The following is a 144179-nucleotide window of genomic DNA, read 5'->3' on the forward strand; positions in this document are numbered from 1 at the left end:
TGCACAACTGATGAGCGGTATAGCTCAAAGTAATAAATGAACTTGAACTCTATAACTATTGTCGTAAAACAAAGGACAAAAATCACATCCTGTTCCTTTCAGCAGACCCTACCAACATCTGCACTCATCTAAAGATATAGCAAATCTTTGTCGTCTGTTTTATGATGCGGTAAATGTGACAAAGTAGTGGTGGGGTTGGTATTATGGGAATATTCTTAAAACCGTAGTACATGTAGGAAAGTTTAAACGGGTCGAGGATTTTTTGCTCTTTCCTTGTTTTTGTTTGTTGTTGTTTATTATTATTATTATTATTTAAACGTAAACTGTCGTACTTGTGACATTTGTGTATGATCTCAACGCCACAAAAAGTAACACAAAAAAAGTTGTTGATGAAATCAATTTCAGTTTCAAGTCGATGTTGTGCAGTCTGATGGAATATATTTCATGCCTTCACTTCAGCTCCAATGATACAATGCATCTCGGGTATGCCACGCCCCGAAATGGATATTACCTGTCAATTAAAATGACGTGACACTGCTCACGAGATTTAAATGTGCATTAAGCATGCGTCAAATTGTAAAGTTTGGTTTCAAAATAGTGTCGTGTGCATAAAAAGGTAGCCATGTTTGAACGTTTTGATTTTTCAAAACTTTTAATAAGAAGATGGACAAAATTTGCCTCGCTGAAGATACCAAGCGACGTTCTGGCAATGGAAAAACGGTTGTATACATTTTCTAAAAATATGTTTAATAAGGAAAGAAGATATTTTTATCAATTTAAGCAAGACATGTAGAAATCCAAACGATTCTATCTTTTTTCCAAACGAGTTTGTTTCACAAGACTTTTATCCCGCCAATATCCAGCATGTCGACACATTGGGTTGGTATCCAATCACGATGTCGTTTTACAATAGGGATACATGTCTTGGTACTCAAACTTTAATTTGGTAATGTTTATTTACAACGATTTATAATTACGTTTCGGCATTTCATTTTTTTCAAACGGGCTGTTCTCCTTTTAGCTGGAATGGAAAATGGTTGTGTAGACATTTTGAACAGATTGTATTCGCTAGTGTCTAAATACATGTTTAAGTATGTAAGGAAAGGCAATTCTTGACGGCGAAAGAAACATGAATTAGCGAATAATCTTCAATTTCTGTTGCCGCGAAGCGTTGAAGTCCATTTGGTGTGTCTCGATGCTCTAAAACTAATACCTAATAATTGAACAGCACGTTGGGTAAACTTTTAAATGTATTGAATGATTATAAATCTAAATAATTATATAAGCTTCAAAGTTGAAAAAACTGTATTCCCTATCTTATTTAAAGTACAAATGTCATTAGGTGCATGTCAAGTTGTCAACTTTTATCGTCACAGGAAATCCATTTCCTGAAACCGATTTCAGCGCCGTCAGTGCGTGCGTTTCATTCTGCATTACCCAGGGAAAGTTTACTGTCAGGAGAGCGCAGACAAAATGAGGATGCCTAAGAATACGGATGTTAGCGCTGAAAAAATGTGGTGGAATATATCATGAACCATTATCTTCGTGTTGGTAAGTATCTCGAAACCAGTCTGGTATGTTACGCATGATGTTTTCGAATACCAAGCTGCACACTGTTGCAAAATGAGGCTTATGTACAATTTGGTGTGAAAGTGTACAGAAATGTATACAACCATTTTGTAATCACTTCGTTTTTTAATTTTGTATAATAATGAAAATAATCAAGCTGGGAAAAGGCGAGTTGAAATACCTAAAAGTCGTAGAGAACTTGGTCTAAATTACCAATTCAATCGTCAGAATTGACTGAAACGTGACATAGATAATGGCTATATATTCCAAACGAGTTTGTTTCGCAAGATTTTCATCCCGTCAATATCCAACATAACGACACATTGGGTTTGTATCCAATGTATTTATAATAGGGATGTACGTCTTGGGACTCAAACTTTACATTGGATATAAGTGGCAATTACAGGCAAATATATAATCTTATATCTACTTGTCAGGTTGCTGGGTTTTTATTCAAATATTAAACAACCTACTCATCTGTTTTCTAAAAAAAAAATGGATTCCGATAGGCCTATATACAAAATGGACATATGGGATTGAAAGAAGCGCGTTTATAGAAAGAGTAATAACAGGCAACCATCATCAGGTGACTGGCTGTTTAAATTGCCCTTAGTCCGTAATAAAAGTAATAATGTTTAAATTTATTTTCTTCTGTACTTTCTTTGATCTTAAATCTTCGGAGAAGACAGACAAGGCCAGTACCTGTGATCAACGTCTCCAAATTCTATTAATTGTCTTCTTTTTTTTTATCTTCGACAAGTGTTTCCAGATTTATGTACATTGTATGTGTTTGGTTACCACAAAAATTTGATGATAGTATATATTTTAATGTTTGATCATGCTACCCGGTAGGTGACTTTCTGCTGAAAGGCTCATTACCTCAAGAATAACACCATCATAGAATTTAGATCAGTTTTCGTATTGTTTTCAGCCAACCATCATCATACCCTGCGTCTGTCCGTCTGTAAACAATCCTTGTTTTTGCTATTTCTTGAAAAACACTAAAGGCATATTCCTCAAACTGTATGTCCCCTTGGTCCCTAGTTGTGCCACGTCAGTTTAGATTTTTGATCAGAAAAACAAAATGGCCGAAATGCAGACATCTTGAATTTTGAGAATTGAAGGTTTTTATCGCTATTTTTTTAAAGTACTGGAGAGATACTTGTCAAATTTCATCTTGGATTTTGATAATTAAAGTTTGTTACCCCTATTTCTTGGTTCCCCTTGGCCCTTAGCTGTACCAATTCAATTTAGATTATTGATGTTGAGGTAGCCATCTTGGGTTTTGAGAATTGAAGTTTGTTATACTTTTATTTTTGAAAAAAAACTGAAGGGATGTTTCTCAAACTTCACACATAGGTTCCAATTGTTCTTGTTATCAGATTATTAAAAGGAAAAGAAGAAAAGGAAAAGTAGAGAGGTCAGTGGACGTCTGACATAAAACCAATGAGGATCATTCAATGGTGGGTGCCAAGATCTCTCTTTGATCTATTGTTCATTATTATCATTTGTTTTTGTTTTGATTTTGCAACAAAATAAAATTTAAAACTCCCAACTTATATGTATAGGACCCTAACCCAAAATGCAAAACTATTTGTGAAGATTCACAAAATTAATTTTATAGCTGAGAGAGAGACTTGAGCATAATTATGATATCTTTGGTCAGAAATGACAATTAATTCCAATAGTTTCATAGTTTTGATATTTATTTACACAACACATAATCAATTCATAATAAATAAAACAAAATGCTTGCATATGTAAAACAACTCCTTGTATAGTGTATATGACACTGTCAGTGACATTAAAACAGCATCATAATGTATGAATAAAAAGTATCAGGTTGGTGACACTTTTCTATTATTTACAAAACAGATTCACTGTCATGAATCAAAGATGTATTTGATGTGCAATATAGTCATTTTCAGGGATATCAGTTTTCCAGTTTGGAGTACAGCTTAAAGAAACAACAGTTTTCCTTGGAGAATTCCTTCATGGTGCGATGCAGGAGCTCAAAATAAATCGCATCACATACACATATGTAGATATTCCTCCATACCCCTCACCAGTAAATAGTGTATGTGTGAAACAACCTGAATTTTTTCCCCAGAAGAAATCAAGTGTGACCTAGGGCACTTTGATATTAGCTGATGACTACCAGACTTGATTTTACTATACTATAGAGCTGATATCTAAATCTGTTCTGGGATTTATCAGAATCCTTGGACACGGATGTTGAATTATGATTGGAAGGTCATGTGCACTGACAAAGTTATTTTTAATAAATGTACTCACATAAAGAGTCCCTTTAAAATATGTGTGGACCACATCAAAACAGTCGGGCTTATCTGTGATACTAATTAAAACCTTATGTTTATACATGAGTGTATGTATACACTTACATAAAAGATAAAAATTTACAGAATAAGTACTATCCATGACAAAGTGGCTTCCATACGACTGTACAATGGAGTACAGCTTCTATGTCAGTGTTGAACTTTGAACCCTGAATGAAGAGGTTTTACACTCTGATGCCGCGAGAGTCCTAGTCGTAATCCCGATAGTGGAGATTTGATATTAACGCCACCTAGTGAGGTTGACGGTGATTTTATCCTTCCCACGCCTAGAGAGACACTTGGAGACTTTGTACCAGCGCCACCTAGTGAAGAACCTGGAGATCTGATACCAGCGCCACCTAGTGATGATTTTCCATTGCTTGCACTGCCTGAAAAGAGAAAGTCATTGGAGTAATCACATCTACAACAGTTTGACTCCAACATGTTCCATGACGCAGGGAAGCATTCTTGATGTTTAAAGAGAACTGTATATCGTAATAGTAAATTTTAAAAGGTGCTTTAAAGATCAAATTTTTAATTTACATGCTACATTTTACAGTTGGTTCATAGTACTAATGTATGAATACATATGTATCACTCATATGATCAGGCAGGAAAGCTTGATGAGCCTAAATATTGAAAATTCATTTTCTGTGGTTCAATAAAATGACTGATATTTTATACCTATAACCGGTTCTTACCGCATTAGAGAAGACATCATATTAAAACTCCTCCACGACAGTTTTGTAGTTTTTTTATGTGACATTTAAGTAGATTTGTATAAGCAAGCATTACTTGTAGCCGAACCTGACAAACTGTTATTATATAATAATATTCATGATTCTGTCTAAAAGAAAAGTCATAACAGAATTATGAAGAAATAAATAATGTCCATTAAGCTGACATGAGTGATGACTTCTGCAGTATGCTGCACTACTTAAACATATATCTATCACAAAAAATCTGAACAGCAGCCATCAGACATAAAACAAGAGAGGACATGGAAGGGTCCCACGCTGCACTGAATATATAAACATATTTACCACAAAAACACATTCAGATTGGACACATGCAACCTATTTGTAAAGCTCTTTACAAACATAAGGTAATTTAACATATGTATATGTTATATAGGATTTATATCTGGCTAATTACATGCAAACCAACATAATCACAAGATATTTAAAAATTAAATAGACAAAACACCTGTTAAATAGGCCAGAAAATCTAAGGTCTACATCAGGTAATTATTCCTAGATCTACACTCTAACCTTGGGATATTAACTAAACAAGGCATAGCTGATGATATGGACACTCGCCATTTAAAATGAAATAATAAAGTAAATATGTGACTGAAGTTAAAAGAAATGTTGACATATGAAATAATGTGTCCTGCAATAAGGAGCCAATCTTTGATTCAAGGGGGCGGGGTTTTTACTAATCAAAATCTGTTATGGGTTATACTGCTGAACAGGAATAGATATGGGTTGATTACCATGACAAGAAGTACAATAAAGTCCTCCTTTCAAACCTCACTCAGGGACTAAGATATCGGTTTCTACTGAGACAATCTTAAATTCTTATATAATATATATAGATACACAAGGTATTACCACTTTTTGATTAAAGTAATTTTATAATAATTCAAACCTCATCCAATGAGAAAAATCTGTTACTCCCACCTACGAGGGCACATTAAAGTACCGGTAATGTTGATCCGAGTCCAGCCCTTTACGCTTAAACAATTTTGAAAGGCAGCTGCTCTATCTCTTCACCATTATACATGAGAACATTAGGAGAAACAAGAGAGGAACTGACATTAAATGGAAAGTCCCATGCTGAATAATTCACCAAGGCAGAAAACATTTTGAATAATTCTGTAATTTAGACTCTGAGAAATTAACATGTTAATGATGTGTTTTTTTTTTCTTTCTTTTTTTTTTAAATTGATCTGTATTGCAGGTGTGTATAACTCATCTATATTTTACATAAAAATGTTTTGATGAGATTTGTCTATCAAATATTTAATTGAAATTTGAAATCCATTACTTTGATAAAAAAGTAAAATCTATTGAATCTCTATCTAAGGATTATAATTATTAGGATTTCTTTGATAAATATATAGGCAGGAAAAACAATGGAAAATCAAACTTCTGTTACTGTTTGATAATATACCACAGCCGCCTCTTCATCGATCACAATTACTGTTTGTCAGTAATGCAGCTCCTTAACTTTTACTGTGGTTGGAAATTTCTGTGATATACACTGTTAGAAGCATGGATATACTCCAATCAATTATAAAAAGTTTGAGGTTTGAAAACTTATCTTTATCATTCTGAAAATCAGGCATAAAACCGCTGATGCTATCAGGCATGTTGATTTCAATATTAGAGACAAGTGGATGGCTGTTTATGCAGAAATGAAAGGGATCACAAAAAATCATTGCTGTAAGCATGAATGATCACATTGTGATGATGATGACGCCAAAAAGCAGGTTGTTTAGATTTTTGTTTACTACCTCTAGGTATTTTTCTATACAATTTAACAATAGCTTGGGGAATTGTATTTCAAACAAAGGTCTGGTGATTAAAAAATGGCTTTCATACAAATGATAACATTAATGCTAATGTATGTACTGGTTAACCTTTCTGTATGTTTTGATCAGATTTACAAATGCATATTCATTACGTCCTGTAGGGGAGATAACAAGAGGCCCATTGGACCTTTATCACTCACCTAATCTTCATAATGGCCATGAAGTAAACTCTCTATTGTAGAGTTAGTTCATTCATGTTAATTTTGAGGATGATACAGGCTATGGATATAAAACTCAAATTCATAACTTTTATTTAGTAACTACAACATGTCTTTTATCATAACCTGGAAATTTAGGAACATACTTTTTGAAGATGTTAACATTTTCGAGCCAGGTGACCTTGAAAGTAGTCAAAGAAATACATTTGAAAAAATTTGGTAGTCCTTCATCCCAGCATGCTACAGACTGAAAATCCTAACCACTGGGTTAATGAGAAGAAGTTGTTGAAAGAAATCAAAACATTAAACCAATGTGACGCTGAACATAAGTCAATGTTATTCATTCAGCTGAGTAGTAAATAGCCTTCTTCATTCCAACATGCTGCTAGTGAATGAGAAGAAAATTCTCCCTACATTTCACTCCAGTAACCTTGAAAAGCAGTTGAGGTCATTCATTTGAATAAACATTGGAGCTCCTGGTTTAATATCATGATCAGGGAGACAATTCATGGTCATGGTATAGAGTCAATGAGAAAGCTCAGTCACAGATCAGGGGAGACAATTTATTGACATGGTATACAGTCAGTGAGATAGCTCAGTTACAGATCAGGGGAGACAATTTATTGACATGGTTTACAGTCCGGGAGATAACTCAGTCACAGATCAGGGGAGACAATCCATCGCCTTGGTTTACAGTCAGGGGGATAGCTCAGTTACAGATCAGGGGAGACAATTTATTGACATGGTTTACAGTCAGGGGGAGAGCTCAGTTACAGATAAGGGGAGACAATTTATTGACATGGTATACAGTCAGTGAGATAGCTCAGTTACAGATCAGGGGAGACAATTTATTGACATGGTTTACAGTCAGGGGGAGAGCTCAGTTACAGATCAGGGGAGACAATTTATTGACATGGTTTACAGTCAGGGGGATAGCTCAGTTACAGATCAGGGGAGACAATCCATCGCCATGGTTTACAGTCAGGGGGAGAGCTCAGTTACAGATCAGGGGAGACAATTTATTGACATGGTTTACAGTCAGTGAGATAGCTCAGTTACAGATCAGGGGAGACAATTTATTGACATGGTATACAGTCAGTGAGATACTTCAGCCACAGATCAGGGGAGACAATTTATTGACATGGTTTACAGTCAGGGGGATAGCTCAGTTACAGATCAGGGGAGACAATTTATTGACATGGTTTACAGTCAGGGGGAGAGCTCAGTCACAGATCAGGGGAGACAATTTATTGACATGGTATACAATCAGGGAGATAGTTCAGTTACAGATCAGGGGAGACAATTTATTGACATGGTTTACTGTCAGGGGATAGCTCAGTTACAGATCAGGGGAGACAATTTATTGACATGGTTTACTGTCAAGGGGATAGCTCAGTCACAGATCAGGGGAGACAATTTATTGACATGGTTTACAGTCGGTGAGATAACTCAGTTACAGATCAGGGGAGACAATTTATTGACATGGTTTACAGTCGGTGAGATAACTCAGTCACAGATCAGGGGAGACAACTTATTGACATGGTTTACAGTCAGTAAGATAGCTCAGTTACAGATCAGGGGAGACAATTTATTGACATGGTTTACAGTCAGGGGGAGAGCTCAGTCACAGATCAGGGGAGACAATTTATTGACATGGTATACAATCAGGGAGATAGTTCAGTTACAGATCAGGGGAGACAATTTATTGACATGGTATACAATCAGGGAGATAGTTCAGTTACAGATCAGGGGAGACAATTTATTGACATGGTTTACAGTCAGTAAGATAATTCAGTCACAGATTTAAGTTAATTTATACACTAATGTAGAAAAATTTTCTATATAGAGTAGGGGAAATTATTCACAAGCATCATATATCAATGAAGATATGTCACAACAGGACTGATATTGAAGCGGAAATTGAGTCTTACTGATGTGAGCAGGTTAAGAAAGAAGCAGTTACATCCCTTTCATATATAAACCTATCGCACATATTTTCAATAATTTTAGGAAAATATTTTTATTGTACATCCATTGCTATGATAAACTGATAGGAGTTATGCCCCCTAATGCACAGCAACTATACAAGTACAACTGTAGTAATATACTGATATTTATGAATATCTTCATACTGAGTGAAATTTAAATCGTTCAAATGTATATATATGATAAAACCTCATGTACATTTGTAACTTGCCCAACAAGGATGCACCTCTCTAGCAAACCAAATTAACTGTAATTTAAATAAAATGTATTGTAGACAGGCCTTGACTTGTGGTAGGAAGAAATCTCCACATATACAGTAAGGGAGATAATTCATAGATATTTACAGGAACTAGAACACAGAAAAGTCATTTTCAAAGGGATTGTAAATTTGACTATATAATTCAACATACTTCACCCCAGTTATGCCACTGTTCTAGAAACGAAAATGTCAGCACTTCCTTATATACAATATGACCAGAACATACTGCAGTCATAGGGGTATCTCAGAAATAATTTCTGAATATTGAAAAAATATTCTTTTACACTCAATTGGAAGCTTTTTCACTTTCACTTAGATTTAATACTCAATTATAAAACAGGTCATTTTCTATGAAATCAACGTTTTTCTAAAATTTGTTTATCTCAAACAGGCTTCTACAACCATATAAAAGCATGAATCATATCAGGAAATTAACAACAAATACTTCGCGGAGGGAGATAGTGTGTTGTTTTGGTTTTTTGTGTATTCAGTCCCATGCTAAACTCATCAGGATTTATCGTAGAAATAGCAGCAGTTGATTCCCTCAGGAGTTCAGAATGATTCCGTCCTCACCTAACTCTACGAGGACCTTTAGTGCTAAAACATTACATTAATAAAATCAACTTAACCAAAACTTGTTTCAAAGAAAAAGTGATGCCTTTTTCTTTATTGCTGAATTGTGGAAAGACAAAAATCACCGTGTGAGTTTACTCTCCTGGCTGTGTTGGCAGGGTAAACAAAGACGAGAATACCTACCAGGAGGCGTCCACTTGGGAGTACTTCTCACCAAACTCCGGCCAACTGGACTGGACATGGTCTGACCAACTGATGGAGAAACAGACTTCCTCACAGCCGTCACTTTACTTCTGGGGGCAACAGATTTAGGGGCTGCTGTAAGGAGACATTCATCAGTATAATAATATTATTATCAATGATGAATAAAATTATTGCAATATTACCTTTAAGTGTAGAGCCACCTGTTTGTTACCGGATTATAATAAACCTTCTCTGCTTCTGTCATTGATAGTCACCTGTACAATTGTTCTTTTGCTGATTGTAACACAAAGACATACTGTATTTATCTGCAAATAAACTCATGCCCACAAATAAGCCCCTTTCTTCATTTTTTGCAGAACCATCCATTTAAAAATATGGTAAGCTTAAAGTTGTTCACAAATAAGCCCTCCACAAACTTAGATACTGAACATTTGCACTACGGATGGGGTCTTATTTGAAGTTAAATATGGTAAACTTTTACACTAGCAGGGCTTTTTCTGATGCCACAATTGATGGCCGTTAATGGACCCCATTCCCAATTAAAATTATTTCATATTTAAGTAAAATTCCCAAATTTTTCAGTTTACTCCTTAAAAAGTCTTTCCCAATTCACAAATTACCTTCCCAAAATGAGACAAAAAGACCCATTCCCAAACCAGTGAAAAAAAAACCTGACCTATTTGACGTTTAATATAGTAAACTTGTGCACTAGCGGAGGAGGCTTATTTGAAGATAAATATGGTAAACTTTTACACTAGGGGAGGGGTTTTATTTGAAGTTAAATATAGCAAACTTTTACACTAAGGGAGGGGTCTTATTTGAAGATAAATACGGTGAACATTTTCACTGGAGGGAGAACATTTTTGAAGACATACTTTTGGTCTTTGATTTAGTTGTAGATTTTGATTTCGGTGTTGCTTGTTTCTTAGTCGTTTTCTGTTTCTTTCCTTTTGCTGTTTTCTTTTTACTGAATCCTTCAAAATCACTATCATTGTCCTCCTCATAATCATCATCACTTTCTTCACTCACATCATTAGCTTCATCTGGGTCAAATGTACTTTCTAAAAAAAATTAACACAAAGAAGAATTATAGAAGACTTTAATTTCTAGTGAGAAAATATGTAAATCAAATGAAACACTATCATTACAATAAAGAAAAGGCATTTCTGGTTATAATGTAGTAGTCTGATTAACTCGAGACATTACCTCTATAATAGATCTGTTACATTACTTTCTGTTATGACAAACTTTAAATTTGTCTACCACATGGTAACAAATATAAGCAATACTACATACCACTATCGCTGTCGACCACAGGTTTTTTGGTTGTGGCCCTACGTCTTGTCTTGGGTTCGTCTTCAGACACGGAGCCTATCACTTCAATGTTGTCATCAAACACCTTGCCTAAAATGACAAATATTCATAATATAGAAAACAGTTCTGTACAGTATATAGTGAGTGTTCATTCAAAACCCTGGCCTGGAGGATCGAACAACTGTTTTCTATATTATATCTCATATTGATTTTAAAAAAAGTTGTCAAATGTTTCTAAAACGTTTCCATGGTGTTTGTTTGAAATTGTCAATTGTATATATATCTAGGATTGGCAGGAACAATGTACCTGGTAATAATAACAAAAGATTTTATTTCAAATTTAGGGAATTGCCCTTTGTCCCACCAAGTTGTGGTGATAACAAAATGATTAACAGAATGTTTCCCTACGTTGTGGGTGTGACAAGGAAGCTCAATCCAAGGGGTGAATTCATTAACGTCCAACCCGAGGTTTGCTGAAGGTTGGACATTTATGAGTTCCCAGGTTCTGCCCTGCAGGTAGGGCGTAAGAATTGTACCTGCTGCCCCCACTGCATGATCGTAAGAGGCGACTAAATTTGGGATCTTATCTTTTCTCTTCTTTCTGAATAACTTTCTTCTTCCTAATATCTCCCTTGACAATGCCTCACTTTTGGTCTTCAGGTGAGCGTTCGCCCCTGTGAGGAAGGCTTTGGGTTCTGTCCCCTGGCCGAGACATACCAGTGTCTTTAAAAATGGTAGTTGCTACTCCTGCTTAGCGCTCAGCATTTTGGGAGTGGGACGACTGGTTGGTCCGTTGTCAGTATCATGTGACCGGGTGGGGTGTCCTGCTGGGTGTCTTCGGCAGTATGCTTCAGTGAGGTAGCACTAACACAAACATACCACAGTACAACGTACCCAACAAACCTGGGTTGATTTGCAGGTCAAGAAGGGTGCAGTTTGACACACACACTGGGCCCCTTGAGCTCCTGTTACCGTACAATACCAACTTTTATTACAACATGGCCAGGGATATACTCACCATTGCCCACCGATGATTTAGCTGTAGACACTTTTTTAGGTTCCTCTTCATCCAAAACTACCACCTCAGGATTTGGTAGATCTACATAATAAGCAACATGTAAGTAATGTTATGGATGAGACACAATTGCCTCTATATATATATGTTCAAATCTAAATTGCATTATGACAGATTGATTATCAAACAGGGTTTAAGTTAAATTCTACATTAAATGTTTTAATGTACAAAATTTTACAACTTAATATCATTAACCTTTCTTTTTATATAACAATAATCACTCATTTGATTGGCTGTAGGATGGGTGCGTAACTAGTTATACCTTCTGTTATTGGCTGTAGGACAGGGTGTGTGACTAGTTATAGCTTTCGTAATTGGCCGTAGGACAGGAGTGACCAGTTTTACCTTCTGTGATTGGCTGTACGATGGGTGTGTGACTAGCTATAGCTTCGATTCTGTGATTGGCTGTAGGACGGGTGTGCGACTAGTTTTACCTTCTGTGATTGGCTGTAGGACGGGTGTGTGACTAGTTATACCTTCTGTGATTGGCTGTAGGACAGGGGGTGTGGCCTCTACAGTGAGTTTGTTTAGTCCCTCCATAGCCTCAACACTTGCTGTTATACTGAAAGGCTCAGTAGCTTCATTGGAGAGTGGAGGGGGTGTATCCTTCCCTTCTGTTGACTCTTGGGATTCATGTATGGACATTTCAAGGGCCAGCTGTAGCTCCCTATCAAAGTACCGATCAGCAGGAGGTTTCCTTAAAGAACAGAAAACAAATGGTTACCAAACCAAGCTTCCGAGTCTGGCTAAAGGGCAATAACTCTGTCAGCCGTTAAAGTCACACAGTAAAGTGTTGAAACATGCCGTGACCTCAGTGATATGGATGTTTATTATATAACTAATTAAAACAGAGAAATTATTTTTGAAGGACTTTTTCAACATGATAAATCAATCTTCAATTACATAATTTCATCTTGTATTTTTCAATTTTACTGTTTTCTAAATTAAAATACATTTTCCAATTGCATATTAAAAAAAAAAAGTTTTAAAAACACTGCCACGACAAGTTAAGTCAAGTGATGGAAATATTCATATTCTTGTACATGTGTCATGCTCTGAAAACAACATAATGTGTACACTTATATTTACATACATCTAAAAGTTTTGTTGACAAAGATTTTACACAAACCTCTTACTGGACTCCTCATTGTTTTTTATTGCCTGTTTCTTCAAATTATTTTCTTTGTTTGATGTTTTCACCTTAGATGTTTTGGCTTTCTTGGCTGGAGGTGGGGTGACATCTTTGAAGTCTTCTGATGAATATAGAAATAAATATTGAACGAAATATATCCTAGGCCTGTAGATAAAATTCTGTATTTTTTTTATCTAAAAATGCATTTACTGTGATTTGGAATAAAACACTTTCACATCCTGGAAATTTTACATTTATGTACTGTGTATACAATATTATGTTTGCATCTTTTTTCTTATATCACTGGACTATCAATTTTGAACCATTATACATGTATAAGCTATATTTAATTCCAGGAATAGTTTGAGAAAAAAATGTAAAACATTTACATAAAAAACAATTTATTATTGTTTTTTTCTAAAGACCATGTCTACATTGTTAACTTGCAAAACATTATTTATTCTATATATAGGCAAAAATATAGAGCTAACACATGTACAAGTACGTACACAATACAATTGATTGACCCGAATCAGCAAAATATGTCTACCAATTACTAATATATTCTCTTCACTTCTATACATATATGATCATTGTACCTTGTAAATAAACTTGATTCTTCGATCATGATCAGTTGTCACTTACCATCAAAATCATCATCATCTCCTGTGCTAAAAGCAGCATAGTTGACCTTTTTAGAAGATCTATGTAAAAAAAAAAAAAAAAAGCAGATTATTGGAGCTTTTCAGGGACAGAATTGCTAGTATTTGCTCTTTCCATATTTTTTTTCAAATGAGGATTGGTAATATGGGCTGTTTGGTGGCTGTCACTGATAAGTTTTACTTTTTGTATATAAATCCCTCAAGGTAAGGTGGTCATGATATGACTTGAAATTAAGGTCAGGTCAGGTCAGAGGCTATTCAAGTTATGAGGGGATAAAGTGGAGGGGCAATTTCCTGATTTTGACGAAACTTAATATTTTTGCGTTTCTCGTTTTCTAGAGAGTAATTTAAGTTGCACAAATTCATCGATGCATTCAAAGTTATATCTGACGTGACTTTCATATGCGAGAATAATATCGAAAGTTTGTAACTTGCTAACGGATCAGAAATCAGGAGATCGCAGTGTGTTACGTACGTGAGCTTAAACTTTCGGCCATATTATTTTTCAATTTGATTAAAACATGTTTTATTTGCATCAATATATATATACAAAAGGATTGGGCAAAAGCTTTCAAACTTATATGAAGACATTTCCCAATTATATGTATGTTTTTAGATCTATCCACAAATGACAATCACAACATGGGATCATCGCGAGCATACAGGGAAAATTAATTTCGTTACTTTCTGTGAAATTAAGATATGAACAGCATCCATTTTCTCTGTTTGTTCTTGTTTAGGCAGCTGCAGAGATATTCTCAAGAAATATGACAAAACCATCTTTCCCAGGTGCGCATTCAGGATTTTCGATAGGGGGGGGGGTGTCCAGTAATTTAGTGATAATGCCGCGCGAGCACCATACTGGCATATAGGCACGAGCCAAATTTTTTTTGCCAATGCATCTGGGTCTGGGGGCCGCCAATTGCAAGGCATTTTTAAGGCTATGAAAAAATTTCCACCTCCGAAAAAGGGACCCCCCCCCCCCCCCTGGATCCGCTAGTGGGTGGAGGGCTAGTGATAAAGTGTCAGGACACCTTAAAAATATGACCACTTGCGATCGGTCACTGTGGTCCGTCTAGTGGAGAATCGAACACGATCAGGAATTATAACCGTGAAAAAAACTCGGGTATTTTGACAGTCAAAACTGGTATCTGGCTCAAATTCGGTACATAATTGAATAATATATCTCAAATCACACATATAAGGTGTTAAGATAACATGAAACGCAATATAAACACTGTATTTTGTAAATTGTATGCGAAAAACAGTTTCAGAAACACGTACACACACGTTCGATTTCTGACATTTTTGGCACAACTTCGGCCTAATAAGCAGATTTTATGTAATTACATAGATAAATGTGGGGAAAAAATATTGAAACTTCGAATTCCTTTAGGCCTGATTTTTAATTTTTTTTTTGGGGGGGGGGGGTGAGATTCGAGGAGATAACATCAGATCTTATCACAATAGGAAACAACACACTTGAGGTGTCAAAAGTAATAAAAAAAAATCGAAACCTTCCAGATCTCCTGTCTGACATGTTTTTCAAACTTTTCCCATTGATGATTCGCTTGTTAACTAAAATAGCAAAGCACCATCCTCGAATTTCCCTCCATAAGAAGACCGGAAGTTGACATGCATTTAACACATTGTTTCGTATTTTTTGTACTTTCACTCTCAAAGAATTTAGTGGATGATTTTGAAGACAATGTTAAAAATGTTTTTGATAAAAAATACGTTCTTATTTTTTGGTGTTCTGTCTATTTCAGATTTTTCTAATTAAAAAAAAATAATAATATTATCTAAGGCTCCTACTTTTGTTTACTGTTGTTAATAATGGACTTCCGGTTACGTGTTCATGGAGTGGGTGAGAGTTGGTGATTTTGGGACGATAGGTAAGGCTTTAGTTACTGTTTAAACATGACATAACATTGTTAAGTCAAGCCTCTTCTCAGTTAAATCACACTCGATATTTTATGAGTCTGGTGAGAACAACACACCATCAAATTACAGTCAATGTAGAACCACCCTCTTTTCTTATGAACCACAGGGGTTCATTGTACTCCAATAATATTAGAGGTTTACACGACAGGAAACTTTTGACAGGCTGTCATGTAACAATATCCACCAATGTAATCAGGTGGAATAAGACCTCATATACGTATAGGAGTAGGGTTCATTGATGATTGAGCCATTACCAGTTTATATTGCCTATACTGACACATTTCTCTGTATCCAAACAATTGATTTTGACTAAACTTCATAAACGAGATTAATCTGTAGGCGGCTACAGGTAAATTGGGGAAAATGGACATAATGGTTAAAGTAGGCACAAATATGGATCTATGCTATATTTATTTAGACTAGAGCATTGACTCCCTGTATCAGACCAGAATAACCAATAAAACTGGTCGGATTGGGAAAAATATCCAATTTTGCTGTGGTGAATGGGGCCGAAATTAACAAATCAGCGCCCCAAAAAGCCCTGAGATAGTCCCCACCACTCCACAAACATTGTTATTTGCCCTGGTGTGTTGCTTCAGTAAAAAGCGAATTATAGCATGATCTACATCAGTTGTAATATTGCCTCATATGTAGAATGAATGTATGTATGTGTGTCAATAAAACGTTGGGAACTGTCTTGAGTTTCCGGGACAGTCTTGGTAATGTGAGACACTCACATGTACACATTACTCTAGATCTGAAATTAAGGGATTTTTTTAAACGAACGTACATAAACTGTTTTTGAAAATTATTTAGAAATTATCTCACAAACTCGGTGGAATTCCCAACGAGTATGAGGCTGGGCTTGGGTGTCGAACACATCCCAGTGGCATGACGATTTAGCCCAAAACACCCAAAATTACCTCCACACACTTCTCTGTTTTAAAGTATTGTTGAGAACATGTGAAATACAGCTGTTTTCACATATAAATATCATTATATATACATTGTATTTATATCGTGGACTTGTAATCATACTGTGGATGTTATCCACGTGTAAAGGGGCACAACTCCAACAGTCGCCAGGTCTTATCCCAGCATACTTTGCATATTTGAGTGTGCAAGGGTTATTATTGCAACCTAACATGAAGTGTAATCTTGTGAAATATTTTTCTGTAATGAGTTAGTATCAAACTTATTTATAGATTTATAATACCTCCATAAATAAGCAGATAAACCAACTTTGTTATGGATCACCTTTGTTCATCTTTAAATTTCAAAGAATGCAGAAAAGGGAGATATGTCCAGTGCAAGACTATAGTAATTAGCTATAGGCCAGGTGGCTTTCCCAAATCTAGCAAAATATGATTTTAAGGTTTTCAAGTTTTTTTTTTTTTTTTTTTTTACATTTTCATTATACATGTTCCAGGTATGTATAGAATTTTACCCTTTTTACCAGCTTGTATTTTTGCTAGCTTGTTATAGATTGGTAAAGAAATGGGGCTACATGAAGATTCACCCCAGATTATATATTATCGCAGGAGGCCAGAACCTATGGTTATTTTCACAAGTTGATTCAGATGTCAGAGTTTAATTAAAGATATATTTAAGACATATTTATATACCATATTTGACCTAATAAGGGCGCAGGGCGCGGGTAAATGACAGTGGGGGCGCCCTTATTAAGATTAGTTATTCTGAAGTTTTATGAAACAGACTATACCTTATAGCAGAATACCCAAGGTTGTGGAAACGGTAAAATATTCAGTCATAAAAATATTCCAGATGAAGATATCTATTCATTATCATATATTAAGCTTAAACATCACTTGAATACTCCTGTAAACTTGTAAACCATGCCAGCTGATCTTTAGACCAGAGAACGTGTGTTCCACCATTTATGTTCAAATGGAACTCTTTTGTGTTCTATTTATAGAAACAGGTGATTTCCCAGATCATATCAGACATCGTTTTCTTTGACCTAATAATTGATTTACAATGTCTTTTACTAGCTTTCTGTTCTGAACAAAAGTTATTTATCAACAAGAATGAAGTCTTTACTTTATCTTCAAATAAAGATGGTAAGTTATTATTTGTATGTGTGTTTAGTTTTGGGTGCTGAGAACTTTGCACTGACATGTCATCTGTAGCCTGTAGGAATACACAAAATGTGGCGAAAACATGTGTTCCAGTTACTTAATTTGCTGAAGAAAATTGAACACATAAGTTGTAAAATATTTCACATGAATTATTACTTTTTAACACCATTTTGACACTCAGTCATAGATTTATTTCCTTGAAAAAAGGTAGGGGCGCCCTTATTAGGGTAGGCGCCCTTATTAGGTCAAATACGGTACATGTATTACAATCATAAAGTATTTGACATGAATTATCCCAAAGTAACTTATAAAAGATTTAACTCTATACATCAACTCAGGTTGAACAAGTATACCAGTTTATAGCTGAGCTCTTAAAACCTGCATTATCCCATATTTATTTGCTTAAATATTTATGACCCATGATGTAAGATATGCCCTTATATCAGTAAACACTACAGGGCTTTCAGTAGACCATTTCCATTTAGAGCATGTTTTTTTACCCCCCCCCCCCCCCCATAAAAAAGGGGGAAATGGAATTGATGGGACATGTTCTATTTGAACCTTCAGATTTTTGAGAAATTATTATTTGACATCTGAAATAGGTAAAAAATTTAAGGTTCAATTTATTTTCCTGTGTACTGATTGGAGACTTCAGGAGTTGCTTCCCTTCTTTTTATTTCATTTCTGCATTAACAGAAGGCCAGGCAACATCTGTAGGGAAATCTTCGACAAGTTTAATGGTTTACATGTTTCTGCAAACCAGGACTATTCTGGATACTTCAATTTTAGATGTTGGACTGATTGATAACCTCAACTATCACATGATGTTTTGAAGAAAAGAAGTTAATTTTAAAAAAAAGTCATAAAACATTGAAAAATGTATAAATAATATAAATATAATGTCAACTTCGAATTCTTAATGGTGGCCAGTTTGATGATTCAAATGGGAATATCTGAATAGGGTCAAATATGTTTATAATTGTAAATAGATTTCTTTTTTTAAAATAATGCACCACAGGAAATCATTATATTATTCAATGAAGTAATATATTGCTGGTCTGGATTGTGATCATGCATTAACTCATTAATATTGTCAATATAGCAAATGTTTAATAATAATCAAAGTTTTGTTGGCAAGAATTTACCCTTATGATTATAAAGACTTAAAGTCCAACAACAACGTCTTAACTCAAGGTCATACTGATTTAATAGTCATTCCTTTCATGTTAATATCCAAGAAAGTTATTAACATTACTGTGACAATTAGTTTTGAGGATGGCAGATAATTATCCTTCTGTAATTTACTCCAGTGACCTCAGACTGTGGACTCCCTGACAATCTGTCTGGAATTCTCCTATAATGCATAAGTTATGTCCTACACATGTATATATACATATTGTACACGGCTGTTATTAGGAGAAAATGGCCAGTGAACAGAAAATATGCGTCATCTTGTGATAGCTATAAAGCAAAATGATTTATCTTATACATGCAAAAGTCTGAGGAAACAAAACCTTACAGCTGGTGTGATCTCTATTAATCATTGCTAGCTCAGGTAAAATACAGACTTTATATTTTTGACTATCCTGTTTTGATCTTAACAAATTTTCTTTTGTGCTCTATCTAAGAGTGACAAGTTTAAAAAAAAAAGAGTACATGTATATATCTCACCACCTGAATTTTATGATTTTCACCTAAAAGCATTTTTATAATATTAAATATAATGCTATTTTGGTCATTTTATTTCTTTAACGCAAAGGTCTTAAAAATTTAGTTTGGGGATTTTGAAAATATTCAGATGAAATCCATAAATAACATCAGCTATATAAATTTTAGCTATGTATTCCATATATAATTTATAGCTTTATGTAATCTGTATATAATTTATAACTTTGTGTAATCCATATATAATCTTTTATATAAATTTATAAGCTATATGTAATCCATTTATAATTTACAATCTATTTATAAGTCTGTAAGCAACTGATCATGGTTTTCAATAGTGATGCTGTGAGGTAGTATTATAAACCAGCTACACTTTTAGGGTCATATAAATATTCTGGATGAAGACTGAGTGTATTATTTTGTCTTCAGTCCCCTTCAAGAGATTAATGTCACATATATCAATGTATATACATGTAGTGTGTTTGTGTCTTTTTAAAAGCTTTCAATTTCCATCTGAATTATTAAACATCATATCAGCTTATCAAGCTTTATATATTTAATTTAAATTAGCTGTCAAAAAAAAAACCCAAAAATGTTTAAATGGATAATCTGAAAACAGCCTTAACAGAAAACACTATAAATGTTTAGCCTTGATTACAGTAAGGCAGATTAAATCTCTCCAAAAAAGGTCTGTGAAGGAAAGATAAACTAAGATTGAATCTACTGGAAAATGGAAATAATAATGCTTTAACTGGCTTGTTGTATTACCATGTCCTTTTCAATAAGCTCATGCACCCATGTTATATTCAGTAAAATACCAAAATAATGCTATTAATTATACCCCCGCAACGAAGTTAGGGGGGGTATACTGGAATCACCTTGTCCGTCCGTCCGGTCGTCTGTCACAAAATTTGTCCGGCTATGCATTCACTCATTTCTTTATGGATTTCACTCAAATTTGGTATATAGTTAGAAGACCATATGAACTTGTGTCCCCTGCAGTTATTTTGCAATTTAGCTCTTTTTAACAGAGTTATGCCCCTTTTTCATACAAAATGTGTCCGGCTATGCATTTACTTATATATATATAATTAGTTTTTGATGGATTTTCTTGAATCTTTATACAGAGTTGAAGGATGGCATGAAGTTGTGTCTCCAGTAACGGCTTCTTCCGAAAAAAACCTTTTTACAGAGTTAAGCCCCTTTATATAAAAAAAATGGTTACTAGCTTGTCCGGCTATGCATTTGCTTTGTTTTCAATGGATTTTCTTGAAACTGTTTACACAGTTGAAGGACTGCATGCACTTGTTCCTCCAGTAAATGCTTTTTCCCAAAAAAATGCTTTTTACATAGTTATGCCCCTTTATTTGAAAAATGGTTATAATTTTGTCCAGTTATGTATTTCCTCAGTTTTCACAAAATTGGTGTATAGTTAAAAGACCATATGGTGTTGTGATTTTCCCCAAGTTGTCCTTTTAAACAAATTATGCCACTTTAGCCCTTTTTAACTGAGTTATGCCCCTTTTTCATACAAAATGTGTCATAATTTTGTCCGGCTATGCATTCACTTAGTTTATGATGGATTTTCTTGAAACTTTATACAGATTTGAAGGATGGCATGAAGTTGTGTCTCCAGTAATGGCTTCTTCCGAAAAAAAACTTTTTACAGAGTTATGCCCCTTTATGTAAAAAATGGTTACTAGCTTGTCCGGCTATGCATTTGCTTTAATTTGTTTTCAATGGATTTTACTAAAATTTGGTATGTAGTTAGAGGACCCTATGAGGCTTAGCTCTATGCAAAGATTTTGCCGAATTACCTGTTTTAATAGAGTAAGGCCCCTTTTTTTTTAAAACGAGCAAAATTTTGTTCAGCTATGCATTCACTTAGTTCTAGTTACCTAAACATAGAACATGTTTGATTTGGTTAAAGTACCATAAATAGGCAGCTTCACAAAGTATCCAAACCAATCATGGAAAAGCGGGGGGTATACTTGTCACCCCCTCGGTGACAGCTCTAGTTTTTTCTGTAGTAAGTCCACTTTTTATTTTGAGAAAATATTTTCAGCTTTAAGATCTGCTTGTAAGCCCACCCAGGAGTTATTCAGTAAAATCCAAAGAAAATCCTGTTTAAGTTTTTTGAGTAAAAATGTATGTGTTAACTTCAAACTGTCTTATTGCATAACAAATATGTAAGATAAGATACACATGAAAGATCTGTTAAGCATGTAAATAAGGGTGGGTACATTTTCAGAATAGTGTATAATTGAATGTTTTGTGAATTTTCACATTAAATTTTTAGTGACATAGAAAATTACTGGCCTGTGTCATTTATAAGTTTTATATTACTCCATAGAGCTGTCACGCTGTTAAGTTTCTGGATCTCACAGGGTATATGGGACCAGTAAGTTAACTTTCACCCTTGTTGCTATGTATTCATATTTATTAAATCCATATCTATAAAAATTTCTTGCTACAAAGAAAAGAGGCGAACATTTTGCATGTATGTTTTACAAAAAAAATTCTTATTGCATAATTACAAAATGTACCTCAAAATATATGTTTTGTGTCGACTTTGAGATTTCATTAGCTACCTAGGCCTGGCCCAAAGGACCAAATGAGCTTAATCCATTCTCTGTCCGCCATCATCTGTTGTCGGTCATCCGGAGTCAACTTTTCCATTTAAACAGCATCTCACTAACCAAGAGTCCCATTGTCATGATATTTGGCTGATATTAAAGTTCTCTGTATGTTCTGAACAGGGGCCGTGTGGTTAAGGTGTCCCAACACTTTAACACTAGCCCTCCACCTCTGGGTTGCGAGTTCGAAACCTACGTATACATGGGGCAGTTGCCAGGTACTGACCGTAGGCCGGTGGTTTTTCTCCGGGTACTCCGGCTTCCCTCCATCTCCAAAACCTGACACGTCCTTAAATGACCCTGGCTGTTAATAGGACGTTAAACAAAAACAAACAGTATGTTTTGAAACAGTGCTTTGTATCGACTACGAACACTACAATAATTCATTAATTAATTGCGTGTTATGTATTATATTGTAAATATGCTTTCTTTTTACATCATGTGAAAATAAAATATAAAGAATTTGAATTTGAAAAAAGCCCACTAAAGTTTGTAAAAAGAAATGACCTTGACCCATATTCAAGGTCACAGGGGTCAAATATCTTAAAATCTTTAAATTACTTCTTCTCACTAACCAAGACTTCCAGATATATTTGGTTGATAAGGTCCTTGTTTCCAATTGGATTGATGAAATTCATTTCAGTAAAATTCATTCATAAATCTTATAAGAAACTGGGAAACAAAATATGTATCGGTAATATATTTATCTATTACAGAGAATTTTAGTGAGGACTGGGGAATAAATTTAACCATTCAATAAATGTTTGGGTTCATTTTGGTATTGAACATTCATGTAGAAATCTTGTGATAAATTAATAGTTTAATAAAACGATGCTATTTTTAATTTAGTTTCAGACAAGTAATTATACCTACAAGACAGATGTGACCATGGGTGGGTCGTGCAACCAAGCATGCATCAATTCATCTACGTATACGTAACCAGGATATACAGTATTGTCATGGTGACCACTTCACAACCTCGGACCACCAGATGGCCTTCCTCTTCAATGAAGGTATATATATTGTATCTGTATTACGTAAATGTGATATGATCAAAATTGATTTTCATACTTGAAAGCACATACATATGATATATATATATATAGGTACATTGATTATCAATTTGGGAGGATTTTTTTGTGGGTTTGAAATGAAAGGACATGTCGCATTCATACAGCAATGTGTTACATGATAGATGTGTCCATTTTATCATTCTGTCAAAATGAGATTTTTCTTCCTGTGAATATTAATAATTTAAAGCTATTAGAGTGTTATTTATATGTCCTCGTGTTCAGACAGTGCTGTAAAAAATCACAAACAGGCAATATATCATAAAATACTTCCCAACAATAATTAATTTGTTTGGGTGAATTAAAATATTTCTGTAACTTTTAACATCCTTTTATCCGGTAATGCGCCAAGGGGATCAACACATCGGACATAAGTAAGAGGTTGGCTTATCGTTATTATGCAGTAAAATCATAAAACATTTTATTTGGCATGGGTGGACTTATTACGATTGTACCATGTATGGACTTATTATAATTACTTGACAAAGGCTTGTTAACCAGAGAGGAATGTGGACTTGTGTTAGGACACTGGGCTACATGACCAAAGGATTGCTAGTTTGCACTGATACTGTGTTTTATTATTGAACAAGATACTTCACTTCATTGTGTTCAAGTCAACTGTTATTATTAACTAAGTGATAGGGATAAGAAATTTTGTTTTTAAGCTGTTTGCCCAAAAATGGCAGCTCTGACTGTATGTTCCGAAGCGAGTTGAGAAGGACATTGTCTGGAAGCTAAAGGCCTAATAACCCCTGATAATAATTTGTGAATCGCTATAAGACGGCTATATTGAATTATTATTGTTGTATGATTATTATTACTTGGCATATTAAATTATTATTATGGTTGTATAATTATTATTACTTGGCATGGCCTTCTTGCTAGATATTTAGTTCACTTTCTGTTCTATATTAAATGTCAGCAATTGCATTTTGAAAATTAACTTTGTTATTCTATATGAGAAGTCAATATTTGTTGATGTATTAAAGCTACGAGTCTTGATATTTTTTCGTCGTCTCAGCATAACAGCTGGCTCACGTTGTTTTGTCATACAAATTATGCACCTTTGATCAGGTAAACTTACATGTAAAAATGATCAATGGCCGTTTGATTGATTTCTGGTTTGTAAATGCGGGACAATTATAACTCAGTTTGGTGTTAAATAGTATCCGTGTAACGTAGAACCCAGTATCTATGGTATCACAAGTTAGATGATGGCTGATTCTGGTCAGACATTGGAGTGTGGGCCAAGTCTATCTGACACCTGTGTAAGGTAGGCGGGATTTGCCATTGTGATGTAGGATTTTGTCAATACAAATCTGTATCCGAGTAAATAATATGACAACTTAATTCTTGGTTATAAATGATCACAATTTGTGTAAATCATTTCACAAAAAACAACCATTTTTGTGAATGTGTTACTTGAAGATGCTGCAAATAGAATAATTTTGTAAGTGTAATTTGTTGAATTAAGTCACCTACATACACAAAGATTCTTGTTAAATACTAAAATTGCAAATAAGTTTGTGTGAACTTGACCAGTAAGACTCATAGACTGCTTCCAATTCAAAGTCTTTTCTTGGGAATTGCTTATCATGCAGGTCTGAAGGTCAAAGGTGAAGGCCACTCTTACTACAAATAGAATATTGCATATAAATAGAAATAATGTATAAATACAAAATGTTGAACATTGTATTTTTGGAATTGGTTGCAGTAATCTAAGTATGGTCGACAGTTGTTGATTTATAGCCGTGAGGGGCTTTAAAATTATTTGAAGTTGAATGTTTCGGATGATGTAGTTTAAGTTAACAAACAGAGACATGTATAATGTCTCATTATAAATGTTCTGTTATTTGTGATAGGACGATTGTGTTACTATAGAGTCAATATTAATGCTGACCTGTACTGTCTCAGGTAAAGGCCGTACAAAGACGACATCATTCACCTACCGGGCGGTATTAGAAATATCAGTCTCGGTCGTGACATCTTATAACATTAAATGTCTAAGAATTACTGACTGTGGATTTAAACGTCAGATTTCACCTGTCATAAGTGGATTCTAATTTTTTGTTCCTCTGTTAAATTTATGTAAATTCTTATCAAAGTGTATTAGTATTACCATATTATATGATGTTCCATGTAATTTATCAGGAAATTGTGTACATGTTATATATATGGGCTGTGATGAGGCTTTTTTGCCTCATTTTGCGATGAAAATTGTTGAATTGGGAATAAAATTTCAGTAGTCAACTGCAAACTTTGGGAATTTGGCTTCAGAATGAAATAGTTATAATTTGAAATGGGAATAGGGAAATCTCTGATTTAATTGCAACAGAAAACAATATATATTATAAACTTGATGTTAGCATAATCATAATTTCTCAGTGTTTAAGGCTAAAACTTTTGTTACAATTATATCATCACGTTGAAATGACCGATATATAGGTTTGTATTCACAGAGGGCTGTTTTCCCAATATGACAATAATAAAATAAAAATCATGAACAAGAAAAATAACTCTTGAAACAGCATAATATTTCCCAGAAGGACACACTAAATCATATCATAAACAAATTTTATTAAATCATAATATTCAAAAACAAAACCATGGGCAATACTTTTGTACTTGAAACACAATGCTTTTTTAAATAAAAATCTAGATTAACCTTTAACCCCCGAGGATATATGATCGTTATAAGACTGAGAAATTGAGTGATAAAATATGAAATTACCAGTACTTGTATGATGGTTGGCATATTTAGACATAATGATATTGTAACTTTATGTCACAGGGGAGGTAAGCATGGGCAGATTAGTTACAACAGGGGAGGTAATCCAGCCAATCACATTCTGATTTTGATACTACTATTCATCTGAAAATGTTCCATTTGTGAACTCGCTGATCGTGACCAATGTGACCTATTGTGGTGCTATATATAGAACCATATAAGTATGTATTGGTGTTGTCTGTTGATTGATGTTTACAATTCGATGTATTATTCTCGGTTGAATTGGCTTTTTAAAGTCCTAAGGTACACATTGATTTCAATCACAATCAGACATGGTTTCTCTACTTAACTATACCCCTGAGTTTAACACTATCATAGTGTATATACCTAAGATTAAACGTGGTCAGAATTGAAATTATAGATAGTTATAACAACAGACATATAATTATAATCTATATTGTTTGGAGTTCTGAGATGGAAATACAAAAATGTTAACAGGATTGGAATTATAAACAGTTAATATGACAATAGACCTGTTCTACATTTGTATGATGTTCTGAGTTCAGAGATGGATATATAACAACATGGGCCTTCGTTTAAAGAAAGTCAGATGGCATTAAAACGGATGTTTCACACGATCTTCTGGAATGAGGTTTGATTCCCCGATCAGGCATGAGAAGGTACTACATTGGTTAATCCGTTTTCCTCAAGTTTTCTGCTTTCCTCGCACATTCAGACCCCTTTCACAGTTCTGACGAGGATGAATATTATCATTTGATCTAATCTCTGTATAATCAATCGATTATACAATATATCCAATTTGAAATGGTCCTTTTCTTTAAGCCTAAAAATTTTGATTTTGAAGAGATATTTCTGATTCAAAATATGATTTCTTGGTGTAGTATACATTTTGTATGTGTATGTACATGTAACTAATATACATTGTATATGGTGATTCTAATTATACAATTTCACCAGTAAAACATTTACATTTCTGTGTCTTAAAGTCACAAAGATGTCTAACTTTGTAACAGTGATTTCTATCAAGAATTGGTCACTTTTAAGGAATCTAATCTGAGAGCCTTAATAAAGCCAATACAACAACTCAGTCACTATAGATATATTGGACAGTTTGAGATTCAACCTCTGGAACCAGGGCTGATATTAAGGCATGATGTCCTCTTTAACTGGTGGCAGCAGATTGTGTAACACATCTTCCAATGATATAAAAGAATTTTTTTACCAAAGTAGGGTTTTCATACATTCACATAAACATTTCTGTATATAATATAAGTTAAAACTTACATGTTCAATTCTAGTATAATGTGCTTTTACTAGCTCACATGGCCCGAATGGCCACTGCTGAGCTTATAATTATGCCATGGCGTGGAGTATGATCTGTTGTCAGTCCGTCAAAACGGAGGGTGTTGCTCCCTTAGGGTCAGAGCGACACTAGGACCAAATATGGGAAATCGAATAAAATCCTTTAAATCACTACTTGTCCTAAATGAGTGAATGGATTCTAATGAAATTTGGTCTGGAGCAATTTTGGGCAAAGGCCAGAGAGAAGAGGCCTAATAGTGGAAAAAAAAAATCTGAACTCCTTCTTCTTGAAGAATGACAGGATTTGGTCCAGATTCAGCAAAAAATCTAGAAAAAAAAATTGTAATATTATATACAGCTTAAAAGCATTTTACCATGATTGCCGAAATATCTTGGTGAGCTATGCAGGCCTTATGGGCCTCTTATTAGTGATTTTATATGTGAAGAAAGAGTGTGACTATGTTGGTATTAATATACTACAGAAAATCATGTTATAGTTTACATTATTGCAAAAGGTAAATTATCACACATGCACTCATGAATGAAATTAATGTTCATTGATAAAAAAATGGGTGGTACACCGATCAGATTACTGCATACTATGGTATATATGTAAAGAAAGCACATTGTAATATAAATGAATATTCATGATGTTTATAGATGTCACAGATTGTTTTGTAGAATTCGAACTTCTTGACTTCTGACCATATACATAATGTCTTTGTATTTAGATCTTAATATACATGTATACGTATACACAAATGTATATGTATTCAACACAATGTATCATATGCACTATGTGTTGTTGATCAGAAGGTAAAGATGTATATAATTATATATATACTATTAGAGTATTAATGATAAGTACAGAAGACCAGGTAATATCCATAGGTAGATCTTCAACAGGTTTAATTATTTTTCCTGTATATACGGTGAAACCTGTCTAATCTGACACCTGAATTTTCCGACATCCTGTCAAATCGGACACTGTACTGTATTACTGTGATGCTAAGTGTAGTCAACAAGAAATACCTGACTTTTCCGACATCTTGTCAAATCTGACACTGTACCGTATTACTGTGATGCTAAGTGTAGTCGACAATAAATACCCGACTCTGACATCCAGTATAATCCGACCAAAAGTGTCACTCCCACATGGTGTCGGATTAGACAGGTTTCACTGTATATACTATAAAGTATAAGTTACTTTCTATGCGATAAATCTTTGGCTTTGGTAGTGATTTCCTCAGCTGTCATTAAACTAAAATTAAAAGGCATTTATATTACTATATTAATTTTATACATGCATACAAATTAAGCATTAAGTTTACCAAGCCTTATGCACATCTTTGAAAACTTGTTAAGCTGATTAAGTTATTCTCATAATCAAATTTAGTGACGATGTTGAAAGTTATGTAACTCAATCACAAAACAGAATGACACTTTATAAATCATTGCTGGTAAAAGTTGTATTGTAGTATGAATGAACGGCTGATCAGGGGAGGGTAGAGAGTGTTATTTATCATCTTTATTTTGGACTGTTTGCTGGACCAGGAAATGGAAAATGTGATCCGCAGGTATGGATGTATGTAAACAAACTGTTTAACAAACCTTTTACCTGTATATGGTGTAGATCTGGTCCTCCTTATCATGACAAGGATGACCTTGTCAGGGTTTTGTTAGTCATCATGATGATGATGACCTTGACATGTTATTGTCATCATGACTGTGACCTTGACATGTTTATTGTCATTATGGCAGTGACCTTGACATGCTTATTGGCATTATGGCAGTGACCTTGACATGCTTATTGACATTATGGCAGTGACCTTGACATGCTTATTGGCATTATGGCAGTTACCTTGACATGCTTATTGGCATTATGGCAGTGACCTTGACATGCTTATTGACATTATGGCAGTGACCTTGACATGCTTATTGGCATTATGGCAGTGACCTTGACATGCTAATTGTCGTCATGACTGTGACCTTGACCTGTTTATTGTCATCATGGTGATGACATTGATATGTTTATTGTCATCATGATAATGACCTTGACATGTTTATTGTCATCATGGAGATGACCTTGACCTGTTTATTGTCATCATGATGGTGACCTTGACATTTTTATTGTCATCATGGCAATGACCTTGACATGTTTATTGTCATCATGGAGATGACCTTGACCTGTTTATTGTCATCATGACAGTGACCTTGACATTTTTATTGTCATCATGGCAATGACCCAACCTTGACACTCTTGTGGCTACACATTTGCTCTCTGACACCCCTGGAATATATCACAGCATATTTGATATGCCAGGAAAACAATACTGTCCAGTTACTATAGTGATAAGCTGATGCATTTTGATGATCAGTCAGATCAGTATCTATAGCTATCTGTCAGTGATAAGATTGTGTACAAGATATCACTTGAACCCCTGGGATTAAGTTCATATATATACACCATAATATCACACCATCAATATCTATACCTGATTACATTTTGGTGGTCAGCAGTCAAGGTTAAAGGTCAAAGGTCATTTGACCACTTTTGGAATAAAAAGCTTGTGTACAAAATATCTCAAGAGCTGAATATTTATTTTGATGAAGGGGTGCTGGGATACATGTAAATGTATAAGTTTTTATTACAATTGGAATAAGCTGGTATATGGTCCGATTTATGTCATAGTCTTTATTAATAGATTTAATGTTGCCTGGTACTGACCGTAGGCTGGTTAAAGTTTTCTCCGGATACTCCGGCTTTCCTCCACATCCAAAACCTGGCACATCCTTAAATAACCCTGGCTGTTAATTATATAATAGAACGTTAAGAAAGATAAACCTGAACCTAAACCTAATGTGGCATGATCTTTAATAAATTCATGTTGTGTTGAAGTGAAATTGTACGGTGGAGATTTCATGTGTTCAGATTTTCAAGTTTTGTCATGTCTCAGAAGGTTGCATTATTGATCTCATACCTGGTATTGCCAAAAGAAAGTATTTTTTAAATAAGTTGCTCTTTCTTGTGACTAATTGGATTTTTAAAATTATGTATTAGCTTAACTTCCAAAAATGGGAGACTGCTTCCTTAATAGATCCCCTGCTGGTTGACAATTTAGTAAATGTCGGCCCTTTATTGTGAGTTTTTTCACTGTCTCAGGTGGAGATCCAGATAATCACTAAATCTCTGTCAGATTTTTGTTGACATTGAAAAGTTCTTCGTCTCTCTATATTTTCTGTCACTCACTGCTACTATCACCCTATTAGGTGTAACTCAAGTATTTATATACAAGCGGAACCAAGCAACGCCTAAAGTTGGCGTATTCTTGTTTGATCTGAGAGCGATTGTCACAATTGGTAGGTTTTATGTAATAAGGTATAATCATGTAAATTTTTGTGGTGTTTACTACTTCGCCAGACTTTCAGAAGACGTGTACATGCAGTGTATAGGTATAGATAAGATTTTATATACAGTATTGATCCTGTCAGCTAGATTGATATTGAGGAGGCTGGTTTAAACTGCAGTCCCATGAAATACTAGATATATTATGACATCTTGATGGATAGTTGTACAACTAGATTGCTGGTGACTGGATAGTAGGACAACTGGATTAGTGGTGACTGGATATTGGGACAACTGGATTAGTGGTGACTGGATATTGGGACAACTGGATTAGTGGTGACTGGATATTGGGACAACTGGATTAGTGGTGACTCAGGATATTGGGACAACAGGATTAGTGGTGACTGGATTATTAAAGTAGTACAACTGGATTAGTGGTGACTGGATAAAGTTGTACAATTGGATTAGTGGTGACTGGATAGTGGGACAACTGGATTAGCGGTGACTGGATTATTAAAGTAGTACAACTGGATTAGTGGTGACTGGATAAAGTTGTACAATTGGATTAGTGGTGACTGGATAGTGGGACAACTGGATTAGCGGTGACTGGATTATTAAAGTAGTACAACTGGATTAGTGATGGCTGGATAAAGTTGTACAATTGGATTAGTGGTGACTGGATATTGGGACAACAGGATTAGTGGTGACTGGATATTGGGACAACTGGATTAGTGGTGACTCAGGATATTGGGACAACAGGATTAGTGGTGACTGGATTATTAAAGTAGTACAACTGGATTAGTGGTGACTGGATAAAGTTGTACAATTGGATTAGTGGTGACTGGATAGTGGGACAACTGGATTAGCGGTGACTGGATTATTAAAGTAGTACAACTGGATTAGTGATGGCTGGATAAAGTGGTGCAACATTGGATGTGTTGGCCGGTTAATTACCCGGGGTAATTTGCTCTGAACCATTTATGTATAGATGACCTAGGGTTACCTGCTCATGAACGCTGGCCTGGACAGAGATCTTCCAAACATGGATGTAAAGATGACTTCAGTCATCCACGATGATAAAGCTACTGAAACCAGCGACCGCATCAAAGTACATAACCAAAAACTGTTCCAGAATTGGAAGTTAACAGTTGGTAGTAGGTAAACATCAATGTCCCCACCCTTTTTAGTTTTGACCTCTGACCTTTGTGATGAGTTGAGTATGTGTATTACCAACTTGTTATTGAAATATGTCAGGTTGTTGTCATATCAGTGAAAATATTAAAAATATTTTATAATTAAATTATAATGTATAGAGTGTTTAGGTTCAGAGTTGTCACACTTAAGTGTATTTTGAAGACACACCATTATGATAAAATCTTTCTATAATCATAGCTAAACAATTAAATGTACATGTTTAAACTTGAGTGTTTATAGGTTCAAAGGTTAAAATGATATTAATACAAATTGTATTAGTAAAAAACAGACAAAACTTACTTAGGCTCCAAATTACTGCAAAGTCTATTTGTTGAATGAGAAGTTCGAGAAGACAGATGATGTGAGATACAGTAGATTATTACTGTGCTAATTAAAGCTCTATGTTTTTCTTTGTAAATATATAACTTTATCAAGCTTAACTTCATTATTCCTTATGGGCTTATCTTCCTTTAATTTCCATAAAATCTGCTCAGTTACATCACAATTCATAAGTAAATTATGTAATAAACACCTAAAATAGAACACAAACCGACCCTGCGAGCCAAGATTCATCCCTGGATGATATAAACAGAAAAGCATGGATTTGTTTATCAAATGTCGAGGAGTTTCACTGTTGGTTTATGGTGGGTTAATTTTCACGTTTTACTCATCTTTAATTTTAACTAACGGACTCGCGTTGACTAAGTAAGTCGTAGATGGTGTTGTAATTTTACCCAATTCTTTTCTTAGCCTTCACAGCACCAGCCAGTGTATCAAATAGCCTTCCGCCATTGTTCAAAACAAAATAGTTTGTGCATCCATATATTTGACATTATATTTTCTGTGGCTCATTTACAAATTGAAAGTGGAGCACTGCATTTGAGATTGGCTGTAATCAACGTGGAGTTTCTGGACTTTAATTGAAATAATGAAAATCTACGATATATCATCAAAGATAGATTTGTAATTTTGTCAAGATTTATATGTTAGTAGGAAAACATAGAGGCTGTTTTCCTATTTGTTAATGTAGTTTTTTTTATGAGTTTTCTTTTGAAAGATGAAACATAGAGATTGCACATAAATAAGTGTGATCAATAAACTGTTCAGTCCTTTGAAGTAGCCAGGACAAATACAAAACATCAAACATTATATTTAATCCCCCCCCCCCCCCTCTTTAACAGAAGCTGCAGATTTCACATATTTAACCAACAAGTGACTTATATAATTACTCAGGGATCGGCTATAAGTCTTTCTAGTCCGTCTGCTTGGCCGATATAGGAATAAATTACAGCTGGGGAAATAAATTGTTATAATGGGTTTTTTCATTCCTTGTGTATATAATTGTCCACGTGTCACAGAAGAATGACTTAGGTTTGAGACTGGTATTTCTAGGTGTTTTCTGATATGCTATATGTATATACATATATATATACACAGCTGTTCTAAAAACATGTATTTGGCCAGAAACTCTGACAGTGTATGCTTTCAGGCTATAAATTTTACTGTTGGAGAGGTAAAAAATTTTAATTGAGTGTATGAGTTTTGACAATGACTAGTTAGGGGTAAGTTGTACACTAGATGGAGCTGTTGTCAGTACAGGTACAATATGGACCAGGCCTTGAAACGAAGATATGCAGATACCAAGTAGGTTTTGCCAGTAATGCTTCGTATCATTGTACCCCTATATGGTAAAACTGCGGTGAATTTTAAGTCATCCTGTGACCCATTTCATTTACCACTATTCCCTGTCAATTCCTGTAATTTTATTTTTAGGTCACCTGAGACGAAGTCTCAAGTGACCTATTCTAATCGCCTTTTGTCCGTCGTCCGTCCGTAAACTTTTTACATTTTCGACTTCTTCTCCAAAACCACTGAACAAAATTCAATGAATTTTGGCAGAAAGTTTCTAAGGTCAACCAAAATTGTGAATTATATGGTCCCGACCCCCCAGGGGCCTGAGGGGTGGGGCCAAAAAGGGTCAAATTGACTAAAACTTCAAAAATCTTCTTCTCTACTCTCAGATATGGTGGAGTCAAACACTGTTTATAGATGAAAGGGTCCTGTTGTGCTTTACCAAAATTGTGAATTGCATGACCCTGGGGTCTCACGTTTGCCCCTGGGGAGGGGGTAAACTTTACTATAGTTTATGTAGGGAAATCACATTTTTGACTATTATTTGTTGGATTTCTATTGGAATTCATTCTAACTTGTATCAAATTAACAGCATGGGATGACAGTTTGATGGTATGTACATGTTGGCCCTGGTTGACCCCCAGGGGCTGGTGGGCGGGGCCAAAAAGGGTCGAATTGACTGAAATTTCAAAAATCTTCTTCTCTACTCTCAGATATGGTAGAATCAAATACTCTTCATAGATGGAAGGGTCTTAAGGTGCTTTACCAAAATTGTGAATTTCATGACCCTGGGGTCTCACGTTTGCCCCTGGGGAGGGGGTAAACTTTACTATAGTTTATATAGGGAAATCACATTTTTGACTATTAGTTGTTGGATTTCTATTGGAATTCATTCTAACTTGGTTCAAATTATCAGCATGGGATGACAGTTTGATGGTTTGTACATGTTGGCCCTGGTTGACCCCCAGGGGTTGGTGGGCGGGGCCAAAAAGGGTCAAATTGACTGAAATTTCAAAAATCCTCTTCTCTACTCTCAGATATGTTAGAATCAAATACTCTTCGTAGATGAAGGAGTCTTATGGTGCTTTACCAAAATTGTGAATTTCATGACCCTGGGGTCTCACGTTTGCCCCTGGGGAGGGGGTAAACTTTACTATAGTTTATATAGGGAAATCACATTTTTGACTATTATTTGTTGGATTTCTATTGGAATTCATTCTTACTTGGTTCAAATTATCAGCATGGGATGACAGTTTGATGGTATGTACATGTTGGCCCTGGTTGACCCCCAGGGGCTGGTGGGCGGGGCCAAAAAGGGTCAAATTGACTGAAATTTCAAAAATCTTCTTCTCTACTCTCAGATATGGAAGAATCAAATACTCTTAATAGATGGAAGGGTCTTAAGGTGCTTTACCAAAATTGTGAATTTCATGACCCTGGGGTCTCACGTTTGCCCCTGGGGAGGGGGTAAACTTTACTATAGTTTATACAGGGGAATCACATTTTTGACTATTATTTGTTGGATTCTATTGGAATTTATTCTAACTTGGTTCAAATTATCAGCATGGGATTACAGTTTGATGGTATGTACATGTTGGCCCTGACTGACCCCCAGAGGCTGATGGGCGGGACCAAAAAGGGTCAAATTAACTGAAATTTTAAAAATCTTCTTCTTACAACCCAAATAAGGTAGAATTAAATACTCTTCACAGATCGAAGGGTCTTAAGGTGCTTTACCATAATTGTGAATTTCCTAGCCCTGGGGTCTCGCGTTTGCCCCATGGGAGGGGATAAACTTTACTATAGTTATAGGGAAATCACATTTTTGACTATCATTTGTTTTATTTGTTTTGAAATTCATTCTTTCATTCAAATTTACTGAAATATTTCAAAAATCAGGTGACCGTTAAGGCCCATGGGCCTCTTGTTTTCATTAAAAAGTCCTTCACTTAAGTCTCCGTTTAAATAATGATTATATTCTCAAACCTCTATGCACCGTGCCAAATTGTTACCAAACAGGTGCATCAATACCAGATGCTGAAATTTGATATACATCATGTAGTTGACACATTGGTGTTTTGTTTCTCGGGGACCGCGGTGGCCGAGTGGTTAAGGTGTCCCGACAACTCTGGGTTGAGAGTTTGAAACCTACGTGGGGCAGTTGCTAGGTACTGACCGTAGGCCGGTGGTTTTTCTCCGGGTACTCCGACTTTCCTCCACCTCCAAAACCTGGCACGTCCTTAAATGACCCTAGCTGATAATAGGACATTTATTAAAAACAAACAAAACAAACAAATTTGTTTCTTTCACATAAACAGTGTTATATATGTGATGATGGAAACGATATTTCTTTGAAATAGATTGTTGATCCACCATGTTCTCCTGCTGTCTGGGTTGTGTGCTGAGTATTTTATTGACCACATACTGTAAATCACTTATATTTCGCGAGTACTTAATTTCGCGAACTCACCTAATTTGACTGATTCGCGAATACATAATTTCGCGAATTCTGATCTCAAAATGACTTTAAATTCGCGAATGACGTTGACAGATCGGCAATATTTCCATGTTGGTAGCCATTTTGTTTATGAGAGTCATGTGACGGTACAAGAAAAGTCATGTGATTCAATCATGTGATATCGGTGTCTGGCCACACTGAATTGTATTTACCGTACCTGTATATGCCTCTCGGCTATATACAAAACCGTTACATGCTAAATGGCTTACAAAGGCGGTGTCAGACATTGAACAAAACAAAAGATGACGGGGCTAATTAATAGGTTGTGAGTTAACGTACATAGTAATTAACTAACGTGTGTATATAGTGATACCGATGAACAGTTCTCGGGACAGTCTATTGCGAATGATTTTTACTTCAGGCGATTATTTGCTCTGAATGTTTGAATTAAATAAATAATTTGTTTGATTTCAACTTTGTTATGGTAAATATCTTTTTGAGAATCAAGCGATGTTAAGTGCATACATGTAACCTTACATAACTTACAACAGCGTGGGTAATAAAGTACAACGTATTCTGGGTGACCATCCGGGATCCTCGGGACCGTACCTATTGTACTTAAATTAACTACTTTTAAAACGTCGTCTAGAAGTTAATATAGTCCGAGTTCAACCACAATATCAGTGTTCAGTGGGGTTATGTGTGTGTGAAATATTTGTGTTTTGTGATATAAAAACACACTCTGATATAAGTATATAATCTATCATTCTATCATTACTTTAACGGCGATGTTTGATTACGGTAGATTCAAAATGGACGCCACTTAGTACTCTTGTCATTCTTATACAAATATTCGCGAAGGATTTGAATTTGCATTTGACTCTCCTTGGGAATTAACGCGAAAATAAATCCCACGCGAAATATAAGTGATTTACAGAACAACAAATACATCAAAGGAATTTATAAATAAGATATTTTTGGGGTTCAGGTACGGAGGCCGGATCAACGATATAGAATTAGCTAATTAGTGCTTAATGCAGGAAGTGGCATCAGTTTTAATTTTATTGTAATACTTCAGCATATGGATTTGGTGTAGTGGTATAAGCTGCAGGTATTTCTGGCTAGGTGATTAGGTGCAGCTGTAGATCATGAATTTGAGTCCGGGTCAGGACAAGAGTCATAAAATTGTTGTCCTTCATCATTCGTGTTATTATTGATCTGAAGATTAAAGATCAGATTCCTATTGTATTGTATATATATATATACAGCTGTGGGATAGTGTAACTTGATATATTAGTGACAGAACATCAGGGATGTCTTTCTGAGGATATTCCATATTTGTTTAGTCATCTACTAATTAGTACTGTACATAGAAAAACTCCCAGAACATACATGTACCTCAATTGTATCAAAAATTTAGGAGGCTAGCTCACCTTTTTGGATTACCTGGATAAGTGAAACAATCCGTTATCCATCAATAAGCCCATGCCTGATAATCAAGTGTGGTCCCATCTATAGCAATCTGTAGTAATTGATTAAGATGATTAAAATACTAACAATTATTATTCATCCCCAATTGGAGCTGTTGAGTAAAGGGGGTTTGTCCAAATTTGATCTTCAGGGTATAGTATATATGGATATGCATCTTGGAATTCATCAAGATCTTAATACCCTTATAGCTACAACTTACTTTTGCTGGTTATATATTAGAATGACAAAGAATTCATTAATCTGACCCCAGGATCAGACTCCACCCCTGGGGTCGACTGATTAATTCCTACATGTATATCCATTCCTGGTCATGAAGAGATGAATACATTCATACTACCCTGATTGTCCCAGTGTTTCACTGATCCTTTGGGGTTTATGAACCTTTACAGATTGATTTATTCTCTTAATTTGGTTCAAAGAATCCCGGAAAAGATACAGGATACAGGTAAAAATTAAATATGTATATGAAAATAATACTTATCTGCTGCGGCCATTAAACGACACGAAAGTGATGACCCAGTCCTGGTTTTCGGCAGGTCTAAGCTATAATTCTACTGTACTTCAGACCGGTATACTGATTTTAATATGTTGTTCAGGTCCCTGAAGGATGTTCTGTTATGATCTATAACAAAACACATCCTATATATAGCTACCAACAATTGATCCCCTAGTCCACTATATATGTTTAAGCAAGTATATTAAGTACTAATTTTAATGGTGAAAAATCCTCAGGAAGTAGGGAAGCTCGTAACAATATTGTGTGGAGAATTGGAGAAGTAGCCACGAAACATTAGATACACTTATAGGATTCTGAGGCACATTTTCCAACTAATTATATCCTAGCTACTACATTAGTCTCTAGGGTACGAAGTCTGACTGTTGTGTATCATACAACGAAAGCCTCATATAAGATACACTGGTACATTGTGGTACTACGAAAGCCTCATTATAATATTAACTAGTGTACATTGTCATACTACGAAAGCCTCGTTATGATATTAACTAGTGTACATTGTCATACTACGAAAGCCTCGTTATGATATTTACTAGTGTACATTGTCATACTACGAAAGCCTCATTATGATATTTACTAGTGTACATTGTCATACTACGAAAGCCTCATTATGATATTTACTGGTTTATTGTCTACTATGAAAGCCTCATTATGATATCTACTGGTTTACGTTGTCTACTACGAAAGCCTCATTATGATATTTACTGGTGTACATTGTCATACTACGAAAGCCTCATTATGATATTTACTAGTGTACATTGTCATACTACGAAAGCCTCATTATGATATTTACTGGTGTACGTTGTCATACTACGAAAGCCTCATTATGATATTTACTGGTGTACGTTAATTGTCACACTACAAAAGCCTCATTATGATATTTAATGGTTTATTGTCTACTATGAAAGCCTCATTATGATATCTACTGGTTTACGTTGTCTACTACGAAAGCCTCATTATGATATTTACTGGTGTACATTGTCATAATACGAAAGCCTCATTATGATATTTACTGGTGTACATTGTTACACTACGAAAGCCTCATTATGATATTTACTGGTGAAAGTTGTCAGACTACGAAAGCCTCATTATGATATTTACTGGTGTACGTTGTTATACTATGAAAGCCTCATGAAATTTTCTGGTGTACATTGTCATACTACGAAAACCTCATTATGATATTTACTGGTACATTGTCATACTACGAAAGCCTCATTATGATATTTACTGGTGTACATTGTCATACTACGAAAGCCTCATTATGATATTTACTGGTGTACGTTAATTGTCACACTACAAAAGCCTCATTATGATATTTAATGGTTTATTGTCTACTATGAAAGCCTCATTATGATATCTACTGGTTTACGTTGTCTACTACGAAAGCCTCATTATGATATTTACTGGTGTACATTGTCATAATACGAAAGCCTCATTATGATATTTACTGGTGTACATTGTTTACCTACGAAAGCCTCATTATGATATTTAACTGGTGAAAGTTGTCAACTACGAAAGCCTCATTATGATATTTACTGGTTGTACGTTGTTATACTATGAAAGCCTCATGAAAATTTTCTGGTGTACATTGTCATACTACGAAAACCTCATTATGATATTTACTGGTACATTGTCATACTACGAAAGCCTCATTATGATATTTACTGGTGTACATTGTCATACTACGAAAGCCTCATTATGATATTTACTGGTGTACGTTGTTATACTACGAAAACCTCATTATGTTTAGTCATCTACTAATTAGTACTGTACATAGAAAAACTCCCAGAACATACATGTACCTCAATTGTACATGTATCAAAAATTAAGGAGATAAGCTCACCTTTTCAGATTACCTGGATAAGTGAAACAATCCATTATCCATCAATAAGCCCATGCCTGATATTTGGTTTGTTTTTGTTTAACGTCCTATTAACAGCCAGGGTCATTTAAGGACGTGCCAGGTTTTGGAGGTGGAGGAAAACCGGAGTACCCGGAGAAAAACCACCGGCCTACGGTCAGTACCTGGAAACTGCCCCACGTAGGTTTCGAACACGCAACCCAGAGGTGGAAGGCTAGTGTTAAAGTGTCGGGACACCTTAACCACTCGGCCACCGCGGCCCCTCCATGCCTGATAATCAAGTGTGGTCCCATCTAAAGCAATCTAGTAATTGATTAAAATTATTAACCCTAGAGCTGCTATCCCTGTAAAATTACGTTTTGCTGGTCGCGTGCTATTCCCGTAAAATTACGTTTTAGTCCCTCCATAGTGGAATCCCCGCCTGAAGTAATCAATTTTGTAAAAAATGATTAAAAATTACATAAAAAACTTACATTTGAAGTAAGTTTAGATTCCTATCTAAGTACGAACCATACAAGAAAACCAAACCCGTAATCACAAGTGAGAAATATGGTCGTTTGTTTGAGAAACATTGTATTTCCCCAAAACGGCGGTATTTTTAGCCCACAAAACGTCACCAAAAGCAGGGATGTGTATTCTAATTAATTACGTCATATCTCCGGGATTTCCGCGCTGAAAATGGCCAACACAGATGTGCAGATTTCCACACGTTTACCCAGTATGTTACTCGTTCAGATGCGATTTTCATGCATCGTAAACAATTATCAATGTTCATTTGTTTCAAAATAATATATATATATATATTAGTATTATGCTTAAAGCTGCGGAATCCCGCAGAATAACGATTTCTATGATAACTAATTGGATAAGCACGCAGTGATAATGACGTCACTGAAACTGCGGTGTCGACCCGAGGTCTGCACAGTTAGCTTGAATTTTAGGAACCTTGGACAGGAGGAGTGATACACATGTATACACTAAACACCCAAACAACAGTGTCAGATATCGATGACATTTGGCCTTGAAAGTAATCCTTTTCATCAGTGCTGCTATTATATATTACATAATGTAGTTATTTAAGAGGTGTAAAGATCTAGTATTATTCATTTATAGCTATAATGTAAGTGTGAGATTTAACAATTCGCAAGTATGAGAGTGTATCTTTGTACCACAGCATCCTACATCTTGTTACAGAAACAACTTTTCAACATAGATGTATATTTAGAAATAATTATGTTAATTTATGAAGTTATTTAAGAGGTTATATACTGCATGGGGAAATGTCAAGGAATATGACCTAATGTTAAAGGGGCCTTAAGGCCTACTATTAATGTTAAGGTTTCATTTATGGAGGGCCATGTACTTCAGGTTTGTAATCAATTAGCTCCCTTGAAATTGCCATAGATTATCTCCCTTGAATATTTCCAATATTACTTTTAGTGTTTTCAACAATGAAAGAAGTGGCAAATTAAAGTTGTTAGTTGTTTTAATTTCATTCTATATTTGATTTGTTAAATTTTTGTCACTAAACTAAATCCTCAAAGGATGGCAGAATTTCATGAATTTGTCTTTGTTATTTTTTGTTTACATGATTACATTTTGATCAAGTGCTTATTTAAATGGTCAAATCCATTAAAAATATGTTAAAAACCTGAATTGTCACACACTCAGTGTGTTACAGGGATGCATCTGAATAATTTAAAACAATAAAAAAATTGGAATATAAAAATCTCAAACAATTCAGCACTGGCAGGTACCAAGGATGAAACAATGCAGCAGCTCTAGGGTTAAGATTCTATCAATTATTATACATCCTCAATTTTGAGCTGTTGAGTAAGGGTTTTGCCTAAATTTAATCTTCAGGGTATATATGCATGTGCATCTTGGATTTCATCAAGATCTTAATACCCTTAGCTTACAACTTACTTTTGCTGGTTATATAGAATGACGAGCAATTCATTCATCTGAACCCAAGGATCAGACTCCACCCCTAGGATCGACCGATTAATTCTTGGTCATGAAGGGATGAATACATTCATGCTACCCTGATTGTCCCAGTGTTTCACTGATCCCTTGGGGTTTATGAACCTTAACAGATTGATTTATTGTCTTAATTTGGTTCAAAGAATCCCGGAAAAGATACAGGATACGGGTAAAAATGAAATATGTATATGTGAATATACTTATCTGCTGCGGCCATTAAACGACACGAAAGTGATGACCCAGTCCTGGTTTTCGGCAGGTCTAAGCTATAATTCTACTGTACTTCAGGCCGGTATACTGACTTTAATATGTTGTTCGGCCCCTGAAGGGATGTTTCGTTATGATCTATATCAAAACACATCCTATATATAGCTACCAACAATTGATCCCCTAGTCCACTATATATGTTTAAGCAAGTATATACTTATGTAAATAAGTACTAAAATGGTGAAAAATCCTCAGGAAGTAGGGCAGCTCATAACAATATTGTGTGGAGAATCGGACGAAACAAATTAGATACACTTATAGGGAGGCACATTTTCCAACTAATTATATCCTAGCTACTACAATAGTCTCTAGGGTATGAAGTCTGACTGTTGTGTATCATACTACGAAAGCCTCATTATGATATTTACTGGTGTATGTTGTCATACTACGAAAGCCTCATTATGATATTTACTGGTGTACGTTGTCATACTACGAAAACCCCATTATGCTATTTACTGGTGTACGTTTCCATACTACGAAAGCCTCATTATGATATTTACTGGTGTACGTTGTCATACTTCGAAAGCCTCATTATGATATTTACTGGTGTATGTTGTCATACTACGAAAACCCCATTATGCTATTTACTGGTGTACGTTTCCATACTACGAAAGCCTCATTATGATATTTACTGGTGTACGTTGTCATACTTCGAAAGCCTCATTATGATATTTACTGGTGAAAGTTGTCATACTATGAAAGCCTCATTATGGTATTTACTGGTACATTGTCATACTACGAAAGCCTCATTATGATATTAACTGGTGTACGTTGTCATACTACGAAAGCCTCATTATGATATTTACTGGTGTACATTGTCATACTACGAAAGCCTCATTATGATATTTACTGGTGTACGTTGTTATACTACGAAAACCTCATTATGATATTTACTGGTACATTGTCATACTAAGAAAGCCTCATTATGATATTTACTGGTGTGATTTGTCATACTACGAAAGCCTCATCATGATATTAACTGGTGTACGTTGTCATACTACGAAAGCCTCATTATGATATTTACTAGTTTACATTGTCATTGTGCGAAAGCCTCATTATGATATTTACTGGTGTATGTTAATTGTCACACTACAAAAGCCTCATTATGATATTTACTGGTTTATTGTCTACTACGAAAGCCTCATTATGATATCTACTGGTTTACGTTGTCATACTACGAAAGCCTCATCATGATATTTACTGGTGTACATTGTCAATACTACGAAAGCCTCATTATGATATTTACTGGTGAATGTTGTCATACTACGAAAGCTTCATGCATTATGATATTAACTGGTGAATGTTGTCGTTGTACGAAAGCTTCATTATGATATTTACTGGTGAATGTTGTCATACTACGAAAGCCTGAGATTATGATATTTACTGGTGTGATTTGTCATACTACGAAAGCCTCATCATGATATTAGCTGGTGTACGTTGTCATACTACGAAAGCCTCATTATGATATTTACCAGTTTACATTGTCATACTACGAAATCCTCATTATGATATTTACTGGTGTAATTTGTCATACTACGAAAGCCTCATTATGATATTAACTGGTGTACATTGTCATAGTACGAAAACCTCATTATAATATTTACTGGTGTACATGTTACACTACGAAAACCTTATTAAGATATGTTTGGTGTACAAAGTCTCACTTTTGTGTATCGTACAATGAAAGTCTCATTATAATACTCCGGTTATGTTGTGTGACGAATGTCTATTGCATTAAAAAGTCTCAAGATGATTGATGGGTATAGAGGAAAGTGACAGGTGTTGTATCTGTTGATAGGTCTAATGTATTGTCTGGTGTAGAGAAATGACAAGGGGAAAAAAATTCCTTCTTCAGGTAATACACAGGCTATACTATACACAGTAACAATTACACATATATACACATACAGGTATATCTATGTACTATCTCTCATTTGAATTTATTTACATATAGATTATAAATAGTAGGAGAAACCCTCCTGTTGAATTGAATACTAAAATTATCGTGTGTAATATGTCACAGTTATAATAACATTAACATATCATTTTATTAAATCGCGACAGAATAAAATTTGTCGGTTTTATCAAATGTCAAATATTTACCACACTTGACGTACGTTGATGTATTTGCCTCGGTTCTAGTGTGGTGAGTGTTAATATAGACGGGGCAGCGAGATTGTCATTTCAAAATAGTGCATATGTACAGAATGACCCGGTCTCCTCAGACAATCCTCGTATCTACAAATGTCTACATATACGCGATTCGTGGAGGGCTCCTCGTCACAAAACCTTACCAAGAACAGGTATTCATTGTCTATGTTTTCAGATTTTATTTCTACTTAGATTTATTTTTCAGGATTTAGCTGACTGCCTCAGATTGAAGGAATTAACAGTTGGTATTATTATCTTGGAATAAGCCTTGACATAAGTTTGGACATGGCAGATTGTACAAACATATTTAACTGTGGTATATCTTTGTACTGCAGTGTAAACAGTTGTTTCATAATTATTTATAATTACCAAACTGCCACATTTTAGTGGAAGGACATTAAAATAATGAAACATTTCATCTCCTGCCTAGCTCTTAAGTTCTCTACGAAGCATGCCTATAGCTTGGTTTACTACAAGTTCAATGAAGTCATCAAACTTTGTTCCTAATGAGGTACAACTCCATCATGTGAAATTTAGGTCACTGTCATTTTCAGTTCCTTGACTCTCTAGTTATGTTTTGCATCTAAGTCCCAGGCATCATGCATTTAAATATCAAAGCAGAACAGGAGTGAGGATGTGTTTAGTTTGCTGATTTCAATAAATCAGCTCTATTCATTTTATTGATCAGCTCACCTGGTTCGAATTAAAAGGACCAATGTGAGCTTATGCCATACCGTGGCGTCAGGCGCCTGTACGTCCGTCAACAATTGAATTTTTCATAACCTCTGATTTGAATTCAACAAAATTTTACTGGTAGCATTGTTATGGGTTGGAGATTCAAAATTGTACAAATGGTGGGACTGACCCCCGGGGGCCAAAAGAGTTCAATTTGGCTAAATTGATATAAACAACTTCTCTGAAACTAAGCAATGGATATCGCTCATATTTGACTGTTGGCATCTCTTTGGGGTAGGGATTCAAAATGTACAAGCGAAGGGGCTGACCCCCGGGGGTCTGAGGGGCAGGGCCAAAAGGGGTCAATTTGGCTGAATTGATATAAACGACTTCTCTGAAACTTGAAGCAATGGATATTGCTCATATTTGACTGTTAGCATACCTTTGGGGTAGGGAACTCAAAATTGTACAAATGATGAGGCTGACCCCCCGGGGGTCTGAGAGGCTGGGCCAAAAGGGATCAGTTTGGCTAAATTGATATAAACAACTTCTCTGAAACTTAAAGCAATGGATATTGCTCATATTTGACTGGCAGCATCCCTTTGGGATAGGGACTCAAAATTGTACAAATGTTGGGGCTAACCTCTAGGTTGTGAGGGGCGGGGCCAAAAAGTTTCAATTTGGCTAAATTGATGTAAACAACTTCTCTGAAACTATTGCTTATATTTGACTGGCAGCATCCCTTTTGGGTAGGGATTCAAAATGAACAAATGGTGGGGCTGACCCCCCCGGGGGCAGAGATCGGGTCAAAAGGGGTCAATTTGTATAAACAACTTCTTCTCCTGAACTCAGCAAAGGATTTTAACCACTCACATTTGTATAATAGCATGGTTATGGGGTGGGGGTTCAAAGTTGTACAAATGTTGGGGGTCAATTTGGCTAAATTGATACAGTATAAACAACTTCTTCTCTGAAATTAAAGCAATCGATATCACACATATTTGACTGGTAGCACTGGGGTGTAGGGATTCAAAAGTGCACAAATGATGGGGCTGACCCCCCGTGGGGCAGAGGGCGGGGTCAAAAGGGGTCAACTTGGCTAAATTGATATAAACATCTTCTCTGAAACTAAGCAATAGATATCACTCACATTTGTGTTGTAGCATGGTTATGGGGTTGGGATTCAAAATTGTACAAATGGTTGGGCTGACCCCCCCAAGGGGGCTGAGGGGCGGGGCCAAAAGTGGTGGATTTGGCTATATTTATATGAACAACTTTTTTTCTGTAAACAAGCAATGGATATTGCTCATATAATTCTGGTATACCAACTTTAAGGGGATTCCAAATTGTGCAAATGGTGGGACAGGATTAATGCAATTTTTGGCATAAAAACCTCACATTTTTAGAATTACAATAAAACCAATGTAGATGTACCCATATAAAATGCTTATGATATACTGTATATACATTGACATCGCAAGACGGGCGACACATATACTTATGTATCATTCTTGTTTCATATCTCATGAAACCTGAAGAACAATACAGGCCCTTTGGGCCTCTTGTTTATTCATTGATTATTTGTTTATTTATTTATTTATTTATTTATTTTGTACTTTCAGATCTCAGCCTGTACAGAATGCTGAGGCTGGGATTAACTCAAAACCTAAAGACACAGGTTACCTCCCTTACTTAAAAAATCAAAATAGTAGCCTAAACATGGATCAAGGCAAGGATCCGATGGCATCCCAGAATTCCCCCAACAGGAGGTCGCTGACCCTGACACAGATTGTGCTACTCAATGCTGTGGTTTGTGGGGTGGAGGTGTGTGCCTGTTCTGGATTTACATACATTCCACCCATGTTACTTAAAGCTGGTTACACAGAGGAGAATATGAGTATCATATTAGGAATGGGGCCATTGCTTGGCTTCTTCTTCGTACCTATAATCGGCCGCGCCAGCGACCGCTGTCGGAGTCAACATGGCCGTCGAAGACCGTTCATCCTTTTCCTGTCAATTTTGATAATGTTCTCTCTCTTTATGATTCCTTATGGAGATTATTTTAGTACGACTTTCCTCGGAAATACACCTCTAAGTAAATCGGTGAGTTTAATTATTCTCACGGTGAGCGTTGTCATGTTAGATTTCACGAGTCAGGCGTGTCTGACACCCTGTGAGGCTCTGCTTTCCGACGCTTCCAAGGGAACAACCCAGAAAGACCGTGTGTTCATGGTGTACTCACAAATGGTCAGCCTAGGGGGATTTCTCGGCTATCTTATCACAGCAATCGATTGGAGCAATACTTTCATTGGTAGTTATTTTGGGACACAGGAGCGGTCTGTATTTACATTACTTATAATACTATTTTCATTTCTTCTGACTGCAACAATATTAGTAGCTCAGGAACAACCTTTGTCAGTGTCAGAGGAAGCTGATACGGAGAATTTAATCCCAAAAGAGGAATCTGCAACTGTGTCTGTTACCGTGGGCAATGGAGGTGCTTTCGAATCTGGGTACGAATCAAGTGGCTCAGACGACAGCCAACAGAGTTCATCGCCCTATTCTGCGGGAAGGGCAGGAAGAAATCGTAAATGTCACAAAAAGAAAACAACTTTCTTCCTGAATCCTTTAAAGGGTCTCTTTGTGATTATCAGTCCCTTGTTATGTGTGGGACGCTTGAGAATATTTAGATATTTTTATAATTTAGGGAGATTTTTGTGGTTAAATATATACGACAGACTGCCGGAATCTCTACGTCGACTATTCGATGTTCCGATAGTGCTACAAAAACTAGCAATGGCCAACTTCTGCAGCTGGACTGCCGTGATGGGCTTCAATTTATTTTTCACAGACTTCGTAGGCCAAGCTGTTTACCAGGGCAACCCAAACGCCCCGGAAAATTCATATCTTCGTAATCGTTATGACGAAGGAGTTCGAATGGGCAGCTGGGGGCTATTGTTTCATTGTATCACCTCCACAAGTTATGCGTTTTTTATTGAAGGTCTCGTAGAAAAGTACGGGACGCGGAAGACTTACCTGAGTGGGATGTTAGTATTTTCCGTTTCCATGTTGGGAATGGTCCTTTACAAACATATAATCTTTGTGAACCTGATGGCATCGCTGACGGGATTCGCCTACGCTACTCTAACCACCATTCCATTTATACTCATCACAAAATATCATTCTAACAAAGAGGTAAGTGTGTACCGGAGCGACATTCACCATGTTTCTATACAGCGTTATATTTAGTCTAATACCATCACTGATCATCGATTAATTCCATGTTTTCTTAGGGGGAAATTCCACTTAAACGGCTCTGAATAATATGGAAAAATTTTTGCCAGTAGTTGACGTTAATCTTTTCAAATAAAGAAAGAAATCCAATGAAAATATTTGTTAAGAAGAGAATTTGATTTTGAAATGTAAAATCAAAAATAAAAATATTGGTATTCTATTTTTTGCCATGAATTCACATGTTTATGAAAAATTTAGTTAGATATCACTGTTGGATGTTAATACGTAGCATAACACCAGTTTATTAAGTGATGAATTTTACTATTTCAGATTTACTTTGCCGACACAGTGACGCGGAGTCCTTTCGGCCTGACTGGAAGTCAAGTAATGTCGACACGTGGCATCGCCACAGACATGGGCACGCTGGATAGTGCCTACTTCCTGTCTCAGGTCGTACTGTCCGCAGTGATGGGCTACATCGTACATATGACAGGGACGGTCATCTCATACATGATGACCGCCGGGGCAATGGGAGTGATCAGTTGTTTCCTCATACAACAGATAGTGACTAGTAAACAAGATATGCAAAACCAAGTATACAGAAATAGGGACCGCAGACGTATGATTAACTTATAGGGGGACCGCAGACGTATGATTAACTTATAGGGGGACCGCAGACGTATGATTAACTTATAGGGGGACCGCAGACGTATGATTAACTTATAGGGGAACCGCGAACATATGATTAATTTATAGGGGGACCGTAGACGTATGATTAACTTATAGCGGGACCGCAGACGTATGATTAACTTATAGCGGGGACTGTAGACGTATGATTAACTTATAGGGACCGTAGACGTATGATTAACTTATAGGGGGGACCGCAGACGTATGATTAACTTATAGGGGGACCGCGGACGTATGATTAATTTATAGCGGGATCGCAGACGTATGATTAACTTATAGCGGGACCGCAGACGTATGATTAACTTATAGGGGGACCGCGGACGTATGATTAACTTGTAGGGGGACAGCAGACGTATGATTAACTTATAGGGGGGACCGCAGACGTATGATTAACTTATAGGGGGACCGCGGACGTATGATTAACTTATAGGGGGACCGCCGACGTATGATTAACTTATAGGGGACCGCCGACGTATGATTAACTTATAGGGGGGACCACTGACTATGTTTAATTTATAGAGTGACGGCAGACTATGTTTTACTAATAGAGGTGTCACAGATGTACAATTTACTTCTGGGCGAGTGGCAAAGACTTGCAAATGACTTACACAGTACAGGACCTAGGCTGTATGCATTTTTTTTAAAAATTTTATCTCGACCATAAACCGCAAGACAACTATTGATAATTATGCATGGATTTTGCTGTGTTAACTTATCAGACACCTAGTGGATCTTTGGTTGTGATGTCACAAAAGAAAATACCTTGGAGTCAAATTGGCTGTTGTTCAGCTTTCAAGTCATTTGTAAAAATGTTGTTGTCGCAAATATTTATGAACAAATGTTGGTTTTGTGATAATTTTTTTCTTGAATTTGTTCCAGTTTCACCTGAGATTTATAATTTTATTCAGTAACCTTTTATTTTATCCTGATGTTCATTGAAAAGTCTTCCTCATTTCATAAATCCGATGTGAAAGAAAAACAAATGTGAATTCTTTTACTTTGTAGTTTATGAATATTTATGATGCTTCCAGATTTTAAAGTTTCTGACTTTTTACAAGTTTACAAAGGATTTTAGTGCAAGGTGATATTGTATTCAAACACCACAAAATGTATTCACAAATATAAAACAAATCATGAACGATGGTTTTTTTTTTATGATGAGTAAGGCAAGATGTTTTTATATATATATTCAGAACGCCTTTTGTCTGTCGTCATTAAGCTTCGCCCTTCTGTAAACAATTTACATTTTTGACTACTTTTCTGAATCCCTGAACCAATTTTAATGAATTTTTTTTAAAAACCTCCATGGCCAAAGGTCAACCGAAATTGTAAATTATATGATGGCAATTAAATTATAGGCATATATCAGCCCTGTCTGATGACCACAAGGGGCTGATGGACATGGCCCAAAATCAGTCACAGAAGTGCTTCTACAATGTCCTTGTTTCAACCTAGAGTTGCCAGAATCAAATACTCTGCAGTCTTAAATCTGTACGCTAGATATATATATTAGATGAGGTAGTTTCATTGTACATTTGTACATGTATTTTTTTTCTATATCGGAACTCGGGTGACCGTTAGGGTACTTCGGCCTCTTGTTAGTTTTCTTTTTTAAAACAAATATGGACAATTTTATCATTTTATTAACTCCTTGATTTTATTTGTTTGGTCAAAAAAAAGGTGGATTATTTTTTTAATTGTGATACGATCTAATGAAACATGCAAAATGTCCATCATTGATGTAGCTTCTATAAAGAACAAAAATGCATGATGTCATAGTTTCAATTATTTTGTGCAATATGTTAACGGCATTGGATCAAAAAGCAATATTTGGGGAACTCTGGTGATTTCAAAAATATCTTTGAACCCAAAAGTTCATTTGAAACATGCTTTATTTTTATGATGAAGAAAAACATCACATTAGTGTAAAAGTATTGTCTTCCTCAATGTAATTAAATGTCAGAGTCGTTTTATTTATAATATAGATAATATGAGTTTGTGAACAATGTTAATTTGATAATTTCTCACTCATTATAAATACCACACCTGAATTTCTTTTTAGCTCACCTGCCAAAAGTGCAAGTGAGATGATGCTTTGGTGCAGTGTTGGTCATCAGTTGTCAGTCTGTTGTTCTTCCAGCATAAACAACTTCTTCTCATTCACCAACAGACCTAGTCTCCTGATACAGGACCAGTAACATGCCAGGATGATGGGCAACAAAGTCTGTTAATATGAATGACCTTGACCTACTTTCAAGGTAATAGGGGTCAGATGTGCTAAATCTTTAAACAGCTTCTCAGTAACCAAGAGGTGCAGAGACCTGATATTTAGCCTGTGGCATGGCGGGACAAAGGGCTACAAAGTTTGTTCAAATGAATGACCTTGACCTACTTTCAAGGCCACAGGTGTCAAATGTGCTAAAATCTTTTTACGTCTTCTTCTGAATAACCTCATGGCCCAAGACCATGATATTAGCAGTCATGTTAGTGGCATAGATCAACATAAAAGTTGCATTAGTAGCAGGTGAGAGGTACAGGCCCATTGAGCCTCTTGTTAAGGTTTATTTGCATTATATAATAAATGTTTTGATATGTCTGGGTATAGACGATATAATATTTTAGATATTATTGATGGTGATGAATTATATACTCTCTTTGTTCCATTCCCTTTTTTCACATACATTTTTATACATGTACTGATCTAATGTAGACTTCCAATCACTGGTCTATTCTGGATTCTCTCCAAACTGTTATAATAGAGTATATGACATTATATGCTAGATTTTGAAGGTAATTATCCAGATTTTGCTAATTATATGCAATGATAGAATACCGGTATCAGATATATCATTATTATAAAACCGACACAAAATTGTTCTGAGACTTCCAGACACTACAGTACTTTTTATTTTTAAAATCCTAACATTTTCTTCTACTGGGAGAACCCTCACCCTACATAAAAAAAATTGACATTATTTTTTAACATGTTAGTAATGGTCTTGAGAGAAAATTAATGCAACTGTTCAATTACTTGGATTTCCTTAATTTATCAATATAACAAATGCAAATGCAACTCCCGTTTGGAGTTAAACAGGGATGTTCAGGGCAGGAGAAATTTTACAAAGTGTTCAAAAATGCATAAGGAATGAGTTTTTAGATCACCTTAGACGAAGTCTCAAGTGACCTATTCTAATCGCCTTTTGTCCGTCGTCGTGCGTCGTGTGTCCGTAAACTTTTTACATTTTCAACTTCTTCTCCAAAACCACTTAACAAAATTCAATGAAATTTGGCAGAAAGTTTCTATGGCTGAAGGTCAACCAAAGTTGTGAATTATATGGTCCCCACCCCCCAGGGGCCTGAGGGGTGGGGCCAAAAAGGGCAAAATTGACTAAAACTTCAAAAATCTTCTTCTCTACTCTCAGATATGGTGGAGTCAAACACTCTTTATAGATGAAAGGGTCTTGTGGTGCTTTACCAAAATTGTGAATTGCATGACCCTGGGGTCTCACGTTTGCCCCTGGGGAGGGGGTAAACTTTACTATAGTTTATATAGGGAAATCACTTTTTTGACTATTATTTGTTGGATTTGTATTGGAATTCATTCTAACTTGGTTCAAATTATCAGCATGGGATGACAGTTTGATGGTATGTACATGTTGGCCCTGGTTGACCCCCAGGGGCTGGTGGGCGGGGCCAAAAAGGGTCAAATTGACTGAAATTTCAAAAATCTTCTTCTCTACTCTCAGATATGGTAGAATCAAATACTCTTCATAGACTGACCCCATTAGGACTGATGGGTGGGGCCAAAAAGGGTCAATTTAGTTGGCCGAAATATTTCAAATCTCAGGTGACCGTTAAGGCCCTTTGGGCCTCTTGTTCTTAAATTTGTACCATTGATAAAAATTTCACAGATAAGAATGCAACCTCCATCATTTCACATTGTGGAAAATCAAAACATAATATTTCAAGTAAGGGACATTTTTAGAATTTGTGATGTATATAAAATCATATGATGAGTTAGCAGGCTAGATTACAGTATTAACTTTCAAATTACTTTCTCTGATTTTTTTATCTAGAAAGATCAACTAAGGGACTTACAGACAGTAGTGTTTAACTTTTAATATTTTTCCTGATTTGCTTTAGCATATGTTTGGGTACATTATTAAACATATGGTAGCTATTTAGATCAAACATTTGATTGAGATTTGTGTTTTTGTATTCCTAGACTGAAAAGAAACAAATTGGGTACAGTATGTATGTACACATATCAAAACCACTAGGGAGACATGTAATGTATTCAGTTATACAAATATTTGATAACAATTCCATAATTAACATTGTTACACAGCTGGAGTTTTGATAACTAATTGTTTGTATTATGTAGCGATTCAGGCATTCTACATCTTGTAAGATTCTATTAAGTTTCATCAAGATTCAGTCTTTTTGAGAAGATTGATAGCTTGCATTAAGTACTTCGTTGATAATTGTATTCATGTCTCTCAACTTTAATATATATTGATCCAACAGGTACCATATGTTATCGTTTATTGTTACCTGGTATATACAGGTAAACTATCAAGACCATTTATGTAGCATCACAAGAAAATCAATGATATGATGTTACCATATTGATTTCATGAGGATGTCCTTGATGAACTTGTTGAAATAAACTTAAAATCTTGTAGAATACAAAAGGATATTGAATTGCACAATTCATTTTTTTTTTCTTTTTAGCCCACCATCATCAGATGGTGGGCTATTCAAATCGCCCTGCGTCCGTGGTCCGTGGTCCGTCCGTCCGTCCGTCCGTCCGTCCCTCCGTCCGTCCGTAAACAATTCTTGTTATCGCTATTTCTCAGAAAGTACTCAAGGGATCTTTCTCAAACTTCATATGTAGGTTCCCCTTGGTGCCTAGTTATGCATATTGCATTTTGAGACCAATCAGAAAACAACATGGCCGACAGGCAGCCATCTTGGATTTTGACAATTGAAGTTTGTTATCGCTAATTCTCAGAAAGCACTGAAGGGATCTTTCTCAAATTTCAAATATAGGTACCCCTTGGTGCCTAGTTATGCATATTGCATTTTGAGACCAATCGGAAAACAACATGGCCGACAGGCAGCCATCTTGGATTTTGACAATTGAAGTTTGTTATCGCTATTTCTCAGAAAATACTGAAGGGATCTTTCTCAAATTTAATATGTAGGTTCCCCTTGATGCTTAGTTATGCATATTGCATTTTGAGACTAATCGGAAAAACAACATGGCCGACAGGCAGCCATCTTGGATTTTGACATTTGAAGTTTGTTATCGCTATTTCGTAGAAAGTACTGAAGGGATTTTTCTAAAATTTCATATGTAGGTTTCCCTTGATGCTTAATTATGCATATTGCATTTTGAGACTAATCGGAAAACAACATGGCCGACAGGCAGCCATCTTGGATTTTGACAATTGGAAGTTTGTTATCGCTATTTCTAAGAAAATAATAAAGGGATCTTCCTCAAATTTCATATGTAGGTTCCCCTTGGTGTCTAGTTATGCATATTGCATTTTGAGACCAATCGGAAAACAACATGGCTGACAGGTAGCCATCTTGGATTTCGACAATTGAAGTTTGTTATCGCTATTTCTAAGAAAGTATTGAAGGGATCTTCCTGAAATTTCATATGTAGGTTCCCCTTGGTGCCTAGTTATGCATATTGTATTTTGAGACTAATCGGAAAACAACATGGCCGACAGGCAGCCATCTTGGATTTCGAAAATTGAAACTTGTTGTCGCTATTTCTAAGAAACTGATGAAGGGATCTTCCTGAAATTTCATATGTAGGTTCCCCTCGGTGTCTAGTTATGCATATTGCATTTTGAGACCAATCAGAAAACAACATGGCCGACAGGTAGCCATCTTGGATTTTGACAATTGAAGTTTGTTATCGCTATTTCTAAGATAGTATTGAAGGAATCTTCCTGAAATTTCATATGTAGGTTCCCCTTGGTGCCTAGTTATGCATATTGTATTTTGAGACTAATCGGAAAACAACATGGCCGACAGGCAGCCATCTTGGATTTCGAAAATTGAAACTTGTTATCGCTATTTCTAAGAAACTGATGAAGGGATCTTCCTGAAATTTCATATGTAGGTTCCCCTCGATGTCTAGTTATGCATATTGCATTTTGAGACCAATCGGAAAACAACATGGCCAACAGGCAGCCATCTTGGATTTTGACAATTGAAGTTTGTTATCGCTATTTCTCAGAAAGTACTGAAGGAATCTTTCTCAAATTCCATGTATAGGTTCCCCTTGGTGCCTAAATCTTAAATTTTATATATAGGTTGCCCTTTTTTGAAAAGTACTAGAGGCTTCTTCTGAATTTACACAGATTAGTAAGACTTAGAAGAAGAGAAAAGTAGGGAAAAGATCAATCTGACATGGAACCTATGAAGAACATTCAATGGTGGGCGCCAAGATCCCTCTGGGGTCTCTTGTTTTTTTTTCTTGTCGAAATAAAACAAAAAATTATTTACACATATTGCGTAAATCTGATATGAAATTGAGACTTGCACAAGATCAGATTAACAAAACTTGTGTAGTTATTGAGTTAAGTGTGACCTTGGTTCAATGATCACTTATTTTTTTTATCAATATGTGTCGCTGAAAAGTTTTTTGTTTTTTTTTTTGTATCAATATGTGTCGCTGAAAAGGTTTTGTTTTTTTTGGTAATATTTTAAAATATGTTGTTTATATAATACATTTACAAAAGATCTGGGAAAATATGCTCCACAGTTTGTCTTGTTTATAGGTCAGCTTTTCCTGTCATTGGAAGGGACACCCCTCCTTATTTAAACAACGAATGTCGATCTCCATCATCACTGAGGTTATATACTCAATGTCAAATTAGGTCAGTCATTATTAGGTGGTGAAGTGTTAACGAGATTTAACCATCAGGGCCCAGTTGTTCAAAAGGTGATTATAATTACCACGTGTAGCTAATCACAGTTTAAAAACAATTTTCATATCCTGATAAAATCATTTCTGGCAAAACTGTCTAGGCAAAATTTTCTGAAACTATAACTCTTCAATTCATTCCTATCTGTCTCTTTTAAGGAATACACATACTCCGGTTTTGAAGTAAAGAAGAAATGATATTTTAACTAATCAAATGATTAAGCTAATCACCTTTTGAACAAATAAGCCCAGATTTGTTTGGGATAGGGGGTGGGGTAACCATCATATAAACATTGTTGGTTTATGACACAATAGGTCAAAAGCTGTCCTCAACCATACCAAATAAATACAATTTTGTACGTATTTTACAACTTTGAATTAGTTAAATTTGCCAAAGATAGATGATGCGAGCGGAACGTTTGCCAATGTCTTCCAATTTAAAATACATGTACTCTCATTGTAGAATATCAAGTTGTCTTCCTAGACAACTTACTTTTATACATCAAAGGGTCTTGTTTAATTGTTACCATAATAATATATAAAACAATCAAACACAAGTCTAATATTGAGTCCTACATCATTGTCAAAGAACACCACAGATATCTTATAACTTACTTGTCAAAAAAAAAAAAAAAACACTTTTAAAATCTTATCTATTTCACCTACTCATGAAACCCTATCACTGCTTGAAAACCCCTTTAACTTACTCATCAAACTCTTGATAAAGAAGTTTGAAAACTTAAAGAAGTTTGAAACCTTACCTTACCTGAATTGGTATGCCAACTTGTTTTTACTTGTCTTACCTTATCTACACAGTTAAATGATATGAAAGTGTTTATTAATTTGTTCCTTTTATTATGACTTGGTTGCCAAATTCATGGTGAAACAGCATTTAAATCCATTTTTGGGTATAACACAAGTATAGTGTTGTTATCATGGACTTGTTAGTTATTGTGAGACTGCTTGAGTAATTATTCTTTAAATAAGATTGCTTACTTCAGTTTGGTTGAATATCTTCAAAGCAAAACATAATTGTAAACCTATTTTTAGGCACAATCAGCTGTTGCTGAAATGCTAGCCGAGCTGCTTTACTTTTTTGCTTGCATTCAATCGTAAAACTGCTAAAAATATGAAATTATTATCTTTTTTTTAACCTTATGATCATCTTCTAATCAGAACAAAGCTCTTTATTTACTAGTATTAGCTTGTGTATAGAATACATGTATGTTGTTCTCAAACTTGCCAATATGATTCAGTTTGAAGGTCAGGTGAACTGGAAGTCAACTGCTATATTGGTCTAAAACATGCTTACCAGTATTGTTTAACAGTTTTGACAGCATATCTTCATATTGTAAATAGTCCTTTCTTCTATTTTCTCAAAATTCAATAAATTTTAATTTCAGAAATTACATTTTACTTTTGGACATTAAGACTATTAGTCTTTCATAATTGGAGAAGGTGGCTACTACCAAACAGTGTGAATGAATTAATACATATCTGGTCCTTACCTTCGTATTGATAGTGTGAGAACACGTGACAAGTTAGCCCGAGTTTCTCTGGCCCTAACACCATGTCTGGTGTCTGGACATGTCTGGTGTCAGGACCAGAGAAAGCTTGGGCTAGTGACAAGGGTGTATGTATAAGGTATAAATGTGAACATATCCTTAGAAATGTTGAGAGTTTCAAGCAGTTAGACTCCCAGTTGTGTTTATATGATCAATAATTGTTAATTGTGGATATTTTTTTTTTATGTGCAGCAAAATATCATTGCTGAATTAATTATAGAGCAGAGAGATTAGATGTTTTAGTCATTGGGACACTGGTGTCCCAGATAAACTGAATTATTATCGAGCGGAGAGATTAGATGTTTTAGTCATTGGGACACTGGTGTCCCAGATAAACAGTCAACTTGGTCTGTTAATGAACACCATTGTTATTAAAAAAGTATTGAACACTCACTTCTTTTGTTTGTTGTTATTCTGACAGGATCATTTAGTTCAGAAACTATTATAAAAGGACAATAAGTGTTTTGTTGACCTTTTGACCCTGCAAAAAATTGAGAAAGCTAGAACATGGTTAGCAGAGGTTTTTCATACCAAAACTCGGGCAAATTTCAAGCACCTTCCTCAATTTTCCAGGTGCTTGTGTATGCAAAAGGAAATTTTTGTCTTTAATATTACAAAATGGTTTAAAGTGCTCAAAAGACTGCTTGCAATAATTAACCAAACACAGGAAACGGGATATCATCGAATAAAATCTTTTTTATAATTTTGTGACAAATCACTCATTTTTAAGGAATCTTAAACAGCATGTTTTCCTAAGTATGAATAGTAAGTATGAATACTTTTCTAGTACTTATAAGCTAATTCCAGCACTTTTAAAGCACTGACAAAAAATCCAGCACTTTTATCATTTGTATGAACCCTGTAAAAGCAATGTGTCAAAACTCTTCCCAAATCACAGATTTGTTGAATTCCTGGCCAAACCAATCATTGTTACCTACATCATGTGTTGCTAATACCATCAGTATAACTTGTTGACCTGTAGATTTTCTTGTTAAAATCCATTTTGTTAGCTCCAAGAGTCGATACCCAGTCGCACAGTCATACTCTAGGTTTGATCTTGTGTCCGCCATATTTCTTCACTAATGTCACAGTCAGGATTCTACTGTTTATCACTGGAAAGCACCAGTCTAATTTAGCTATTTCAGCATGTACATACCAAGTAGGCCATAGACATGGTACATGTACAGTAAAACTCTGATAACTTGGAAGAACCTGCTTAACTTACCTGGTAGGTTAAAATTCAGTTCAAACCGTAAAAATTCATTTTTTATTTCAATTGCACAACTTTCGTTCTAATTATGTAAATTTCAGAAATACAAGGACTAGATTTTTTTTTTTTCACTTGAAATTAGAACAGAACTACATCATAGCATTTAACTTTTTTTTAATTTCTTTATCCTTGGTTTCAGCTGTTGAGTAAATGATGATTATCTCCCTTACACAACCCACGCTTCTCCCTTCCACTCGCACCTTACACTCTACTCGAACATACGACATGGATTAAGAAATAAGGCTGGTATTGCCAGTAAAAAATGTATTCTATATACAAATATTATTTGTACAAAACATTTTTTCAGGACATATATATGTAACTGTATATACAATAAGTTTGACTGAGCGACAGATGTTTGACAAGTTAATGGGAACAGGTATCCAGTCAACCGATCCCTTCATGAGTAAAACATCAATACTATTCATTCTCCATCAACACGGACAATAATGTCTCCACGACCAGTATGTAACCATCAGATAAAAACATGTTAAGTACCGAGTCGTGTTGTTCCTTTTTAACTGACATTTCCACTTTGCTCATAAATATTAGTACAAAAGCTTAATTAATTTTCAGCAGAACAATTCCAGTGAAAAAAGTGGATGGATTTTTTTTTTTCATGTCTGACTCATTGTAGAAAATAATTATTCATTTGGGATGAGAGGTCAGTAAATAGTACAATATGTACAATATATTTATTTACTACTTTAGGGTACAATTAAATAATTCAGTCAGTCGTGACACAAGGCAAACATTATAACAGATCAATAAACATGTGTGTAGTATGCATGACCAATATCAAGCATCTGGAAAAAATCAAATCAGTATTGAAAATGATTTGTATCCATATCATTTGGAAATTCCAGAACAATTTCAATTCCCAGAATAATTTCTAAGCACTTTTTTCTGGCCCCTTTCTAGATTTTAGGAGTTTAAATTGAGATAAAAACTTAAATATAAAGACTAGCATATTGTAGAAAATTGGTCTGTATCTGTAATTTTGCAAAAATACTTCTTCCATCCTTCACAACATAGAAACAATCTTCACAATCCAAGGGTAACAAGCATACCTTCACAATCTAAGAGTAACAAACATACCTTCACAATCCAAGGGTAACAAACATACTTTTGTCAGTAATAAATAAACACAATAACAAAACAACAATATACACAGTTTCCAGTTACCTCACCACAGATCTATTAATTACAAATTGTTATTTCATTCATTGTCCGACCTGACACTGACTATCATTATTAGAAATCCTTAAATGATATGGATAAGTGTGCTCCTAGCCAGAAATATTTTAGAAGGCTTTATTTAATATGAGGAACCTGTAAATTCAATATATGTTAATACATGAATTACCACATAAATTAAGTTAAATTAATCCTGTCAGCTGCTTGCCACAATACATGCATGTTTGAGCTTTTGGAAAGTAATGGCAATCCATCATCTCACCTTAATGAATTTGACAAAACTGTCCCTGATTATGACATTGTGACAACATATTTTCCTATATATCTAGAAATATCCACATAGAATAAAATAATTTCACTTATAATCTAATATCAAAATATCGAGAGAAAAACAATGTTATTAAATACTTTGCCATTACTTTTTGACATGGTCAATCAGTATTTCACAGTATCGCTTTATTTCATTGTGATTAATTTGACTCTATTGGTTCACAGTATGTATACTCAGTGGGTCATTCAGAGTATTTCTGTTTATAAATAATTGTAAATAAGGAATTATTTTCCATGTTAGAATTGTATTTAGTTTTATTGCAACTTCACCATAACATACAGGAACACACACAAAGAAAGCACTTAAAACACAGATCTGAACAATCGTATCAGAAAATATCAATAAAATCCCGATAAGCAATCAAGTTATCTCCCTTTACACTGTAAAATTATATTAGAATTTCATTACTGTTAATTAACAAAAAAAAAAAAAGGATACAAATCTAAACAATTAATGAATAAGTCCCATAATTATACAAACTTTAATTGGCTGATCTAATTTTCATCACATCAGTAGTTTTTTTAACACTGGCACCTTCCATCTCTAATGAAATAATAATCTGGCCAGTTCTGGATCACATCAAACACAAATAATTACGAAGTGTATATATTACTGAAATTATATTAACGTTAGCAATTACTTTCTTGTGCATATAAAATATCCTTGAATATTTTGGAAAATACAGTAAAACCATTAATATTATATATCATGATTTCACAATTCAAATTCTGAATAATAAACTTGATATCCAGTCAAGTCTCATGAATTCAGTATTTTCTGATTTGTTTTTTCTACAAACTACTGTGTGTGCATGTTTCCTTAATCAAAACTGAACAAACTTAAGGCTGGATTATCTGCAGCAGAAAGGTGACTGGAGTGTTAGTGATTATCAATACTCCACTCAAGATGTAGTACACCATGGAAACTGGCCCTGGGACCATGAATAGGTCCAATATCAAAATTTAATTTATTTTTGAAGAACAATTCATAATTTTGTGATAAATCAATTTTCCAAGTGTTTACAGTTGTGACATAATCTTAAGTTATAAACATGAAAAGAAAATTTTATTATATTTTTACCAGTGAAATATCAAAAATTATTCATTCTAATATCAAACTGTTAATTAACAAAAAAAAAACAAGAGGCCCATGGGGCCTGTATCGCTCACCTGGTTGGATTTGACCAAATGTCAAAATAATGTTCATGTTCAATTCCTTTTGTTTGTTAACCTCAAACAATGCTATTTATGGTTATAGCGTGGGGATCCCAACTGCTTTAAAGAAATAATGAAGTCCAGACTCTCTGAGTTTACAACATGCATTTATAACTTTATGACTAGTAGTGATTTAAAGGAATTACCTCTATTTCCCATATGGGGCCCCGCCCCTTTGGCCCCTTGGGGGTCAAAGTCACCATTTATGCAAAATCTGTTCCCCTTCCCCCAAGAATACTTCTGACTAAATTGGGTTCAAATCCATTCATAACTTAATGACAAGTAGCGATTTGAAGGAATTACCTCTACTTCCCCCACTGGGCCCCACCCTTTTGGCCCCTTTAGGGTCAGAGTCACCGTTTATGCAAAATCTGTTCCCCTTCCCCAAAGGATGTTTCTGACCAAATTGGGTTCAAATCCATTCATAACTTTATCACTAGTAGCGATTTAAAGGAATTGCCTTAATTTCCCCTATTGGGCCCTGCCCCTCAGGCCCCTTGGGGGTCAGAGTCATCATTATGCAAAATCTGTTCCCCTTCCCCAAAGGATGTTTCTGACCAAATTGGGTTCAAATCCATTCATAACTTTATGACTAGTAGCGATTTGAAGGAATTACCTCTATTTCCCCATTAGGCCCCGCCCCTTTGGCCCCTTGGGGGTCAGAGTAACCATTTATGCAAAATCTGTTCCCCTTCCCCAAAGAATGTTTCTGACCAAATCGGGTTCAAATCCATTCATAACTTTATGACTAGTAGCGATTTGAAGATATTACCTCTATTTCCCCATTAGGCCCCGCCCCTTTGGCCCCTTGGGGGTCAGAGTCACCATTTATGCAAAATCTGTTCCCCTTCCCTGAAGGATGTTTCTGACCAAATTGGGTTCAAATCCATTCATAACTTTATGACTAGTAGCGATTTGAAGGAATTACCTCTATTTCCCCATTAGGCCCCGCCCCTTTGGCCCCTTGGGGGTCAGAGTCACCATTTATGCAAAATCTGTTCCCCTTCCCCCAAGAATGTTTCTGACCAAATTGGGTTCAAATCCATTCATAACTTTATGACTAGTAGCGATTTGAAGGAATTACCTCTATTTCCCCATTAGGCCCCGCCCCTTTGGCCCCTTGGGGGTCAGAGTCACCATTTATGCAAAATCTGTTCCCCTTCCCCAAAGGATGTTTCTGACCAAATTGGGTTCAAATCCATTCATAACTTTATGACTAGTAGCGATTTGAAGGAATTACCTCTATTTCCCCATTAGGCCCCGCCCCTTTGGCCCCTTGGGGGTCAGAGTCACCATTTATGCAAAATCTGTTCCCCTTCCCCAAAGGATGTTTCTGACCAAATTGGGTTCAAATCCATTCATAACTTTATCACTAGTAGCGATTTAAAAGAATTGCCTTAATTTCCCCTATTGGGCCCCGCCCCTTTGGCCCCTTGTGGGTCAGAGTCAACATTTATGCAAAATCTGTTCCCCTTCCCCAAAGGATGTTTCTGACCAAATTGGGTTCAAATCCATTCATTACTTTATGACTAGTAGCGATTTAAAGGAATTGCCTCAATTTCCCCTATTGGGCCCCGCCCCTCAGGCCCCTTGGGGGTCAGAGTCACCATTTATGCAAAATCTGATCCCCTTCTGCCAAGGATGTTTCTGACCAAATTTGGTCAAAATCCAATAAGAACTTGATGACTAGTAGCGATTTGAAGCAAATGTTGACGGACGGACGACGGACGACGGACGCTGCACCATGGCATAAGCTCACCGGACCTTCGGTCCAGGTGAGCTAAAAAAGGATACAAATCTAAACAATTAATGAATAAGTCCCATAATTATACAAACTTTAATTGGCTGATCTAATTTTCATCACATCAGTAGTTTTTTTAACACTGGCACCTTCCATCTCTAATGAAATAATAATCTGGCCAGTTCTGGATCACATCAAACACAAATAATTACGAAGTGTATATATTACTGAAATTATATTAACGTTAGCAATTACTTTCTTGTGCATATAAATTAAAATATCCTTGAATATTTTGGAAAATACAGTAAAACCATTAATATTATATATCATGATTTCACAATTAAAATTCTGAATAATAAACTTGATATCCAGTCAAGTCTCATGAATTCAGTATTTTCTGATTTGTTTTTTCTACAAACTACTGTGTGTGCATGTTTCCTTAATCAAAACTGAACAAACTTAAGGCTGGATTATCTGCAGCAGAAAGGTGACTGGAGTGTTACTGATTATCAATACTCCACTCAAGATGTAGTACACCATGGAAACTGGCCCTGGGACCATGAATAGGTCCAATATCAAAATTTAATTTATTTTTGAAGATCAATTCATAATTTTGTGATAAATCGATTTTCCAAGTGTTTATAGTTGTGACATAATCTGAAGTTATAAACAAGAAAAGAAAATGTTATTACATTTTTACCAGTGAAATATCAAAAATTATTCATTCTATAAAAGTGATATTTTTCACTAGTGAAAAATATCACTTTTGCTGATTTGACCAATCAAATTAATGATTAGAAAATACCAAAATAATTGACCAATCAGAAAGCCCGACATATATGTCAGCACCTGGACAGGGGGAACTACTTTTTTTGTATGCAAACTTTCGCTGTAGGCCTAGTAAGCATACGGGTAGGTTTTTCGTTGATAAAAAATGTAATAAACAGAATATCTAACAGTGTCTTCAGCAATACCAAATATATTTCACGAGTGGGGCTAATATTTTGATATTTTTCACGAGTGCGCATAGATATCCTCTATGTATTGAATTTTGATCAAATGTGGTCTGAAAATGGTTCATGATCTAATTTGCTGATGGGTTTGTAATTTACATACAGTACAAGTTCTGTACAGGTTCTCAACTTTACATTAAGCATATTTATGGGTATTTAAAACTCAATCGGTCAATCGGATTAAAATCAAATCCATTCATCTATGATACAATTTTGGATAGGACCTGACAAGATACTAGCATCAGGGACCATATTCCTGGTTCCCTCGAACATCTGATCAATCTGTGCCAAAATTAACAGCATTGAAATGCCCATATATGTATATTCGCTCTATACAAATATATACATGTGTACACATGTACATTGTAGCATCACACAGATACCTTTTACACACACCACAACATACACACAGCCTGTTTTACAAGACACTTAGCAAGGCAAGCTTGGAGGTCACTCTCGAGCCTGGAGTTCACTCTCAAGCTTAGAGGTCACTCTCGAGCTTAGAGGTCACACTCGAGCTTGGAGGTCACACTCGAGCTTGGAGGTCTACCAAAACATGAAAAATGTCCTCTTAAATCTCTAGTTGAGTGGATGGATGTGTGAAATCAGAGATTTAATTCTCTACCATACAAACACTCTCATGCCGATAAATAAATAGAATGTATCAGAATTTTCTGAACAAGTTTTCAAAGGAAATGTTGCCCAACATGTGATTCTGTAGAATCGAGTCGGCGTTCCACACAGGAAACATTTAACTTCAACATCTACACCTCACAGTGTCACATCACACGGACTAGCATCTACAAGAATCCAATCTCTAACAGAGCAAGGTTAACAGTCAGCACCAAATATGTCCATTCAGAGGGCAAGGTCATTGGGTGAGCTGTACTTCAAGGTCCCGGTCGAGCTGTACGTCAAGTTCTCTGGTCAACCGTACATCAAGGTAAGTTGTCTTTCGACCGTCCAGCGAGATTGTGAATAAGCACCAGATTCTAAGACCAATGGTCACTTTTCATTAAGAATAAAATGGTCAAAATTGAGATTATCTCAAAGTTTGATCACCATTCAGCTGTATATAATCACCAAGACCCCATAGTCTGTCACTGTTTTGTCTTGGCTGCGATGAAGTTTCATCACAAACAGCAATTGTTGAATGGTTACGGAAAACCTGGCTTAATACTGACCATTGGCCAGCTTGACCCCAAGTCTTTAGCCACTGGTCAGTTTAATTGAGTAATTTGACTGAGAAACTGTAGGGCAGACTCTGCTATGAGCTCTGTATAACTTTGATGAAGTTCTTGTAATTTTCCACGGACTGCTGGTTGTGACGATTAGTTTCCATCAGCTCTTCACGTTTCTGTCGTTGTTGCTGAAATATGTAACATTATGTAAAGATTACTGAAATAGGTAGCAAACAAATGAAACTTTGTGATGTTTAAATGTCCCCTTTTCAGAACTGATTTTCCCCCATGGTCAAAAAAGGGTAGTTTCCCTAAATTCCAGATTAATCACTGGTAGGTAGGAACTAGGATACATAGAAAATCTACATTTTAAATCCAAGAATATATCATATGTCACAGTGAACATGGACAGTTAAGCTGCAAAAAAATTACAATTAACATAAGGTTGTTTTCCAGATACAAGGAAAACAAATTTAAGCTTAAACATTTGTCTATCACTCTAATTAAGATAACCTGCCAATATTGATGTTATTTGGTTTGTTTGGTTTGGTTTGTTTCGTTTAACGTCATATAAACAGCCAGGGTCATTTAAGGATGTGCCAGGTTTTGAAGGTGGAGGAAAGCCGGAGTACCTGGAGAAAAATCAACGGCCTACGGTCAGTACCTGGCAACTGCCCCACGTAGGTTTCGAACTTGCAACCCAGAGGTTTGCAAGCTATATAGTGATAAAGTGTCGGGACACATTAACCACTCGGCCACCACAGCCCCCATTGATGTTGTACACAACCTTAAAGATAAATGTGATTACAAAATATGTAAAACAAGTCAGACCCTCTTACTTACCATTAAAGCCTCACCGAGCTGTTTTGTTTTTGACTCCAGCAAGACCACCTCATTGTTTAGCTCCAAACTCTTCTTATGTAACTTTTTCCTCTCCTCTTCCTTGGCTACAGAGAAAAGAATTAAGATATTTTCACTTCAACAATTTGTATAGCAGAAGTTTTATGAGAACAAAAGGACGAGACTACAATAGTCTTCTCCTAACTGTCGGGATCAGTCTAACAGATGGATCGGTCTATAGATGCCTGTAGCTGCGCAGTGTCACACAATGATCTAGATACTTTACCAGAACTATTTAACTCCCCAGAAGCACAGAACATACGTAGGATGTAGTTTTAATGTCAATATATGAACATTATGAGTAGTAAATCATTATTCAACTTAGCCAGAGAAAGAGTAGTGATTACATAGAGCATGATGCTAATTATAACCACTCATTTATCAGACTTACAACTATACACACAACCCCAAAATTTACCGAGGTTTATAATTGTACACCAACACCAGAGTTAACAGAGGTTTATAATTGTACACCAACACCAGAGTTTATAGAGGTTTATAATTGTACACCAACACCAGAGTTTATAGAGGTTTATAATTGTACACCAACACCAGAGTTTATAGAGGTTTATAATTGTACACCAACACCAGAGTTTATAGAGGTTTATAATTGTACACCAACACCAGAGTTTACCGTGGTTTATAATTGTACACCAACACCAGAGTTTATAGAGGTTTATAATTGTACACCAACACCAGAGTTCATAGAGGTTTATAATTGTACACCAACACCAGAGTTTACCCTGGTTTATAATTGTACACCAACACCAGAGTTAACAGAGGTTTATAATTGTACACCAACACCAGAGTTTATAGAGGTTTATAATTGTACACCAACACCAGAGATTATAGAGGTTTATAATTGTACACCAACACCAGAGTTTACCGTGGTTTATAACTGTACACCAACACCAGAGTTTATAGAGGTTTATAATTGTACACCAACACCAGAGTTTACCGTGGTTTATAATTGTACACCAACACCAGAGTTTACCGAGGTTTATAATTGTACACCAACACCAGAGTTTACCGAGGTTTATAATTGTACACCAACACCAGAGTTAACCGTGGTTTATAATTGTACACCAACACCAGAGTTTACTGAGGTTTATAATTGTACACCAACACCAGAGTTTATAGAGGTTTATAATTGTACACCAACACCAGAGTTAATAGAGGTTTATAATTGTACACCAACATCTGAGTTTACCGAGGTTTATAATTGTACACCAACACCAGAGTTTACCGTAGTTTATAATTGTACACCAACACCAGAGTTAACACAGGTTTATAATTGTACACCAACACCAGAGTTTACCGTAGTTTATAATTGTACACCAACACCAGAGTTTACCGAGGTTTATAATTGTACACCAACACCAGAGTTAACACAGGTTTATAATTGTACACCAACACCAGAGTTTACAGAGGTTTATAATTGTACACCAACACCAGAGTTTATAGAGGTTTATAATTGTACACCAACACCAGAGTTTACCGTGGTTTATAACTGTACACCAACACCAGAGTTTACCGTGGTTTATAATTGTACACCAACACCAGAGTTAACAGAGGTTTATAATTGTACACCAACACCAGAGTTAACAGAGGTTTATAACTGTACACCAACACCAGAGTTTACCAAGGTTTATAATTGTACACCAACACCAGAGTTAACACAGGTTTATAATTGTACACCAACACCAGAGTTAACAGAGGTTTATAATTGTACACCAACACCAGAGTTTACCGTGGTTTATAATTGTACACCAACACCAGAGTTAACAGAGGTTTATAATTGTACACCAACACCAGAGTTTACCGTGGTTTATAATTGTACACCAACACCAGAGTTAACAGAGGTTTATAATTGTACACCAACACCAGAGTTTACCGTGGTTTATAATTGTACACCAACACCAGAGTTTACAGAGGTTTATAATTGTACACCAACACCAGAGTTAACACAGGTTTATAATTGTACACCAACACCAGAGTTTACCGTGGTTTATAATTGTACACCAACACCAGAGTTTACAGAGGTTTATAATTGTACACCAACACCAGAGTTAACACAGGTTTATAATTGTACACCAACACCAGAGTTTACCGTGGTTTATAATTGTACACCAACACCAGAGTTAACAGAGGTTTATAATTGTACACCAACACCAGAGTTAACAGAGGTTTATAATTGTACACCAACACCAGAGTTTACCGTGGTTTATAATTGTACACCAATACCAGAGTTAACAGAGGTTTATAATTATACACCAACCCCAGCGTAAGTTGTAGACTAAACAAAGGTAGATAACTCCTTGACTTACCAGCTTTATTTGCTATAAAGGAATGTACCATTGCCAGTGTTTCAGATGTCCAGGTATTTGACCGTCCTGTAGCCTACAACAGAAAAATTCAGCCATATAGTCATTGACATACATGTCTATTTAATGCGTTACTCATTTCACTATCCATCCATGGACAATCACATAGTTCCATCCCGTCCCATTCATGCACTGTATGTGAACAATGTAAACTGAAACTTGTAACACCCATTAGCAAAATGTAGTTTAGCACTACGGCACTAGGACGTGGTTTTCTCGATATATATCAAAGGCCAAAGTTCATCAGACACATCTGACAGCTTTATATTTACCAAACTGACCAATGGTCTATACCAAACTGACCAATGGCCCGAGTTTACCTGACACTTGGGACAGCTCCAGCGTCCATCAGGGACACAGGGCAGGGGCGGGTCGAGGCACTGGAGGTGGTACACTTTACTACAGGTGTCACATAACAGAAGCTGGCCAGACTGTCCACACACTGCACACAGGTCGTCATGTACGTCCTGAAATATACAACACACACACAAATCGTCATGTACGTCAGGAAATGTACAACACACACAAATTGTCATGTACGTCCTGGAATATACAACACACACACAAATCGTCATGTACGTCAGAAAATGTACAACACACACACAAATCGTCATGTACGTCAGAAAATGTACAACACACAAAAATTGTCATGTAAGTCAGAAAATATACAACACACACACAAATCGTCATGTACGTCAGAAAATGTACAACACACACACAAACCGTCATGTAAGTCAGGAAATATAGATCACACACACAAATTGTCATGTACGTCCTGAAATATACAACACACACACAAATCGTCATGTACGTCAGAAAATGTACAACACACACAAATTGTCATGTAAGTCAGGAAATATACATCACACACACATGTACAGTTCGTCATGTACGTCCTTATAATTAAATATACAACACACACAGGTCATCACGTACGTGAGAAAATATACAACACACACACAAATTGTCATGTACGTCAGGAAATATACACCGCACACAAATCGTCATGTACGTCAGGAAATATTCAACACACAGGTCGTCATGTACGTCCTGAAATATACAACACACAGGTCGTCATGTACGTCCTGAAATATACAACACACAGGTCGTCATGTACATCAGAAAGTATACATCACACACACAAATCGTCATGTACGTCCTGAAATATACAACACACACACAAATCGTCATGTACGTCCTGAAATATACAACACACACAGGTCGTCCTGTACGTCTGGAAATATACAACACACACAGGTCGTCATGTACATCCTGAAATATACAACATACACACAAATCGTCATGTACGTCCTGAAATATACAACACACAAATCGTCATGTACGTCCTGAAATATACAACACACACAGGTCGTCATGTACGTCCTGAAATATACAACACACAGGTCGTCATGTACATCAGAAAGTATACATCACACACACAAATCGTCATGTACGTCCTGAAATATACAACACACACAGGTCGTCCTGTACGTCTGGAAATATACAACACACACAGGTCGTCATGTACATCCTGAAATATACAACATACACACAAATCGTCATGTACGTCCTGAAATATACAACACACACAGGTCGTCATGTACGTCTGGAAATATACAACACACACAGGTCGTCATGTACATCCTGAAATATACAACACACACAAATCGTCATGTACATCCTGAAATATACAACACACACAGGTCGTCATGTACGTCCTGAAATATACACCACACACAGGTCGTCATGTACATCAGAAAGTATACATCACACACAGGTCGTCATGTACATCCTGAAATATACAACACACACAAATCGTCATGTACATCCTGAAATATACAACACACACAGGTCGTCATGTACGTCTTGTAATATTCACCACACACAGGTCGTCATGTACGTCAGGAATATACAACACACATAGGTCGTCATGTACGTCCTGAAATATACAACACACAGGTCGTCATGTACGTCCTGAAATATACAACACACAGGTCGTCATGTACATCAGAAAGTATACATCACACACACAAATCGTCATGTACGTCCTGAAATATACAACACACACACAAATCGTCATGTACGTCCTGAAATATACAACACACACAGGTCGTCCTGTACGTCTGGAAATATACAACACACACAGGTCGTCATGTACATCCTGAAATATACAACATACACACAAATCGTCATGTACGTCCTGAAATATACAACACACAAATCGTCATGTACGTCCTGAAATATACAACACACACAGGTCGTCATGTACGTCCTGAAATATACAACACACAGGTCGTCATGTACATCAGAAAGTATACATCACACACACAAATCGTCATGTACGTCCTGAAATATACAACACACACACAAATCGTCATGTACGTCCTGAAATATACAACACACACAGGTCGTCCTGTACGTCTGGAAATATACAACACACACAGGTCGTCATGTACATCCTGAAATATACAACATACACACAAATCGTCATGTACATCCTGAAATATACAACACACACAGGTCGTCATGTACGTCTGGAAATATACAACACACACAGGTCGTCATGTACATCCTGAAATATACAACACACACAAATCGTCATGTACATCCTGAAATATACAACACACACAGGTCGTCATGTACGTCCTGAAATATACACCACACACAGGTCGTCATGTACATCAGAAAGTATACATCACACACAGGTCGTCATGTACATCCTGAAATATACAACACACACAAATCGTCATGTACATCCTGAAATATACAACACACACAGGTCGTCATGTACGTCTTGTAATATTCACCACACACAGGTCGTCATGTACGTCAGGAATATACAACACACATAGGTCGTCATGTACGTCTGAAAATTTACAACACACACAAGCTGATCATGTACGTCCGCTTTCCATACACAAACGTATGGCCTAAATAATACGCACTCGGAGATCAACACCACAGTCGTCATGTACGGCCTTAAATACAATACACACAGAGGTCGTCATATAAGTCCTTAACTGACACTAGCTACCAGCCAGCTACTAAGTTGTTCTATTATTACCAGTTTCTCCACTGTGCCCTTGGCATCTAAGTGACAATTTCAATTACCCTGATGACTATGCTCCATTGTGTGAAATCAACCGAACGAAATGACAAATATTTGGACTTCGTCCCTTACTGTGTCTTTAATGTCAATTTCAAACAAGAAAGTCATGGCCACATTGTAAACAACAGCCTTATTGTCTTAATATAGGTCACATTGTATTATACTGTAAACATGGTTATTTTCGCTGGGGTTTAATTTCGCGATTTTGATGCATAAACTATACGCGTGGGGGAAATTTTCCCAACTGACCCACCGTTGTTTGTAGTTCAAGTATACTCAAATTAATATCAAAATAATACACATTGGGCAAATAATAAATATCAAAATAATACACATTGGGCAAATAATTAATATCAAAATAATACACATTGGGGAAATTTTCGCTATCAAAAGGGTTTCGCGTAATTAGCATAAATTTCCACGTTTACAGTAGGTTTGTCGTATAGAGTACTCCATCAGGTTTACACTGGTGACATGTACCACTAGCTACGAAGAAAGGTTCAAACCAAGACAAACCTGGCTTTACTCATCTCAGCATGTAATTTATGCAGAGCTACATTTTTATAATTTCTTGTGAGTTGTTACACAAATTGAGCTTGTATTTATTTTCATTCAATGTACAAGTACCATGTGAAACACACCACAAACTACTGACCTCAAACCCATTTTTAAACATGCCGTTTCTGAAACCACCCCCACTGTCAGTACTGTCGGGAGTTCCAGGATGGCTGTTGCTTGGTGACCTAGCATGTTTGGGTGGTCGGCCTGTAAACCAAAGCACATGCCTAATTAGTACAGACTTAATGACTAGTTGTAGAGTGTAACACTAATTCATTAACATCAACAGGTGAGGACTTGGCTAATTAGTTACATTAAAATGAAGATCATGTCAACGGCTGATAAGAGTCACCCAAAACCACTTAATATTGCTATATCGCAGATTAGAATGTAATTTTGTAATTTGAAACTCCCACTTAATTTAAGAACAAGGACTGATGCTACATCCATCATAGTTTGTGTTATATACAGTAAAACCTCGCTATATCGCCACCTTCTGTTGTCTGTGATTTTGGTGATATAATGAGTTTGTATCAGGTTTGCCGCTCAAACCCAACTTTGCTGTCCCTAACACTATGAATAGTGCTTCCATAACAACTGCAGACTTTAAAAATCAAAAACAATTTATTTATATCAAAATATTGCATCAAATTTTACATATACACTGTATATGTTTTGATAAGAAATAAATACTTAATACTTGGACTAGGACATTTTTTCACCAGGACTTCAATATCTACACTGATTTTTACCAATACTGATGATGCTGTCAAGTGCTTTTTTACTGAATCTTCCCGAGGGCTACATACGATATTGACCAATGTTTACTGACTTACCTCGTGGTCGTTTCATTCCTGGTAAACTGTTTAATACAAGTGATGTTGGTCTTCTTCGCTGAAATAAGATTCACAAGTGTTTCACTATTTACCAGTATGACATTAACAGAATCATTCACCCTCTTGGATAGTGATGAGAGATCTCAACCGGAAGGCAAAGAATCTTAAGTTACCAAACACAAGGCTTGCCAAGTGTTTGGTCGCTCAAGAATCATACCCTGAGGGTTGCGATCTCCCATCTCACTCCCAAGTCCCAAGGCAGTGAATGATTATTTTCCTCTTACCCTTTTTCCCTATTAATATTGTTATCTTATATTGACTTCACATCAATGCAAGACAATGATGATGTGATGTAAATGAATTATAGTAGTGTTGCAGCGACATCATAAAATAGTTGAGAATGTGCAAAGAGCGTAATTTATGTAGCTTGTCTCAAATCTAGGGCGAGACAAATATCTCAAAATCTCATGCCTAAAATATTTTCCAGGGATATAGAAAAAAGACATTCACCAAGTCATCTATACTATACACAATTCTTAGGTTTGGAACGGACTGAAATCAAATACTGATGACACAGTGTTGAAGAATTTTATCGTTTCCATATCTTGTCGTTTAATCAGTTCAGCCAACTTATCCACATAACTTACATGTAATTAATCAGTTCAGCTAAATTATCCAAATAACTTACATGTATTTCTGGTTCAAAGTTATACATAGGGTTGGCTGTTGTTCTCCTTTTCCGTTCGTGTTTTCTGCTTTGCATTTCTGAAAAATGTCAATTTTCACTATTAAGCATGAAATATGTCGGTATTATAGAATATTCTGGGTCATAAAAGTTCTAAATTTCTGTTAAGTTATAAATTTCTTTTCATTTTTAATGAAGAGTAATCTCCTTTCCTATTGTTGTATATGAATGTGTAGGCAATACCAAGATATGTTTGCCTAGTAAAGCGAGCTTTGATAAATCCATACCCTTCACCAGTAAAATCTATACTCTAAATGTCACTGCATAGATAAGAAACATGGCATTGTAAAATTCAATACCATGGATGTTTTTTATCAGTAATCATGAAATATCCCTTCACCAGTAAACCCACCTTTTAAAGTCTCCTGGGTCACCAATTCTAATACTGCCATATAGGCCAGTTTCTGAAAAAAGATAAGAAATTACTGCAGTGAAGAATTATGTTGTTAACCATCAAAACACAATTTGGACAATTAACAGACAAGACTTTTACTCTCCAAAAACTACTTATACAGAAATACTGCAGTCAATAGCTTTAATTCTCCTAAAATGACTCCACATCGGTATATTTACAGTAACTTGTACAAGGTGATTACAATTATGCATCAATATACTTTATATACTGAAACGAAAAAGAAACGCAACATGGAAAATTGTGATTAATTTTGTATTAAATATACATATCTGTATAAAAATCGCGGAAATAAACATGCACCCTGCCTAACACCCATACCAATCTTCAAAATCACCCAAGTGTGACTAGAGACCTATGCACTTCCGGCGCGGTAAAAACATCAAAAACCGTGCCTGTACAAACATATGCATTCTTTTTTCATTCAAACCAGTATCAATTCATCACTAACATTGAGCCACATCATCGCCAATACTTTTGCAAACAATAATTCCTTTTACAATTATGCCACGGTTATCAAAGGTTGATAGAGGACGTGCTATAGCGATGCTTCTGGCAGGGAACACGCAACTTCACGTCGCTCGACAATTCAGAGTTCACAAATCGACTATTAGTCGATTAGTTTCACGTCTTAACGCAACAGGAAGAGTCGATGACCAGCCGAGATCAGGACGTCCACGCGTAACGTCGCGACGTCAAGACCGGGTTCTTAGGTTGGCACACCTGCGTAACAGGAGATTAACGGCCGCTGAAACGGCAAGGAATACGATTGGTAATCATAACCGTCGAATTCATCCCCAAACAGTGATCAACAGACTGCGTGAGGCTAATTTGCGTGCAAGGCGACAGTACGTTGGTTTACCACTAACACCGCAACGTCGAGCACGTCGTATGCAATGGGCAACGGCACATATGCCCAGACGTTTTCCTATGAGACGTTGGAGGTCTATGCTCTTCACCGATGAATCTCGATTCATGTTATTTCGAGCAGATGGCCGTCAACGTGTGTACCGGCGTCGAGGCGAACGTTTTGCTGACGCCTGTGTTTTGGAACACGACCGATTTGGGGGTGGATCAGTTATGGTTTGGGCGGGAATCTCCCATGGTTTGAAGACGCCTTTGGTGATAGTCAATGGGAATTTAACGGCCGTACGCTATCGGGATGAGATCCTTAGGCCCCATGTTGTGCCGTTTGTTAGGCAGCATCATCTAACCTTTCAGCAAGATAACGCGAGACCACACGTTGCAAGAGTCTGTAGAGACTTTCTTGCGACACAGAACATTGTTCCTATAGATTGGCCTCCATATAGCCCCGACCTGTCCCCAATCGAGCATTTGTGGAATGAATTAGAAAGAAGAATTCGAAATCGCCGTAACCCCCCAAATACCCTCCCTCAGTTAGCAAATGCACTCGTCCAAGAATGGAATAACATTCCAATACGGAAAGTCAATGCCCTGATGAACTCAATGCAACAAAGAATTAGAGATGTGATAACTGTTCGAGGAGGACACACACGATATTAGGGCACGGTTTCAAAACTGCTGCCATTTCAACTTGGATTCACGTAGGGTACTACCAATCATGACCTTCTAGCAAAGTGACCTGTTCTTAAAAATCTCTAAACATTTAAAGGATGTTACATCAATATTCAATATTAACTATTACATATGAAATTTAAACATAATGCTCACAAGTATTATTTTATTAAACCTACAATTTGAAGTTGCGTTTCTTTTTCGTTTCAGTATATATACATATATGACTTACAATATATATAGGGTCTAGTAAGAAATAATGATGGTATAATCCAATATAGGTACTGGATCCCAACAAACAAATGTTCGGTGGATGCGTATTACTAGAAATAGATAATTGTCATAAATTACTTGTCTGTACTGTCGTTATTACTACTTGACCAAGTATGACTTACAATATATATATATACTAACCATTCCTTGTGACACTGGCCACATGATACTACTACTTACCATCATTCTAGACTAGGCAACATCACAATATCATTCAGTAACATTGTGTTCCCTGTAGCTAACAGATGTTACACGAACCTTCCCCTACTGTGGCCACACTATAACGATCAGCTATTCTTTTAGAATACCAAATAAAACACTGTCAATGTGTCAGGTTCACTATATATACATTACCCTATATATAAAGAACAAGAAATCCCTGAGATTCTTGCAATTTGGTGTCCACCATTGAATGACCTTTATCAGTCCTATAAATGACTGATTTTTTCTCCACTTTTCTCTCTTCCTCTCTTGATTTTTGGGACCATTTAAGAGGAAAATACAGGTAAAGTATGAGAGTTTCCCTCCAGTACTTCTCACAAAATAGTGATAACAAGGAATGTTTACGGATGGACATAACACGTATGATGACAGACTACAGATACAGGGCTATTTGAATAGCCCACCATTTGATGATAGAAGTCTAAAAATCTCACCATTAAAATTTCTTTTGGAAAAAATCTCCTCTCTATAGCTTCTTTTTACAAAATGGATACCTATCATATACTGTACCTCTTTTTCCTCTGGTGAAATCTGTTTCCTCTCTACAGTTTTGCGGATGTCACGAAGGTCAGAGTCTGAAGGCCGTCGGGAAAGTGACGAGGTGAAGCCCATGCCTTTACTGCCCACAGGTTTTCCCTAGTCATACAAAACCATACATGTTAACCAGTCATACAAATTATTACAGGTTTACACTAATACAAATTATTAAATGATTACAATAGTCATAGAATTTGATTTAACACACAACATCAGCCTTCAGAAGAAAATGTTAATAACAGACGTATGAAATCTTAAATGAGTTTTCATGAAATAAGTCTTTGATTAAAATATTTATTTTTACAAGGCCGATTCACAAGCAAAAATTAAAACTTTAAGACAAATTTGATAAAATCTCAAGCAAAATGAAAATAAATTAAGACACTTTATCACAGAACTCAGAAAACTGACATTCTCTCAAAATGTGGAGGACAAAATCAAAGAGGCAGCCATTTTGTTGCGCCATTTTTAGTTCTTCACATCATGTAATTGTCCACATTGTGACATCACCATTGATTTCTGACTAGTGTAGCCAATGAAAAATGCCCCGGTGTATATTTCACTAGTGTGCAAATACTGCAAAAAATACATGGGCAATTTCACTGGATAACAAGCTGTTTATTGGATAAAAAATCATCACTACATTTGAGTTTGTACCTGAGGGAGGATAGACGGTCGGTGTAGAGGGTACTGAGGTACTCGGATCGGTGGTGAGGTGGACCTAGGAGATAACGAGCTCTGATTGGCTGGTGGATTAGGCGTGACATTGCCTCCCTCAACCTTGACTTGACATGGTTCTTCAAGCTTCACTGAACATGCTTCCTCCCGTTTTACAATATTTGTTGGCATGGTGACCGGTGCGACGACTGGACTCACTTGTACAGTAGCAGGCTTTGGCTGCAAAACACAATATTAACAGCTATATCTCAAGTTAAATCATTAAAAGTTGACCATAATTTAGTGTCTTAATGATGGTATGTGTCTCAGCTGGGTCAATCAGTGATAGGTGTCAGCCAATCAGTGATAAGTGTCAGCCAATCAGTGATAGGTGTCAGCCGATCAGTGATAGGTGTCAGCAGATCAGTGATAGGTGTCAGCAGATCAGTGATAAGCCGATCAATGATAAATGTTAGCCGATCAGTGATAGGTGTCGGCCGATCAGTGATAGGTGTCGGCCGATCAGTGATAGGACAGGTGTCAGCCGATCAGTGATGACCTGATCAGTAATAGGTGTCAGCCAAATCAGTGATAGGTGTCAGCCGATCAATTATAAGTGTCAGCCGATCAGTGATAGGTGTCAGCCGATCAATTATAAGTGTCAGCCGATCAGTGATAAGTGTTAGCCGATCAGTGATGAGGTGTCAGCCAATCAGTGATAAGTGTCAGCCGATCAGTGGTAGGTGTCAGCCAATCAGTGATAAGCTGATCAGTGATAGGTGTCAGCCGATCAGTGATAGGTGTCAGCCGATCAATTATAAGTGTCAGCCGATCAGTGATAAGCTGATCAGTGATAGGTGTCAGCCGCTCAGTGATAAGCTGATCAGTGATAGGTGTCAGCCGATCAGTGATAAGCCGATCATGATCAGTGATAGGTCGAAGGTTTGGAGGACAGATTACCTGTATTGGCTGTAATCTTGCAGGCACACATGGCTGAGCTTCAGGTTTAGAGACAGGGGGAGCTGGTGTGGGTTGTTGTCTTGTGACAAGTTCCTTCCTCAGGTTTTGTACAATCACTTTCTGTAATCAGAAAAAATAATTCAATAATTTTTATTTTATGACAAGCAAGTGTTACCTTGATCAATATATCCTTGTCTAATATGCAGACCCAAGATCAAAAAGAATATCAATGACATAGAAAAATAATTCTCTGCAATATTGACAAAAACATTTTTAATTGTGTAATTTAATCTAAAGGAGGAATTAATTTCTATTTTGCAAAAGATCTCTGAAACTCAATCATCACAAATTAAGACTTATACATTTTCAGAAAATTTATTTCACTTGAAATGGCCATTTCATCTACCTGGTACTGTTACAGCTTTGATGTATATAGGATGTACCTGGGTATAGTAAAATTTTTGTATCTGTGAGAATCATATGATGGCAGTAATATCTTCAAACTCAAATTGGATTAAATGAAACTCTGATCATGATAATGCATCAAACTGATTTTTTTTTTAAAAATTTCATTTTTCAAATATTTGGCTCCTCAATTTCTTTCATTTTTTCTGTCTTTTCAGATTAAACCTGCCCATGCAATAAAACTGCTATCAACTCCAAAAGTTTAAATTTCGACTCTTGTCCGTTCCTCAAACCATTCCTCGCGTATGGCCATCAATGTTCACCCTCTGGTCCTCAAACCAAATTGATCGGGTGTTGTAACAACTGACCAATTTAATTGATATGTATATATTGTATTGTGAGTTCAGTCAGCTGATCTATAATACAACGATACAGGGAAGGGGACCACATTTCACCAAACATAAAATATCAAGGGAAAAACGTGTGTCTGACTAGACGCATCTTCGCTAACCAAGGGTTACTCTACGCTAAGGTGAAATGGAGCTTAGCGTAGAGTAACCCTTGGTTAGCGAAGATGGACTAGACGGTCCTAAATAGCTGACGTACCTATAGTATATATAGTTGTCAATTACCAACATTCTTAAATGTAGTGGTTGCTAATTTGTGTCCAATGTCTCAGTCAAACACAACAAGTTGTATACACATACATGTGAATAATTTATAATGATTCAGTATATGTGTCTGTTACAAACACTTAACTCTACAGGTAGGGTGTCGATCTGTCAAACACTTTTACAGGGACAATTATAGGGCTATACAACTGTTTTTCACACAATATATCTGTTCAAGTAACAAACATGCCTTATCAAATATACTAAAATAGAGACATACCAAATGCATTTAGACCAAATTAGTGCTGACAACTTTAATCCTAGCTCACACATTACAATTGGAGTTGTCAAAGTTGCAAAATGTTTTATTATTTATACAGAAATAGACAGGCATAAAGTCAATTAGACTAAATTAGTACTGGCTACTATTCCAATACTTCACACCCACAACCATGCAGAGTTATCCAAGTTGCAAAATGACTTATTTATAAAGAGAAAGGCAGACATAAAGTCAATTAGGCCAAATTGGCCCCTATTCATGTCGACCCTGACACAAGTAGGTGTCAAAGTCAAAATGTTTTACAAATACTGATAAACTGACCAAATTACTAAATACTGAAAATATAGACCAAATTACTATATATAGCCACTGTACATATACATGTCCCTGCCACAATTAGGTGTCACAATGTTTTATATGTCCCTGCCACAATTAGGTGTCACAATGTTTTACAAATACTGAAACTGACCAAATTAATATGGCCACTGTCCCTATCACAATAGTTGTCCAAGTCACATTTTTCAACAGTGACACAGATTTCATGGACAAAATGACCAAACTACTGTGGCTATTGACAGCCCACAGCCTCAGAATAGAGATGCTCATGTTCTATAATGATAATAAAATTGATAGAATTACAATAACATTCTGTAAAGTGCCTGCTAGCTCCTAGAATGATGTGAGGATATATTGAGAATCTCTGCTAATTCCTCTGGCTGATTCAACACAGCATACAAACACACTGTCCTGCCTATTTTTAGATTTATTGATTTTTAATGGAACGGCACCAATATAGTCAACCCTACTGTAAAGTATAGGTCATTCTATAGCTATGTATCATCTAGCCATCCCATCACAAGTTCCCTCATTCTGCTCAAATCGGAAACTTCATCATCTGTTACTGTCCTTAGCGAGAGCAAAATTTTTAATGTTTTTGTTTCGTTACTTTTCAGAGCAAAATAAATTCTATGCTTATACCTTACTGCATCACAAGTAATTTACTATAATTATGTTTTGTAACATCCTTAATTTGCAGTAATAATGTCTTGGGAGCTTGCAATTGTATACTAGGCAGAATTAATTATATATAAACACACTAACACACATTTTCTATTTCTGATTACAACAGACTTCAATTAGTGCTGGTATTTACATTTAGTGCTGGTATTTACAATTAGTGCTGGTATTTACAATTAGTGCTGGTATTTACAATTAGTGCTGGTTTACAATTAGTGCTGGTATTTACAATTAGTGCTGGTATTTACATTTAGTGCTGGTATTTACAATTAGTGCTGGTATTTACAATTAGTGCTGGTATTTACATTTAGTGCTGGTATTTACAATTAGTGCTGGTATTTACAATTAGTGCTGGTATTTACAATTAGTGCTGGTTTACAATTAGTGCTGGTATTTACAATTAGTGCTGGTATTTACAATTAGTGCTGGTTTACAATTTGATAGAATCTTGATACTGAAATTAACTGCAGGTCAATGTTATATAAAGTACAGACACTGTATTTATCATGTGTTAAAATCATTAAGCCATAGGGGGCCTACAGCTTTTAATTTAAAGTGATAAGAGGTGGTCTTAATATTTTTTTCTGGTGTGTAGTAGGCAGATGCATGTGTTTAACTTGATGTATATAAATTCTACATAAAAACAGCAATACATGCATGCTTTTAATAATTAAAGCATGTTTCATTTAATAGCTCTTCTATTAAATGAATACGAGATCTTGACTTTCATAAAATAAACCCTCCTACAGTAAATACAAATCTACCTTTCTGGAGATGATTTCAGACCATCAGAATGCAGAAGTCATCATAGTTTCATATAATTCCTATACATTACTAAATTCTATTGCTTTCAATAACATATGCCTCAGTCTATTTTCCAGTACCACTGAACTAATATAAATCCACACAGTTTCCAATCCTAATGATTTATGGATGATTTAATACACTCAGGCCATGAAAAATTAATTCTCTTTTACAGGAGCAGCAGCAATTACATCCTATGGTATATCTGTTCACCAGAGTTTTTACCTGAATTGGGTTTTGCTGACAGTCAGGTCACCAAGCGAAGATTTTAATAATTAAACTGTGTAGCTACACAGATCAGTGACTTTGTCATTTTTTGTCATTTGAACCTCATAAAATTTTTAATTTACCATTAATTTATAATACACTCGTGTCTTAATCAGCTGTTATAGGTGTATACAACAAATAAAGGTCGATAGTCCCTATACTGTACAGTAAACTAGCTATGAGGTGGCCGATGCTGTAAGTATGGTTACTCCACCCATCCACATTGATCTCAGAAGATGACAAAGTCTGTAATTATCAACTGGATGAGAAAATGCCTGGTGACACTTGCCTACTTTTTGCTCAGAACTTTGTAGTTTTCATTTAAAGGGGCTACATCTCTGATAAAGAGTAATAATGATTCTTACAGCAAAGTTTATAAATTACAGTAACATTTATGACTGATTCTTCATTCCATTCCCACCCGTTGTCCAAAATGAGATATTTATCAACACTTATAATGTACCGTAACTCTACTTGCATATTAGACGTAAAAAGTGCTTCCTGATGGTTAAAAATTGGTCAGGACAATTTTTTCTCTAAATTCTTGACAAATTGTTCTCATAATTCTATCTTGATTAGTTACATAAATGTCCTCCAATAGACAATGTAAAAATACCATTTTGTTTGTAAATAAACTTCGGTATTAATTGTCTAGATAAAGAATCAAGGCCAGACTTCCATAATATATCATCTGTAGACCTACATTATCTCCATCATTAAATTACTAAGTACAGAAATAAATTAACTGCCTGGCTTAATCCGCTCTCCATCAGGAAAGTCCAATTAGTAAAGCACACTGCTGTCTGACCAGCGACATCTGTCAACACATGTACAGGTATACCTATGACACAGGTAGCAGGATCGGTCACATCCAGCGGTTTTCTATAATGGAGCTCACAGACAACAAAAGCAAGTATTGGATCAATTTGCGTTCACCTTCTCGTCATCGGCTGACCTTTTGTAAGGGAACAGGTGTTTGGTGTGACATACTGTTCGTTTATATACACAAAGGCAAGGCAGGTAAAACCGTGACTCAATCTCAACTTTAACCCCACAGAATAGGATTTATTTAAAAATATAATGAGGAAAGAAGTCTGTCCAACTCCAAACTTGTTCCGTCTCAACTTTACCTTCACAGAATACAATTTATTAAACCTTATAAATCAAATCTAGTATAGTATGGACCAAATGTATTTAAATCTTAATTAATGTTACAAATTATTCAAATAATTGTTTCAGAAAATTGTCTAAGGAAAGAAAGATAGTACTTTTGAAAAATTCATTATATTTAACATTTCCTTTTTTATATATTTCATTCACAAAGAAGACATATATAGGATCAATAATGTTGTAATTACAACAGTCGCTTCAATAACATACCTATATATACTATATATATAAGCTAGTTCTGCTACCTCAAATTGTCCCAGACTGGACCCAATTTTAGCTGTATAAAATGTTAATTATACATGCGACATATGTCGAACTTCCTGTTGTGAGTCAGTAATATAACTTTTAGAAAACTATAAAGCCTGCTTCTATAAAGTACCTGGTGCATCTAGCTCCTATCAACTGCCAACTGGACATCATAACTTTACAAACTGAACATTCAGTTTTTTTCCAGCTATTTAGATTTCCAAATACAGAAACTGGTAGACCTCTTGGTCAAGTAAATAAATTAATCAAGAAATAATAAAGGTATCAATTATATATATTTTGCTAAGAAGAAAACCTTGTTATTGTGTGTGCATTGTTGTTTTTTTCTCTCTCACATTTTTTTTCTTTAAATAAAGTTATCACAGAACATCTTTTGGATTCAGTCAATTTATTTTATCAACTGAAAAAGAAGTAATGAAATGCTTCTGCCAATTTTGTAAAATACTTATTCATTACTAAATTTAAAGCAACAAGAAAATTCAGTGAATTACAGTCTCCATGGTGGACCTAATTGACAGTAATTGTGAAGTTACCAAGAATTCACAGACAATAAATAAGATGGACATTTACTAATATATAAGTGGTATCCTTTTAGAAATTGAATCTGGTGATGTACACCTATCCATTATTTGATTCCATTTGGTGGTATGAATTTGAGCAATATCACTATTTTTATATCAGGATCCAGACGTAACAACAAAATTCCAAGAGGCAATGTGACTACTATGATCAATGATCATATCGCCCATTCTAGGGTGTAAAATCAGCCATGCTTATTTAAACTGATAATACAACTAATTAAAATTTGGTTTTTTACCAATTTTAACATATTATGTTCATACAGCTTCCAGAACTAGAAAAATTGATATACCAATCCAGTGAATTGTATTGATAAGAAAATTATAGCACATTCAATGTGCATACTGTACAGACGTATCCGGATCATATGGAAACTAATATCTTAAGTATTACAAATATGTACAAAAGAAAAAGTCTGCTTGGTTTTTAGTGTGCATGGGCTCCATCACAGTAGTTCTGAAGTCTGTCTTTGATGTAGGTCATGATCAAAGGTCACAATTATAATTAATGTGGGTTAGTGTGACCGAGGTTCATGACTCGCTGCCTCATTAAGGTGAATTAACCCATTCCCCAAGTATGAAGTGCCAGTTTTAAGAAGTGTACGAGATACAGCCAGGACAACCTTTTTTATTTGATGTAGGTCAAAGGGTAGGAGGTCAGAGAGACCTACATTTTTTAAGTGTACATGGGCTCCATCACAGAAGCTTAAAACCAAGTGAAGTTCCGGGTTAAAAGAAGCATGCTGGAGCTTGCTTATGCAATACATGTCCCCTAGCCCCCACCAAAAAAAAAAAAAAAAAATAGTAGGTGACCTTGACCTTGACCAAAAGCCCTGAAACTCCAACTTGATTTGTAGTTACCCATACTAAGTTACATTCGCCAACATACCTTGAAGCATGGCTGAGAAAAGTGCGGAAAACTGAGTGGACGAACTGATAGATGGCATGGACAGGCCTAGGGACAACACCTAATAGTTCCCTCAAGTTTTACTGGTAGGGGGACTAATAACAAGGCTCAGTTATACTGGCAATACACTTCAGTGTACAGTTAGTACCAATTCCATCTACGTCACTTCATCTCAGCTGACCTAAAAAGCTACAGAGTACAGGAACAACTTCAACACAAACTCATTTGAGTCTAAGATCCTGATACAGACATTGTTAACATAATTTTGATCAAATAATTTGGTCAAAATCTCTTCAGTAGTTAAAAAGAGGCTGAAAATTTGGTCAAAATCTCTGCAGTAGTTAAAAAGAGGCTGAAAATTCTAATAGATTACACACTTCTCAAGACACAGATAAAGCATGATAAACAAGAGATCCCACATGGATCTTGGCGCCCACCATCAAATGACCTTAATATTGGATGTCTGTTACACTGATCTTTTCTCTACTTCGCTCTTGTTGATCAAAACAAGCTGAACCTACATATGAAATCTGATAAAGGTCCATCAGGGACTCTCTGAGGAATAGGGTTAAACTTCAGCTAATACAAGAGGAATCTAAATGACATTCAAGAAATATCCATGAAAAAATATATATCATGGCCACCTGTCAGCCATCTTATTTTCACCTCAGTCTCAAAATAGAACAGACACAAATATGGACTTAGGGGAACCTACAGGTGAAATTGGAGAAAGATTCATGAAGAACTTTCTGTGAAATGGTGATAACAGACTTCCACTGTCAAAATTCAAAATTGCCGCCATTTTGTTTCCGTATCTTAATTTGACTTGATTTGAAACTGGTAATGTAGTTAATGTATGATTTTTAAAATTTACATCCAAAACTTGATATTGGTTTGGCAGATGTTTTCACAATCCAGAGATTAATGTTGTATATATATTACCCGTTATCCTGCAGGTCTACCAGTGTTAGGAAGGTGTTACATTCTACAGCAACACTCTACTTTATCAGCTTATATTTCTGATTGCTATATTTTTTTGATACATATCTTGTATATCTATTTGCATGAAACATACATGTAATATGAAGTGTCACACATTTCCTTTTCCCATGAATGTTCCACTTGTGAATAATTACTATACATCAGAAAACTCCAATTGAAGTTTTAAAAGAAATAAAAATTTTAATAATAGAAGTCTGGTTCTGATATCTTACATTTTGTCAACCAACAACTAATTTTCTGTTTTAGTTCAACTGTTTTCTTTTAAGTCTTGATGTGATATATTGCTGCTTCCACCGATTATGAATTTCTTTAATGGCATTCAGTAAACATCTAGATCTACTGCTCACTAAAACTTGTTTTTCTAGTGACATTCAGTAAACATCTATATCTACTGCTAACTAAAACTTACTTTCCTAGTGCACGTGGCATTCAGTAAATATCTACTGCTCACTAAAACTTATTTTCCTAGTGGCATTCAGTAAATATCTACTGCTCACTAAAACTTATTTTCCTAGTGGCATTCAGTAAACATCTATTGCTCACTAAAACTTATTTTCCTAGTGGCATTCAGTAAATATCTATTGCTCACTAAAACTTATTTTCCTAATGGCATTCAGTAAATATCTACTGCTCACTAAAACTTATTTTCCTAGTGGCATTCAGTAAAAATCCATTGCTCACTAAAACTTATTTTCCTAGTGGCATTCAGTAAACATCTACTGCTCACTAAAACTTATTTTCCTAGTGGCATTCAGTAAATATCTACTGCTCACTAAAACTTACTTTCCTAGTGGCATTCAGTAAATATCTACTGCTCACTAAAACTTATTTTCCTAATGGCATTCAGTAAATATCTACTGCTCACTAAAACTTATTTTCCTAGTGGCATTCAGTAAACATATATTGCTCACTAAAACTTATTTTCCTAATGGCATATCAGTAAATATCTACTGCTCACTAAAACTTATTTTCCTAGTGGCATTCAGTAAACATCTACTGCTCACTAAAACTTATTTTTCTAGTGGCATTCAGTAAAAATCCATTGCTCACTAAAACTTATTTTCCTAATGGCATTCAGTAAACATCTACTGCTCACTAAAACTTATTTTTCTAGTGGCATTCAGTAAATATCTATTGCTCACTAAAACTTATTTTCCTAATGGCATTCAGTAAATATCTACTACTCACTAAAACTTATTTTCCTAGTGGCATTCAGTAAAAATTCATTGCTCACTAAAACTTATTTTCCTAGTGGCATTCAGTAAACATATATTGCTCACTAAAACGTATTTTCCTAGTGGCATTCAGTAAATATCTACTGCTCACTAAAACTTATTTTCCTAGTGGCATTCAGTAAACATCTATTGCTCACTAAAACTTATTTTCCTAATGGCATATCAGTAAATATCTACTGCTCACTAAAACTTATTTTCCTAGTGGCATTCAGTAAAAATCTATTGCTCACTAAATTTTATTTTCCTAGTGGCATTCAGTAAATATCTACTGCTCACTAAAACTTATTTTCCTAGTGGCATTCAGTAAATATCTATTGCTCACTAAAACTTATTTTCCTAGTGGCATTCAGTAAACACCCAATGCTCACTAAAACTTAGTTCTTTGTTTACAGTTATTTTGTTGATTTGTTTCTTGGTGTTTTCTTCATTTCCATGTTAGCTGTGCTAATTTTTCCAAATACTTAATTAACTTCACTTATTTAGGTTTGCTAGTACTCTTCATAACAAAGCTGACAAAAAATCTTTTGACCATTACCCCAGTGTCAACGTATATCTTTATAAAGTTACAATACGCACTGGAATACCAGGTACAATACACCAGTCAATACTATAAATTAAATGTGTTTCATGTAAGTACCAGATTTTGGTTCATCAAATTCTTAATTGTGCACAAGAGTCCAACCTATCAGAAATCTGCTGAATACTAAATTTCAGTCAATGGAGATTTGATCACCAGAAGATTTATATTTATTTATTTTTTACTTTGGCAGACGGTAAATTTAAATGATAATCAGTTCCGTTTCTGTACCAGGTTTCTGGGAAGACATTTTCAAGGTTTTCAATGCCAGTTATCCAGGTAGCATTTTCCCAAACTGTTCCAGCATTAATAGGAAAGTATTTTTTTGATGCAAATCATTTAATTTGATCCCTCTCCACCTGCTAGCTATCAGGAGGCAGTCCCTTTCCTGGACAACCTTTGACCCACAAGACATCCATGTTGAAATCTGCCCATTAATTTGGAAGATGTGCAAGTTATCAAGAACAAATTTAAATTGAACCCTTTTGACGTCAAAGGAAACTAACAGCCATTTCCTTTATTTGTATAAGTTTTAATAGGCTAGCCAATACCAATAACTGTATTTTAGAGTATTCTAATTAATATACCCTATATTACAATAAATAAGGCTGCAATCTCACAAGTTTGGTTTGTTTACTGTTTAACATCCTATTAACAGCCAGGGATCATTTAAGGACGTGCCAGGTTTTGGAGGTGGAGGAAAGCCGGAGTACCTAGAGAAAAACCACTGGCCTACAGTCAGTACCTGGCAACTGCCCCACGTAGGTCTCGAACTTGCAACCCAGAGGTGGAGGACAAGCGATAAAGTGTCAGGACACCTTAACCACTCGGCCACCGCTACCCCTAATCTCACAAGTAGTTTTCAATTTAAAAAATTGGAAAAAAAAATTTATCTGAAAAACCTCACTAGTAATTTTCAGTTAAAAAAATTATCGATCGATTTGACCCTTTTTGATCTAATACTCCAACATTTGATATTTAAATAGGGTTTTACAAGTTTAGCTTATCTGATCATGTCCAAAGATATGGCTTAATTCTCCTCCGTAGTTTTAAATGAGATGAATTTAATGTAAAAGTTGACAGACTATCAACATTTAGCATTTGAACTAGCTAAAACAAAGGCATCGCAGACAATACCAATTGTCTCCTATCAGGAACTAATCAGTCTCTAACACTGTCTAAAGCAGAAAATGCATAATATAATTGGAATTAATTGGAATTTCATCTTGCACAAACTATTTCTGAAAATACCACGTAAAAGTCCATTAATTTAATGTGTGTATATCAGCTAGAAAGTGTATTTAATCTAGATATACATGAATATATATATTTATTATCACAGAGGAATCTTCAGAATTTCAGAGTTCTGTTGAGAGGGGCTGTGTGACTGAAATTATGATGTGATCATCTAATTCTGTACGTCATGTTGTGGTGCAGGACTGGGCTGTTAAATAAGTGCAGTTAATATGAATATCTCATAAAAACAAATGAAATTGTGCACAATCATTATGAAAAATCAAATATATATATATAAATATCATTTTTTATTAACATTTGTATTTCAGTAAGTCTACAAATTCCTCATGCAAGCAAACGATATTGCTCATTATTTGGTCTAGGCCATTTTTACTGGGACAATCACCTGAGTTTTAAAAAATGCTTTTTTTATCCAGTTTTTCTTACTGAACATGATAATAACATGTTAAACAACACATTTTGGACCTAAGTTAAAAGATAATCGTCATATGCAAAACTAATTTTAGAGCCCACCTCAAATCTATGACAGGTAACATTGACGGACAAGTCACGTAACATGACAGAAACTTCACATAACATGACAGACACCAGTCATTGACAATCTTGACAGACAGTGTTACGTGGAGTATTTTTACTATTTAACGCAAATGGGTATGGAAACAATTAATTCAACATACACGTGGGTCTATATAATACAGCTCTTTATGTGTCATTTCCCTAAATCATAACTATCATGTACCAGAATATAAGACTCTTATGCTGTTTATTCATGCCAATAACATTTGTTCAATTAAGATCTGCATAAAGATTAAATTATTATATATTAGAAAATATATAAAATTTTCATTTTATTCAAAAATAATTTCTTTAAAAAATCAAAAATATGTAACAAGTCATAAGAACACTACAAAGAACTAATGTATATATTCATTATTCATCTGGAGGATGAAAAATCATTGACGTTCACATAAGTATACATTTAATCAATATATGGATGAACGGATGAAACTCACCTGTTTCTCACTCAAAACTGTGATTTCTCTCTGTAAATCATGAAGTTGTTTTCTAAGATCAGCATTCTGCAAGAAAATAATTACAATAAAATCGAAATGGTTTCCCTAGTCGGCTGCCAGGAGTGTAGGTCTAGCAAAGAAAACTTCCACAAGAAAAATCGATATCTACATCGCGTACTGGAAACAATGGTGCTAGAGAAAATGCCTTCAGTCAGTCAGTAAAACGAACTATGCGGCTTACCTGTGGGTCCGATTTCATCTTCGTCACCAGAAACTGTAATAAAAAAATGCAACAGTTTAATTGTATATAAACTCTCACTTTATTCGCTAAATGGACAAGGGGGATCAACTGGCGTAGCGAGTAATTTAGTGACATCATTCAACCGGGGAGTCATGTTGTGTTTTCCTACCGTAGGCCCATTCACTCAAGTGGAGCACATCCAAAGGTCGATGAAAAAATTGTAAAAAATAGCGTAAATAAATCTGTTTGTAACCAAATTAAGCTAACGTAAATTTTAACACACGCAATTTAAATGATATTATTCCTTTCACATAAATAATTCTGATAATATAAAGAACTTTAATTTTGAAGTCCTAAAGTTCCCCGTTTGACACACAACACAGAAAGTTTACAACGTTCATCACATAACCAACCTGGTGACTTTGAATTGCAGTCTTCAGTTGCAACTGAATGGCATCTAAATCACACCGCGACATCTTGAAAGTCTTTTCTAATGATTCGTCACAAACCGGCAATATTTTTATATTTTCTTTGGCCAGGAAAAATTATTAAACGTAGATGTAAACATCGCCTTGATCAACGACACCATTTCAAGCCGAATCACTTTCTTCCGCTTAGTGCGCGTAGTAATACAAATCGTGAACGTGCCGTTGGTCGCAGAGAAACTTTTAGAGAACTTTTCCACGTGCAACGTTAAATTAAATATCATCGCAGACAAGCAGGCCAGTTTTACATAAAACTAAGAAATCGAACGACTCGCTGTACAATTATTGAAATCGAACAACTCTAAAAAGATGAATAATCACTATTTTTGGTTCGCTTTGTACATATTCTAAATTTAACGTACACTCCTAAAAAATCAACTTAGATGAAAAGAAAGTTGTGCTTTTATATCGGTTAATTTAATGTTCATTCAATTTACTTAAAAACGTGGAAACGTTCTAGTTTGAATATTTCATCTCCTAAAATCCATTCATTTATTGTTCGTGTGGTTTTAGATTGGACGCGATTTATCAAGTGGGGTTATAAATAGGCACACGTGTCTCTGATGACATCCAAGAATTTTGCGCAAAGTGAAAGTTACATGATGTATTCAAATAATAAAAAAAAATGATCATAACAATGCTACAATAAGTAGGAATAATAGATATATTTTTTTTTATTAAATGTCCCATATTTTTTATTGTATTGCATTATATTATCAGAAACATATATATGTCTCTGATATTATGAATCGATTGACAGTTGTATTATGCAGTTCTGGATGTACAATAACAGTATATACCTTATAAAATGGATGTCCTTGTTCAAGTATGCTAGTCGATCTTGTCTATTAGGCTGATATGACTGCACCAATTACATGGTAATTAATGCAATCGTGTAACTAATCTAAGTGTTAACTTAAAAAAAAGTGTTTCGTGGCTCTTAATAACTTTTGTCAACCACTCATGAACTATTAGATTTTTTTAATCATTTATTTATCTAATTTTTTTTATTATTTTTTTTTATCTATTTATATGATGGAAGAAATGTCATACAGAAATTGTACCAGTTGATTACATTTTCTTTAAGTTTTGCTTTTCATTAACACACAATTACACTTATGTGACCGGAGAAGGAAGCTACAACGACCAGACCGGGACTCGAACCCTGAACCTCCGAGCTCTCCGAACGGGACGCGGTGGCCGAGTGGTTAAGGTGTCCCGACACTTTAACGCTAGCCCTCCACCTCTGGGTTGCGAGTTCGAAACCTACGTGGGGCAGTTGCCAGGTAGGCTGACTGTAGGCCGGTGGTTTTTCTCCGGGTACTCCGGCTTTCCTCCACCTCCAAACCTGGCACGTCCTTAAATGACCATGGCTGTCAATAGGATGTTAAACAAAATAAAACCAAATCAAAACCAAAGCTCTCCGAACTGGACGCTGCTAACCATTTGAACTGCCTATTTGGCGTTCCGCCAAGTCCGGTTCCGCCCAATCCGGTTCCGCCCAATCCGGGTTCCGCCCAATCCGGTTCCGCCCAATCCGGTTCCGCTGCAGTTACATTCACTTACAATGTAAATCAAAAATACTGCTACTATCAAACCTATGAAAAGTGCTCCATTTTACGTAGGTAGGCAGCCATATTAAAAGCATTTTAACTTCATTTGCGAAAATATGGAGACCTATGTTATTATCATAATCGCTCTCAAATACAAGGGGATGACAGGAAATGTTCACAAGACGTACAAATTAATATCACCTTCTAATATATATTAATTTAGTAATACATGTAGTTAGGTTTTGTATGCTAAATAGCTATTTTGTTATTCTAGGATTCGTCAGTGATGAGGAGAGAGCTTTAATAAGTTGATGAAGCTTGGGCCCAATCCTCCTGCTTAAGTTATTTGAAGCATAATAAAATATCTTTAAAAAACATAGCGATGGCTAAAGTGAAAATTCAGAAGAAAAGTCAAAACGGACCTGACCCAAGTTTTATAAAGGACAAATGATTTGATCTGCGACATTAAAAGTGTCTTAATTCCAATACATTCACCCTGCCATAATGAACATTGTCTCTTTTTTGTAACTCGATGTTCTAAACATTTTTTTTCTTCACTACTTCTATTTAGGTGAGTATACTCCTCCAAGCTCATCCCTAGTATAAACTATGTCGAACTCGATCGCATTAATTAACGCAAGTTTAATCAACTCAATTTAATTCATTACATGGTCATAGATTTCTAGTTATTGTATAACCAGAGGAGCATGCCGAAGAAACAAATCCAATGTATACAAAGGTTTCTCGCTATCAGCAACAGTTACTGTTGACGAGAACTCATTTTCACCATCAATACAATAGCATGACGTCATTGTTTATGACGTCACGATAGTTTATTTGCAATGTAGCTTGTCCGATTAATTAATATACCATTTTCTTTCAGTTTATTACTATCACATTAAGGATATTTATGTCGACCCCCCAAAAATGTGGATTGAATTTTAAATTTGAATTCAAATCAATTCTATTGCATAACCAATACACAAAAGGATTGGACGCAATAGGAAAGAGAAATATAACTCTGAGTTGGGGGAGGGCAAGTCAGTCTTGTTTAACGAGGTATGTCAATGCCGCGTCGTGTTGAAAGAATGTCAGGTGAGGTTATTTTTATAATAAACTGTTTAAGGTTAGATGGTATGGTGGCTCGTTAGGGCCAAGTATCAAATCTCGCATTCTCGCACTCTCGACCTTAGGTAGAAAACGCGAGAATACGAAAACGCGACGGCGAGAGTGCGAGATTAATCTCGCGTTTTCGCCGTCGAGTTTTCGCATTCTCGCGTTTTCGCTCCCTCGCCGTCTTGTTTTCGCATTATCGCGTTTTCGACCTAAGACCGAGAGTGCGAGAATGCGAGATTTGATACTTGGCCCTAACGAGCCACCTTAGATGGTGATTATGAAAGAATGAACGTGTTGAAATTCTATTAATTGTGAAAGTTTATAGCTTGAAAGTCAGGGAGTGAGCTGTTCAGAATTAAGAGGTGTGGATTGTAATGGGAGTAGACAAATTGATTGATGATTGAAGTCAGTCTTAAGCTTGTAACCGGAGTGCGAGAGCCGGATTCATGTTAATACGCAGGTTAATACACAGGTATAGTTGTATACAAGCAACCCAATATCTTCTCATATTACAATTATACATGTGCAAAGCCTGGCAATGGTCTAACGATAATCAGAAGATAATAATACTTATATAGCGTCTCAAAACAAGAAGAACAGATAAAGAATATGTACAAGGAAAAAGGGGAGGTTAGGAGAGAGAGAGAGAGAGAGAGAGAGAGAGAGAGAGAGAGAGAGAGAGAGAGAGAGAGAGAGAGAGAGAGAGAGAGAGAGAGAGAGAGAGAGAGAGAGAGAGAGACAGACAGACAGAGACAGAGAGAGAGAGAGAGAGAGAGACAGAGAGGATACTTGTAGCTTGTAGGTGAAATGATGAAAATGAATTGTAAAGTTAACGGACAGGCAGAAGTTGGCTGGAAAACGTGCGTAAATCTTTCGCTATAAGCAATACAGTTTTAAATATGTTTACAAATAGCTTCGCTTGATTTTATATCTAAGAAAGTATCACTTTACGTAAGACTTTCGTATGTAATATATCTATGCCATGGTATAAGTCTAAGCATTGCGTTTCTTTGTACAGTAAATAATGGACAATGAAAATTAGAATGTTTTCCGTCCTCTATACTATGTCCACATCCACAGGACGGACTGCCAATTAGGTTGATACGGATTAAGTCATTATTAAGATTAGTATCGTTGTTAGAAATACGACAGTATAAAATGTGCACTCCCCTAGTTTATCATGCTCTTTAAAAACGTTTTCATATAGGAATAATTTACAAAGTTTTATTGAGTTTTAAAACTGTTCTAAATTGTTACTATCTCTTTTTCCCCAGTGGCAGGTTATTCCATAAATAACATGTATTAGATATGAAAGGAGACATAGAGAGACCAAGGCGATACATTTTAATGAGAAATCCAATATTCATCTAGTTTAACTTTACAATACTGTTGATATGAACACTCCATTTTACATTATGCCCTGCGGGTAGAGCGTATGATCGTAGACGGCGACTAAAATTAGGATTTAAATTTCCTTTCTTAACAACTTTCTTCTTCCTAATGTCTCCCTCGACAATGCCTCACTTTTGGCCTTTAGTTGAGCGTTCGCCGCTGTGAGGAAGGCTTTGGGTTCTGTTCCCTAGCCGAGACATACCAGATTCTTTAAAAATGGTAGTTGCTACTCCTGCTTATTAGCGCTCATCATTTTAGGAGCTGGACGCCTTGTCCGCCTGTTGTTAGTATAATGTGATCAGGTGGGGTGTCCTGCTGGTTGTCTTCTGCGGCATGTTTCAGTGATATAGCGCTATAAAGTCTGAATCAGTTCCGCATAGCGCAGCCTCCGAACGCATCTCGCACACAGAACAGAGAACAGGCCGTCCTTAAATGACCTTAGCTGTTGATATAGGACGTTCTAAAATACTAAACCAAAGCAAAACCAAACCATTTAACATCCTCAATAATATAAACGCCTAAATGTTTGGGAGAACTGACTATCAGGATAGGTGTGAATTAAATGTGCATAAACTGCTGAACAGGTAAGTGGTAAAAAACAAGAAACTTGTTCATTTTATACATTTTTGATGATATATTTCGTGATGCCAGGCAAAAAAAAAAAAAATTGCGACCATGAGGCCGTTCTTATTTAGCTTTTACGCCGATTGATTTTGTGTCCTTTGGTTTTCGCTCGGAACCGCCTGTCTTCCCCCTTTTGGTCAAATTAATTAACTATCATCCTTACGGACTTAAGGTTCAATAGTTCATGGAAACATCAAGTTCAACATCATATATGCAATCAATAGGCGTAACGGGTGATAGGAATATAGAAATATTCTTCAACAGCAAATATACAATTTATGAGAGTAGTCAGTAACTAAACCAACCAATAGGTAGGACTGGAGATATTCACCCAAAGGTTGGAATCTCAACTGTGTTAACAAGCTTGATTGCAAATAAATACTTTCCAAGATTACATAACTCCTTTTTTATTGCGAATGAAGAAGGACGGTTCCAGTAATATTTTTAATGAGTCTTTTACAAATATCAACATATAGTGGACAAATCAGAATATATTGAATCTCACTGCAGTACTGACGGGAATATATTTCAGATACCAGACTCACTGGAGGGAAATCTGTGACGATTTCACGAGAGGGTGAACAGAAATGGCCGAACGAAGATGTAACACTTAAACCAGAAGCAAATGGTGGTATATATTTGGCTTTTTATTCATCTACATTGTCTATGTATTTCTTGTTTCTTATAACAATTATGTACGAGTTTGTGCGACAAGACATTTATCCAGCCATAAAAGAATGCGCTAGAAATTGATTTTTGATATATGGATTGGTAAAAGAATCGAAGTTTGATGGACGAATTAAAAAAGTCACTGTTGAGCCTCGGACCTCGATTATATGGACAGCTTACTGGAAACCGTGACATTTTAATTCTCTGTCATTATGCTTAATGCGTTTTTCTTTGCGACGAATGATTATTTTTGCTACCATACAGAAATACTATCATGTGGATTTCGGAGATAGGAATTGTTTTAATAATTTCATTTCAGTAATAAATAAAGGTATTATAATTTTTTGAGTATTTACCATGTGAAGATGACCACAGGCACACGTAAACGATGTAGAAAAGGGCCTTGCAATGAGACCCCCGATATATGTAGCATGTGAATTGGTGTCAAGGCCATCGGTACCGACACCACTACCTACACAAACGCCCACACACATGCACGAACTATTAATTATATCATGTTCTCCTACTTCTAGTGAAACTCTGAAAGAATTATCATATCACCGTCCTTGGAATTTATAAAACTAATTAAATTTAGTGGTATATACATCACCAGCTGTGGTGAAAATATTACGACTTAGCTGTTGTGTGTTTATTGATAGCTGTTGCGCTTGTGATCGTGAAAGGGTTGAATAATGTCTTCTAGTACACCGGGAAAGACGAACGGAACCCTTGAATATTGACAGTACATTTTATCACAGACTTGCACGTTACTGAGAAAAATAATACGTGACGTCAGCACTGACCTGGTGAGATTTCAAAACGTAACAGATATATGATGTCGAAAACTAGATTGACACTTGTTTATATGTAAAAATGATTTGAAAACAAATTTGATAACCATCTTCGGGTCTTGAAATTGGGAAAAATATAACATGCTGAAAAATGTATATAGAATATGGGAATATTGGAATGGATTACAAAAATCTTCATAATTCTTTTCCTTTAGGGAATTGGGAGGACTTCAGACATGACATAACAGGGTAGTATGTAACATTAGGAAAAAATAAAAGAAACAACAAACCAGACTGTCTCACAATTGTAAACGGAGAAGTATTATATTGAATATACGGCTAGTTTTATAATATTTGTACATTTAAAAAATGTATCATTATTCTATTTCATAGACAGACCCGGAAGATAGGATAAGGATACTAATTGATTTAAAGATGTATCATTAACGACAATCGGATTTAAATACAATTAAAACCTCTGATATGCATAAATATTACATAAAAAATTTAGATAGGATAAATGATAGGCGACCAAATTAAGACGGGGCTATCTATAATATTGACTCTAAATAAATCCCAGATAATTGACTTTCAGGTAAAAATCTACTTGCGTTCAAGATACCGCGGTGATCTGGAAAATTCGATGCTCAATGTCAGCACGGACTTTTATATCGAAGTCCATGATGTCAATATGGATAATTTATTTTCAATCTTTAATTTCTTCTTCATCGATTGTTTTATCACGGACTGTTAAAAATCCCAGTAAAAAGACAGGGCCACATAAGCATTGTTATAGTTTGAGACACAAGACGTGCATCCCTGTTGTAAAATGACATTGTCATTGGATTCCAACCCAATGTGTCGACATTTTGGATATATTGCGGGATAAAAGTCTGGATTAAAGTCTTGTGAAATAAACTTGTTACTCAGCTTTACTTTTATGCAGTCGTTTGATCTTTTAGAACGTCGTGGTTAACATTTCAAATCATATTCGCCAAAAGATACATTACCTTCATTTGTTGGTTTATATTTTGAAACAATATTGTATACCACCGTTTTTTTTCCCATTGTCGGACCGTTATTGGGACCATTTTCCGTCTTCTCTTCAGTCATAATTAAAAAAAAACCTGTCAAATATGGCTGCTTTTTTGTGCAGACGGCACTATTTAGAAAAATATCTTCGTTATAATTTCACGCATGCTCAAAGAAAATTAGCGCTTGATTGGTTGTTGACTGTGTTGACAATATTACGTCATATTAATTGACAAGTAACGTCCATTTCAGTGCGTGGTTCACAGACGTAAATGGCATTGATTGAATAAATTATAAGCGTCATGACAGCCAATAAAAAAGTTACTGAACGCCACCGACTCAATTTTGAGTAAATCAATTCGAAACATGGAAGACGCAATGTGGTTACTTAGGAAATGGTAAAATGAAATCACAAAAATAGCTCGACTTCTGTATAATGTACCATACTATTATAGATCGCTTTTGGTTAAGAAATTTTAACATCGTATTTTTATTACATCACAGAAAGAAAAATCCTGATATATGTTCATAGTCATCCTCCATTCATTATCAAAACTAGTTAAATCTTATTTTTTCTTTATTTAAAAAAATTACAGTGAATACAGTTGATAGCGACATTTTTGTCGACGAGACAGGATTTTAAAATAATTTCTTATTACTTGTGCCTATTTCAGTATTGCATGTCAATGATATCGTTACCTTTGTCGACATGAAAACTCTCTAGAGGTACAGTATTCTTTGCTATTATACATATGCCCCTGCTATAAAAAGGGCATTAAGTTAACTTTAGCTTGGCCTATGTAGAATTGTTTTCAGATTACTCAGACAGACGAAGAATCCGCCATTTTTTCTGCATACGCAGTTGGAGGACAGGTGCCTGTTTCATACATCAAAGTTCCCGCGCTTTATAGCTTTCAGTAACAGGGATAAAATCCGAAATATTCCGAAAGATGAATTGCCTCTCGGACAATACATATTTTAGCTCAAAAGTGGTTGTTTATATATTTTTCTTCGTGTTTTATACTTTGATAAAGGTAATAAACATATCTGAGACAAATTTAAGTCTATCAACAATAAAGTATTCATAAAAATAATATTTTTACAAGGGGACTATTTCTTGATCGTAATTGGCTATCGTCATTCAAAATGGCAGCCTCCATGCTGTAAGTCACCACAATTGTTGCTAGGATAAAATTTGATTTTGAGACCAACATACTCATTGAATTCGGTAGGTATCTATGTAAAGACGAGAATTGTACCAGTCTTACCCTATGTAAACAAGATTGACGTTTAATCATCGCACGTGACTCTTAAAATAGAAGTTCTAATTGACTGCAATGCTCTCGGGATTGTACCAGCACTACGGTCTGTGCCAAACCCGGATAACATAAAATTTCTGTTCTACATTTATTGTATGAAGACACTCTCAAGTAATGTCACGTTGTTTCAAAATAATCATTATACAGTTTATATTTCCATTATATAGCACAATTGTCGGATCTTGTGGCTTTTCAAAATGTTTTCTTTCTATAGCTATCAGTATATAATTTCTAAACACGACGAAGATGGTTTATTGAAGCCATTTATATTCCCAACAGTGTGTCATGCTAAAGGATTAAACGACAAGAAACTTACAGCAGGCTTCTTGTCATAGTCCACAGGTACTTGGGGTCAGGAACTTAAGTTATAATCAAATGTTATGTTATAATTATAACAACCAGAAATGGGTGGTTGTTTTTGGGGAAAAAAAAGTTTTATAATCGTTTCCAATGTTGTATCGATGCAAATTAAAATCAGACAATTTGATTATAACTTAAGTTCCTGACCTCAAGTACCAGTGTCACAATCAGCACAATACCTGATGATTAGTTGGCCCACAGGTGCCTGACTCGTTTTATGAAATAATAACATATAATTAAGAGTACATATAAATGAGAATTATCATTTATTCTCATATGTACTATTATATGTTATTATTTTATAAAACGAGTCAGGCACCTGTGATTAGCCAATTCTTCTGTTACAGCAGCAATAATGGAAGTCAGAAAGGTTGTTATACAGTTAAGTTTAACCTGTGTGTATTCAGAAAAATAATTTGAACATCAAGATTGATTCCCTCCTGAATTAAGTTTTCCAACATCCTATGCTATCGCTTATATTTCTCAATTCACGAATTTTCTTCCAAAAATAAGACGAAAAGGCCCTTTCCCAAACTAGTGAGAAAAAGCCCTGGAATCAAATAATCATCATGATTTTATTAATTCCAGTTCTGGTCTTCATTCAGTAGAATCCTTGCCAAAATCACCATTTAACATTTATGTTATTGTAGATACGTAGTGCGCTTATTTGGACGAATATGATGATAATTTGGATAATATGAGATTTTCAAACACAGCTATGCATAGTGACACGTCTTTATACAACCTAGTTCATAAATGTGACAAATATTTGCATGTGGTAAAACGTCGAAAAGAATCCTTATATATATTCTGCGATTGAAATACAATGTAGTGTACCGTAATTATTATATATGCAGTATATACTCCAAGATTTTCCATGTTTTCGTTAACTTTTTTCGCTATTGTTGTAAAATAAGGTTCATATTTGTAAATCTATATTTACATGTAATACGTTTCATCTTTAAATATTCAGGTAAAAACCTCATACATGAAGATGGCAAAACGAACTGCCACAACAGAACTTACCGACAGGAACTGGGACCATGAAGATGAACCAGAGGAAGTAAGTGAATAGTTCTTTAATTAGATCAGAATTTTTCTGCTCCATTTAATTTGGGACCTATGAGCAAGTTGTACAATATTTTTTATGTTTTCGCTGCAAGTTGGGATGTCTGTTAGATTTTCTAAGATGTTGGTATTTCGGTTACCTGATGAGACAAAGTCTTAAGAGACCTATAATGGCTATATGTTCTACGGGTCCATTTTGTCCATCGTTGTCCATTGTCGTCCATCCGTAAACAGTTTATATTTTTGAATCCTTCTCAGAAACTCCCGAACCAATTTCAATGAAACTTTGCAAAATCATTTCATAGACAAAGGTCAACAAAAATCGTGAATTATATGGTCCCCATCCCGCAGGAGACTAATTGACGAGGCAAGAAAAGGTCAAATTGACTGAAATTTCAACAAATCCTCTTAAGACCGTAGACGGGTCACCCAAATAAGGTGGAATCAAAATATACTCTTGAACTTCATAGATAGAAAGGTCTTAAGGTGCTTCACCAAAATTGTGAATTTTATGACCCTTAGGGTCTCGCATTTGCCCTTTGGGAGGGTGTTAACTTTACTATAGTTTATATAGGGAAATCACATTTTTGATTATCATTTGTTTGATTTCTATTGGAATTCATTCTAACTTTAATTTGTTAACATTATCAGCTAGCGTGAGTTTCCTCTGGCCCTGACACCATGTCTGAAATTTGAAAAAAATAAATAAATAAAAAGAAAGACCCCAGATAAGGTAGAATCAAATATGTATACTCCTCATATATTGAAGGGTCTTAAGGTGCTTTACCAAATGGTGACCCTTGGGTTTTCATGTTTGGGTAAACTTTACTATGATTTATATAGAGAAATTTTATTTTGACTATAATTTGTTAGATTTCTAATGGAATAAATTCTAAATTGGTTTGAATTAGCAGGTAGGGATGACAGTTTGATTGTATGCATGTTGAGCAGACTGACTCCAGATGCAGGGTCATTAAGGGTCAAACTGACTGAAGATTTCAAATCTTAGATGACTGTTAAGACCCATGGGTCTAGATCTCTTGTCTTAAAGTTAATATACCTTTCATTCAATTTGGTTAATATAATGTAAACAATGCTCAAACTGGGAAATATTTACATATTTTTGTAAGATGTCTCACTGTTTGTGTCTTAGACTGGGAATTATTTACATATTTTTGTAAGATTTCTTGCTATTTGTCACTGAATTATCTTCATATTTTTGTAAGATATCTCACTATTTGTGTCTCAGACTGGGAATTATTGATGTATTTTTGTAAGATGTCTCACTATTTGTGTCTCAGACTGGGAATTATTGATGTATTTTTGTAAGATGTCTCACCATTTGTGTCTCAGACTGGGAATTATTGATGTATTTTTGTAAGATGTCTCACTATTTGTGTCTCAGACTGGGAATTATTGATGTATTTTTGTAAGATTTCTTGCTATTTGTCACTGAATTATCTTCATATTTTTGTAAGATATCTCACTATTTGTGTCACAGGCTGGGGAGTTTGTACAGGCATCAACACAAATCATCAAACAGAGACAGATAATTAAAGCCAAAAGAAAAAACACAAGCGTAGAGGTAAGAAAAAAACTTCTGTTAACCTTACATTGTTTGTAGACTTTGTCTGCATTTGTTACAAAAAACATAAATTTTGTCTGCATTTGTTACAAAAAACATAAATTTTGTCCATTTCCCACAAAGCGTTCTTGAATTTAGATAATTTGGATTTGAAAGAACTCCAAAAGGCAACTTTATAAGCCATTGGAATGGCCTTGTCAGCCGTCTTGTTTACTATGAAACCTAAGCTAACGTTGGTCAAGGGAGATAACTACAAATTTTCAAGTATCACAATACAAATCAAGGATAGACAATGTATCGATGCACCACTCTGCAATCCAATACATTGATGAATTATTACACCACTGATTATTTGTCCATCCAGAATTATTTAAGCATTGATGTCATTTTTTAGCTCACCTGGCCCGAAGGGCCGGTGAGCTTATGCCATGGTGCAGCGTCCGTCGTCCGGCGTCCGTCGTCCGTCAAGTTTTTCTTTAAGTTGCTACTAGTCCTAAAGTATTGAATGGATTTTCACAAAATTTGGTCAGGAACATCCTTGGGGGAAGGGGAACAGAGTTTGTATACATTTTTACTCTGAACCCCCAGGGGCCTGAGGGGCGGGGCCAAATAGGGGAAATAGGGTTAATCCTTTAAATCGCTACTAGTCATAAAGTTATGAATGAATTTGAACCAAATTTGGTCAGGAATATCCTTGGCAGAAGGGGAACAGAGTTTGTATAAATTTTTACTCTGAACCCCCAGGGGCCTGAGGGGCGGGGCCAAATAGGGGAAATAGCGTTATTCCTTTAAATCGCTACTAGTCATAAAGTTATGAATGAATTTGAACCAAATTTGGTCAGGAACATCCTTGGGGGAAGGGGAACAGAGTTTGTATACATTTTTACTCTGAACCCCCAGGGGCCTGAGGGGCGGGGCCAAATAGGGGAAATAGGGTTAATCCTTTAAATCGCTACTTGTCATAAAGTTATGAATGAATTTGAACCAAATTTGGTCAGGAATATCTTTGGCAGAAGGGGAACAGAGTTTGTATAAATTTTTACTCTGAACCCCCAGGGGCCTGAGGGGCGGGGCCAAATAGGGGAAATAGCGTTATTCCTTTAAATCGCTACTAGTCATAAAGTTATGAATGAATTTGAACCAAATTTGGTCAGGAACATCCTTGGGGGAAGGGGAACAGAGTTTGTATAAATTTTTACTCTGAACCCCCAGGGGCCTGAGGGGCGGGGCCAAATAGGGGAAATAGGGTTACTCCTTTAAATCGCTACTAGTCATAAAGTTATGAATGAATTTGAACTAGATTTAGTCAGGAATATTCTTGGCAGAAGGGGAACAGAGTTTGTATAAATTTTTACTCTGAACCCCCAGGGGCCTGAGGGGCGGGGCCAAATAGGGGAAATAGGGTTAATCCTTTAAATCGCTACTAGTCATAAAGTTATGAATGAATTTGAACAAAATTTGGTCAGGAACATCCTTGGCAGAAGGGGAACAGAGTTTGTATAAATTTTTACTCTGAACCCCCAGGGGCCTGAGGGGCGGGGCCAAATAGGGGAAATAGGGTTACTCCTTTAAATCGCTACTAGTCATAAAGTTATGAATGAATTTGAACCAGATTTGGTCAGGAACATCCTTGGCAGAAGGGGAACAGAGTTTGTATAAATTTTTACTCTGAACCCCCAGGGGCCTGAGGGGCGGGGCCAAATAGGGGAAATAGGGTTAATCCTTTAAATCGCTACTAGTCATAAAGTTATGAATGAATTTGAACCAGATTTAGTCAGGAATATTCTTGGCAGAAGGGGAGCAGAGTTTGTATAAATTTTTACTCTGAACCCCCAGGGGCCTGAGGGGCAGGGCCAAGTAGGGGAAATAGGGTTACTCCTTTAAATCGCAACTATAGTCATAAAGTTATGAATGAATTTGAACCAAATTTGGTCATGAACATCCTTGGCAGAAGGGGAACAGAGTTTGTATAAATTTTTACTCTGAACCCCCAGGGGCCTGAGGGGCGGGGCCAAATAGGGAAATAGGGTTACTCCTTTAAATCGCTACTAGTCATAAAGTTATGAATGAATTTGAACCAAATTTGGTCAGGAACATCCTTGGCAGAAAGGGAACAGAGTTTGTATAAATTTTTACTCTGAACCCCCAGGGGCCTGAGGGGCAGGGCCAAATAGGGGAAATAGGGTTAATCCTTTAAATCGTTACTAGTCATAAAGTTATGAATGAATTTGAACCAAATTTGGTCAGTAACATCCTTGGCAGAAAGGAAACAGAGTTTGTATAAATTTTTACTTTGAACCCCCAGGGGCCTGAGGGGCAGGGCCAAATAGGGGAAATAGGGTTAATCCTTTAAATCATTACTAGTCATAAAGTTATTAATGAATTTGAACCAGATTTGGTCAGGAACATCCTTGGAGGAAGAAGAACAGAGTTTGTTTAAATCTTTATTCTCAACCCCCAGGGGCCTGAGGGGCGGGGGGAAATAGGGTCACTCCTTTAAATCGCTACTACTCCTGAAGTATTGAATAGCTTTTCACCAAATTTGGTCAGGAACATCCTTGAGGGGAGGGGGAACAGAGTTTATATGAATTTTTACTCTGTACCCCTAGGGGCCTAAGGGGCGGGGCCAAGTAGGGGAAATAGAGATTAGTCTTTTAATTGCTACTAGTCATAAAGTTTTAAATGGACTTAAACCAAATATGGTCAGGAATATTCATTGGAGAAGGGGAACCGAGTTGGTATAATGTTTTACTCTGAATCTCCAGGGGACTGAGGAGTGGGGTCTGATAGGGAAAATAGGGGTTAATCCTTTAAATCGCTATTAATTATTAAGTTACGAATGGATTTTAACTAAATTTGGTCAGGAACATCCAGAGAGGAAGGGGGGGAAAGAGTTTGTATAAATATTGAGGGGCCTGAGGGGCTGGGCCAAATAGGGAAATAGGGGTTACTCCTTTAAATCGTTACTTTCATAAAGTTATGAATGGATTTGAACCAAATTTGGTCTGGAATATCCTTAGGGGAAGGGGGAAAGGGAGTTTATATAAATATTGACTCTGACCCCCAAGGGGCCTGAAGGGAGGGGCCAAAAAGGGGAAATAGAGATTTGAGTTTTAAATGGATTTGAACCCAATTTGGTCAGAAACATCCCTGGTGATGGGGGAACAGATTTTGCATAAATGGTTACTGTGACCCTCAATCCCATAACTATGTATAGTATCGCTGGGCATTAAGGGATAAACACAATTTTTATGTAAAAATAGGCCAAAGGGTTTTCCCCACCCTAAGGGACTTAGTTTCTTTAAACACCATTATGGTGTAAAAATAATCCATATGGTCTTTCAGAGAGTACATTTTTGTATATGTATTGACAAATTGAACATGTACATTATTTTGACATTTGGTCAAATCCAACCAGGTGAGCGATACAGGCCCCATGGGCCTCTTGTTTTTAGTTTCATCGGGGTATGAAACAAATTTTGTTTGCAAACTGTATGAATCCGCGTAGCGAGCGGATTCATACAGTTTGCAAACAAAATTTGTTTCATACCCCGATGAAACTAAAAAAAAATTGACATCAACGCTATAATTAATTTTTGAAAATGATTTTCTAATTTAAAACATGTTTTATGTACAATTTTACTGGTTTTAAATGGGATTCTTTTTCTCAAATCAATACGCAACCTCAATTGTCGTATTGTGACGTCACATTTTTCGCGCCATTCTCGGAATTTCTTTCATAGAAGAATGAAAAGAATTTTTCGACCAATCACATTTGAGTATTTACCATGAAAACAAAGAAAAATTAATTATTACTATATGTGTGTACACTGAAGTTAATTTTAACCCTTTCAACCCCAAGAAACTTCAGTGGACTTTGCCATTCATTCATTATTTGAAGTCCAATGTGGTCAGTAGGGGTGAAAGGGTTAATGACCTGTTTGCTATACTATAATAAGTGTTGGTGGACTATAATACTACTCGCTGACTGCAGGATGACGTAAATAATTTCATATTTCTCATTAATTTTTACACAGGGAGGAAGCAAATCATTCACCGGTTTCTCTGGGTTCAGTTTCAAGCCTACATCAACGAGTACTCCATTTAGCTTCAATGTCAAATCCGTAACCAACGGTCAGTCAGAAAATAAGGAGACTCCAGCTAGTGTTGTTCCTGCCAAGGCAAGTCCAGAGAGCAGCCCTGTTAAACCGACACCGGCTAGTAATGGCTCGTCTAAGGCAGAAGGTTCAGGCAATGATTCCTGTAAGACCTACTCGGAGAATCTGCGAAAACTTAATGAGAGTGTGTTGTCATGGATACAGAAACATGTGGAAAAAAATGCATATTGTATTTTGACTCCAATATTCAAAGACTATGAAAAACACCTTGATGAACTCGAAAAGGAAAAGTCAGAGAGTTTGGCCAAAGGTAACGGGATGGAAATGAAGATGACCACAACATCGTCCACTGTTACTGAAGGTAGGAAAAAATCAAAAATGACACTTCATCATTGATTTAGAATCTTTGGGGGGTGGGGGGGGGGGGGGGTTAGGGTTTTATTTTAAGCTAACAATCGTAACATTCATATGGGGTTTGAATCGGCTTTAGTCTACAATCTGTTTGTCTGCCCATTTGCTGGTAAGTCTGTCTTCCACCATTAAATATTCAAAGTTTATTGCAATTTTTATAGTACTAGCCACTAGATGGATGAAATGTCCGACAGGCAGTAATCTTGGATTTCTACAGTAAAAGATTGTAATTGAAATATCTCTCTAAGAATCTTTCTCAAATTTCATTTGTTGGTTGCACTTTGGGCCTAGAAGTGCATCAGAATATAAATGATATACACTGTATATATCTGAATCAAGTCAGTTGAAATTTTTGTTTCATAAATAAATTGACCAAAAGCATTTTGTTAGCAGGAACTAACTCTGCCATATCCTCAAGTAAACCGGCGTTCTCATTTGGAACATCCGCCACTGCCACGTCCGGAAGTGGATTCAGCTTCGGGTCTACAGGTACCACAGCACCACCTGATGGTAACAAGGGAACTAACGGAAGCTCCACATTTGGGACGGCATCAGCAACTGGTTCTGGTTTCCCAGGGTTTAATTTAAAATCAAATCTTGGATCCACACCGTCACCGTTTTTCGCTGTCGGACAATCTTCAGGTGCTACAGGATCCTCAAAAGGTACAGTCCACGTATAGGTTACCTCCCTTTATGTGTATCTATCTTTGTGAGGTACAGTCCACCTCTAGGTTACCTCCCTTAATCTGTCTCTATTTCGGTGAGGTACAGTCCACCTCTAGGTTACCTCCCTTTATCCGTCTCTATCTTGGTGAGGTACAGTCAACCTCTAGGTTACCCCCCTTTATCCATCTCTATCGGTGAGGTACAGTCCACCTCTAGGTTACCTCCCTTTATCCATCTCTATCTCGGTGAGGTACAGTCCACCTCTAGGTTACCTCCCTTTATCCGTCTCTATCTCGGTGAGGTACAGTCCACCTCTAGGTTACCTCCCTTTATCCGTCTCTATCTCAGTGAGGTAAAGTCCACCTCTAGGTTACCTCCCTTTATCCGTCTCTATCTCGGTGAGGTACAGTCCACCTCTAGGTTACCTCCCTTTATCCATCTCTATCTCGGTGAGGTACAGTCCACCTCTAGGTTACCTCCCTTTATCCATCTCTATCTCGGTGAGGTACAGTCCACCTCTAGGTTACCTCCCTTTATCTGTCTCTATCTCGGTGAGGTACAATCCACCTCCAGGTTACCTCCCTTTATCCATCTCTATCTCGGTGAGGTACAGTCCACATCTAGGTTACCTCCCTTTATCTGTCTCTATCTCGGTGAGGTACAGTCCACATCTAGGTTACCTCCCTTTATCTGTCTCTATCTCGGTGAGGTACAGTCCACATCTAGGTTACCTCCCTTTATCTGTCTCTATCTCGGTGAGGTACAGTCCACATCTAGGTTACCTCCCTTTATCTATCTCTATCTCGGTGAGGTACAGTCCATCTCTAGGTTACCTCCCTTTATCTGTCTCTATCTCGGTGAGGTACAGTCCACTAGTGGTGGGTCGATCATCGGATATAATCGATTGACGACTTGTTAGAGCCTTCCGATGTCGATGATCAGTTCTTGTTTCCCGAAACCGATTAATCGATCATAGTTCAACCGAATGCACCCTTGAATACTATTCGAACGTGACCGAAGGGAGACTACTCTTTAGCCTTTAAAAACCATTGCAAATGGCGGCACTTGTTGATGGAAGTGACACCACTAAGGATGATACTAGTAGTAGTATTACAGTCACAATTAAATCTGACGATGAACAACTGGAAAATAAGACAATATACCCTCATCCCGGAAGTAAAGCCAAAAGCGAAGTATGGAAATACTTCGGATTTCTTAAAATTTCTGATAATTTGCCGCCGACAAAAGTCAATCTCAGAGACAACAACAATGTGCAGGATATCGGTGCACTACACTACCACAACACTCCTGGACTATAGGATTATATATCCAATATAATGTGCGAATTCATGCAAGTGTACTAGTGGTACTAGTCCGTACTACTACTTCTACTAAGTACATAACTACCAATAGTGAGGGTTATTGATATTACACTAATAGAGTTACACAATATCAACAATAATGCAAGCTATATATGAATAAATGATAAGCAAAATAAGTGAGAAACACACACTCAACCAATTAAGCAACTATTAGTAGTTTGAGAGCAATAAAATAACTCTGCACTTTGTTGTGGAAGATATTCTTATAACCGATTAAATAATCGGTAAAGGACATCGGCAGCATTAGCCGATCCGATCATCGGATCGGTTTGAATTCCCAACCGATGTCCCACCACTACAGTCCACCTCTAGGTTACCTCCCTTTATCTGTATCTTCTATCTCGGTGAGGTACAGTCCATGTCTAGGTACTTTCCAAAACAATGGTTACCCCCCTTAAGCCTGTATATAAATGAATGTTTTCAGTATTAATAATGAATTTATTATTTGGAAGAAATTACATGCACAGTTTGTTATTGCTATTTCAAGTTTTTCAAGCAAAGTACTGAAATGATAGATTTTATAATTTTTCAAGATTATCAATATTCAAAACAAAAATTTGAAATCAAAGGAATTGAAAATTACCATTTTAAAAATATAAAAAACTTAAAAAAACATTTTCAGAAATAAAAAAAAAGAAAAGAAAATGTGTTAATTGCTTGCAATGAAAGCCATCCAGTTGATGACCAACAGTTGGTGTTGATAAGCTAACATTTCCATGAAATCTAGATAAATACTGTCTACTGTTTATTCAGATACTGAGGAAGAAGAGTATGAACCCCCCAAACCAGAATCAACAGAAGTTAAAGAGGAGGGAGCCCTTCATACAGTCAAGTAAGTGATAACATACAACCATCTGTATCTATCCATAATAAACTACTACAAGGAGACCCTGTCGCATAATGACCCTGGCTGTTCACCGGACGATAACTGTAACATGTACTGTATATCCTTTGTCTGTCGGCCATAAGATCGGTGTTAACGCGACTGTCCTTCCGTCATTCTGTCATACTTTTGTTTTCACTCATTTACTCTTTAATGAAAACAGATATATGTGTATAGTAACTCTAATTTTGTGTATAGATTAGATTATGGTTTATATATATATATATATATATATATATGTATCCAGAGTTATGACATTTTAAATCTAAAATATTAATACAAAAACAATATGCCCTGAATTGACAGCCTTGCCTACATCCATTAGGAATTGAAAAAAAAAGACAAAGAAAGCTTTAAAGTTTAAAATCTATGTTTACAATGCAATATTCCAGTCCTTCTTTCAATTGTTTTGAAACCTCATGAGAACTCCTCTTCACAAAGCCAATATCATTTAAAAGTTCCAAACCTCTCCTTGGTTACTGGTGGAGACATTTGTGTTGCCTCGACACATCTATCGGCTTGCACAGTTTGGATTGTGGCTAATTTTTAGCTCACCTGCCCGAAGGGCAAGTGAGCTTATGCCGTGGCGCGGCGTCCGTCGTCCGTCCGTCCGTCCGGCCGTCCGTCCGGCGTCAACTTTTCCATTCAAGCAACTTCTTCTCAATAACCAAAAGGCCCAGAGACCTAATATTGGGCCTGTAGCATGCTGGGGTGAAGGGCTACCAAGTTTGTTCAAATGAATGACCTTGACTTTCATTCAAGGTCACAGGGGTCAAATATGCTAAAAAAAATTAAACGACTTCTTCTAAATAGCCAAAAGACCCAGGGACTTGATATTGGGTCTGTAGCATGCTGGGGTGAAGGGCTACCAAGTTTGTTCAAATGAATGACCTTGACCTTCATTCAAGGTCACAGGAGTCAAAAAGGCTAAAATCTTTAAACGACATCTTCTCAATAACCAACAGATCCAGAGACCTAATATTTGGCCTGCAGCATGCTAGGGTGAAGGGCTCCCAAGTTTGTTCAAATGAATGACCTTGACCTTCATTCAAGGTCACAGGAGTCAAAAAGGCTAAAATCTTTAAACGACTTCTTCTCAATAACCAAGAGGCCCAGGGAGTTGATATTGGGTATGTAGCATGCTGGGGTAAAGGGCTCCAAAGTTTGTTCAAATGAATGACCTTGATCTTCATTCAAGGTCACAGGAGTCAAAAAGGCTAAAATCTTTAAACGACTTCTTCTCAATAACCAAGAGTCCCAGGGAGTTGATATTGGGTCTGTAGCATGCTGGGGTAAAGGGCTACGAAGTTTGTTTAAATGAATGACCTTGATCTTCATTCAAGGTCACAGGAGTCAAAAAGGCTAAAATCTTGAAACGACTTCTTCTCAATAACCAAGAGTCCCATGGAGTTAATATTGGGTCTGTAGCATGCTTGCGTGAAGGGCTACCAAGTTTGTTCAAATGAATGACCCTGACTCACATTCAAGGTCACGTCGATCAAGTATGCTTAAATCTTTAAATGACTTTTAGTGAAAAGCCAAAGTGCAGAGAGACATTATATTGGTCCTGTAGCATGCTTTCAAATAACTGCAGGATCCATATATGAAAAGATCACTGCATTGCAGGTGAGCGATTTGGGCCCATTGGGCCCTTGTTTGCAATTAAGTCTAATTCTATCAAAGTTAGAGCAAGGTCATGCTTGTTTCAGAAATATATTCCTGGTTAACTGTTTAAATACTTTATACATAAAATTTACATTAATATGCAATAACCAATCAAGTGTGATCATTTTCAACACATGTATCATTTTCTTATGTATGTGGTATTCATGGCACAGAAGCAAAGGAAACAGTGAAGTACATCAACCATGAAAATAACTCCCCATTGAAAAAAACACATTTACAGTTAACTTAGTCACAAGTATATTATTGTAATTTATGGGGAATGTAAGACTGTAATGCAAAAGTAACGAAAGGCATTAATGTGTTATTTTATTTAATGAAAGGCAGGGTTAAGTTAATTTGGATGAAGTTCTTTGCCATACCAATGATAATGAGATTGTACCATTCTTTTAAATCGTGTTTCCATGATTCAAATGCTTAATGTATATCTCTTGTGACACTTTTTTTTCCTTTGCATTTAGCTAACTGTAAATCGCTTATATTTCTCATCGATTTAATTTTGCGTAAATAAGCAAAGAGAGTCAATTGTTAATTCAAATCCTTCACAATTATTTGTATGAAAATAAAACTTTTGGATGGCCACCAAGTTACCAGTTACCGATATAGGAGACTAGCAGAGTCCATGTCTCTGATAGCTCATCATTCGGGAATTAAAAGTCATTTCTTGATCAGCGTTCATGAAATCATGGATTCATGATTATGTCTTATGAAGTAAGTTCACGAAATGAACTTTTCACAAAATCAGATCTATTAAAGTGATACAGCATAAAAATAATCAACTATTCCAGGTAAATTGTGTTTGAAGATCTTCTTATGGCTGGTTAATATAGCACTTGTATGTTTTTGGTACCAAATTATTTATTGTCTGTCGATGATACTGAATATACATCATAATCTAATTAATCCATCTACAAAACATTACACATGCTAGTAGTTGTTCATTTAGAGCCTGTTTACTATGCTTATTGTCTTTGATATTAACCAAATACATATTTTGTGGGGGGGGGGGGGGGGGGGGGGGGGACTGGAATTGGAAGTTTTGAAAGAAGTACAGTGGACCCGCGATAATCCGGACGCCGATAGTCCGGAAAACTCACAGTCCGGACGGAAATGCACGGGAACGGATTTCCGTAACGTTATTTGTACTCACCAGTCCGGAAATTCGGATTCCGATTCCGGAAGCCCATTTTGGGAACGGAACATACTTTTCATTAGTAAATTTCCCTCAATAATCCGGACGATTTTTTCACCACGAGGAGAAAAAAATGTCGGGGCAAGTCACCCGTGTCGACAGCTGTACAGACTATCGCTTGACACTGCGTAGTCATATCGACCACTGCCAGGTCATAGCCCCGGGTGTTTACCTGTGTTACAATATATGTAGCTTTTGTTTTGATAACGGTACATTGCTTTTTCTCTACGACCTAAATGTTACAGAATTTATGCACAAACATTCAGTTCAATTTATGATCGGTAATTAACATCATTAACACTTGTATTGGGTAAACACGGATATCGGCATTGTAACACCGTTAACGTTACGTGAAACGACGACTCATTGAAAGATGCATGTTATTAATTACATACACATTTACGTATTAAGCAGTGATTACAAGAACTGGGTTGATTACACACAAATTAGTCAATAGTCGTCTGATATTTAATTAAGCGTCACATTGTTAGGGGATTACGGGTTGAATAATTATGGACATCTTGGGTAGTTCTCGCTGGTGTCGCGTACTTTTAAATAGATAGCTTGGGGTTTCTGGTAAATCATAAAAAAAACATGGACTGACGGTAAGTTGTAAAATCCGGGTATTTTATTTAAGGTATTTAACGTTTGAAATTTCTACTTGTTTGTGAACCTGCGGGACATGACACATGTGTGTTGTTTGTAGGTCACATATGCCCGCTATAAATAAAACAACTTTCACTTTTAAATGTTCTTTTAAAAACATAGTTTATTTTTTACTTTCTAAAAAAAACAAAAAAAAACATCATATCAGAAACAGTATATTTATTGATTTATTGTTAAAAAGTCTGACAATTAGACGTGTTTATGAAACGTCCCGGATCGTATATAATCAAGGGAGATAACTCTTACACGACAATTTTTTTGACATGGTACACGAAATTCGTTAGTCCGGAAAACTCGTAATCCGGACGGTTTGGACTGGGAACTTCAAGGTGTTCGGATTATCGAGGGTCCACTGTATATGCATTTTGTGGAAATTCACAAAATATTATTTAATTTATGTTTTCCAGATGCAAGTTGTTTTATCAGAAGGACGGTGCTTGGACGGAACGTGGAATCGGGTTCTTACATCTCAAAAAACCTGACGACAAAGCACAGCTTGTAATACGTGCGGATACAACTTTAGGTAGGAGAATGGTTTGATTTAAACACTTCGCAATTTCATTCTTTCGTAGATTTAGGTCAAAATTTATGCAAAGATCACATGGCAGTAGAGGCATTTATGTCTTACAGATATTTTCAAGTTTGATATATGTGAGAGAAAAAATTTTTGTAAGCCTTGTGCTGTCCGGGCCAAACTCTTTCACTCGGGTTAAGATATTCTCCCTATCCATCAAACAGGCCCATGTTAGATTCTATTAATCCCATATCAATGAAAATGATACATGACAATATTTTCCTCAAAAAACAAATATTTATTTTTGCGGGGGGGGGGGGGGGGGGGGGGGGGGGGGGGTGAATTGCTGACATAATTTTTTATTTATTTATCGCTAGTCAGCAATTTTTTTTTACCAAGCTGCATTTGCCTTTTATGGTACCAGTATTTGGATTACAGGTATTTGGGGGTACCTGCTAGATAAAAGAAACATTTAAATGAGCTGTTTGTGAATTAATTCAAGATGAAATGATTCGTGACATATGTAAATTGAGTACTATTTATTTTTCAGGGAACATCATATTAAATATCAACCTATCGAGCTCACTACCCTTGAATCGTCAGGGCAAGAACAACGTGAGTTTGATGTGTGTACCGAACCCTCCCATCAATACTAAGGAGGATCCTAAAGCTACTGCTATGCTTATCAGAGTGAAGACTGCGGAGGATGCCGACACACTTTACGAGAAAATGAAGGAGCTGAGGAATTAATACCAATGTATATAAATCTGTCGACATTATGAAATGGACTATCTAAAGAATGTCTCAAGCTTTGTGTATCAGTAAAAAGAGCGAACTTTCCTTGAGAACTGATTGTTCCTGTGAATCAAACTAATACATACATTCAATAAGGGAATTAAATTCTTCAAAAAGTGATGAAATCAATTTTTGATTATTTTTTTTTCCCCGTCAGATTTGTAAATATTCCATTTTCGCATTTCATTCATGGTTTGGAAGTCCTGGACTTAAAATCACATTCACAAAAGGATTTGAACAGTTTGTGTTGTACCGATTATCATGCACGTAGATTCAGTGCAGAGGAGAATATTCTTCCTGATTCAGTTGAAGCAGTTTTATATAAGATCTATTATTTTTGTCAAACTTTGAATTGACAAATGCATATAGTTAGATCACATAGTGGACATCTCAATATACCGTTGATTGAAATATCAATTCAGAATTTTTGGTCCAGTGATCCTGGAAATTAGGGATGCTGGAAATCTGGACTTTTATTTAAAGTTTTGTGTTTAGCACAGTGTCTGAGAATATATCAAAGTTATTCCAACCAAACATTGAATATAGTTGCATTGTAATAGGGACATTTCAACACACTCTTCAAATTACGTGAATATTCACTTTTAGTGGTATTTTTTTAGGTAAACTTCAGATTTTGAAAAGTTGATGTAAAATAATTTTTTGCAACTCTAATTGATTCTCAAATTGGAATGAGTTGTGTAATGTATCAGATGTATTTTTTCTTACTTATTAGAAAGAGTGATTTTTGGTGTAAAATGTCCTATTAAGGTGAATTTTGAGACTACCCGGAAAGTGATTTTGCTAAATTTGATATTTATTTTGCAATGCATCAATATTTACACATTGCTATAACATATGCAGGGTGCTTCCATACTATCAAGAAGATTTTTTTTTTTTTTTTTTTTAAAATGCTGGAACTTTTTTAATATTGGAGTTATTTTAAGCTTAACTTATATAATTACTTTATTAAGAAAGTGGGAAAGGGCGTGACACATAATTTGTTGTATTTCTTGTTTATATTTTTTTTTATACTTGCATTATAATCATGTAAGTCTGTAGCTCTAGGCCCACCCTTCATTAGTACCGTAATGATCCACAATATCCCCATGTCTGGTAATAAGCCCACCCTTCTTTAGTACCGTAATGATCCACAAAAAACCCATGTATGGTAATAAGCCCATCCTTCATTAGTACCGTAATGATCCACAATAACCCCATGTCTGGTAATAAGCCCACTCTTCTTTAGTACCGTAATGATCCACAATATCCCCATGCCTGGTAATAAGCCCATCCTTCATTAGTACCGTAATGATCCACAATAACCCCATGCCTGGTAATAAGCCACCCTTCATTAGTACCGTAATGATCCACAATAACCCCATGTCTGGTAATAAGCCCATCCTTCATTAGTACCGTAATGATCCACAATAACCCCATGCCTGGTAATAAGCCCATCCTTCATTAGTACCGTAATGATCCACAATAACCCCATGTCTGGTAATAAGCCCATCCTTCATTAGTACCGTAATGATCCACAATAACCCCATGTCTGGTAATAAGCCCATCCTTCATTAGTACCGTAATGATCCACAAAAAACCCATGTCTGGTAATAAGCCCATCCTTCATTAGTACCGTAATGATCCACAAAAAACCCATGTATGGTAATAAGCCCATCCTTCATTAGTACCGTAATGATCCACAATAACCCCATGTCTGGTAATAAGCCCATCCTTCATTAGTACCGTAATGATCCACAATAACCCCATGTCTGGTAATAAGCCTGTCCTTCATTAGTACCGTAATGATCCACAATAACCCCATGTCTGGTAATAAGCCCGCCCATCTATCATGCAGTAAAAGTTCTGTCAAATGTTAATTTATATTTCCCCTGCACTCATTTATGGAATAAATGCGTTACTCTACAAGTCATTGTTAAAATAAGAAGTGCTGGTATTATTAGAATTATGAGCATTCAACTACATTATTAAAAATACATATTACTGGGTACATCGTAGGAATGGTTAACCTCCAATCAGTTCAAATCGCCAGATAGTTTGAACATTTTTCCAATAAAAACAACTGTTTTCTAGCTAGTGGTAGTTAAAATCTCAAAAATATTTATTTTACAACAACTGTGAGATAAGTTATACCAACATTTAGTAATCACTTTTGTTGGCCTAGATGGAAGTGTACGAGGGTTTTTACTGTGGGTGGAAACTGGTGTACCCGGAGTCTGGCAGTAGAAAACTAAGTGGTCAGGCAGGTGACCCAATATATCTATTCAGATTGGGGAATCGAACCCCAGCCACCTAGTTGAAGGGCAAGTGTGTTACCACTGTACCGCCCGACCACCCAGATAGATGCAGAGGTTAAACCAGAGAAAATATTCAACAAAATCTGTGTATTTGAACGTCTGTGATCCCTCAGTTTAACGCTATGAAAGAATTCTGGTTGAGTTTTACCAATATTATCAATTAACACAAAATCTGCATATCTTTATACTGGATTATGATTTGTTAATACATTCTAAGCATAATAACTTTATTTAACAGGCATCAGTTGTTTTGGACTATGTCGGAAAAGAATTTGAAGATTATCAACGCATTATACAGCGAGACACGTCACAATAACAGAAGATACTAAATACTAAACCTGCCCTATCTCCTTTTTTAGCTCAAATCTTCGAAGAAGAGGGAGCTGATCACTCTGTCATCTCCGTTAATTTCATGTCTTGATGCCAGTTTTAACATGGCGTTTTAGTAGCATGTCATATTTGTCATATGTTGCAAATATTTTAGTTATCATTTTGGGCAAGATTTCTATTTGGAGGACTTTTACTCAGATTTTTGCTTAAAATTTCATTTGATATTTAAATATTGTATAATATCATTTAGAAATCTTTGAAACTCAGAAATTCTCCTGTACCATTCATCAATCGTCAATGTCTGATAGGCTCACATTTTCTGTTTTGTACCAGATGTTGATTGGTCTGCATCAGATGATGTGTTATTCCATTTATCATCGAATTTCACTCTGACAGCGATAAATCATTGTATTTTGTATGCTAGTAATTTCAGTCAATCAGATTTGAGGGACTTGTTCTGTCAAGTTGCGCAAGAGTACAATACAATGTTTTATCATGTAAATGGTATTTATGACGTCATGATTATTATCGAATAACATACATACATGCAAAATGCAGTTTAACTGGCATGGAATCATATCATTAGCACTCTGGTTTTGATATCGGAATGTTATAAAATAGCTACGACACTTCGTTTCTATCGATACAAAGATTTATGGAGCAAAAATAAAAAGTGCCGATATTGAATAATATATCTGCTTTGATTTCAGTAAGGTGGTGATTTTTCTCTTTAAATTTTGATGTATTTTTTTCACTCTAAAACAGTTTTTGATGATTTAGATTTTGGTGCTAGAGATGAAATGCATTGATTCATTTAGTAATGGTATTAATTGTCATGCATGTAGGTGCCAGTATTTTGTATTTTGGTTTCAGTCGTGTTGAAGTCTGAAGATCCCCTTTTTCAATTATTCATAGAAACATTTTTTATATTTTTCAAAATTTCTATAAAGGGCAAATAATACTCTCCTTTAACAGTGCTTATAAAGCTATGTTGTGTATTAGTAAACATGTCATTCATTTGATCTTTGAATGCCATGGCTATTGCTCATTTCCATTAACCATATTATTTTCATTTTAGGTTTACGTGTCTCCTGCACTTTTAAAAAAAGATTACCTGGTAGATCTTGAGATTTCTCTGTCAGCCCCTAGGGTGTTATTTCTCTGTCAACCCCTAGGGTATGATTTCTCTATCACCCCCTAGGGTATGATTTCTCTGTCACCCCTAGGGTATGATTTCTCTGTCACCCCCTAGGGTATGATTTCTCTGTCACCCCTAGGGTATGATTTCTCTGTCACCCCCTAGGGTATGATTTCTCTGTCACCCCTAGGGTATGATTTCTCTGTCACCCCTAAGGTATGATTTCTCTGTCACCTCCTAGGATATAATTTCTCTGTCACCCCTAGGGTATGATTTCTCTGTCACCCCTAGGGTATGATTTCTCTGTCACCCCCTAGGGTACGATTTCTCTGTCACCCCTAGGGTATGATTTCTCTGTCACCCCCTAGGGTATGATTTCTCTGTCACCCCCTAGGGTACGATTTCTCTGTCACCCCTAGGGTATGATTTCTCTGTCACCCCTAGGGTATGATTTCTCTGTCAACCCCTAGGGTATGATTTCTCTGTCACCCCTAGGGTATGATTTCTCTGTCACCCCTAGGGTATGATTTCTCTTGTCACCCCCTAGGGTATGATTTCTCTTGTCACCCCCTAGGGTATGATTTCTCTTGTCACCCCCTAGGGTATGATTTCTCTTGTCACCCCCTAGGGTATGATTTCTCTGTCACCCCCTAGGGTATGATTTCTCTTGTCACCCCCTAGGGTATGATTTCTCTGTCACCCCCTAGGGTATGATTTCTCTTGTCACCCCTAGGGTATGATTTCTCTTGTCACCCCCTAGGGTATGATTTCTCTGTCACCCCCTAGGGTATGATTTCTCTTGTCACCCCCTAGGGTATGATTTCTCTGTCACCCCTAGGGTATGATTTCTCTGTCAGCCCCTAGGGTATGATTTCTCTGTCACCCCTAGGGTATGATTTCTCTGTCACCCCCTAGGGTATGATTTCTCTTGTCACCCCCTAGGGTATGATTTCTCTGTCACCCCTAGGGTATGATTTCTCTGTCAGCCCCTAGGGTATGATTTCTCTGTCACCCCCTAGGGTATAATTTCTCTGTCACCCCTAGGGTATGATTTCTCTGTCACCCCCTAGGGTATGATTTCTCTGTCACCCCTAGGGTATGATTTCTCTGTCACCCCCTAGGGTATGATTTCTCTGTCACCCCTAGGGTATGATTTCTCTGTCACCCCTAGGGTATGATTTCTCTGTCACCCCCTAGGGTATGATTTCTCTGTCACCCCTAGGGTATGATTTCTCTGTCACCCCTAGGGTATGATTTCTCTGTCACCCCTAGGGTATGATTTCTCTGTCACCCCTAGGGTATAATTTCTCTGTCACCCCTAGGGTATGATTTCTCTGTCACCCCCTAGGGTATGATTTCTCTGTCACCCCTAGGGTATGATTTCTCTGTCACCCCCTAGGGTATGATTTCTCTGTCACCCCTAGGGTATGATTTCTCTGTCACCCCCTAGGGTATGATTTCTCTTGTCACCCCCTAGGGTATGATTTCTCTGTCACCCCTAGGGTATGATTTCTCTGTCACCCCTAGGGTATGATTTCTCTGTCACCCCTAGGGTATGATTTCTCTGTCACCCCTAGGGTATGATTTCTCTGTCACCCCTAGGGTATAATTTCTCTGTCACCCCCTAGGGTATGATTTCTCTTGTCACCCCCTAGGGTATGATTTCTCTGTCACCCCTAGGGTATGATTTCTCTGTCACCCCTAGGGTATGATTTCTCTGTCACCCCTAGGGTATGATTTCTCTGTCACCCCTAGGGTATGATTTCTCTGTCACCCCTAGGGTATGATTTCTCTGTCACCCCTAGGGTATAATTTCTCTGTCACCCCTAGGGTATGATTTCTCTATCACCCCTAGGGTATGATTTCTCTGTCAGCCCCTAGGGTATGCTTTCTCTGTCACCCCTAGGGTATAATTTCTCTGTCACCCCCTAGGGTATAATTTCTCTGTCACCCCTAGGGTATGATTTCTCTGTCACCCCTAGGGTATAATTTCTCTGTCACCCCTAGGGTGTGATATCTCTGTCAACCCCTAGGGTGTGATTTCTCTGTCACCCCCTAGGGTATGATTTCTCTGTCACCCCCTAGGGTATGATTTCTCTGTCACCCCCTAGGGTATGATTTCTCTTGTCACCCCCTAGGGTATGATTTCTCTGTCACCCCCTAGGGTATGATTTCTCTTGTCACCCCTAGGGTATGATTTCTCTTGTCACCCCCTAGGGTATGATTTCTCTGTCACCCCCTAGGGTATGATTTCTCTTGTCACCCCCTAGGGTATGATTTCTCTGTCACCCCTAGGGTATGATTTCTCTGTCAGCCCCTAGGGTATGATTTCTCTGTCACCCCTAGGGTATGATTTCTCTGTCACCCCCTAGGGTATGATTTCTCTTGTCACCCCCTAGGGTATAATTTCTCTGTCACCCCTAGGGTATAATTTCTCTGTCACCCCCTAGGGTATAATTTCTCTGTCACCCCCTAGGGTATAATTTCTCTGTCACCCCCTAGGGTATGATTTCTCTGTCACCCCCTAGGGTATGATTTCTCTGTCACCCCTAGGGTATGATTTCTCTGTCACCCCCTAGGGTATGATTTCTCTGCCACCCCTAGGGTATGATTTCTCTGTCACCCCTAGGGTATGATTTCTCTGTCACCCCCTAGGGTATGATTTCTCTGTCACCCCTAGGGTATGATTTCTCTGTCACCCCTAGGGTATGATTTCTCTGTCACCCCTAGGGTATGATTTCTCTGTCACCCCTAGGGTATGATTTCTCTGTCACCCCTAGGGTATGATTTCTCTGTCACCCCCTAGGGTATGATTTCTCTGTCACCCCTAGGGTATGATTTCTCTGTCACCCCCTAGGGTATGATTTCTCTGTCACCCCTAGGGTATGATTTCTCTGTCACCCCCTAGGGTATGATTTCTCTTGTCACCCCCTAGGGTATGATTTCTCTGTCACCCCTAGGGTATGATTTCTCTGTCACCCCTAGGGTATGATTTCTCTGTCACCCCTAGGGTATGATTTCTCTGTCACCCCTAGGGTATGATTTCTCTGTCACCCCTAGGGTATAATTTCTCTGTCACCCCTAGGGTATGATTTCTCTATCACCCCTAGGGTATGATTTCTCTGTCACCCCCTAGGGTGTGATTTCTCTGTCAGCCTCTAGGGTGTGATTTCTCTGTCAGCCCTAGGGTGTGATTTCTCTGTAACCCCCTAGGGTATGATTTCTCTGTCACCCCTAGGGTATGATTTCTCTGTCACCCCCTAGGGTATGATTTCTCTGTAACCCCTAGGGTGTGATTTCTCTGTCAGCCCCTTGGGTATTATTTCTCTGTCACCCCCTAGGGTATGATTTCTCTGTAACCCCTAGGGTGTGATTTCTCTGTCACCCCCTAGGGTATGATTTCTCTGTCAGCCCCTAGGGTATGCTTTCTCTGTCACCCCTAGGGTATAATTTCTCTGTCACCCCCTAGGGTATAATTTCTCTGTCACCCCTAGGGTATGATTTCTCTGTCACCCCTAGGGTATAATTTCTCTGTCACCCCTAGGGTGTGATATCTCTGTCAACCCCTAGGGTGTGATTTCTCTGTCACCCCCTAGGGTATGATTTCTCTGTCACCCCCTAGGGTATGATTTCTCTGTCAGCCCCTAGGGTATGATTTCTCTGTCAGCCCCTAGGGTATGATTTCTCTGTCAGCCCCTAGGGTATGATTTCTCTGTCAGCCCCTAGGGTATGATTTCTCTGTCACCCCCTAGGGTATGATTTCTCTGTCAGCCCCTAGGGTATGATTTCTCTGTCAGCCCCTAGGGTATGATTTCTCTGTCACTCCCTAGGGTATGATTTCTCTGTCACCCCCTAGGGTATGATTTCTCTGTCACCCCTAGGGTATGATTTCTCTGTCACCCCCTAGGGTATGATTTCTCTGTCAGCCCCTAGGGTATGATTTCTCTGTCACCCCCTAGGGTATGATTTCTCTGTCACCCCCTAGGGTATGATTTCTCTGTCACCCCTAGGGTATGATTTCTCTGTCACCCCCTAGGGTGTGATTTCTCTGTCACCCCTAGGGTGTGATTTCTCTGTCAGCCTCTAGGGTGTGATTTCTCTGTCAGCCCTAGGGTGTGATTTCTCTGTAACCCCTAGGGTGTGATTTCTCTGTCAGCCCCTTGGGTATTATTTCTCTGTCAACCCCTAGGGTATGATTTCTCTGTCACTCCCTAGGGTATGATTTCTCTGTCACCCCCTAGGGTATGATTTCTCTGTCACCCCTAGGGTATGATTTCTCTGTCACCCCCTAGGGTATGATTTCTCTGTCAGCCCCTAGGGTATGATTTCTCTGTCACCCCCTAGGGTATGATTTCTCTGTCACCCCCTAGGGTATGATTTCTCTGTCACCCCTAGGGTATGATTTCTCTGTCACCCCCTAGGGTGTGATTTCTCTGTCACCCCCTAGGGTATGATTTCTCTGTCACCCCCTAGGGTATGATTTCTCTGTCACCCCTAGGGTATGATTTCTCATTCACCCCCTAGGGTATGATTTCTCTTGTCACCCCCTAGGGTATGATTTCTCTTGTCACCCCTAGGGTATGGTTTCTCTTGTCACCCCCTAGGGTATGATTTCTCTGTCACCCCCTAGGGTATGATTTCTCTGTCAGCCTCTAGGGTGTGATTTCTCTGTCAGCCTCTAGGGTGTGATTTCTCTGTCACCCCTAGGGTATGATTTCTCTGTCACCCCCTAGGGTATAATTTCTCTGTGACCCCCTATGGTATGATTTCTCTGTCACCCCCTAGGGTATGATTTCTCTGTCACCCCTAGGACATGATTTCTCTGTCACCCCCTAGGGTATGATTTCTCTGTCAACCCCTAGGGTATGATTTCTCTGTCACCCCCTAGGGTGTGATTTCTCTGTCAGCCCCTAGGGTGTGATTTCTCTGTCAGCCCCTTGGGTATTATTTCTCTGTCAACCCCTTAGGTATGACAGGTAGCCCGTTCCGACAACAATACAATGATGCACAGCAGCAATATAAAATATTTAATCACTTCATGTCAATATTGCTAGATTCGTGATTTCACTGTCACCCTCAAGGTAGGGAAAGATTCTATAAATCACCGTGTTTGTTAATTAATTAACTAATTAATTAACTGGGAGATGTTCATTTATGTTTCAGACTGGCTTTCTGATAGATTCTGATGCTTACAGGGACATGATATAAATTTATCACTGGTTACGAGTTTCCCCATCTCCATAAAATTATCTTGTATCTATTCCAGATATGTAAGAAAAGTTGAAATATAAGAGTATACATTTATGGACATTATAACAATAGGCATGTCAGTTATGTAGCATGTGTTACAACACAACAATAGAATCGGATCACTTTAGATGCATTGTTATTTTGTTTATATAAAAAGTAAACAATATTGAATAAAAGAGCTAAAGTTGTGTTGTGTAGCTTTCATATTTGATAAACAATTCTGGATCATTAGTGATGAAGGATTGACCATTAGTGGTGAAGGATTGACCATTAGTGGTGAAGGATTGACCATTAGTGGTGAAGGATTAACCATTAGTGGTGAAGGATTAACCATTAGTGGTGAAGGATTGACCATTAGTGATGAAAGATTAACCATTAGTGGTGAAGGATTAACCATTAGTGATGAAAGATTAACCATTAGTGATGAATTAACCATTAGTGATGAATTAACCATTAGTGGTGAAGGATTGACCATTAGTGGTGAAGGATTAACCATTAGTGATGAATTAACCATTAGTGGTGAAGGATTAACCATTAGTGATGAATTAACCATTAGTGGTGAAGGATTAACCCTATAGGGATTAAACATTAACTTGATTTGTCTTCTCTTCATTTATTACCATAATCGACCTAATAGGTGCATCTGCCCCTATAACCGTGCCCCTATGACTGCACCACTATAACCGAACCCCTATAACCGTGTCCCTATAACCACGTCCCTATAACCACGTCTCTTTAACCGCTCCCCTATAACCACGTCTCTTTAACCGCTCCCCTATAACCACGTCCCTATAACCACGTCTCTTTAACCGCGCCCCTATAACCACGTCCCTATAACCACTTCTCTTTAACCGCGCCCCTATAACCACGTCCCTATAATCGTGCCCCTATAACTTAACCACGTCTCTTTAACCGCGCCCCTATAACCACGTCCCTATAACCACGTCTCTTTAACCGCGCCCCTATAACCACGTCCCTATAACCGCTCCCCTATAACCACGTCTCTTTAACCGCGTCCCTATAACCACATCTACAAATTCTATTCAAATGAACGATCTTTACCTACTTTCAAGGTCAAATGTGTTGAATTCTCCTCAATGACTTTACAATAACCTACATCCCGAGGATCATGATATTCTGTCTGTAGCAGCTTGATATAAATTACTACCAAGTTTGTTAAAGTAAAAGACCTTGACTTACATTCAAGGTCAGAGTTGTCAAACGTGTAAAAGTATTTAAATTGTCCCTCTCAATACACGATGGTCAAGGTCATGGTGTTGGACCAGTAGAGCATGCTAGGATAAAGGAATACCAAATGACGTTTACCTAATTCGAAATTATCTGAAATAACTTTTAATTTGCATAACTATCTCGTAAACGATACAGGTCTTTTGGGCCTCTTGTTTTTGATCCTTTACAAAACAGGACTGGATAGTGTCCTATGTTTTTCGGTGGAACAGTTTATTACCTTTTATCCATGGCTTCCTTGACCGTCTGTCCATATAATACGAAATTCTTCCTATTACTTCCTGATTTTGAGTGTAAGTCCCCATTTGGATCAAATTGTTCAGCATCACATGGGTTTGCAGATATGAAAACAAAAAATATGGTGGGTACCTGACATCTATCTTTGTTATCGTAAGAGTAAATTATCACGGATCCCAGATAATTAACTGAAGATTTTCTCAATTATGAAATAATTCGGCGGTGGCCGAGTGGTTAAGGTGTACCGACACTTTATCACTAGCCCTCCTCTTCTGAGTGGCGAGTTCGAAACTTACGTGGGGCAGTTGCCAGGTACTGACCGTAGGCCGGTGGTTTTTCTCCGGGTACTCGGCTTTCCTCCACCTCCAAACCTGGCACGTCCTTAAATGACCCTGGCTGTTAATAGGACGTTAAACAAAATACACCAAACCAAACAAATCTCAATTACAAGGTCACCTGAAACGAAGTCCCGAATAACTTAACGACTTTTGTCCGTCGTCCGTCCGTTCTATAAACAATTAGACTTCTTCTCAGATACGCATGATCTAATTTCAATACAATTTGACAGAAACATTCCATGGCGAAAAGTCAACCAAAATTGTGAATTGTATGGTACCCAACCCTCAAGGGGACTGAGGGGCGGGGCCAAAAGGGTTAAAACTGACTGAAATTTCAACAATAAAAGACTTCTCAATACCCAGATATGGTAGAATCTAATATTCTTAATATATAGAAGTGTCTTAAGGTGCTTTACCAAAACTGAATTTCATTACCTTGGGGTCTCACGTTTGCCCCTGGGGAGAGGATAACAATTAATATAGTTTATGTAGAGAAATCATATTTTTGAGCATAAGTTGTTGACTTGCCATTGGAAATAATTCAGTCATCTTGGTTAGAATTAACAGAATGACAGTTTGATAAATGCACATATGATATTTCCTCTGACTGACCCTCAGAGGCTGATAAGAGGGGCAAAAATTGGTCAAACCAATTGAAATTTATTAGAACCGCTTGTACAGCACATGGATTAATTACGTCTTCCCTGGAAACGAAAGTACTAGTCCAGTCAAATTACTCGAAATAAATACAGTCCAAAGCGGGATATATAGTTGAAACGAAATTTTTTTCTTGGTTTTTGGAATGGTGGGTGCCTACATTATAACAGGGAAAAAGACTACCAGAATCGAGCTTTTCCTTGGTTCATTCTTTAGGAAAATTGTTATTGAGAAATGAAAGCAATAGCAAATAAATAGATGATTCTACCATTTTTGCTATGCAACGCCAGTTTTGATTGGGTTTAAAACCATGTATTATTTTCCAATAACCCACGCTTGTGCCAATAATACACGGTGACGGCTGTTACAATTTTATATATCTAATATTCACCCGTTTAATAAAAGTTTACTATAGCCGAGTGGGCTAATCGGTTAGTCTTTCAATTTTTTATCACGACGCGAGTTCGAATCCTACGGAGGCCCCCCGTTTTTTCTTTTTTTTTTTTTTTTATCCATTTTTTAGATTTTCAAAATCAATGCCATATGATAGATGCTCTTGATCGTAGTACTGTATTGCCTGTATATTTCATCAACAAATAATGCAATACTCAAGAAATAAATTAGTTTTCTCGGGGTTTCTTTGCTGTTTTTCTATTAGAAAGAGGTCGATCTCAGAACTAAACAGTACATGGTAGAATAGAAATAATCAACTTTGAATCGTGTATTGTGCGGCCTTCGTTATTAATTTAATTGCAAAATATCCTCGTCCGAGTTGTATATCCTGCAACAATACACGAATCATCGTTAATTATTTCTTAAATAAATTTATTACTGAAATAATTCCAAAGAAAATTCCGTTATGAAATATACCAATTTCATTTTTGATAAATTGAATATATGTACTTAAACGTATTGATGTCGTTTATTCTAGTAGATGAAATTATTCAGTACTCGATTCTTCCGTGGAGAGAATTGTCAGAAAAAGTAAACTAAAACATAAATTAATAATTAAAACAAATAAAAACTAAACCCCTTTATGAATGAATCAGGATCCTAGTTGTAGAAGAGGTCGTCAGATGAATCTGTACTTTTATCTGTGTAATTGTTTATAAATAAAATTATCCAGGTCATTGGTGCCGTGTAACAAGGCGTGTTCTGTAGATTGATGGTTTGAATAATATTCGTCCGTAGGAGTTTGAAAGGGTTCTAAACATCCATAATAACGATACACAATGGCCGACACTGGTATATCACAGATAGGATGTTCATTGTATATTTATGTATGTTTATCAACTGGGTAACGGGGGAGTGTCACGCGACTGTGAAACAGGTAAAAAGATATCATCGATGTGCTCTTTAGATGAACTTACGCAGTTCCAGGTAATGGATGAAATATTTCGCGCTAATTATTTTTAAAGTGAACAAAATGACAACTGCAAATATCTGCGTCATCTTTGTGATGTTATGCCTCTTGCATGTGAATGCAGATGAACCATGTCTGGCAAGACAATTTGAAAAAGGAAATCATTTTTTCAAAGAAAGTTTGTTCAACTCAACAGTAAAAGTTACGTCACGATTAGGATGTGCCACGAGGTGTACCGAACGTCTGTGCGATTGTGTTTCCTACGCCTATAACGCTACCTCCAAGACCTGTACCTTGTCCTCCATGGCACTGGAATCCGACGTCTCCGGAAACAGTGAAGTCTATGTAGAAAAATCAGGTTTGTTTGTATTTGTTTCAAATAGTTGTCGTATAAAGGTATATTGTATCATTTGTCCCTGGACAATGAAAGTCTGCATACCCTAAATTTTATCACGAGGGTTTATAAAATGGGCGTGGGGATTATGATATTGCAGATTTCCCCCCATTTTCATTAAATTAGGTACTATTTGCTTTTAACTTAAATCATTTCTTTCAAAGTTAAATTCTTTATTTTGACATACGAATACTTTACTTCACATGATATAATCGTGGCATTCCTTCCTTTGATTATTGTTACTTGCGAAAGGGCGTCAAACGACAAAACTTACATCGAAAAGTACAACGGCATCTTTTTATACTGTTTTTTTCGCCTTTTCTCTCTCGTTATTTTGCCTTTTCGGTTTTTGTATTTCGCTTTGTCTTTTTTTCCCGTTTTTTGTTTGTTTTTGTTTTATGTTATTTCGCTTTGTCGTTTTGTTTTGTGTTATTTTGTTTTTTTCGTTTTTTTTTTTGTTTTTGTGTTTTTTTCGCTTTGTCGTTTTACTGTTTGCATTAGACGAGTTTTGTTCTTTCGTTATTAAAGTTTGTTGTTTGACGTCTTTTCGCATGTACCAAAGCGTATTTTCAAGAACTAATGGTTATCGTTCACCAGTTTCCAATGTTCGTCCCTCAAAACCATTTCTTCACAGTGATAACACTAGAATCTTCCAGATTGAACACTGCTTTATTTTATTTAAAACTGTATAGGAATACATTTTGTTTCCGACCACGATAGCTCGCCTTCATTGGGAAGGTGAGTGACACTACATACCTACATAGGATCGTGAAATATATTGTGTATTAATCATAAGTAGGACCCAGATGAATATATACAGAGAATTGAAATATATGTGAGAATGCATTTCGCTTTTTCTTTATATTTCGTCACTGAAATGGGCATATTATGCTCCGTATTATAAATGCGTTAGAAATTGAGATAAACTTAGAACGGGTTTTGTTTTGTAATTCAAACAATTCTGTAAATCTCAACACCATGGTGTTTAGATTATTATGTGCAAAGTTTCATCAAATCCATCAATAAATTTTGAGAGTGTTTTTCAGCATAGCCGTATAATCTTTTGGTCCCGGATATGACGCGACAGGTAGCGTTACTGGTCAAGATGAAGTATGTGATTGGTCAATGTTGCGGTAAAAACGAAACACAGTTAAGTGAATAAGTGGATGTATCTTTTCAAATGACACATTGATAAAATCATATTCCTGATTCAAATGTAGTCTTATTATCACCAAAAATGATTCAAACTGATATAATTGTTTATCCGTGCTGAAACGCATAATTTCATTTTTTTTCACCAGCAGTTTTACATTATAACCAGCAGCATAAAACTATGCCGTTTATCTTTTTTAAAGATATTTCTTGTTTAATGTTGTATATGTGTACCTGTTTTTATGTATAATTCCATTTTCTGTCCATATCATTGTTATCATGTAAATGTATGATGGGAGAAGGCTCCAATAAGTCGGTATAACTTGTGCCCAATCCCTTGTTCAGTTTAATTTAGGCAACAAAATATGTTTAAAGTAATTGAAATAGAGTTAAATTAATTTCCTGGTTGACGATCACTTTACGGAGTCTTTTAGACAGTAATTAACCAAATCAGCTTGTGTATACTTAATTGGATGTCGTTAAAAGACGCTTAATCAATTCAATTCAATTCATTTTATTGACTTTAAGCTTTACAGCTCATCAGTACACAAATAGCCCGAGTTTTCTCTGGCCCTGACACCATGTCTGGTGTAGGGGCCCTACACCAGACATGGTGACAGGGTCAGAGAAAACTCGGGCTACAGTACATATACCATATATATACAATACAATAAATTGGCGGTCACGGCAATATAGCGGTAACGTAACAATATATATCGTCGTGTTTCCTCTCTGATTTAAATACAATGTATATTTATTGTTAAAATTATAACAGAGGATTAGGGATTAAGTAATAACAACTTCTCTACGCCGTCTCCCAATACACATTTACATATGGAAGACTAGTAATACAGTGAAAACATGTATCTCTCGTCTACGGTGGCTCGGAACGGACAAAACAGAAACATTGATTGCTTTCGAATGCTGCGTTGTTTCCTACAAATTCGTTCCCAGCCACAGGGACTTGAGAATTTGTTGTAGTCTACATGTATTTGGACCTTCCCTAGTGTGTATAGCACATTTTGAGACGTTTCAGGGGGCTAGATTAAAATTCGGTAAATATGTCATTTTTTACCGAATTTTAATCTAGCCCCCCAAAACGCTTTAGGGAAGGTCCAAATACATGTAGACTGTAACAAATTCTCAAGTCCCTGTGTTCCAAGCCAGCGCTCTCTTCCCTCTACGAATAAAATATTATTCAGTTTAATTATATAACGCTATTTCTTTGCTAAATGGATACAATAGCATTTAAACTAAAACCAATATTAAAATCTATCATAAAATCCCAAAATGTCATTTCTTGATTTTCCAATTTTCCTAAACGACGATGATTTAAAAATGAAATTTCGAATTACATAAGTAGTACAAAAGTGAGGATACGAGCGCAGGGTCACCCGGTGCATTCCCTATATAATCCTTACCACCTCCCTGGCACCTCCCTAGTGGCACCCCCCTTGACAGGGGGGGTACCGATGACGTCACAAATGGAGGGTTATCCAGTGCATAAAAATGACCCTCAGGGGGTACCGATGATGTAACGGACGGTCACGCCTCCTCCCCGTCAGGGGGGTACCGCGACCACCGATGTTGTCATGTAATGACGTGTTTGGATTTTCCAATCTATTTCGACCGATTGCATCACGGTATGAAATAGACAAAACATGAATGGACATGTCATACAATTGTCGTAACCAGGTCACATAATCCGTGTAATACGGCGAGACATTTTAGTACATAACATTGTCTTGTTGTTATTCATCACCCTACATATATATTCAATTGTAAGTGTTATATATATATGTAACCGTGTTGCTTTTCATACAAGATAAAAGCCGGTAGTAAGATGATGAGTTCTTTATTCTGAAGAGTTTCGACCAGTATTACACACAGCACATGTTGTACAAAACGTGAACACGAACGAGAACCAATACGGAAAGGAATGGAATGTAATGTACCGGTAGTCACTCTGGAATAAATATATAAAAATATACTAGACACTGAATAGCACGAACAGTAGAACTTGCACACACATACATAACTAAGGGAGATAACTCGCTATTATAATTTACATAAATAATTCCATTTTAGATAGAATTACTAAAATATCACAATAGATATAACCTTTACAATATTAAACATTTACAAATTCATTGACTCTAATTAAATAATATTAATAATAACTTCTTACGAAGTATTATAACATTATAGTTAAATTCATAAGAATTACAGCTATATAAATGATCTACAGCCTATCATATATATACATCATTGAAGAATATAAGTTACGTAAATATTACATAACATTAACCATTTATAAATAAAATATCTTAAATACTGTGTGTGGCACAGAGCCATCCTACCCAATACTTCCAAGTTCTCTGTCAATATCTTTCTCTTTCAATATATTCTAAAATAATATAAATAACTATTTACTACATGTACTCTGATTACAAATAGATGAATATATTTCAAGAATCAAAATAACCATTTTCAAAACTATCAACTTTACACATTTACCTCTAGCTCTATAAATGAAATTACAGAAATAAGAAAATAACTAATTTTACCAAATACTTCAAAATCATCAATTATCTAAATTAGCTATACTTATAAAAATCAAAGAAATAATAGAAATAATAGAAACTTACTTTAACCTGTCTAAAATCTTGAACCAGGAAAATATACTTGTGGTCAGCTTGACCGACAGGAGTCTAACTACCCTAACAATAGCATTCCCGCCAAAAGTGACCAACAAAGGAAATAAAAATAGTGACCAATAAAACACAAGAAAAGGACATAGACTTTGGACTTAGATCACAGGGTGTAAACTGTAACACAAAATACAGCAAGACATAACACAGAGAACACAAAACATCACACCCTGTAACATGTAACGCCAATAAACGACAAAGACATACACAATACATTCTGGGCACATTTAAACAGACATCTGAACACAAATATCACATTTAATATATAAAATGATAAAAACTAATAAAATTAGACCCTGTTACATTCTCCCCTACTTCGAAAAATGTCGTCCTCGACAAGAGATGTACAACAGGTAATAAGCATCCTAAACATGTGAAAATAAATCAAAGTTGTATATACTGGATATATTATACAAGTAGCTATGTAACCTTTCCAGAAAGGATCTGAAGCAATGTAGACATAACCTGGTCATTCTTTTCTGCAAGAATCCCTGTATCCACAAGTTCTGTCAGAAACTTTGCCCTCTGTTTCCAATCAGGCTCTTCGACCAGTGACTGATTTCTCATAATAAATTGTCCACTTCGCATCCATGCAGGCTTTTCCCTTGTCCGCCGTGGTCTCCTAGGCACAGCAGGGCTGTCCTGTGGAATTACTCCATCTCCTTCTGGCTCTGATTCTGGCTCCACATCATCTTGAGGCTCTTCAACTGTATCAACTACTGGCTCGGCTATTGGGAGGTCCGGAGTTGATGTTTGTCGAACATCTGTCCTTCCAATTAGCACTTCCTCCCCCTCTGAAGATGAAGTAGATCCTTCAACTTCAATTGAAGGCACTCTCCTCAAGACATCCTTCCTCTTCCTGGGAGCTGGTCTTGGCTTCTCTTCCAACTTGGGTACATATCCAATAGGTAAGAGGTGGTTCCTGTGCAATGTCCTTACACGTCCCTCACCATTCTCCTGTCTAACCACATATGCTGGAATTCCAGGATTAGGCTGGTCCATTACAATATAAGGCTCTTCCTCCCACTTATTGGACAGTTTGTGTTTCCCTTTGAATGCCACAATCTTTACTAAAACCCGATCTCCAATGTTTAATACTGCTTCTCGTACATTGCTATCATAATTTCTTTTCTGTTTATCCTTAGCTTTTGTAGAGTATGTCGCTGCTAGCTCATAAGCTTTTGTGAGTCGCTGCTTCATCTCCTGCACATATGTCGTTGTGGAACTGGACTCTGTTCCCAAGTCAATGCCAAACGCTAGGTCCACTGGCAATCTAGGATTCCGTCCAAACATTAGGAAATACGGACTCTGACCCGTAGATTCCTGACGAGTGCAGTTGTAGGCATGCACCATGCTCGCAACGTGAGCTTTCCAATTCTTCTTTTGCTCTGGTGATAAAGTTCCTAGCATCCCAAGTAGTGTCCGATTAAATCTTTCACACAGGCCGTTTCCCATTGGGTGATAAGGACTAGTGTGTGATTTCTCTACCCCTGTGATACTACAGAGCTCCTTCATCAGATGGCTTTCAAAATTGGGACCCTGGTCCGAGTGTATCCTCCGAGGTAATCCATAGTGAACTACAAACTGGTTGAAGAAAACCTCGGCGGTAGTTCGAGCAGTCATGTTGCGAGTAGGTACCGCTACCGCATATCGCGTAAAATGATCTGTAAATACCAAAATATTCTCGACTCCACCCTTAGAAGTTTCCAGTGAGAGAAAATCCATACAGACAAGCTCTAATAGTTGAAAGGTGTTGATCGATACAAGAGGCGCACATGTCCTAGCTGGTGTTTTCCTTAGCACACAACGATCACATGCCTTTATCCACTCCTCAATGTCCTTAGCCATTCCAATCCAATAAAATCGATCCCTAACTAAAGATACAGTTCTGTCACGACCCTGATGTCCCATGTCGTTGTGCAGCATGGTTAGCACCGTGCTAACTTTTGACCTTGGTAATAGAATCTGGCTTCTGTTTTCTCCATCTATGGTAAGATTTCTGCATAACAACCCATCTTTCATCTTTAGTCGGTCATAATTCTTCAGCATGACTAAGTGACCTGATACTGGGGGTATGTTGTCCTTCTTCGGCTTGTTTCCTGTCTTGACAAATGGTATCCAAAACCTAAGTAAAGGATCCTTCTGTTGATCTTCTTTGAGTTCAGGTAACAAATGTGGAGTCGAAGATAAAGGCGTATCATCAGTCTCCTTGACAACTTGAGCTGACATGGCGATGGTCTCAATGTAAGGAGAAACTGTAATGTTCTTGCTCAAAGCCTTGACAACATCTTCTGAAATGGTTACCATTTCTTCTGCATCCTTCTGCAAGGAAGGGTGACGAGACATCCCATCAGCATCTGCATTGCTGCTCCCTGGCCGGTACTGGATGCTGAAGTTGAAATTGGCTAAAGCCGCAACCCATCTCTGAGATGTCGCATCCATCTTCGCAGAAGATAAAACATACGTCAGCGGATTATTGTCAGTGATGGCTGTAAATGGGCATGCTATGAGGTAGTCTGCGAATTTGTCTGTTACAGCCCACTTAAGAGCAAGGAACTCCAAGCGGTGCGCTGGGTACCGTCGTTCTGCTCTAGTCAACCCACGGCTGGCATATGCTATTACCCGCTTAACTCCATTCTGTTGCTGATACAACACAGCTCCTAGTCCAAGTCCTGAGGCATCTGTATGAAGAACAAAAGACTGTGAAAAATCTGGGTAACTGACAATAGGAGGTCCTGAAAGACAATTCTTCAAAGTCTGGAATGCCTGTTCCTGTTCCTCCTCCCATTTCCACGGACGTGGTGTATCCTCTTTCTTCTTTGCATTCTTCCTTTTCTTCTCAGGTGGTGTCATGAGGATGGTAAGAGGTCGAGCTATCTTTGAAAAGTCTTGAATAAATCGACGATAATAGCCAACGAACCCAAGGAACTTCCTCACATCATCCGAGTTCTCAGGTCGTGGCCATGCTGTCACTCTCTCTACCTTGTCTGGGTCTGGCTCTATCCCATGCTCTGACACAATATGTCCAACATACTTGACCTTTCTCCGGAAGAAAGAACATTTGTCAGGAGCAAGCTTCATCCCACACTCGGAGACACGGTTAAACACAAGATCCAAGCGGTGTAGGTGGTCGTTGAATGTCTTGGAGAAGATAATCACGTCGTCAATGTAGACGTAACAGTACTTGGTGTGCAGGCCCATCAAAGCTTCCTCCATCAACCTCTGATAGGTAGCCGGAGCATTGGCGAGGCCAAAAGGCATCCGCATGTACTCATAGAATCCTAAGGGTCCTACTGTGAAGGCGGTTCGCTCCTTATGCTCAGGATGGATCTCCACTTGATGGTAACCTGACTTCATGTCGACAGTTGAGAAGAACCTGTTGCCCGCTAAGTTGTCTAGGATCTCATCTATGCGCGGAAGTGCATAGGCATCCTTCACAGTTCTATCATTGAGTTGGCGATAGTCCACACGAAGACGAAGTTTTCCGTTCTTCTTGCGTACTAAAACGATGTTTGAAGACCATGGAGAGTGGGATCTCCGTATCACTCCAGCTGCTATCAACTGATGGAGATGATTCCTCCCCTCGTCAAACATGGACGGTGGAATGCGTCGGCATCTCTGCTTGAAGGGTATTTCATTAGTCAACTCGATCCTATGCTTCACTAGTGATGTATGTCCAAGATCAGTGTCACCAGTCGAAAAGATACCACGATGTTGTTCCAAGAGAAGTTTACCCTGTGCAATCTCATCCGATGTCAATCCATCAGTGCAGACTTCTATCTTTTCCATGACGTCATCGTCTGATATATCAGGAACATTTTCTGAAGTAGATTCCTCTACCGTAACTGGCTGCATCTCACACAGTATGGCTCTCGGCTGAATGGTTACTGTATCTGTCGATAAGTTAGTGATATGGACCTTCACGTTTCCATTCATACCATAACTGTATGGAACGAGTGTTGGAGTAATGTCCAAGTCCTTTGGGATACGAGAAGTAGCACTGGGTTGCAGGACAGCACAAACTGGTGGATAAGCTAAGTGCTTTCCGGTTATTCCATCCATCATAACTTCTGAGTTGGGCTTGAGGGTAATGGTTGTATCTCCAGCATACCTCACAATAGCTAAACGGTGATTTCTTCTCTCCAACTCCCTCTCCCGTAGAACCATACATCTAAATGACAAGTATAATGGCGTAGTAAGTTTGGCCTTCTGTAAAAATGTTGAACCATAACTTTCACTTACCCTTTCCATCACAACACTCAAAATGTTGGTTCCAACAAGTATAGGTACACTCAAATTATAGGGGCTGTCTGGGACCACAAGAAATATGCCACAATCAATCCTACTATCTTCACCACACAGGCCTGTCCCCTCAAAGGTAATAGATGCTTCAACAAATCCTTCATAGGGTAAAACCTGTCCATCCGCACACTCAATCTTAAGAATGGAACTCAAAGGCTTGATTTCCAAGTGTTGTAGATGCTGGTGATAAAAACTTTTGCCGATAGTTGATACAGTTGAACCCGAGTCCATAAGAGCTCTCGCCTGTGTTCCTTCAACTATCACAGTTGATTCTGTAGCAGGTCCAAGTAAATCAGGTGGCTGCTCGCTGGTGCGGTCCCGTCGTGTCTCACGGCCTATCGTCTGCCCCTTGATGATGGCCGCTGGTTGTTTAAAGATTTCGTTCTGGTGTCCAGTCTGACCCTACACCCCAAGGCTATATGGCCTACCTGACCACATCTAAAACATACTGGTTCCTGGTTCATATCCTTAGGTGGTGCAGAATCAGGATATCCATATCCTCCAAAACTCTGGAAATCCCGACTGTTGTCTCCAAAAGATGCAGTCTGTTGTTGATATGGTTGCTGGTGTTGGGCAAATCTGTTTGATGTTGTCCGATCTGTATGTTGCTGAGGCTGTCTATCCTTCTGCGGATACTTCTTCTTATGCTGAAACTGTCGTTCCTTCAGTGCCTTAACATCTACAGCAAGCTGTTGAACTATCCCCTTAATCTCTTGTATTCCTCCCTCCTCAGCTAAAGGCATGTCCACAGCCGCCTTCGAAATGGCTCCAGATTTCTTGGGAACTTTCTCATCAGTTTGACGCTGGCTCTGATCTTCTTCAAAACGACGTATAGCTATGCGTAAATCATCAAAATCCTTGATGCAGTCTACCAAATGTGCAGTAATATCCTTCAAGTGTGAACGTAGACCCTGCCACAGCATAGTACACAGCATAACATTAGAATGGTTCTTATCTACTTGCCCTCCATCCACAGCTTTGTGAAGTAAAGTCTCCAGTCTACAGCTCCAAGATGATACACTTCCATCTGGTTCCTGTCGAGCACTGTAAAACTTGGCAAGGTACATCTCTGTCTTCACTACTGTACCATAAATGCTATCCATCTTTGCTAAAACCTCACCAGTAGTAGCAGAAGCTGGCAGTATGGACCTCACTCTAAGTGCTTCTCCTTTTAAGGAACTTCTAATGGCTTGTGCTATAGCATGATCTGGGTGCCCTTCCTTGACAATACACTCCACTTCCTTTCTCCAGACATCATATGGTACATCCTTCTTGCCATTTTCACCTGAGAAATGAGATATCTTGGGAAAATGCTGAATGGCAGAAGTAGTGTACTGGGTATGAAGCAACGCCTGCATTTTCTCCTTGTTATCTTCATCCTGATCTGTCTGCTGCTTGTCAACCGAATGAACATGATCTCTCATCCATTCCTCAAAATCCTCTAGTGTGTCAAGTTTAGGTTTTATCCCTATAGCATTGAAATGATCAATCAACTTCTTTCCTTCCTCCTTTGTTAAATCCGACATGATGAAATATATCAAGATAATCAATACACGGAAACTAACAACAAACATAGATTCAATGAGAGAAAAAAAATGTTTGATGCTGAAACAAAATGTGTATAGAAAAGTCTAGACAAATGAAAATAAACAGCAATATTCCATATCATATATGATACCATAAGAATGATATCAGCTGTAGCAATGGTACAATGCAAGTAATTATAAACACAAAAGCCCAGAAACACTACAATAACACACAAAACACTATAACAGGGAACATATAAGAGTAAAACTATGAACTCTATACTGATATCACAGATATAAACAACTAATTTGACTGAAAATTTAGAAAATAAATAAATAAATAAGTAAATATCAATAAGTCAATATACCTAGATCTGTACTAAAGAGGAAAAAAAATGCGAGAAAAATAAATGTATATTCAAGTAAATAACCTACTCCGTAATAAAAATTTGAAAAAAAATCACAGAAAAAAAAAATATGGCAAAGTTCTGCAAAAATATAACTCACCAAAAAAACAATGAGTATTTATAAACAATATCACCACATTTATATAGATTTGATGTCAATATCTGAAAAAAAACCTGGAAAGAAATATTTCACAGTAATATCACAGTATTACGTATGCATATTTCGAAGTTACAAGTCAACAAAGTAAATACATATAGACTAATTCAGTAATCTTTGCAAAAACTGTTCACATGAAAATTATGAAATAAACGACATCAATAAATTAGAAAAAGTCAATGTAATCCAGTTTGGATGAATGTCTATAACGGCAATGTCGATCTTCTGAAATCACACAATATTGTCAGAACACATAAATACCTGAAGACGCTGGAATGTTGCAACAAGTCATTAGTTTAATGGAAAGTTCAACGGCAAGTCATAAAAACACTCACATTCTGCTGCCATATTCGATGATCATAGTCACCTGCGCGGTTGAATCAAGAACCACCACTGTACTGATGTAAAAAATAGTCTCCATCAAGCAGACGCTTGAATACTGACCTTCACCCGATCAGCTGGTGTTTGCGCACACGTACATTGTGAACGTATACGTACATCCCACAAAGTCGCTGTCAGGCGACAACTGTTACTGCGATTATCGCTAGAGCAAACACATCATGCCTGTAAGTCGAATACCGTCGAATCAGAGATCACTGGAGGCTCCAAATGTAACCGTGTTGCTTTTCATACAAGATAAAAGCCGGTAGTAAGATGATGAGTTCTTTATTCTGAAGAGTTTCGACTAAGTATTACACACAGCACATGTTGTACAAAACGTGAACACGAACGAGAACCAATACGGAAAGGAATGGAATGTAATGTACCGGTAGTCACTCTGGAATAAATATATAAAAATATACTAGACACTGAGTAGCACGAACAGTAGAACTTGCACACACATACATAACTAAGGGAGATAACTCGCTATTATAATTTACATAAATAATTCCATTTTAGATAGAATTACTAAAATATCACAATAGATATAACCTTTACAATATTAAACATTTACAAATTCATTGACTCTAATTAAATAATATTAATAATAACTTCTTACGAAGTATTATAACATTATAGTTAAATTCATAAGAATTACAGCTATATAAATGATCTACAGCCTATCATATATATACATCATTGAAGAATATAAGTTACGTAAATATTACATAACATTAACCATTTATAAATAAAATATCTTAAATACCTGTGTGTGGCACAGAGCCATCCTACCCAATACTTCCAAGTTCTCTGTCAATATCTTTCTCTTTCAATATATTCTAAAATAATATAAATAACTATTTACTACATGTACTCTGATTACAAATAGATGAATATATTTCAAGAATCAAAATAACCATTTTCAAAACTATCAACTTTACACATTTACCTCTAGCTCTATAAATGAAATTACAGAAATAAGAAAATAACTAATTTTACCAAATACTTCAAAATCATCAATTATCTAAATTAGCTATACTTATAAAAATCAAAGAAATAATAGAAATAATAGAAACTTACTTTAACCTGTCTAAAATCTTGAACCAGGAAAATATACTTGTGGTCAGCTTGACCGACAGGAGTCTAACTACCCTAACAATAGCATTCCCGCCAAAAGTGACCAACAAAGGAAATAAAAATAGTGACCAATAAAACACAAGAAAAGGACATAGACTTTGGACTTAGATCACAGGGTGTAAACTGTAACACAAAATACAGCAAGACATAACACAGAGAACACAAAACATCACACCCTGTAACATGTAACGCCAATAAACGACAAAGACATACACAATACATTCTGGGCACATTTAAACAGACATCTGAACACAAATATCACATTTAATATATAAAATGATAAAAACTAATAAAATTAGACCCTGTTACATATAACTTTTTTATTTTATATATATTATATAGTATTAGTACTCGAGCTTCGATGGGAACACCCGTTTATATATCAACATGATTTAGGGCACATTGTGTTTAAACGTCGGTCACACCACAATAAATACGATATCTTTAAGTCAAAATCATTACAAAAATCTGAGTTTCAAATCTTCACGACAAATGGTTATAACGAGATTTAAAATTTACCCAATGCTTTAAACCAGATCACAGTCGAATATTTGCCGAGTACAAAGTTATCTATTACAGCTGTGTGAATGTTTACATACAAACGTTGTGTATACGATTCAATGACGCGTACAATCGGGAAACAGTGTTCACCAGTATACTTGTAAACTATATATGTACGATTCGAGACAAACATTCGGAAAGTAATCAAGAAACACATTATCAATGTCTTTATTTAGTATTACAAACCTGTAAAACCCTATACGTATTCCTTTTAACACTGATAAATCCGTGGAAGCATAGGATATGTCGGTTACAAATGGCGAACAGGTTAACTATTTAAAGCGCCCCCTACAGTATACTGCGTACGTGTGTATACATTTAATACACCTATCTACTACATGGGCCTATACAGTCGAGCGGTCTAGGTCAAGATTTCCAACCAAAACATCCCGAGTTCGACTCTCGCACAAAACAGTCAGAAATTTAATGCTAAAAGTTAACAATTTTCAGTGTCTAACATACTCGAGAGACGTTAAAAATACGTCCGGTCGCTTCAAAAACAAATGAAAAATGAAATAAAATGAAAAAATTAATCTGCAAAAATTCGATTAACCAATCAAATTACCCGATTACAATTGAAGGTGTCAGAGGGTATAAATACAAGTGCGAAAGAACCAAAAAGTCATTCTTAGGCTGCCACTTGGAGGAGTAAGTCAGAAGAAAGTAATAGACACTTGAAACAGTACGGACGGAACGAAAAGGTAAGTTTCAGTCCAATTATACAATTTGTAAGTTTATGAACGTCTGAGGTGTTTGTCACACATGAATTGAGTGTACTGGATTAGGGCGGTGTCACAAGTCCACAACGGAAAGAGGGCGTTTTAAAGTGACATGTCCCCGCGATATCCAGGAATATCTTTCCGGCCAATAATTCATGTGGACCCATCGGGTGATGCTCCGTTTCTGGTGACAGAATCGTTGATGTTCTTCGTACGAACGCCATAGGACCTCGGTCCTTTAATCAGACACACTAACGAAACAACAACTTATAGCTAATAAAATATCTTATTAACTTCTATTTATATCTTTAAAAAGTGTGCAACATTTAAAAATTAAATTGCAAGGCTGAGGTGTTTGTCACACATGAATTGAGTGTACTGGATTAGGGCGATGTCACAAGTCCACAACGGAAAGAGGGCGTTTTAAAGTGACATGTCCCCGCGATATCCAGGAACATCTTTCCGACCAATAATTCATGTGGGCCCATAGGGTGATGCTCCGTTTCTGGTGACAGAAGCGTTGATGTTCTTCGTACGAACACCATAGGACTTCGGTCCTTTAGTCAGTTCATAGCTACTTAAAAACGTCTGCTCGCTTCAAAATCTATGATACATCTGATGCAAAAATTGCAAAACATATCTCAAAAAAAAAAAAAAAAAAAAAATTGTATCAACCAATCATAAGAAGGGAATTACGTCATTGAAAGAAAGGTTATAAATATAGACGTGAAACCGATCAAACTTCATTCTGCAGTAAAAACTAGAGGAGAACAAATCGGTAAATTTTAGTAGTACAAAAGTGAGGATACGAGCGCAGGGTCACCCGGTGCATTCCCTATATAATCCTTACCACCTCCCTGGCACCTCCCTAGTGGCACCCCCCTTGACAGGGGGGTACCGATGACGTCACAAATGGAGGGTTATCCAGTGCATAAAAATGACCCTCAGGGGGTACCGATGATGTAACGGACGGTCACGCCTCCTCCCCGTCAGGGGGGTACCGCGACCACCGATGTTGTCATGTAATGACGTGTTTGGATTTTCCAATCTATTTCGACCGATTGCATCACGGTATGAAATAGACAAAACATGAATGGACATGTCATACAATTGTCGTAACCAGGTCACATAATCCGTGTAATACGGCGAGACATTTTAGTACATAACATTGTCTTGTTGTTATTCATCACCCTACATATATATTCAATTGTAAGTGTTATATATATAACTTTTTTATTTTATATATATTATATAGTATTAGTACTCGAGCTTCGATGGGAACACCCGTTTATATATCAACATGATTTAGGGCACATTGTGTTTAAACGTCGGTCACACCACAATAAATACGATATCTTTAAGTCAAAATCATTACAAAAATCTGAGTTTCAAATCTTCACGACAAATGGTTATAACGAGATTTAAAATTTACCCAATGCTTTAAACCAGATCACAGTCGAATATTTGCCGAGTACAAAGTTATCTATTACAGCTGTGTGAATGTTTACATACAAACGTTGTGTATACGATTCAATGACGCGTACAATCGGGAAACAGTGTTCACCAGTATACTTGTAAACTATATATGTACGATTCGAGACAAACATTCGGAAAGTAATCAAGAAACACATTATCAATGTCTTTATTTAGTATTACAAACCTGTAAAACCCTATACGTATTCCTTTTAACACTGATAAATCCGTGGAAGCATAGGATATGTCGGTTACAAATGGCGAACAGGTTAACTATTTAAAGCGCCCCCTACAGTATACTGCGTACGTGTGTATACATTTAATACACCTATCTACTACATGGGCCTATACAGTCGAGCGGTCTAGGTCAAGATTTCCAACCAAAACATCCCGAGTTCGACTCTCGCACAAAACAGTCAGAAATTTAATGCTAAAAGTTAACAATTTTTCAGTGTCTAACATACTCGAGAGACGTTAAAAATACGTCCGGTCGCTTCAAAAACAAATGAAAAATGAAATAAAATGAAAAAATTAATCTGCAAAAATTCGATTAACCAATCAAATTACCCGATTACAATTGAAGGTGTCAGAGGGTATAAATACAAGTGCGAAAGAACCAAAAAGTCATTCTTAGGCTGCCACTTGGAGGAGTAAGTCAGAAGAAAGTAATAGACACTTGAAACAGTACGGACGGAACGAAAAGGTAAGTTTCAGTCCAATTATACAATTTGTAAGTTTATGAACGTCTGAGGTGTTTGTCACACATGAATTGAGTGTACTGGATTAGGGCGGTGTCACAAGTCCACAACGGAAAGAGGGCGTTTTAAAGTGACATGTCCCCGCGATATCCAGGAACATCTTTCCGGCCAATAATTCATGTGGACCCATCGGGTGATGCTCCGTTTCTGGTGACAGAATCGTTGATGTTCTTCGTACGAACGCCATAGGACCTCGGTCCTTTAATCAGACACACTAACGAAACAACAACTTATAGCTAATAAAATATCTTATTAACTTCTATTTATATCTTTAAAAAGTGTGCAACATTTAAAAATTAAATTGCAAGGCTGAGGTGTTTGTCACACATGAATTGAGTGTACTGGATTAGGGCGATGTCACAAGTCCACAACGGAAAGAGGGCGTTTTAAAGTGACATGTCCCCGCGATATCCAGGAACATCTTTCCGACCAATAATTCATGTGGGCCCATAGGGTGATGCTCCGTTTCTGGTGACAGAAGCGTTGATGTTCTTCGTACGAACACCATAGGACTTCGGTCCTTTAGTCAGTTCATAGCTACTTAAAAACGTCTGCTCGCTTCAAAATCTATGATACATCTGATGCAAAAATTGCAAAACATATCTCAAAAAAAAAAAAAAAAAAAAAATTGTATCAACCAATCATAAGAAGGGAATTACGTCATTGAAAGAAAGGTTATAAATATAGACGTGAAACCGATCAAACTTCATTCTGCAGTAAAAACTAGAGGAGAACAAATCGGTAAATTTTAGTAGTACAAAAGTGAGGATACGAGCGCAGGGTCACCCGGTGCATTCCCTATATAATCCTTACCACCTCCCTGGCACCTCCCTAGTGGCACCCCCCTTGACAGGGGGGTACCGATGACGTCACAAATGGAGGGTTATCCAGTGCATAAAAATGACCCTCAGGGGGTACCGATGATGTAACGGACGGTCACGCCTCCTCCCCGTCAGGGGGGTACCGCGACCACCGATGTTGTCATGTAATGACGTGTTTGGATTTTCCAATCTATTTCGACCGATTGCATCACGGTATGAAATAGACAAAACATGAATGGACATGTCATACAATTGTCGTAACCAGGTCACATAATCCGTGTAATACGGCGAGACATTTTAGTACATAACATTGTCTTGTTGTTATTCATCACCCTACATATATATTCAATTGTAAGTGTTATATATATAACTTTTTTATTTTATATATATTATATAGTATTAGTACTCGAGCTTCGATGGGAACACCCGTTTATATATCAACATGATTTAGGGCACATTG

The 144179-nt window shown here is 36.6% G+C and overlaps 4 protein-coding genes and 1 long non-coding RNA gene across 8 annotated transcripts in view; 3 read left to right on the forward strand and 2 right to left on the reverse strand.

Moving 5' to 3' along the window:
* Positions 1-3254: 3254 nt before the first annotated feature.
* Positions 3255-15499, reverse strand: LOC117335942 (RAD51-associated protein 1-like). Its single transcript, XM_033896227.1, has 9 exons — positions 15382-15499; positions 13848-13906; positions 13200-13323; positions 12547-12767; positions 12014-12094; positions 10978-11085; positions 10557-10742; positions 9661-9795; positions 3255-4294 (listed from the first exon to the last, which is right to left on the reverse strand). Exons 1-9 carry the CDS (start codon positions 15402-15404, stop codon positions 4056-4058), a joined length of 1176 nt encoding a protein of 391 aa, XP_033752118.1. The 5' UTR covers positions 15405-15499; the 3' UTR covers positions 3255-4055.
* Positions 15500-15717: 218 nt separating this feature from the next.
* On the forward strand, positions 15718-50105 carry LOC117336930 (solute carrier family 45 member 3-like). The gene is made up of 4 exons (XM_033897751.1): positions 15718-15759; positions 23064-23221; positions 46524-48096; positions 48466-50105. Exons 3-4 carry the CDS (start codon positions 46621-46623, stop codon positions 48769-48771), a joined length of 1782 nt encoding a protein of 593 aa, XP_033753642.1. The 5' UTR covers positions 15718-15759; positions 23064-23221; positions 46524-46620; the 3' UTR covers positions 48772-50105.
* A 13936-nt stretch (positions 50106-64041) lies between these two features.
* LOC117336931 (PHD finger protein 21A-like) lies at positions 64042-90643 on the reverse strand. 2 transcript variants are annotated; one of them, XM_033897752.1, is made up of 14 exons: positions 90454-90643; positions 90041-90073; positions 89800-89865; positions 78410-78529; positions 77450-77689; positions 76766-76891; positions 74165-74216; positions 73756-73832; positions 73068-73125; positions 72329-72438; positions 68885-69031; positions 68508-68580; positions 66124-66227; positions 64042-65468 (listed from the first exon to the last, which is right to left on the reverse strand). In XM_033897752.1, the coding sequence occupies exons 1-14, from the start codon at positions 90514-90516 to the stop codon at positions 65367-65369; spliced, it is 1371 nt and encodes a 456-aa protein (XP_033753643.1). In that variant the 5' UTR covers positions 90517-90643; the 3' UTR covers positions 64042-65366. The 2 variants fall into 2 exon arrangements, with proteins under 2 accessions (XP_033753643.1, XP_033753644.1); XM_033897753.1 differs by lacking the exon at positions 68885-69031.
* Positions 90644-98840: 8197 nt separating this feature from the next.
* On the forward strand, positions 98841-114469 carry LOC117336012 (nuclear pore complex protein Nup50-like). 2 transcript variants are annotated; one of them, XM_033896337.1, is made up of 8 exons: positions 98841-98930; positions 100355-100444; positions 101951-102034; positions 106072-106513; positions 106954-107226; positions 109365-109443; positions 113443-113558; positions 114100-114469. In XM_033896337.1, the coding sequence occupies exons 2-8, from the start codon at positions 100370-100372 to the stop codon at positions 114297-114299; spliced, it is 1269 nt and encodes a 422-aa protein (XP_033752228.1). In that variant the 5' UTR covers positions 98841-98930; positions 100355-100369; the 3' UTR covers positions 114300-114469. The 2 variants fall into 2 exon arrangements, with proteins under 2 accessions (XP_033752228.1, XP_033752229.1); XM_033896338.1 differs by having other exon boundaries at positions 106957-107226.
* A 25925-nt stretch (positions 114470-140394) lies between these two features.
* The window catches only part of LOC117335998, a 5326-nt gene continuing 1541 nt past the window's right edge, over positions 140395-144179 (forward strand). Inside the window, exons 1-2 of one of the 2 annotated variants that reach the window (XR_004534520.1) lie at positions 140395-140649; positions 142724-142843. This is a non-coding gene — a long non-coding RNA (uncharacterized LOC117335998). Of the gene's footprint in view, positions 140650-141649; positions 142844-144179 lie in introns of those variants that run through there. The other variant, XR_004534519.1, reaches the window with a different exon arrangement.

The sequence above is a fragment of the Pecten maximus genome, chromosome 10 (genome assembly GCF_902652985.1).
Source record: "Pecten maximus chromosome 10, xPecMax1.1, whole genome shotgun sequence".
Lineage (NCBI taxonomy): Eukaryota > Metazoa > Mollusca > Bivalvia > Pectinida > Pectinidae > Pecten > Pecten maximus.

Bases quoted from the DNA above. Each gene is read 5' to 3' on its own strand.
- LOC117335942 (XM_033896227.1), bottom strand. From the start codon at position 15,404: ATGTCAGACAGGAGATCTGGAAG. The intron at 13,907-15,381 runs GTTTCGATTTTT...TTTTTTACATAG, and splicing joins TCAGACAGGAGATCTGGAAG to ATCTTCTAAAAAGGTCAACT. The intron at 12,095-12,546 runs GTATAACTAGTC...CTTATTATGTAG, and splicing joins CCTACAGCCAATCACAGAAG to ATCTACCAAATCCTGAGGTG.
- LOC117336930 (XM_033897751.1), top strand. From the start codon at position 46,621: ATGGATCAAGGCAAGGATCCGATGGCATCCCAGAATTCCCCCAACAGG. The intron at 48,097-48,465 runs GTAAGTGTGTAC...TTACTATTTCAG, and splicing joins AATATCATTCTAACAAAGAG to ATTTACTTTGCCGACACAGT.
- LOC117336931 (XM_033897752.1), bottom strand. From the start codon at position 90,516: ATGTCGCGGTGTGATTTAGATGCCATTCAGTTGCAACTGAAGACTGCA. The intron at 76,892-77,449 runs GTACAAACTCAA...TTGTATGACTAG, and splicing joins GACCGTCTATCCTCCCTCAG to GGAAAACCTGTGGGCAGTAA. The intron at 74,217-76,765 runs GTACAGTATATG...ATCTTTTTTCAG, and splicing joins TTTCACCAGAGGAAAAAGAG to AAACTGGCCTATATGGCAGT.
- LOC117336012 (XM_033896337.1), top strand. From the start codon at position 100,370: ATGAAGATGGCAAAACGAACTGCCACAACAGAACTTACCGACAGGAAC. The intron at 109,444-113,442 runs GTAAGTGATAAC...TATGTTTTCCAG, and splicing joins GGAGCCCTTCATACAGTCAA to ATGCAAGTTGTTTTATCAGA. The intron at 113,559-114,099 runs GTAGGAGAATGG...TTTATTTTTCAG, and splicing joins ACGTGCGGATACAACTTTAG to GGAACATCATATTAAATATC.